Source organism: Lagenorhynchus albirostris, chromosome 7 (assembly GCF_949774975.1).
Source record: "Lagenorhynchus albirostris chromosome 7, mLagAlb1.1, whole genome shotgun sequence".
Lineage (NCBI taxonomy): Eukaryota > Metazoa > Chordata > Mammalia > Artiodactyla > Delphinidae > Lagenorhynchus > Lagenorhynchus albirostris.
The window spans coordinates 104671912-104815311 of NC_083101.1; the positions used below are offsets into that span (position 1 = coordinate 104671912).

The 143400-nt window shown below is 46.5% G+C and overlaps 3 protein-coding genes, 1 long non-coding RNA gene and 1 other non-coding gene across 10 annotated transcripts in view; 2 read left to right on the forward strand and 3 right to left on the reverse strand.

The window, feature by feature from the left end:
- Positions 1-3285: 3285 nt before the first annotated feature.
- Positions 3286-3358, forward strand: TRNAG-UCC (transfer RNA glycine (anticodon UCC)). Its single transcript has one exon. It is a non-coding gene; the product is annotated as a tRNA-Gly (tRNA).
- A 3545-nt stretch (positions 3359-6903) lies between these two features.
- PNOC (prepronociceptin) lies at positions 6904-31782 on the forward strand. Of its 2 annotated transcripts, none has more exons than XM_060153606.1 (4): positions 6904-6935; positions 17093-17242; positions 27576-28027; positions 31371-31782. In XM_060153606.1, exons 2-3 carry the CDS (start codon positions 17117-17119, stop codon positions 27978-27980), a joined length of 531 nt encoding a protein of 176 aa, XP_060009589.1. In that variant the 5' UTR covers positions 6904-6935; positions 17093-17116; the 3' UTR covers positions 27981-28027; positions 31371-31782. The 2 variants fall into 2 exon arrangements, with proteins under 2 accessions (XP_060009589.1, XP_060009588.1); XM_060153605.1 differs by having other exon boundaries at positions 27576-27969.
- Positions 31783-34551: 2769 nt separating this feature from the next.
- On the reverse strand, positions 34552-37601 carry LOC132523899 (uncharacterized). The gene is made up of 2 exons (XR_009541696.1): positions 36439-37601; positions 34552-34902 (listed from the first exon to the last, which is right to left on the reverse strand). It is a non-coding gene; the product is annotated as an uncharacterized LOC132523899 (long non-coding RNA).
- Positions 37602-37612: 11 nt separating this feature from the next.
- On the reverse strand, positions 37613-74490 carry ZNF395 (zinc finger protein 395). Of its 5 annotated transcripts, XM_060155763.1 has the most exons (11): positions 68797-69040; positions 67711-67750; positions 51045-51291; positions 49449-49681; positions 46953-47062; positions 42423-42658; positions 41869-41969; positions 40880-41159; positions 39222-39314; positions 38251-38354; positions 37613-38026 (listed from the first exon to the last, which is right to left on the reverse strand). In XM_060155763.1, exons 2-11 carry the CDS (start codon positions 67743-67745, stop codon positions 37915-37917), a joined length of 1551 nt encoding a protein of 516 aa, XP_060011746.1. In that variant the 5' UTR covers positions 67746-67750; positions 68797-69040; the 3' UTR covers positions 37613-37914. The 5 variants fall into 5 exon arrangements, with proteins under 5 accessions (XP_060011746.1, XP_060011747.1, XP_060011750.1 ...); XM_060155764.1 differs by lacking the exons at positions 67711-67750; positions 68797-69040 and adding an exon at positions 74442-74490; XM_060155767.1 differs by lacking the exons at positions 67711-67750; positions 68797-69040 and adding an exon at positions 73755-73811.
- A 32996-nt stretch (positions 74491-107486) lies between these two features.
- The window catches only part of FBXO16 (F-box protein 16), a 55603-nt gene continuing 19689 nt past the window's right edge, over positions 107487-143400 (reverse strand). The window contains exons 3-7 of the mRNA XM_060153607.1: positions 141392-141598; positions 136699-136863; positions 132461-132693; positions 126809-126911; positions 107487-108937 (exon numbers count right to left, since the gene is read on the reverse strand). Of these exons, the coding sequence (XP_060009590.1) occupies positions 108758-108937; positions 126809-126911; positions 132461-132693; positions 136699-136863; positions 141392-141598 (888 nt within the window). The 3' untranslated portion in view covers positions 107487-108757. The remainder of the gene's footprint in view (positions 108938-126808; positions 126912-132460; positions 132694-136698; positions 136864-141391; positions 141599-143400) is intronic.

Here is a 143400-nt window from a genome sequence, read left to right on the forward strand (position 1 = left end):
GCTTCCCTGGTGGTGCAGTGGTTAAGAATCCGCCTGCCAATGCAGGGGACACGGGTTCGAGCCCTGGTCCTGGAAGATCCCACATGTTGCGGAGCAACTAAGCCCATGTGCCACAACTACTGAGCCTGCGCTCTAGAGCCTGCGAGCCACAACTACTGAGCCCGCGTGACACAACTACTGAAGCCCGCGTGCCTAGAGCCCGTGCTCCACAACAAGAGAAGCCACCGCAATGAGAAGCCCACGCACCACAACGAAGAGTAGCCCCCGCTCACTGCAACTAGAGAGAGCCCACGCGCAGCAACAAAGACCCAACGCAGCCAGAAGTAAATAAAATAAATAAATTTTAAAAATATATATTGGACACAGAAACAGAATCACGGACATAAAGAACAGACTGGTAGGAGGGGGTTGGGGGAGGGATGGAGATGGGAGGTGGGGTTAGCAGATGTAAGCTTTTATATATAAACTGGATAAACAACAAGGTCCTACTGTGTAGCACAGAGAACTCTATTCCACAGCCTATGAGAAACCATAATGGAAAAGAATATTAGAAAAAAAGAATGGACATGGGGCTTCCCTGGTGGCACAGTGGTTGAGAGCCCGCCGGCCGATACAGGGGACACGGGTTCGTGCCCCGGTCCGGGAAGATGCCACATGCCGCGGAGCCGCTGGGCCCGTGAGCCATGGCCGCTGAGCCTGCGTGTCCGGAGCCTGTGCTCCGCAATGGGAGAGGCCATAACAGTGAGAGGCCCACGTACCAAAAAAAAAAAAAAAAAAGAATGGATATGTATGTATAACTGAGTCACTTTGTTGTCCAGCAGAAATTAACATAGCATTGTAAATCAATTATACCTCAATATAAAAAGTGATAAAAATAATAAATTTTTTAAAATAAAAAATACTCGGCAAGCTGCTCTGTATAGGATAGATTGAAGGGGGGCTGGTTGGGAGCTCTGACAAATGGCAATAAAGATGAAATGATGACACTTGATAACACCCTGGTTACAAAGGCTAGGGAAAGAAGGGGGCAGAAGACGACTCAGGTTGTAGGGCTGAGTGGATGTGAGGATGCTGTTCGTGACACTGGAAAGGTGAGGGGGGTGGGCTAGAGTAGATAGGACAGCGTCCTTGTGGGCATCGAGGTGACATTCCTGAGAACTCCTGAAGGCACTGGCAACTTGGCACCGGAAGTCCAAGGGAAGCTTTGGGCTGAAGGAGACCTAAGGGTCCCCCCAGTGGGTCAAGGAAATAAGCTCACTGATGAAACTTGTGCCTAATTTAACAGAGGGACCAGCTCGAGAGGGGTTTCGTAGCATTTATTTACACGAAATGATGGAACATAAGGATGCCGGAGCCACGCCCTGGCATTCAGATACTGACCTGAAGTGGCTGGAGGCCTTTCCTCTGAGCGTGGCACCCTTTACGTTTCCACAATCCTCACATTCCAAGTTTCAGGATACACCTCCCTATAAGGATGGGACTCTAAGACACGGCCCTGAGAACGGCACAGGTGCTGGGCGCACCATGATACGGCAAAGCAGGACATGTATGGTCAGGGGTTGGTGTCTGGGGCTACCAGGGTCTGGGTCTGGGGGTCTGGGTGGGGGGCAGGGGAAGGAACCCACTGTGCACATGAGTCGCCCGGTGTCCCATAGTGACCTTTAGTTCCCTTTCTAGGGCTTTATCCCCATTATCTGATGGACACAGTATCATTTCCCCCATTACAGGTTGAATCGTGCTCTCACATCCCCAAAATGTGTATGTGGAAGTCCTAATCCCCAGGACCTCGGAATGTGACTGTATTTGGAGAAAGGGTCATCACAGGAGGTGATTAAGGTGAAATAAAATCATCAGGGTGGGCCCTGATCCCATATGACTGGTGTCCTTATAAGAAGAGGGGATGAGGGCACAGACACACGGAGAGAGAAGACCACGTGAAGACACGGGGAGGAGAATACAGAAGGAGAGAGGCCTGTGGAGGATGCAACCCTGCTGATGCCTTGACCTCAGATATCCAGCCCCCGGAACTGTGAGAAAATGAATGTCTGTCGTTAAGCCACTTGGTCTGTGGTGCTTTGCTGTGGCCGCCTGAGCAGACCAATATACCCCCAATCCTGATACCCAGATTGAAGCCCAGCTGTCCCTTTTCTACCCACTCAGAACCTGTAACTGATCCTCAGCTTCTTAACATTTCGTTCAAAAATAAGACAGGGCTTCCCTGGTGGCGCAGTGGTTGAGAATCTGCCTGCTAATGCAGGGGACACGGGTTCGAGCCCTGGTCTGGGAGGATCCCACATGCCTCGGAGCAACTAGGCCCGTGAGCCACAACTACTGAGCCTGTGCGTCTGGAGTCTGTGCTCCGCAACAAGAGAGGCTGCAATAGTGAGAGGCCCGCGCACCGCGATGAAGAGTGGCCCCCGCTTGCCACAACTAGAGAAAGCCCTCGCACAGAAACGAAGATGCAACACAGCAAAAATAAATTAATTAATTAATAAACTCCTATCCCCAACATCTTCTTAAAAAAAAAAAAAGACAAATATCCTGTCTCTCCCGTCTCACCTGAACTTTTCTGTCACTTCCAGGCAGATCTGTAATTAGCCCCTTATTACGTGCGCTCTCATTCTCTCATTTCTAAGCCACGAGAGTGTGTGCTGTCCTGTCCCGCAGGCTCACTTCTCAACCTGAGTCCATCTCCCTTTTGCTCTCCCGTCACCTGGTGTAGCACTGGGCTGAATGCTCTGGGTCACAAAACCTACCCTTGTGACAATAACAACAGGCTCTTTGCCTTGACATTGGATTTGCCTAACTCTACATTTAAAACGATCACTACCACTCAACTTGCCCCCAATACCGCAAAAGCCCATCCATTTGGGGAAGCAAGGTTGGGGAGAAACAGGGGAGTCTCTCGATTTTCAAAATCTATCTGTGTTCTGATTTAGGGTGTTTTACAGTGTGAAGAGGGTTTGCCCTCTTTGAAAATACGAAGCAGCTTTTCCAGTTGGGACCCTGCTAGCATGGTTACTAAGGAGACCAACTGGTCTAGGTGCTGTAATTAATCACTAAATTCTGAGCAGCCAAATCCCCGGTGATGAGGGCCTCTTTCCTTTGAGAGCGACAAGTGCTGGGCAGGTGGAAGGTCGAGGAGTTCATGGTGGAAGCCCAGCTCTGGCTGTCCCTTCCGCCTGCACTCCCTCCACCGAAATTTGCCAGCGGCTGTTTTAAGAGCTTCTAGATCTGCCTCCAAACTTACCTGTTAGAACTGAATGAACAATAGATATAGGGACTTCCCTGGTTGTCCAGTGGTTAAGACTCTGCACTTCCAATGCAGGGGGCCCAGGTTCGATCCCTGGTCGGGGAACTAAGATCCTGCCTGCCGCAGCTAAAGATCCCGCATGCGGCAACTAAGACCCAGTGCAGCCAAATAAATACATTTTAAAAATTAAAACAACGACAAAAATGGAATAGATACATGTATATGTATAACTGAATCACTTTTCTGTACACCTGAAACTAACACAACATTGATAATCAACTATACTCCAAAATAAAATTAAAATGTTTTTCAAAAAAGAACTGAATGGAGGCTAATGCTTGCAGCCACCCTGGCTCGGGCCCCTTGACTGCAAGAGGATGGGGAGCTGGGACGGGCAGAGGTGACCTTTCCTCTCCAATGATTTGAAAAAGTAGGTGCTGTCAGTCAGAAGAGCAGAGGGCAGCTTGCTTTTCCAAGACCAGGTCCCACCCCCGAGGGAAGCCCACAGGCCTCAAGGTGTCTTGATTCAGCCACCAAGTGCAGAGGAGAAAGACTTTAAGTGACCCTGAGCACCCAGTTTGCACCCACAGTTGGCACCCCTGCTAGTTCACTCCTGCTATTCCGAGGGGCAAGCTTCTCACACACACACACACACACACACACACACACACACACACACACACACACACACACACACACACACATAACTGTGGCCGTAAACTCCCTCTGGGCTCATTCCTGCCCTCCCCTCCAGGCGGTACAGGAAACAATCGCCCACAAAAGGCAGCTTCATTCAACCCAAAGGGAACGTCTGGCTCATTCCGTTCAACGCTTCCATTTGGTAAAGGAGCAAAGAAAAGTTCAGAGAAGTTAAGTGGCTTTTCACTCTTGCTTCTTCTTTCCCTCCACTGCAAGGACAGAAAAGCATCTGGTCCCCCAACACCCAGGGAATGATGAGATGCTCGAGGGCAGGGAGATCATGGAAGATGCTTTTCTACTGCGAGTAACAGAAAACCCAAGAAGGGTTTAAACAAAATGTGGTGGTTAAAGTTAGCAATGGCTCCAGTGAACAGCCCGGTATAGCCACCCCTCTGTCCTCTGACCCTGTGGTCTCCACCCAACCTGGCTCTGGACTGGCCTTGGGATGACCTTTAGCCAATAAATGCAGCCAAAGCAAAAGGAGTGCCAGGGCCAGGCTCAGGCGTCCAGGGATTCTATGTGCTTCTGCTTGGCACCTTGCTTGATTGTACTTGCTGGCACTCGCACCTCAGCCTTGCTATGAGACCATGCCAGACCAGGCCTGCTGAGGGGATGTGAGAAACACAAGAAGGATAAGACCCTTGGGAGAGAACCAAGGTGCCTCCAACCGACAGCCAGCCAACATGCAGCTGACTGCAGATTCACAAAGGTGCCTGAGACAAGGACTTCCCTGCCGATCCCAGCCTAAGTCGCCAATCTGAAGAATCAGAGCCAAATAAATGGTTTGTTGTTTAACAAAGCCTCTGACTTTGGTGTGGTTTGTTATGAAGCAACAGTGAACTGAATCCTGACATTTGAAATAAATATTTGAGTCTTTTCTCTTAAAAAAGTTGGAGGTTTCAAATCCAGGATTGGTGTGGCAGCTCCATAGTCAACCGGGACCCAGAATCCTTCTATACTGATGCTCCACCATCTTTAGTTCACGGCTTTCATGCTCAAAGCTGTCTCGTGATCCAACATAGCTGCTGAAGCTCCAGCCATCACATTTGTGTTCCAGGCAGGGAGGAAGGAAGAAAGGCAAATAAGAGGCCTCTTCTAGCTGAACTGTTCCCCTTTAAAAGAGTTGGAAGCCCCGCCCAATGACTGGCAGCTTGATTCTTATTGGCTACCCTTGGCTGCAAGGAAAGCTGGGAAAGATAGCCTTTTAGTGGAGCTCATTGCCACCTAGAATAAAATCAAGTACACTGTGTAGGAAGGAGGAACAGGGGAATGGGTGTTGAGTAGGTAACCAGAAACATCTGCCGCAGCGTGTGTAAAATCGAGCTCCAGGCCCCAACATACATCAGGATGCAAAACTGACCACATGTCAGTTCTCAGAGTTCATAGTGGTGGCTTTGCCCTGTAGTAACAAAGTGTAAGATTTGGGCAATAGACATCTAAGTGGAAAATCGTGAGTGCGCCAGTCTCCTGGGCCCTTTTGTAGTGAATACAGATGGAAGAGAAGTTTGTTCTTAGAAGGTGTTGCTCTTAACCTGGGGCAGGTGTTGCTTGCTTGCTCTCTTCCTTGCTTTCTTCCTGTTTTGTTTTGTTTTGTTTTTTATTGAGATATACTTCCCATAAAATTCACAATTTTAACGCATACAATTCAGTGGGGTTTTAGTATATTTACTATGTCGTGCAACCATCTGAACTATCTAATTCCAGAACATTTCCATCACCCCAAAAAGAAACCCCATATCCATTAGCAGTCAGAGCAGATGTTTTCTTTAATCCTTCTCCGCCAAGTCTCAGGTCCATCGGAGAGCCAGACTCGCCACATGAGAGAGTGCTGAAGATCCTGGGACTACTCAGGCTCAAACCCTGGGATTCTAGAATAGTTGTGGATCTGCTTGGGAGGGCCAAGGAGGAGGTCATGTTGTAATTCACCTACAGCTGGGAAAGGAGGGGTCCACAGGGGCGCTGCAGAATCTGAACATTCCCTGCCTGGGCTGACCGTGAGGCTACCTTCCCACAGGGAAAGGAAGGGAAGGGAAGGAGGCCCCACGCTGAGGGGTGGGTGCTTGGTGGTGAGCAGCAGCGTTAAAAGCACTCCATTGCGACGGTAGATGTTGGGAGAGGAGTTTCGGATTCAGTCGGAATGATTTACGGGAAAGGACGGAGAGGATGCCGAACTCGCATTTATTAAACGTCTCAAAGGTTCCAAATACAAACAGAATCTCGTTTTTCTACCCACAACCATCCTGGGAGATATTTCACCCCTTTACAGAAGGAGGACCTGAGGTTCACACAGAGAACTTGCTCGAACCAGAATTTCAGACACTTCATGCTGAGTCTAAAATCTCAGCATCTTCCATTGTGCTGCGGGGTGGGCACCTGTGAGGCATCTCTGGCCCCGGCCCATGGCAGGTGGAGCCACTCCCTTGAGTGGCCTAGTTGTGGCTGCCTGTGGGGTGGTGACAGCAGGAGGGGGCTCATCTGAGCTCAGCTCTGGGCTTCTCTGTGCCGGTGGGAGCTCCCCCCTTTCTGCCCACTCCCTGTTCATTCCTCGGGCACAAAGGTTGCTCAAGGAGACTCCAGGACTGGGGTCTGCCTTGTCACTGTCACCGGGAGGCTTTTTTTCTTCCTGACTAGCCAGAGCTCCCCATCAGTCTTCGCAGCGCCTCTGGAAGCAAAGGGAAGGCAGCTGTGGGATCCGGGCTGAGCAGAGCCCAGGTAAAGCAGGCTTGGGAATGGACTGACGGGGAGGTTGGGATGTCACAGGTCTGAGCACAGAGCCAGGGGGGCGGGGAACAGCCAGGAAGGATGGTAGGTTCTGCTGCTCGCTTGATTAAGGGGGTCAGCGTGTGTCTGTGTCATCGAGGTGGGCAGGGAAGGGGAGGGCTGTGTGGGGCGCGGTGTGTGTGGGGGGGAGCGTATATATGCTGGTGTGGCTGAAACCGAGGAGCCTCACATCCGAAGGAGCCTGGCTACTGACAGCTCCCAGGTAGGCGACTGCAAGCAAGCCCCAGCCCCAAGACACGCTGCTGAGAGCCTGGGGAAGTAGCCGGGCGGCAGGGCTTTCCCCCCAGCCCCTCTCCTTTGTCCAGTGTGGATGCTGCTGGCCTCCTGTGAGATTATCCCTTCGTTCGTCTTCTTTTCTGAGCTCGGATGGGGGAGTGGAGGGGAGGGCTGAGGCTTTTATCCTGAAGAGAGATACCGAAGAAGAGCTGAACTTGGAGATGAGGAAAAGTTTTGATTCCCCAGCTGTGGCCCCTACTCTGTCACTGCTGTCTGTGGCGAAAAGGTGGTTATAGGTGTGAGGTTAGGGGAGCGGCAGGCACTTGGGGGTGGGAGTGAGGGCTTGCATTTCAAGGCAACCCTCCAGAAGCCCCCAGCCCTCCAAGCACCCTTGTGAGGGATTTCTCTCTGCGCCTGACTTCTTTTCATAGGGCGTGCAGGCTGTTTTCAGCATGTCACTCAACTTGATTCAGATTTGGGTTTTTAATCCTGAGGGAACCCTGCTCCCCTAGGCACCGAATACAAATCGCTAGTAATGATGCGGGGGGGAAATCAGACCCTGTCTTGTGCTCCGCCAGTTAAGTGGCTGACCGCGGTCGCTGTGTGTGAATTCCGCGTAGATTTCTGCAAGGTTGACCTTGGTCTCCAGAGGCTGAATCCTTTGGACGTCTCTTCTCTTCCTTTGCATCTTTCTTCCTCCTGCCCGTCTCTCCCACCTAAAGGTCTCTGCCGGGGTCCTGTGGAATACGATGTTCAGAAGTCGTCCAAACTCTCTCCGGCTCAGCCTTTTTCCTCCTTCTCTCTTTGTGCGGCTCTCCCTTTGCGTCTGCCTTCCCCTCCCACCGCTACCCATCCCATCCTCCCCCATCTCATTCTGAACGTGGGCAAGTTCTGGGGGAATTTCAAGTAAGGCAGGATGATTCGGGAAATGGACTATTTAAAGCAAGCAGCTTTGGACTTGAATACCCCGATCCTGGGTTTCAACATCTGTGTTTCGTTTCCTTGAGCAGCCCATAATTGTCCCAATTATAACCAATAACATTGGTTGGCAGACTAACAAAAGATGAGCTTTTCATGGCATTCGCCAGCAAGCCTAAACCGGAGTTTTCAACATAGAGGGGGGGAAAGTAAGTGCTTGGCTTCTTATCAAAACCTCCCAGGGAAACTGCTGCTCTCTCGCTTCCTGGGGGTAGCTACTGCAGACACACTCCTCTTTCTCATTTATAAAGTGTGGCAGGGAAAAAGTCTGCACGCTTTCACCGCTGCCGTGATACCGTTCACAAAAAGCATTCGTGTTCCTTTGGCCTTGCTGAGTCTTCTGCAGGGGAGGGTCCCTGGAAAGACTGCCCCCAACCACCATCTTGGTAAAAGGAGCAGCTTCCACCGTTCCCTGTGCTGCCCATAGAGGGCGCTGTGGTGCAGCCTGGGGTCATTCAGGGGGTGCAGTTTTGTTCTCCCAGGGGCGGCAGCCCTGGCTTTATCAGCTGAAGGCTGAGGGTACTGGGGGATTTAGAGGATGCCGATTTTGCCTTGTCAACGAAGGGAATAATTGCAGGATTAGGCGCAAACGGGTGCTCTCTGGAGCCCAAGACAGGAGCTGTCACAAAGCTATTCTGTATTCAATCAGGTATTTATCATCTACACTCCACCAGGCAGGGTGGATCCAACAGAGGTGATAATAACAGCCCTTTACACTCATACAACGATTTACATCTTAGCGCTATCACACCCACTAGCCCTGGCAACAGCCGTGAGAGATGGTATCATTATCTCCATGTTGCAGTTGAAGAAACTGAAGCTGAGAGGTTAAATAATTTGTTGAGGACGTGGCAGAGAGGGGACTGAGTCCAGCCTTGCTGGCTCCTTTGCTTCCCCCTCTTCGGGCCAGGGGTGCTTACAAACTAATGGGGTGGGCGCGGGGCAACACACACAGTGAAACAACTCGCGGATGACGCGAGGCTGGGTGTAATTAAGTCCTGAATTGCGTGGTCCAGACAGCAAGTGCTGGAGGAATTTGGGGGAAGGAGTCCTTGCTCAGAGATTCCAGGGATTCGAACCGGGCAGGGAAGGAGGTAGAATCTGGAAGAGCCAAGGGCTTTGGAGAGGGAGGTGGCAGCCGGGACAAGGGCACAAAAGGAGGTCAAAGAAATGAACCTTTATTGGAACCTACTATGTGCCAGGTAGCGAGCTAAACTTGTCTACATGACTATTTCATGCTAACACACACACGCACAGTAGGGATGGGAGGTTTGGGGTGAGTGTTCTATGCTTTTATCCCCACGGTTCAGTTAGCCTCATGCCCCCCAGCCCCAGAGCTCCCATGAAGGAAATCTACCTGATGCGAATCTGGGTGGAACTACTCATCAGATATCCTAGGGAGGGGATGGGCCCCTCCCGGAGAACAGGAGTCACAGTGATGACAGCCTGTGGTGGCTCGAATGGCTGGGAGTTCATTAGGCAAACTGGATGTTCTAAACACTTCTATGTAAATACCTATAGGTCCTCCACCTGCTGCTTTCCTTCTCACCACACACTGGCCGTGAGATTTAGGGCACACCAGTTTGGGGGGCAAGCCGATTTTCTGGGCATCTCCCTAGGATAGCCAGTGATCACGTTCGGTCTTGATTTTCCGCGATCCTGTGATTGTTCAAATACTGGTTGCTGCCTCGGTGTTGCAGAAACACAGCATCGCCAGCTCTGAAGGGCCTGGCTCGGCATGTGACTTGTGGAACTGGCCCCCAAGGAGTCCTGGGTCTCAGTGAAAATGTCAGCGGATCACCAGCACACGCCCAGGGCTCTGCCTTGCAACCAGGGCTCAGAGCCAACCTCCCCTCAGCTCACACTTGTCCTGTGCTCCTCCCCCACCGAGTCCCCATTCATCCTTTCATTCATTCAGCCGAGAAACGTGCTTGGCTTACTGATAGGAGCCCGCAGTACCGAGCGCCAGGAAAACAGACCTGGCAGCCTGTCCTCAGAGCTGTGGCCAATGTCACTAGATGTTAACGGAGTCTAGGCCAAGGGGTCTCCAAAAGGGGCGTGGGTGCCCGACAGACCACTGGGCTTTGGGAAACTGAGGCTTAATTTTCTATGTGGTTATCTTATCTTTCTGAATTTGCACTTTAGGGGGTTTTATATTGTATGTAACTTTTCTGAGTAAATTGGGAAGGTGAGCTCAAGACGGTCTGATTGCTAGAAGTATAAAGTTAAAGAAGTTTGAAGATTATTGATCTAGATCCATTGCTATTTTGCTTATCTGTATTTTCTAATCTTTTTGAAAGGAACCTTAAGAGGCTTTACTGTAAAAGTAAATAAAAGCTTTGAAAAATCCATTTAAGTTATTTTGACAGTATATGTGGAACCGTGGGCCAGAATCAGGAAGATCCAAGTTAAGAGCGATGACACCTTTCCACTTTTGTGGCAGCCCTGATAGAAAATGTGTCCCTTGGGACTTCTCTGGCAGTCCAGTGGTTAGGACTCCGCGACGGGGCCCCGGTTCAATCCCCAGCAGGGGGCGGGGGGAGGAGAGTGGGAGCAAAAATTAAAATACATAAAATTTTTAAATAAAATAAAAACAAAGACTTAAAAAAAAAAAAGAAAGAAAATGTGGCCCTCTCCTGAGCCCCAGCTGGGCTACTGTAACAAATATCTGGCCACTTATAATATCAAAAATATTGACCATCTAATCTATTGTAACTGCCTCCTTTTGGAGAAGGGGAAACTGAGCCCCAGAGAAAGAAAGGGCCTTGTTCAAGATCCCACAGGTGAGGGCAGAGCCAGGCCTCTGGCTTCCAAGCAGAGGGCTTTTGTTCATTCATTGCTCACCAGCTCCAGGCACACCTGGTCTGTGCAGGGCGGGGGCGTGCTTTGCCCTTCACCTCCTCTGCGCCCATCGTCTCCTTCCAGGTGGAAATTTAGAGCAGAAGAGGGACCTTTTTGGATGTAAGTGTATTCGTCAGAGGAGGAAAAGAAATAAAGGGGCCTCAGTCATAGCTGGTGAACAAGCAAAAGCTCAGTGTAGGAGTCACATCTGCATTAAAGAAATGGGGCGTGTGGAAGACAAACCCCGGTACTGGTGGGCAACGAAACACTCCTCCAGGAACTGGGGAGAGGCAACAATAAAGAGGATGTCATCAGAGAGGGGGAGCCCAGAGTTCAGGACAAAAGGAGCTCCTTACAATGAATTCATGTACATGAACACAGAAAACTGCCTAAATCTTTTTTTTTGGCCGCGGCATGTGGGATCTTCGTTCCCTGTCCAGGGATCGAAGAGTCCTAACCACTGGACCACCAGGGGATTCCCCTGCCGAGATCACTGAGAGGTCTGGTGAGAGCGTGAGCTTGCAAACCAGACAGGTTGGGTTCTCAGCTCTGCCACTTCAAGTTATTTCTCCTCTTCAAGCCTCAATATCTTAACTGTAAAATGGGGACAACAGCATTTACCCCATAGGGTGGATGCTTATAAAGCCATCAGCACAGTGCCTGGCACAGAAGATGCTAAATATAATAATAATGTGATTACTATTAAATGCAAACAGAGACCATCCCAACGAGATTCCACCAGAATTTGCCAACCTTTCCAAAGCAGGACTAGTGTGTGGAACTTATGGTTTCCCAGAACACGTTTTAGAGTCAAAACACCTGAGTTTCTCTGGCTCTTGTATAAACTGGATGATCTTAGGCAAGTTGCTTAACCTCTATGAACATATGTTCATCTCAAAAGGGGGGATAATATTAATCCCAGGTTATAGGATTGTATGAGAATATAAAACTCTTTTGTAACCTACAAGAACAATATTTATATATGCGGTTGATGAGAAGGATGGGAACAGATATACCTCTAGCAGAAAGGCATATCTGTCATCTTCTCTTCTCCACTAGAAGCACTAAAATTACAGGCTTTCTCATAGGTCATAAGACAAAACTCAATTAACTTTTAGCTTTGGCTAAATCTTCATATGTACTCCTCCAAACAGATAAGCAACTAATGACATTGCCCTTGGAAGCAAGATTACAAGCAAATAGATCAAGCTAAACACTGGTATGTTATCTTCATAAAGAGTGAGGCACGATTAATTTATGAGGTGTTATTACTGAAATAAAAGGTAATTAAACATTTCTTTACTCAATACAAGATGTCCAGACCAGTAGCATCCCCACATAGAAGGGTTAGCTGAGTTTGGTTCACTAAGTGAATACAAGCCATGTAAAATTCAAACACACTTAGGGTAGTTTTATTTACTGATGGTCTCTAGTGTACAACTTTGAACAACAATAACAACAACAACTACTGTTACCCCCATTTTGCAGGTGAGAAGACTGAGGCCCTCAGAGGCGAAACAACTCGCCCAAAGTCACACAAAGTGCAAAGATCAAACATAACTCGGGAATTAACTAATTATTCACCTTCATTTTACTTCACATTAACTGATACACAGGGCAACAAAGCACACAGATGTTGTCAAGTCTTCTCAAAAATGAAAAACTTCTATTGAGTTTGCAAGAAAGTTTAGTCTTAATCTAGAACACAATTGTTCGAGGGTTGTGAGGAGTACCGAAAAGGACAAAGCGTTGTCCCCTTCATAAGGATTATTACATATATTTTGAGCCTTTATTTATATTCATCTCATTTAAGTATCAGAAACCATATTTGAGTTGGACTGTGTGGTGATTCCCATTTTAAGGATTCTTTGAATTGCAGAGGAGAATGAATAACGTTGAGTAATGACTGGTGTTTAATTACTAGGTGGAGTCACTAGTTAAAAGCGAGGGGTAGAAATCTCTGTCTTCCGGCTTCTTTTACAGGCTAAATGCCTACTGAAATTCATCAATCTTTCTGTTTCAGTGTGACTGGAACATTGTTATGAAAAAGAAATAAAAACTTTAGCCTTCAGCATCAACTACTCTTTAAACTCATGCTAATTCATAAACAAGGACAATAACCAGCCATGCCTCCCCAGCACTCAATTGCTTCCAAGTGTTTTTCATTAAATCTAAGTGAGAACACTTCCCACGATGCAATTTTAAGGGAATATTATTAATCACATGCCTTGATTAGCCTTGGGGAATGGAATAAGCAAATTGGCTGAATAAAAATGACTTTCTTCTTTCTGAAAAAAATACAACTTTAAATTTTAAATTTTTAAATAAATAGAAGTGCGGGGTAGGACGTGGAGGGGTAGGGAGGTCAGAGATGGGAAGAGAGGTAAGTGTACCATGGACCAGCAAGGAGGGCCAGGCGAATGCCAAGTAGATTTGATAAGGTTTTCCAAGTGCCAGACCAACAAAGGCCCACATTTTACATGCAGGAAACGTATCAAATGGAACACATGCTCAATGTCCCAGGAGTTCATCTTCTTTCCTCAACTCATCCTAAAAACCCATTTACCCAGAATTTGAGATAACAGGAGCAGTCAATCCATCAAACATTTCCTGAATGTGCAAGTTGCCGCGGTTAATGAAGTTCATGAAAAACCTCAGCAGGAGAGCACTTCATTAACATCTGCCACAACTTATCAGCTCAGCCCGTGCAAACATGTGTTGCAATTTTGTATTAGGAAGCAAAGTCCCTTTTCTCCCCGCCTTTCCGTCTTCTGTGAAGTACAGACACTGCCATCATGTGGCCATAGAGAGCATAGCATGCTGGACAAATCCTACAAAACCGTCTCCCGCCTAGAATGAAATTGAGTAGAACAAGAAACGTAAAGGCAATCACCAAATTAAACAAAAGATCTAGCCAAGCGGTCCTCAGTTTAAGACCTTTGCTTATATGGTGGCTGTCTGGAACTCAAGATACGTGTTCTCTTCAAAAGAGCCTGTAAGTGGTGATGGGTTTCCCTGGGTTGCCTACCAACACGTTGCACCAGTGCAAACTTAGCACGTAGCTAACCATTCCAACCATGCCTCCCGGCCACTGGCAACAAGTCTTCTTCCAGAACGGGCATGGGGTTCCAGTTTAGGATGGCATCTTGCCTTGATCTGGAGCAAAACTCATTCCCACCCCTCCCCGCCAACCCCCGCCCCCCCCATGCCCCACCGCCAAGCTGAACAGTTAGCTACTGGACACTTTGTCAGTGACACAGGTCCTGAAGTGGCTCCTGTGCCATGAGCATCCCGGGCCCCCGGGGGGCCGGTGCTCCCAGACACTCCCCAGTTCTCCATTTGTGAAGGAGAAGGGAGAGGGCTCCTGAGATACTCCACTGTCACTTATCAAACTTTCTTGAGCACCTCCTAAGTGCCTGGCCCTGTGCTGGGTGCTGGAAATTCAGAGAACCATAGAACAGAGATCTCTGCCCTTCAGGAACTCACAGCCAGTGGGAGATATAGACACACAAGTCCAAGCTTACCACGTAGAGTGCTAAGGGCCGCGCAAAAGACAATGATAGGATCACAGAGTGAAGGCTATGTCCTAGGCTCTTTCTCTGACAAGCTTTTACGTTGTACTTGTTCTGTGCCAGGTGCTATTTTAACTGCTGAAAAACATCAACCCATTAATCGTCCAATAAGATAAGTACTACTATCATCCCAGTTTTACAGATAAGAACCTGAGAGGGTGACTTGCAGACGTGGGATCTGAACCCACGTCTTTAGCGATCAGCAGATGAGAAAACGTGAATCCCAACAACCCCGTCTCGGAGGTCTGTTGTGCCTATTTGACAGGCCCCTGGGCCTCGCTTGCTTCCCTGTGTGATGTACTGCTTTGCGAAGCCACAGGAGCAGAGGAGACTCATCTAACCCAGACCAGGGCTTGGAGAGGGCTTCCCAGAGGGGATACTTCCTGAGGTGTGTATGAAGTATGTGCTGGAGGCGGGTATTCTGAGCAGAAGACACGGCAAGGGCCAAAGCGCCGTAGGCGTTAAGGACCCGCTAGAGCTGGGAATTATGCGTGATTCACTAGGAATGGAGGAGATTCAAGGGTGAGTGACAGGAGCTGAAGCCAGAGAGCTGGGCAGGAGCAGTGCTGATTCCCACTGGGGGTTACAGAATTATTTTAAGCATGAGTAACATCATCACATCTAGAGGTGGCTTGGTCGGGGAGGCAGATCATTAGGCAGACTAATTAGAGGGCGAGATCACAGTAACCAAGGCAATAGATCTCAGCTAAGGCACTAGCCCTGGGGGTATAGGAGGAAAACGCATTTGAGATATATTCATCTGAATAGATGTTCAAGTTCCTTGTTCATTAACCCCAGACATCCCAATCTGTAGGCTAAAGGTCAGACCCTTTAGGATGGCCAACATGACCCTGTTTCATCTAGACGGACGGAGCCCCTTTCTCTCTTAGCAAGTGCTTCCCTTAGGGAGGGGGCCCCAGTGCAGCCGCCTGCTCACCACCCCCCCCAGGCTGTGATCCCGATTCCAACATGCCTTTGAAAAGTTGGAGTCACTAGTTAAAAGCGAGGTAGTTCTGTGTCTCTCAGACGCCCTCTTCTCTGTCCTCTTGGCAGACTCTTCCTCATTATTCAAAAGCCATCTCAAATGTCACCTCATTGACTTAACAAACATTGATCGAGCATCTTTCATTCGACATCCTCTTGGTACGAAATGCTTGAATAATGCCCAAGAAGAGCTGGGGTGGTCTCCCAACATGGCCACTGGCACTGGATACCCCTCCTTCTCCAATTCACTTGCTCCATTTCACATGCATCTTCTACCGTTGCTTCTCAAACTTTAGCATGTGTATGAATCCCCTGAGAATCTTACTAAAAAGATCCAGATTCCGTGGTGTTGGGGTAGGGCCTGAAATACTGCATTTCTTACAAGATCCCAGGGGACGCTGCTAATCTGCAGACTGCGTTTAAATAGCAAGGCTTTTACGTTTTCTCAGTACAGTCTGATGAAAAAGCAATAAAGGCAATGATTTTTGTTTTCCTTTGCTCAACTCTTACTAAGGTAAAATTTACGTACACTGAAATGCACAGAATCTAAATGTACAATGCAGTGGGTTTCTGGCAGACGTATACACCCCTGTGACCCACACCTCAATCAAGAACATTCACATTTCCAGAAAGTTCCCTTGTTCCTCTTTCCATTTAATCCTCCAAATAAAGATGGTTCTACAGGGACCCAAAGTGATGGAGTCCAAGAAAATAGCTTTCTGATTCGGGAGACTCGATCACAGGAAAAATTTAAAGGGAAACAGGAAGAACTGTACATCTTTGAGACAATCCTACATAAAGAATATAAACAACTGATCTAACTAATAACCATTAGAGCTATTACCTTAGAATAGTCCCTTTGTTCATTTTTTTTAAGATTTTTTTTGATGTGGACCATTTTTAAAGTCTTTATTGAAATTGTTACAATATTGCTTCTGTTTTATGTTTTGGTTTTTTGGCTGTGAGGTATGGGGGATCTTAACTCCCCGACCAGGGATCAAACCCACATCCCCTGCATTGGAAGGCAAAGTCTTAAGCACTGAACCACCAGGGAAGTCCCTCTTTGTTCATTTTTCAATAGATAACTCCAAAGCCTGGTTCTGCAAAGCCTCAACCTGTGCTTTGCACGGATTAGCAAGGTGAACATATTAGCTCTGTGCTCAGGAAGCTGGCTCACCTCTAGCAGGGGAAACAGACAAGGAACCTAGCAGAACCGTCCAGGAAGAGTGAATTCTGGGCCTCGGGGCATTCCTGGCAGAGGCAGGGGAGTCTGCGGAGGATCGGTCACACATAAATCTATTTTACACATCTCACTCATCACCGCACTTTGCAAAACGTCCCTTATGGGTCTAATCTTTGCAATAGCCCTGGGACAAGGTGGGTACCACTATTCCCCTTTTAGAGTTATGAAAACTGAGGCTGGGAGAGGTTGTCTTCAGGCCACACACTGGTAAGTTGCAAAGTGAGGCCTTTAGCTCCCTGGAAGGGTTCGTGCACGTGGAGGTCAGCTGAGTGGCAGGAATCGCAGGGGTGCTCCCCCCAGGAGCCCAGACACCAGCCCTGCATGAACATTATGCCTGGCAGACAGGCCTGGGCCACCTGTGCTCTCAACAGTCCACTCCCTCCTGGGAGGTGGAATCTCAGGCCCGGCTGCACTGTCCCCCCAGAAGAGTGTCTTTCCCGCATCCCCTATGTGAGGGTCTCCAGCCCCTACTGGCCCCCACAGAAGGGCTGTGCTAATTGCCACCCGCCCTCACTTGTGTTTTAGCATCCTGCTTCCAGCTCCTGCACCATGAAAATCCTGTTTTGTGACCTCCTGCTTCTCAGCCTCTTCTCCAGCGTGTCCAGCAGCTGTCAGAAGGACTGTATGGCCTGCAGAGAGAAGCTCCGCCCCGCTCTTAACAGCTTCGACCTTGAGGTAGGTCCAGGAGCAGGCCTGTCTTCCCCTCCCTCCCCCCAAGGTCACGTGACTCTCCTAGTGTCAGACGGTCTGTAGGAAACAGATGTGGACTTGAGCATCTTCTGAAAGCAAACCCTGTCATCTTTCCACTTTACCACGTTCATATAAAGACCCACCCATGCTGCCATTTTGTTCCCATCATTAAAAGAATGCATACTGGGCTTCCCTGGTGGCGCAGTGGTTGAGAGTCCGCCTGCCGATGCAGGGGACGCGAGTTCGTGCCCCGGTCCGGGAGGATCCCACATGCCGCGGAGCGGCTGGGCCCGTGAGCCATGGCCGCTGAGCCTGTGCGACCGGAGCCTGTGCTCCGCAACAGGAGAGGCCACAACAGTGAGAGACCCGCGTACCGCAAAAAAATAAAAAAATAATGCATACTCATTCTAGAGAATTTGAAAAATTCCAAAAACTATAAAAAAAAAAATTTAAATCACCTTTAATCCCACCAGAGAAAGAATCCTAGTTTTTTCACTTGCTATGTTACACAAGGATAATTTTCCCGTTATTAACATTATTTGAAGTTACTTCTTCCCATGAATACAGTATACTTTGCTTAACCAATCCCCTCCTGTTGAACATGTATGTTGCCCTTCAGTTTTGATATTATAGACAGTTCTACGATGAACACCTAAATGCTCTCTCGTATTTTAAATTTTGATTTGAGCACTAAATTTCTTTTTACTAAGTAAGCTGCTTTGTCAACTGCTTTCATTATAGTTTAGTTATTCCTCTCCTATTAAATGCAATATAACTCAATTACTTTTTCTTTGTAGTCAAGTAAACTCTTTTCAAAAGATGCCATGTTTGAAACTCCTCAACCTTTAAGAACAAACTTTCGCCTACTGTTCCTTAAGGCAAGCGTACAGATATAGGAACCAAGTACTCACGCTGGGATAACACCCTAACGTGAGCAGACACGGCCCCCGACGCACCCAAACACCAAGCTCCTCCTATGCCAGCTCAGTGGTTTCCAAGTCTGTTTTCTGAACAGTAATAACCACCGAATCATGAAGCGCATCCCCAGAGAACCCATTCAAAGTTCATCCATCCTCCTCATTCAGCCATCATGGGTTTCCTGAGCACCTACTATGTGCTGAGCACTGAACTAGGCCAAGGGCCCTGAGGTGAGCGGATGGATGGCTTTTGCAACTGGTGGGAGAGAAGAACCCCCAATCCCTCCATGAGCGTAATTACTGAGCCCCGGGGAAGCAAGAACAGGGGACCCCAACCTAGTCTAGAGGGGCAGAGGGGGCTTTTGGAGGAAGTAAGTCTTTAAGGAAACCGAAAGAAGATCTGGAGTGAAGAGGCAGGGAGGAAGAGCCCCAGGTGCCCAGGTAATGGAGGGAGGCGTGGGGGAGGGGAGGGGGCACAGGTGCAAATGCCTTTCAGGGGACTGGAGCGGCAATTAAGGAACTGAGAAAAGCTGAGTTTGACTAGAACACAGGAGGTCCACCTGCCTTTTCTGTGCAGCCCAGAGAGGCTTAAAATCTCACCCAAAACAAAACCTTTCCCTTGGTCTTAGTAAACAGAGCAGACAACTAGTTTACACGTAAACCAGTGAAGGAGTTGATTAAACAATAATCGCCACACTTTTAAGGCTCTGAGGTTGCAGCCTAGACAAGACTGAAAGTTGTGAACAATTCCTGAATCACGAGTTTTAACTGCAACCCTTTATCTCCCACTCAAAAAAGCATTAGGACTCGAACAGATATTTGTACACCCATGTTCATAACAGCATTACTCACAAGAGTCAAAAGGTAGAAATGACTCAACCGACCATTGAGAGATGAACGGATAAAGAAAAGATGGTTTATGCATACAGTTGAATATTATCCAGCTTTAAAAAGGAAGGGAATTGTGACACATGTTACGGCATGGATGAGCCCTGAAGATGTATGCTAAGTGAAATAAGCCAATCACAGAAGGACAAATGCTATATGATTCCACTTACCTTAGGTTCCTAGAGTAGTCTGATTCGCAGAAACAGAAAGTAGAATGGGGATTGCCAAGGGCTGGGGAAAGAGGAAAGGGGAGTTAGTGTTTAACCGGTACAAAGTTTCAGTTTGGGGAAAGGAAAAAGTTCTAGAGATGGTTGGGGGAGGTGATGGTAGGACAACAATGTGAATATATCAATACTTAATACCACTGAGCTGTACACTTAAAAAGGGCTCAAACGCTAAATTTGATGATGTGTGTATTTCACAATAGAAAAAAAAAAGCGTTAGGACCTCAACTGTAAGGATAACCCGAAGTCTGCTCTAATTTATTTTTTACAAAGTAAAGCATTCATGGATTTAGGTCATTTGTAATAAACATCGCACCTGACTGGGAAGCACTATGATTCTCCCACTCCTGGGACACCTTGACCTTGGGAGCCCTGTTCTGAGACAACAGAGGCCACCAGGGACAGATTCTCTCCAGCCTCTTTATTGCCATCTCAGGATCTGTCCTCCTGCCCTTCCTTCCTTCTTCCTTTGTACCACTGATTTTCCTGCTGGGAATCTCTCCTTTTTCCCCTCTCCCACTTGCTCTTTCCTTCCCTCCGTTGTCATGTTTTTGAAAGAGTATCTACACTTGTGACTTCGAGCCCCTTGCCTCTGCCTCACTCCTTAGCTGCTCTTGGAGGTCACCAGCAGCTCCTAACCACAGAACCCCCGGCAGGTGTGCAGGCTTCCTCTCCTCGTCCCCTCTGGGTGAACCCGGCTCTCTTCCCCACTGTGACTCTTCCTTTTCTGCCTCCTGTTGCGGTCCTGTTCCTTTTCCTGCCCCATGAACATAAGCAATCACCAAGATTCTCTGCTTCTTACCTCCTTCTGAGATGCTGCATCCACTTTCCAGGCCGTCCGCTCTCCCCAGACAGCAGGTAACACCCAAAGGTACACCCCTCACCTCCTCTCTGCTGGGCTTCCATCACTTTCCGTAGTTTCTGGGAAATCCAGGCTTCCCTTCCCTTTCCACGGCTCCACAAACCTGACCTGCTATCTTGCTCATGGCTCTCCCTCCTCCCCCAGCCAATAAATCCTACTCATTCTTCAAAACCCGGATTAGGTTTCACCTGGTAGGAGAAGCTTTGCTGATTCTCCACCTGGCCCCAATTGAGCCAGCCCCTAGCTCCTTTGCTCTCTGATGATTACTTGCATCGGCTAGTCTCTCACCACCAGGTATGAGCTTTCTTTGCTGATTATTCTGGGTCTCCCCAGCATGTTGCAGTGTGTGGCACAGAGCAGTACTCAGTTAAGAGGTCCCACGGAAATTGTAAAATTGCAAGACCTTTAGTGTCCTAATAGGTGCAGGCACTGCACAGTTTTTACACTGGTGTCTTTCAAAGCCAGTAAAGAAATTGGAGCCTGTTTCCATTTCTTCACAGCATCTTCAATCTCTGGGGTCCAGACAACACTGTTAGAAAATGGCCAGTTCTAGCCTCACACTGAGGGATAATCCCTACCAGTGCCTGCTGACCCCCAGAGGCTGGCTGCCTGACTGTTTGGTTTCTAGCTTGTATTCACTTTTAACCTATTTTTTTAAAGTTTTATGAGATGCCTAGAATGGAGGCAACCACATCTCATTTCCAAATCTTTCAACCCTTGAGTATGTCCACTCTGTGAATGATGGGGGACTCAGACATGTAGGCAAGGGTCAGCTCCCCAATCCCTCCACAAAATGGTATCATCCTGAGCTATTCCCAGGACCCTCTGGACCCTTGGCTTCATCAAAAATTTCTTTATTTCTCATTCCAGGGCAATGGTCCACGTATGGTTGTCTTTTTGGTAGACTATCATTTTGGTCAGTAAATGATTCATACACCCCCAAACCATTGCAATATCCTGGGCTTTCAGCTAAACTGTGAATGGTACTAACACCGTCGGCTTAAGAAGAAAAAAACTAGATTCACTGAGTTGTTTCAGAGACAAAGAAGAAGGTGACTCCCAAGAAAGGTCTGGGGAAATTTATTTAAATTCCCTAAAACTCTATTAAAAGCAGAAGAAACTACCTTCTGCTAGTAGTTTGTCTTCATTACATGAAAATTCTTAATCGTGGACTTGCAGTCGGAGTTCCTAATACGTTTTTCTTTTGTACTATTCCTCTGCTGGCCTGCTTGCGTTGGCCCTCAAATATTCTGGCAGACCTCCTAAAGCAAATAGATCTCAAATGTCTCTCTGTCAGAAGTGGTTGGATTCCTTAGTGGCAGAAACGTGACAAACTCAATGAGCTGCTTCTTTTCCTTCCAATGGGCTCGTGGGCCTGTTTCGATCCCAGACATCCAAACGGCCTTTTGCTCAGTTTCCTCCCAAGCCCAGCTTTACAGATCAATTTGGCACCAGTCTGGGACTTTCCAGATGCTCCTCGGCACTGTGGCTTAATATAGCCATGTCATCAGTGTGGGCTGTGAAAATGTGTCCAGCTCACTTAACGGGCCATTAACCCATCTCTGGAAAGAAGCTGGTGGGTCCCTCAGACCAGAGAGTTTAGGCATTAAGCTCCTATGCCCATCTGGTGCTACAAATGCTGTCGCAAATTTGGATTCCTCATTTCTGCCCAAAACCTTCTCCTAAATCAAGAATTGAGACGAGTTTGTCAGTACCTAATTCATCTAATAGTACGTTGAGCCTCGGTGTGGGCTCTGCATGTGGTTTGATGGTAGAATTTCATTTTCTCTGATTGACACACAACCTAATTACCATCTGGGCTTAGAAACTCAGGGGCTCACAGGAGATCTGATAGCCTCTGGGCTTAACAGCTTCCACCTGTTTCTGTAAATGGAAGGAGCAGAACAATACAGCCAGCACTTTGAGGCTCCTATTCGGTGAGGATCCCACCGAGTGTGCTCCAAAGGTCCATTTCACCTCTACGCTTCTGAAACCGCACAACTCAGATTGGGACTTGAAACACTGGCGCTGGGACTGGAACCCACGGTCTTTTAATGGAGATCACACACCTGGTCTCAGGACTTAATGAAACTCAGATTCTTTATGTCTCATCACAGAAAGAATTCAGTAAAAGACAAAGTGAAAGGTAGGACGTGGATTTATTTAGAGAGATACACATTCCATAGACAGAATGCAGTCCATCTCAAAAGGTGAGAACGGCCCTGGGAGAAACACACTCCACAGACAGAGTGTGAGCCATCTCAGAAGGAGAGAGGCCCCGAAATATGGGGTGGTTAGTTTTTATGGGCTGGGTAATTTCACAGGCTCATGAACGGGAGGATTATTCCAACTATTTTGCAGAGGGGGAGGAGATGTCCAGGAATTGGACCACCGCCCACTTTTTGACCTTTTACGGTCAGCCCTGGAACTGTCATGGCACCTGTAGGTGTGTCATTTAGATGTTAATGTATTACAGTGAGTGTGTAATGAGGCTCAACGTTCCACTGGAAGTCGAATCATCCACCGTCTTGGACCTAGTTGGTTCTAACCTGTTTATGTCATATCTTCTAGGGCTATGTCATTCTTTGAGAGGTTATGCCCTGCTCCCTTCCCTCCTGTTTCACTTCTACTGGCTTTCCCAGTGCTACCCATGCTTTCCTGTTATCTCCTTGACTCTGTAATATACGGTTTCTCAGACTCATCACTATAGATATATTAGGCTGGATAATTATTTGTTGGGGAGGAGGGGGTTGTCCTATGCATTGTAGGATGTTTGCTAGCGTCCCTGTGAAACAGAGCAGGACTCACTCTGTGGGACCCTCCTGGGTACAAATCCTTTCTGTGTCCCCCATGTCTTTTTTTGTAGGAAATAGGCTTCATCCAGCCTCCAGAACTTTCCCTGAGTTCCAAAGGGTAGGTTCAAACAGTTGTTAATCAGGGGCAAGGGAGGAGCAATCAAACAATAGTGCAGCCCTGGGGCAGGGTTCCTCCTCAAGGGATACATATAGCAATACCTTTGTGTTCTTCTGTGGGAACTAAGGCCCTCATCCTTAGGAGGATGGTGACTCCAGGCTGAGCACAAGATATCCTGGAGCACCTGTTACCTCACCACCAACACATCAGAACAAAGTCACACACCCTGCAGCCTTCACCCCCAATTTTGCCTATTAAAAACTTCTCCCCCAAAACCATCAGGGGGGTTGGGATTTTTGAACAGAGCCACCTGTTCTCCCTTGGCCCTGCAATAAACCTTTCTCTGTTCCAGACGCCAGTGTTTCGGTTCGTCTGGCATCACTGTGCGTTGGGCACACAACCTTGTGTTCAGTAACAGCTGGCTTCTGCTCACCGGATAGCAGTAGCCTCCCTGCTCCCACCCACTGTGTGACAACCAAACGTGTCTCCAGACATTGCCAAATGTCCCCTGGGGGGCAAAATTGCTCCCCATTGAGACCCACTGCTGTAGAGCAATAACCCGATAGGATGATGATCTAAAAGAACAAACTACAAATTGGTTCTACTCAGTTTTCTTCAAGGTGTTTCAGGAGCAGGTGTAGTACAGACCCAAGTGACTCTCTGAAGGAGCCCCCAACCACCATGTTGCCTGATGGTTTCTTCCTCCTCAGAGCCAGTTCCAAAGCAGGGTTTCTCAAAGTGTAATCCAGCCTCAGAATCGCCTGGAATGCTTGAAAAGGCAAATTCCTGGAGCCCACCCTCAGTTTACTGCATCAGAATCTCCAGGGGTATAGATTAAGAATTTGCATTCTAACAAACCCCGGTAGGGGTTCATAAAGACCACTCAAGTCTGCAGCTCCATTGTTCTAGAGTCCACCCTCCCCATCTATGGAATTTGCCCATCGTTCTTTCTTACCCAGTGAGTCTGTGGGTGTGAAAAACTGGTTTCTCTATGTATCTCACTGAGTTGTCAGCATCTCTGAGGAAACTCTAAATGGAAAAGAACATGCTCGAAAAAATCTTGTGTATCAGTAGGGGCCAATCTCACCACCTCTGGCCAGCAGGTGGTCTGGGCAAAGGTGTTCCTTGGAAACCTTACCAGTGAAGGAGAGTGAGAGTAACACTCCCACTGGATACCACCTCTTTCTTCTCTCTGGTCCAGCAGAAAATAAGCAATTTCCCCATCAGAACCTTACTTTTTGGTCTCTTAGAATCCTTATTTTCCCATTAGTTTCCACCGATTCATATTGCAAGCACAGAGAAGTCGCTGACTAGGAGGTGTCCTGGGTTGGGACTTGAAACATTGGAGTTCTGTTCAGGTTATACTGTTATTTCACCATGTAGTTTTGGACCCATTACTGAACCTCGTTATAACATGCGAACATGGACCACACTGGTCATTTCCAAACCTGGGCAAATCTCACAGTTACCTGAGCTTTGTAAAAATAAGCTTTAAACCCTGGTTCTATTCCTCAGCGATTTAACTGGGTTATGAAATTCTGTGTTTTAAAAAGTTCTGCAGATGATTCAGATTCACACCCAGGTGTAGGACCCATTGGACCAGGTGTTGCCCAAGGAGTCTATGCAATGCCTTGATGATGCACAAGAAGAGTTGAGGCATCTCCCAGTGTGACCATTGGGTGACCTCCGCTGCAGAACCCCTCTTCCTCCTCTTGTTTCTCTTCATTTCACATCCTCACTATGGACTCCACTTTGTACTCCAGCTATGAGATGCCTGGAATGCATACACGTTCTCCCTACAGCACAGCTAGCAGCCAAGTGAAGAGGTCCTAAGCCTGGAGTCCACGGATGCCTGTCCATGGCTAGGCTTTAGAAGATGTATGAACCCCCTAAAATTATGTGCAAATGTGACACGAATGTGCAGTTATACAGTGAAAGGGAGGGAATCCCTTATGGAGAATAATTAGATTCTCAAAAGAGCCCATGACCCAAAAAAAGGTGAAAAACCCTGGTCTAATGGGACAGACAAGACAAAGAGCTGCAACAGGGTGACAAGCACTACATCAGAAGCATGTTGCTAAATGCCAGAGGAGTTCGAGTCTGGTTGCAACTAGCTACAACTCCTGTTCTTCCAGTGACTCCCTTTCTCATCTTTTTTCTTTTCTTTTTTTTTTTTTTAAAGTTTTCCCTTTGTCACGCTTAGCTAAATATAAAGTGAATTCTTTATTAATACAGCTCAGGGTAACAAACCTCTACTTGAAACCCTCCTATTTACTGGATGGAGAAGATTCCTCCATGAGTAAGATGTGGTCCCTAACTTGTCATATTCTGTCTTGTAAGGTGTTACAATTATACTAAGCATTCAAATGTCCACAAGTGGAAAACAAAGTTCTGTGGGAGCACAGAAGCAGGAGAGAGCGATTCCAGCCGGGGAGCCAGAAGCAGGTGTCATTGAGGAGTAGCTCTGGAGCCTGGCTGGCCCCAAAGGATAGATGGAAGGAGGTTATTCCATCAGAAGGAACAGAGTGAGAAAAGACATGTGGGGAAGGCGAGGGAGCTCGCTGTGTTTGAGGCACTAAGAGCAACCTCATATGCCTGAAGCAATGAGGGGTGTTGAGAGGAAGATTCAGAAATAAGACTGAGGGACTTCCCTGGTGGTCCAGTGGTTAGCACTCTGCGGCTACAAAGGAGGTTGGGAAACATATATGTGGCCTTCAGGAAGAAAACAAGTGTTCTCTCTCTTTTTTTTAAAAAAAAAATTATTTATTTATTTGGTTGCACCTGGTCTTAGTTGCAGCAGGCAGGCTCCTTAGTTGTGGCAGGCGAACTCTTAGTTGCGGTATGCATGTGGGATCTTAGTTCCCCGACCAGGGATCGAACTCATGCCCTCTGTATTGGGAGAGCAGAGTCTTAACCTCTGCGCCACCAGGGAAGTCCCAGAAGTGCTCTCTTAGTAAGGAAGAGGGGAGATGGGTACAGAATGGGCAGGTGGTAGCCTCTGCCCCAGAAGAGAAGGTGGGCTTTATTCTTAACAAATTGTACTTAATGTGTTGGTCAGACATTTTGATGGAGATAGAAGACACGGCAGGCGGACTCTCAACCACTGCGCCACCAGGGAAGCCCTGGGTGGATGTTTTTGCTCCCCAGGTAGGGCCGATGAGGCACACACACATCTTCTCACGTCCCACACCTGCCCAGGCAGAGCAGTAACTCTTGATGCCCTGGAAGCCAAGCAAAGACTCCGAGGTCTGACGAAGGGCTCTGCCGCTTCCTGCTGACCATGATGTCAAGGTCAGGTTGAAAGGCGGTTTCCATCTGGCTAAGGCCAGAAACATAGAGAGGAGCATTCAGGGTGAAGTCAAAACAGCAAATAGGAAAAAAAAAAGGCAGAGGCTTCCAGGAGACCTAATCGGAGACCGGAACGTGGGAGGAAAGGGCCAAGGCCAGGACCAGTCAGGAGGGTGGGAGAGATCATGGTCAGGTTGGTAGTCTAGATGAGAAATGGAGATGCCTGGAGAGACAGAGAAGCAGCAGGAGTTCCTCGGGGGCTGGCGGGTCTACTGGATTGTGTCCGATGTTCCCCGAATGCCCAACCTGCCTACGTCCCAAGGTCTTGGCCCCCATTTTCTTTTTTTAAAAATTTTTTTATTGAAGTATAGTTGCTTTACAATGTTGTGTTAATTTCTGCTGTACAGCAAAGTGACTCCGTTATACACATATATACATTCTTTTTCATATTCTTTTCCATTATGGTTTATCCCAGGACACTGAATACAGTTCCCTGTGCTATGCAGTAGGACCTTGTTATCCATCCATTCTATACGTAACAGTTTGCATCTCCTAACCTCGAACTCCCAATCCATCCCTCCCCCACTCTCCCTCCCCCTTGGCAACCACAAGTCTGTTTGACCCCCATTTTCTGTAACTGATGCACAGATAGTGATGACTAGTGTGTGTGAGGTGAAAAATGAATCACACCAAGGTTGATCTTTACCTGGTGACCTTAAAATAACCATGCAGATTTAACTACGTGACTACACACTACATACTACATACTTAAGAAATCCCCAGTTTCTTAAACCGATCTGACCTCTCCTAAGCTTGATAAGAGAACAAAATAAAATTCTTCTTTATGGGTGACCTGATGAGCTGTGTTTGGCTCCAAAAACCCGATGAAGGCTATAACGCGGTGCAGGTTTGGTGCATTCATTCTGTTAACTTGCTGTGTCACCTGTGGTGAGTTAACCTCACCTCCCTGAGCCCCAGTTTTCTTTGTGAAATGACAGAGCCGGGCTAGTTTTCTGCTTCTTTCCAATTCTGAAATTCTACGCACTTAAATAACTGCATGTGAAACTGCTGCACGGTACTCGATAAATGGGTGCTTCAGGAGCACGTGCGTTGGCACCAAAGTAGACGACAGAAGGACTGGATCTCCTCGTGGGCTTGATCTCCTCATTGCCTTGGACCAATAGCTGTCCCTCGTCTCTCTCCCTCCTCCACCTCCATCTTTGCAGGTGTGCATCCTCGAGTGTGAAGGGAAGGTTTTCTCCGGCCCTCTCTGGACTCCGTGCACCAAGGTCATGGCGAGGGGCTCCTGGCAGCTCAGCCCTGCTGACCCAGACCACGTGGTAGCTGCTCTTGACCAGCCAAGAGCCTCTGAGATGCAGCATCTGAAGAGAATGCCCCGTGTCAGGAGCCTCTTCCAAGCTCAGAAAGGGACAGAGCCCGGCATGGAGGAGGTGGGGGGCATGGAGCAGAGGCAGCTGCAGAAGAGGTTCGGGGGTTTCACCGGAGCCCGGAAGTCGGCCCGGAAGTTGGCCAACCAGAAGCGGTTCAGTGAGTTTATGAGGCAGTACCTGGTCCTGAGCATGCAGTCCAGCCAGCGCCGGCGCACCCTGAACCAGCGTGGTAATGCGTAGCCGGAAGGGGAGCCCCTCCCAGCTGTACCGTCCACTTCAACCCATGAGTGAGTGGGGCCCGAATGAGCTGGGGGCGAAACGAAAACTCCTCCACCCCTGCCTTAGCCATCCTCCCTGGCCTGGGGAAGCACGCTGGCCCCCAAACACATACGCACACCCTACACCACCTCCAGGGGTTCAGCTCCTGGGAGGCCTGGGAGGTAAACCCACCTCCCTACCTCCTGCCCACCTTCTCTCTGGGAGTAAAGATTTTCCTGGGAGTGCTCTCGACACTGACCACTGCCATTAAGAGACTGGTTACCATGGGGATAATAGTAGTGTATTGAGATAACTAATTCCTCTATAGCTCTCCAGGAGCTTAGTTTCTATGGGGACAGTTAAGTGGACCAATCCTCCTATCTGGTTGCCATAGAAACCATTCACTCACCTTTCCTCCGAGACTAGGAACGGAGAACTGGACCTACGCTTAGCCGTTCGCAGAGAGTCTGATTTCTGTGGCTGTGATGTTGCTATTGCACCTTCAGAGATGGCTTAGCTGTCCCTTCCCTTACCCCCCTGTATCTCAAGGTGACTGGCTTCCATGGAAACCATTAAACTTTCCCAATCTCCCCCAGTCAAGGAGTTCTGGTTAGGACCAGTTCTTGTCAGGACACTTTTCTGCTTTTCTTTCTTCCACACATCACTCGTCCATCTGACCACTTGGCCAGAGACGGGCTGATTCTTTGCAGCCAATGGAACCTGAGCAAGGCTTTGAGAATCTGGCCCAAGTGACCTGAGTCGCTTTTGGAAGAGGGACTAAGGGATCATCATCTCTCCTCAGTTTTTGCCTCTTTCCAGGTGCCATTTTTGTTTTGTGTTTGTTTGTTTGCCCTTTTCCTCTCTCCCTTCTGGTATGTTCTTACCCCCATAGACACATTTATACATGTACCTATAATGCAGACCAGATGATAAACATCAGAGATGCTAATTTATTGCCCAGGCATTACAAACTCAGCTTTCCTCAGCCCATCAACTTATACGTAACTTTGAGTGGCACAGGGAACCAGCATAGTGGAATTGTCTGAAAATCTAAGAAAATCCCAGCCATCAAGCATATATGCCTGAACTCATGTGTGGGAAGATGGTTTATCTGCAGGATCTCATATCTTTCCTTAAACAGTCTAGAGACTTCCCCTAACAGAAAGAACTAATCAGTTGGTCAAAAACTTTCCCCAGACATTGTTACCCAGGCGGGGGCTTTTCCCTGACTCGGAGGCATAAGAGGAAAAAATCTGCACGTGCTGTGTTATTTTGCTTCCTGTACGTCAAAGGTAGCCAGATGGTTAAAAATCTTCCTTCAAAGTATATGAATACACGTGTGAATCTTTGGCATCCACGCTTTAGCAGGGAGGCAGCCCACGTAGTGCTTTGCAGGTAGGCTGGCTTGTTTGCAAAACATCCATGGCCAAATACGGGTATGTGTATTAAGTTGTGAGCCGAAGGCCGCCGCGTTTATTTTAGCAGAATGACTAATCTCCGAAGGCCCTGAATTAACCTGCACTGTTTCTGAAGTCATATTCTTGGATCCTTTACAAGCATTCTATTTTTCCTAAGCCATTCCTGCACAGGACCTAACGGTAAATCTTTCAGAGCTAGCATGGATTGAATTCTTTCAAATCTTAAAGATAGTCTCCTTTAAAGGGACCCTCAAGGAACACTGAAGACATGTCGAACTCTGAACTGCAACCATTTTCTTTACCTAAAGACAGTTCAGAATCAGTCACATTAGCAAGAATCAATTTATTTAAAAAACAAAACAAAAACTATTTGAGCTCCTCTTCAGGTAATTGGTTTTTCTAGTTATCTATTAAGCTTCCAACTGAGTGGCACTGAAACATAACCGGTAACCAGCTTCTGTCTGTGGCTTTGCTCAAGATGTAAAGTTCTTGATGGAAACACTGCAGATATTAACCAGCTCATTTGGGTGTTATTGATTGCTCTCCTCCTGTGACCATCTCACTCATTCTTTTTTCCACACATTCATGGTTGCTGAGTTCCAGTGCAAATGTGTATTTAGGAGTCCCTTAAGCCTGTCTTTCTTCGCCTATACATACTCCAACCAGCCCCACACATGCTTGAGATTTCTCCACGGCTGGGGGACTCCTGTTGCCAGGCTGTTCTGGACCCCTGAGACATCCAACACCAACCTAGATTTAGAAGGCTGGAGGAAATGGCGTCACCTAACACACGGGATAAAGAGCCCTTATTCAGGGACTTCTCTGGCTGTTCAGTGGTTAAGACTCTGCGCTTCCAACGCAGGGGGTTGTGAGTTCAATCCCTGGCCGGGGAACTGAGATTCCCACATGCCACACGGTGCGGCCAAAAAATTAAAAAAAAAAAACCACCAAAACCTTATTCAGAAAGTATAATTGTTACTGGGTCTAAGCTCGGCCACACGACAGGCCAATAGCTGAGAGATGAGTTGTTGGGACAAAGCATAATGACTTTATTCACGCAGCCAGCAGACCGAGAAAACGGTGAGACAAACCATCTTGCCTGAGTTAGAATTCAGGCTCCTTTTATACTAAAAGGGGAGGGAGTAAGGTCCAACATTTCCTGGTTCCCATCAGCCTCCAGTGGGGATGTGTTCATTTCTTCCTCCCTGCAGTCATTCACAGGTGGGCCTGGTCAGGATGTTTCCTGTGAGCTAAACCAAGGTATTTTAGCTTAATGCTCATTACCTGGGAAGCAGGATTCCCAGAGATGGGCCTTTATGTATAACTTAAGCTTATAGGCAACATCCCTTTAGTGATTAACATGTGATAGAATACAAAAGTTCTTCCCTATTACATAATGATGTCCTAGAAAGGAAGGACACTGGGGTGCAGGACCAGTTCTAGACAGACCTGTGAAAAGTGCACAACTGGTCGTGGTATATACCGTCCCTTTCCCTGGCCCTATACTTCCCTCCTCTCTTCTGCTGTCCCTGGCCTTGAACTTCTAGACAGTGGAAAGTAAGCAGATTCACTCCTGGTGAGAAATTGGTGAAGTTAGCACTTGTATTATAAAAGAGGGCCATAAATGAGGGCTCTCTTTAGCCTGAAGAAATGAATTACCACACACAGATTCCAAACTCCAGGGATGAGAGAACTGCTTCTGGGCAGTTCTCCCCTTCTGACTTTCAAGCCCTAGCCCACAGACCTCCCTTCATTCTGTTGGTCCTTCCACTGGACCGGGGGGGACAGGAAAGCAGGTATGTAGAGGGAGACAGGAAACCCTTCTTGTTGCTTTTGGGGCTAATTATGTGAATGATAGCTTTTCTTTGCCTCCTGTCTATTGCTTAGGGAAAACAGAACTGAAGGGTCAGAAAAACTGCCAGATTTGCCACTGTAATCATTTCTTTCTCCCCAGGTGTCCGGGTGATCCACAAATCAGCATGTCTCCAGCCCCAGACCTGCCGGCTGGGAATCAGGATTCCTTCCTCCCCAAGGCCCTGAGGCAGGCCTTGTCTCCAGGCCTCCACCCACAGGGCCCAGCCCCATCTGGTTGTCTTTCCCTTCCCCCCTCCTTCCTGCCCCTCCCCCCATGGCATGTTTCATGACAACCCTGTTACTACATCAGAGTGTATTTTTGTAATTCTTCCAGCTAACATTTAAACAGCCCCATCTTTCCTTCTCACCCACCTCTTCCCTCTTCTAGGGGTGGGTTCAAGGAACAGGAAATCAAGAGTGGGGTTTTGACTCGTCACTGCCATAACTTGTTTGTAAAAGAGCTGTTCTTTTTGACCTATTGTTTTAAACAGATATTTCTCCATTAAACTTATACTGAGCAAATGGTTAGCAATTTGGTTGGCTGGGTTTTTTTTCTTAAAAAGTGAGCATTTTTATTCCTGAAGAGCCTTTAGTGAGAGTAAAAACAGGGACAAAAAGGGACTTCCCTGGTGGTCCAGTGGTTAAGACTCACGCTCCCAATGCAGGGGGCTGGGTTTTGATCCCTAATGGGGGAATTAGATCCCGCATGCATGCCGCAACTCACACCTGGCACAGCCAAAATAAATAATTTTTTTTAAAAGAAAAGACAGAGAAATGTTTAAATCCAGAAATTACCCAGGAATATGATCCAAAATGCAAAGTGGGGGAGGGGTGGGAGGCTGGGATTAGCAGATGCAAACTATTATATATAGGATGGATAAACAAGGTCCTACTATATAGCACAGGGAAATACACTCAATATCCTGTGACAAAGCATAATGGAAACGAATATGAAAAATATATATATATGTATAAGTGGATCACCCCGCTGCACAGCAGAAACTGGTTGGCTGTTTTTTTGTTGTTGTTTTTTATAAATGTGTTTATTTTTTATTTTATTTATTTTTGGCTGCATTGGGTCTTCGTTGCTGCGCACAGGCTTTCTCTAGTTGTGGTGCGCGGGCTTCTCATTGCGGTGGCTTCTCTTGTTGAGGAGCATGGGCTCTAGGTGCGCGGGCTTCGGTAGTTGTGGTATGCAGGCTCAGCAGTTGTGGTGCATGGGCTTAGTTGCTCGGCGGTATGTGGGATCTCCCCTTACCGGGGCTCGAACCAGAGTCCCCTGCGTTGGCAGGTGGATTCTTAACCACTGCACCACCAGGGAAGCCCTTGTTGGCTGTTAAGTGAAGTGAGAAGCACAGACGCCGGACACACGGTCAGAGCTGCCTCTCCTGGGAGGCAGAGGCAAAAAGAGAGAGGCTCTGCTTTATGTAAAGTGTGACGGGCGAGATACATGAGCAGAAACGCCGCGACGGTGCTGAGTCCCCAGATGCAAGCCCACACACAGCTGCGTGATTGGACCGGGCGGGATGGCGGGGGCCAGGTTGCTGGGCACCACCCCCAGTTTCTGACTCACTAGAAATTTGCATTTTTAACAAGTTCCAGGTGATGTAGAGCCTGCGGGTTTGGGACCCCCGGATTGGGTCGCAATTAACACGAAACATGTTACGATGTGTAATCATCAATTCAGCCAAGAAACCTCGGGTCCACCCAAACGGAGCGCCTGCAGAGAGTCAAACATCTACAGAAGTAGACGGGCCTGTGGGAAATCAGTAAGGGAGGGAGGATAAGGCGCTCCGTTGGGGAACTGGGGGGCCCTGGTGAGGGATTACTGGAACCCAGTGAGAACTGTAGCTCCCTCTAGCGGCCAGTAGGGAAACGGCCACTCACTGTGCAGGGCAGTAAAGGTCGGCGAGATTCAAATACCCCAACTCCTCTCCTCCTTTCCCTTCCAGCTCCAGCCTGTTGTCTCCAGTTGGTCAAACCCAACTGGAAGCCAGAAAGTTAGGGAGTCCTCGGATGCAGCCACAAAGGTAGGCCTGGGAGGGCCCAGGGCCGCAAACGGACAATGTCCAGCCCAAAGGCAGTAAACTGATTTAAAGGAGGGATGGGGGAAGGGGGTCAACTGCAACAGAGCAATGATTCTATCGGGGCTTTCTTAGAGAAGTGGGGCAAGGACAAGGGAAGGGGGAGAAAGGAGCCCTCTGTTCTACCCCAAGGTGAGGAAAAGGCCAAGGACAACCTCCTCCACAGGCTGCTGAGCTTGACGGACTTCGGCGGTAATGTAGTCCCCTGGGTCTTCTCCAAGTGGCCTCACCCTCCCCACTGGGTGCTGTTAGGGGGCCCTAGAACCCCCTCCCAGAGACGCCTCACCATCCCAGAAATGCCTCCAATTTCGTAAAGCAGTCCCTGAGCTACCAGAACGAGACATAGCTTTCTGCACCAGCTCCCCTCCTACCCACGCCAGCCCTGCACCAGCTACGTGGGCAATCATAGGACACGGAACCCATGAATTCAGGAAGCAGCCCATGTCACTCCCTAGGGTCAGAGCTCACTCCATAAGCAGAATGTGACTCATTTTCTCCTTAGTCACTTGCCCACCCCCCAACAAACTCAGGTACACAGCCAGGAACATCTCCCCGTTGTCAATACAAGCAGGAGAGAAAATGGTTACTTCCTAAAGCAAGAAAGTAACTGACATAGAAAGTCAAAGAATAGTGGTTGCTTTTATGCAGAAGAGAGGAGTGGCACTTTGCTTGAGGTACAAAGGCAATTTCTGGAATGCTGACAATGATCTGTTTCTTCAATGACTGGTAGATACTTTGGTGTTTGCTTTGTGATAAATCATTAAACTGTAAAAATAAAAATTGGAGATTAAAAAGAAAAAAAGAAAAGAAAATGGTTACTTCCTAGATTATAATCCTAGTGCCATTATTTCCCAGATGATGACTTTGGTCAAGTTTTTGTAACCTCTGGGCCTCACTCTCCTCATCTGTAAAATGGGAATGATGAAAAGAAGAAAATAAATTAAATTAATAAATTTTAAAAATAAAAAAATTTTTAAATAAAATAAAAATGGGACTGACAATAGTAACTCCTTCCTGGGTTATTCAGGTAATCCATGTAAGCAATTGGCTGGGTCTCTCATAATGTTGCCTGTTGTTATTATAAGCAAATGAGTGTGTATGCTCCGCCCCCAGGGCTATCACTTGTTTAACACCAAGGACAATGATAATCTTATCCTTCGTAGGGGGGAGAGGGCAAAGGGACAGGCACACATTAAATCAGACAATGTACCATTTTATTCCTTATAAAATATATTTCATATTGTTGCTGTAAAAACATTACATTTCACATTTTTAAAAAAATTTTTTGACAGTAAAAATAATACTTGGAAGACAGCTGGGGGGAAAGGCGCCAAGAAGACAAGTTCACAGATGGGATTTGTCTCCCTCTTCTCCTTTTTTTTTTTTTTTATTTGCCCCTGGTAAAGTCAGAACCTGGGAGGACCAGAAAGTAACAGGACAGATTTCTTCAAACGAATCGGAGTTTCCACATCCAAATTCATTATGTCCTCCAAGAAGTCGAGCCGCGCGGGCTGACTGCAACAACGAGGACGTCGCTCAGGATGCATTCTGAAATTACACAATTGCTTTCACAGCCGGCTTAGAAGTCAGATCATTAAATCCAAGCCATTTTACTAGCACGTTGGTCCTTATGCTTTGCACCTGTGACCTCATTTGCCCACAGCTACTATTCGCCGGTCTCTCTCTGCACTGAATGCGAAAGCACGGGTGCGGATTTGGTATCATTAAGGCTGTTCAGAGCAGGCACCACAGACTCCAAAGGTACTTCCAGAAATATTCTGAATAAGGGAAACGTCCCTGGAACAGTTTCCCAAGACACCTGCTTTTGCCAATCCGTCCTGTTAGTTTCCAGTGCGCACCTGCGGCCTCTTACCTCCTATCAGATTCTGCCGCCCGGGTGGGCCGGGAAGGAGGGAGAGATACAGAGATGAAGAAAACAGGCGTGATCGCGGGATCAGTTCACAAACCCCCACCCCCACCCCCGAGAAGAGACGAATGGGACAACCCCAGGACAGACCACACGTCAAGAACCAACACGATAGCCACAGATGGGGCAGCGGGAGGAGGGCGGCCAGAGGAGGCCACCACCACCAGAAAGGAGGCAGGAGCAAATGCTGACGGGGAAAGCCGCACCAGAACATTAAAGAAAAAAAAAAAGAAAAAAAGACCCTCAGTTTTTAAATCGTTGCATCAATTTCTTCTCTCTTCCTTTTCTGCCCTGTGCACCAGTGACATAAGAAGCCTGCCTTACTTAGAGAAAATCTTTATATCCAGTTATATCTACACGGTCCAAACTGAGGGGGAAATTAAAACAGCTTTTCTAAAGGCGAGACCCAGCAAGAGCTCTGATTAAGAAGGGAAGGGAAGAGGCTGCTGGGCTGAGCCTCCCCCCACCCCCATCTCAGAAGCCCCTTCCCCCCTCGGGGAGGACCTGCAGATGCACAGGGTGGGAAGTGAGGCGTCAGCACAGCAACACCCTGCATTAGCTTTTAATCAGGGAGCTTGAAGGGGCAGCAGGAAGAACCCAGGGCACCTCTTGCTGGCCTGGTTTCAAGCTTTACCAAGGGACAGAATTCCACATACTTTTTTTTTTTTGACTAAATTATAAAAATATACCCCATCACCACCAAAAACACTCATGCATAAGAGTGTCTTTCCCTTCTGTCACCAAACCCAGGTCACTATCACCCTTCACAACATCACAGCCCTATTCTGTTTGCAACACTCGGAAACCTGCACGGTTGCAGGTGTGTCTCGGACTGAAAGGCATCTGCACGGTTCCTGCTTCAGCAGCCAGATGATCCCACCTGGACCAGGAGGACAGCCTCGCTCACAGCCAAGGGCTGGACGCCGCTGTGCAGGCCCCAGAGGGGTGGCCTGGTGGGATTCCCTGAGCCCCTGACATCTGGGACGCAGGCCCTGAGGAGTCCCCAGACCAGTCCCGCTCGGAACAAAGGTGAGGCTTCGAGACAAAAACACGCCCTCCCCTCCGCCCAGCTCACCCAGCCTGGATCCGTCACTGGCTGGCACGGCGCGGAACCCCCCTCTCCTTCCTCCTCAACAAGAATAGCTTGGCTTATTTACCTCCCAAGCATCGCAGTCCGGGCTCCCCTCCATTCCTGAGGTCTCCAGAAGCGCCAGCAGCTGCTAAATCAACCCCGGTCCCCCTCACGTGACCTCCTCAGGATTCTAACTTCCTGCATCCTGCCGGCAGGCAGGCAGAAACGGCGCTCAGCAGGTATCTGGGAAGGTGACACCGTTATCAAAGTGACCCTCCCCATCACACTGACTGGACCATTAGTCTCCTGCACTGACTGAAGAGTCCTACTTGTCACCTCAGGAAGGAGACCAGATGGTCCCCAAAGGGGCAGGTGAGCCAGTGGACCCTTTGGGGACCACTCAACGCCCTCTCACAATGGGGGAAGCTGCCACCTACCTTTCAGTCTGTTCTCTCCGCCAGCCCAGCCCTGCGGCCTTGGAGGGACATGGGAAAATCCCTGGTGAAACCAGAGACAAAGAGGAACCTACCTCGGGGCAGGGTCTCTCAGCCAAACAAAAGGGATCTTTAATCAGAAAGAGGCTTCTGAATACACCGCAACAGAAAACAAAGTGTTTCTGGGGTGTCTTCCAGAGCTGGCGGGGAGTGGATTCACTCGGGGAGCAGGGGAGAACTCTCACAAATACTATATATACCCTCTGGTCTCTCCTCAAGAAAACAGGAAAGGGTGATCAAGGTAGTGTTTAACTGCCACACCGCGCAACGTGAATTCCTTTGAGCCTTTTGGCTCAGCTATTTGGGGACAGTCTTTACAAACCTACGAGTCTGGGCTTGGAGAAGAAGCCATACAATATCGGTTGGGCTGCAATTCAACGTCAGGGAACCCGGATTCAAACAGTCATCACCAGGAAAATGGTTTTCCTTCGACTTCCACAGAAGCTGACGGGTGAGGACAAGGTCTCCCTTCTCCCACATTCAGGCGGAGAAGAGGGCCGCTGCACCTTACAAAGCCCCCAGATTCCCCCCACTCTCCCCCCAACCAGCCTCGGCAGGCCCTGCTCTCTGAGTCATCAGCCAGAAATTTCTTTTTTTTTTTTTTTAAAGAAAAGTAAATCCATCTTGCTTACAGTCCCTTCTGGAAGAGTGGAGAAAGCAAAGAATTCACCACCTCAGCAGGAAACAGAATGAGCTGTTCCTTCTTTCTTTACGGACAAACTAATCCCCTAGGGAGACGGGCCGGGGCGGGGGGGGGGGGGGGGGTGGGGGGGTGGGGAGGGGAGCGGAATCAGTTCTTTGGTCTCTGGTTCGCTGCAGAATACCCTTGGTCAGTTTTGGCTCTCTTCTATTTTAGGGGGGAAAAATATTTTCATGGGGTTTTTTTTTTGTTTTGTTTTTTTTAAATAAAACGTTCCCGTGAGGGAGGGAAAGACGTTTTAAGTATTAAACCTTAGCCAATAGAGCCCAAACTCCCAATGTCCACGCTTTAGCTTTTAGGTTTCTGCTGAGGGCTTAGGAGGCGTCTGCCTTTGTCCTCTGGCCGCCGGGCAGGGCTGCTGGACAGCTCAGTCCAGGAAGCGCTGGCAGGCCTTCTTCCAGCGGCAGGCTGTGCACCACTGGTCCCGGTGCTCGATGCCGTACACCTTGCGGCACTTCTTAGCCTCCCCGCGGGCTTTCCTGCAAGGCGGAGCAACGAGGGGACAGTCACGCACTGGCTGGAGCGCGGCCGGGCCCAAGGCTGAGCCAGAAGCGGTGGTGGGAAGGGGTGGGAGCCCCCGGGACCAGAGGACCAGCCGCCTCTCCCCCGCACCCAGGGTGGTTCCCTGGGGCTCTGACCCTGCGGATGAGGGTCGGGCGGGGACCGAAGCCAGAAGGGAGGCCTTGGGAGCAGAGGGTCTCACCTGGTGCTGCTCTGGGCCCGGGGTGAAGAAGTGACAATCAGGTGAGATTTCATGGCGGGTGGAGGCTGCTGGGGCTCGCTGAAGCTGAGCGACCGGCTCCGGACCTGGGCACGGGGTGGGGAGGGGCGTGAGCATGAGGGCAGACGTGCAAGGCGAGAGGACGAGAGGACCGTCCCCAGGGACAGCCGGCCACACCCGCCTTGTGCCAGGAGGCCTTCTCTGGAAGGACATTCCAGGCAGAGGTGAGCAGAAACCAGCTAGGGAGGGGAGGTGGAGAGGGACGAGCCGGCCTGAAGCCACACGCCCGCTGGGGGTAGGGGCCACGGGCAAGGGGGAGCCACTTGGCCTGGCCACCTCGCGGCCTGCTTCCTGCAGATCTGCAGCCACTATATGTGGGGCCAAAGGAGGCACGGCCCTGCCTCAATGGCACCTCCAAGGCACGTTTTACAGCGTGTGATGCCTCCCTGCAGGAGATGTTTCAGACTGGAACCCACCAAGCATGGTTCAGAAGGACTTCCGATCTACTTTAGTTCAGAGGCAAGCCACCTAAGGCGCTGGTCCCCAGTGGCCTGGGGACCTCTGATCCACCCGCACAGCCCACCCACAAGCTCCTCTCTCCTTTCTCACCCGCCCTCGTCCTCTCCAGCTTTCCCAGGTTCTCTCCCTTCTCCTCTCAGCATTAAAACCTTACCAAGCACGCACAGACGCTCGCGGCTAAATAAGGCGCGGACCCCGCCTGGCCCCGTGATCTTCTTGGCAATCAACTTGCTTGATCTGGGCGCTCCTCTGCAGGTGCGCCCCTCCCACCTTCTACAGGAGCCTGTGACCCGCAGGGGGCCGGGGGGGGCGAGCTGGGGGGCGAGGGCACAAAGACCTTCGAGAAGCTGGGGCACAGGAGGCGTGCGCGGGGAGGCGGCCTCCGGCACCGGGTCCCTGGAAGTGGTGACGGGATCAGAGCTGGGCACACTCACCGGAGAGAGGGAGGAGGCCGTAGAGGGGGCAGCGGCCCAGCTAATACTGGTGTAGATGTGCGGTGAGACGGGGATCTGGAAGGACGGCAGGGCCTGCCGGAGATCAGAGAGCGTCAGCCTGGGCTGCAGCTCAGGAAGCTTTCGGGGCCCAGCCCTCCCCCCGTGACCTCACGGTCTGCAGCAGCAGGTGCACCTCGGACTAGGAAATTCTGGGACACCCCGAAATGCTCTTCCAAAGAGAAATAGGAGAGTACCGACTCTGTGGGGTCGCCTGAGTCTCAGGCTCCAATCTTCTTTTGGAGCCCTTCTCTTGGAGCTGGTGTACACGCCAGCCTCATGACTTAATCATCTCCACGGATTAACTTCTTGGCTGGATCACCCCCCGAGAACACGCTCGAGGCAGTTTCGCCCAAGAAGCCCAAAAGCCTTCCGAGTGGGAGCTTCTGGGGCTGCGCTAAGGGTCTGGCGTCCCCAGGCCACCGCGTGGAAGCGGCCCGTCCAGGTTGAGGGGTTGTTTGTAGAAACGCCAGCCGCCCTCTCCAGGCCCCATCTCACAGAGCTGGCCGACTGCCCGAAGGGCCACCTGAAGCTGGCCCAACATGAAACAGCTAAGCGGCCACTCATTCTAATGAGCAGAAGAGCTGGCTCGATCTGTAAAGGCTTTCTGATGGAAAGCACTGCTTTTTAATTACAAACTTGCAAATCAGCCTAGAGTCGGATAAAACCAAGCTGTAGGCATACAAGGATTTTAAGGAGAACCGACACGTGGCAAGCAGGGTGTTCGGTACCTACTACGTGCAGTAAAGGCCATCGTAATGCCACTCCCTCCGTGACAGCTTTACCAACCCCATAGGCATAGTAGCTTGGTCTTTCCGTAGCCACAACAATTTCTTATGCCTCCAGTAAGATACTTTGATTACTTATTATAATTAAGCATAGTTACCCATTCATTTCTCTCTCCAGCTAAAGCATACACCTCACAAGGTCAGGAACTATGTCTTATTCTTTTTTTTTTTTTTTTTCGGTATGTGGGCCCCTCACTGTCGTGGCCTCTCCCATTGCAGAGCAACAGGCTCCAGACGCGCAGGCTCAGCGGCCATGGCTCACGGGCCCAGCCGCTCCGCGGCATGTGGGATCTTCCCCGACGGGGGCACGAACCCGTGTCCCCTGCATCGGCAGGCGGACTCTCAACCACTGCGCCGCCAGGGAAGCCCCTATGTCTTATTCTATCCGTAAAGCTTAGCCCGTGGCTTGGTAGGTATTCGAAAAACTGAGTGCCAGATTATTTCTTAACACGATTCCGGGAACTGGGGATTTGCCTGGGGACCCAACTACACTCTTCTATCCCCTTTTATAGCCAGCGATGTACCAGTTCCCCAGCCCAAATCCATCAGCCTGGTTACCCAGGGACCCATCCAGATTTCTCATAACCGCTCAAGACGGCCACTGAGGTAGAACTCTGGAATCCCCATATTTATCGAGTATGAAGTCATTTTTCTTTTCTTCTTTGTAGATGTCAGAGATTAGTAACGCAGCCAAAGGACGCAGCCTTCAGCCGGGGTGGTCAGTGGCCTGTGATCAGGCTGACCAGTGACAGTCAGATGCTGAAAGTCCTCACGGCCACCAGCCTGAGCTCCCAGCAGGTCCCCACCCTGTACCTGGTATGCGTGGTCGGCCTGAATATGCCAGAAGGAGCCAGGAGCTGACTTGCTGAGAGCACCAGAGGGCAGGTAGGACTCCAGGCCAGGGTGATCTGGGCCTGAGGACTGGGCTTTGGGAGGAGGCGGAGGGAGAACGGCAAGGGGCGGGCTGGTCACGCTGGGCGTGGGAGCCGGGTCAACGGTGGAGCCGCCAGCGGCAGTAGCTTCCTCCTTCATCTGCACCTCTGTGTAGTAGAAATCCTCCTCCCGCTTGAACTGGTCGGAGTCCACGGTGTCCCTGCGTGGGAGGGAGACGCACCGATGACCAGGGACACGCTGCCTTGGTCCAAACACAGGGGAGAGTGAGGCGCGAGGGGAGCAGTTGCCCAGGGCCACCTGGCGAGTCTGGGAAGAAGGCCAGCAGGACACCCAGGAGCCCTGCTCCTGACGTGGGCTCACAGGGGATTACATGCTGGCCCGTCAACGGGAACTGTTTTCCCCATCACTGAAGGCTTCTCCTCCCGCAAGATCTGACTCTGGTCTCCACCCCGGGTCCTCTCCGGGCCCCACCCACTCGCAGTTGCTCTCCTTCAGGGAAAGGGCTCTGAGTCAGTTTCCTTGGCCATAAGCTGCCCCAGCTCCAGGGGGTCAGTGCAAAGGGAGCCCTGGCTTCCCCAGGGGAAGCAACAAGCTCTCACCAGTCGCCCTCTATCTGTCCAGAACTGAAACACCTTCCTTCCTACGGTGAGGTGAGAGGACACAACGGCAAGGTGGAGAGAGCTCCCTTCCCATCAACAGCATCAGCATCCACTACTGCAGGAGGGGCCTCCTTCCCGGCAAAGATCTCTTTCCAAGGGACTGTTTTGCAGGGCACAAGGCCAGGGACAGGAGGCGTCCTCAGACGGCCAGTTTCTCGGAGGCATTCGGGACTGTGGGTCTCAGGGAATCGGCAGGTGGAGGACGCCTGAACGGCACCCTCGGCAGGGGGGCCCTGGGCTCGTACCTACCCCAGGTGGAGGGCTTTGACGTGGCGCTTGATGCCCACGATGGAGCGCAGGACTTTGCCACAGTTGGGCCACAGGCACTTGTACATCACCTTCACCGAGTTCTGGGGGAAAGGAAGACGGGGTAAGGGGGACGTGTCCTCCCCTTCAGCCCCCTCCCAGCCTCACCCAGTGGGGGCTTTAGCTGCCTTCGAACAGAACCCAGCAGAAGGCCGAGGAAAGGGTTTCCCAAAGACCAGAGACACTGACAAGCAGGGGCACAGAGCCTGGACTCGGCAGCTGGTCCCGGGGTCCGGCATCGGCGCCTGGAGTGGGGATGGTTGCTGGGGAGGAAGGAAGGCCTGCCGGAGGCCTCTGCAGGAGAGCAGGAACGAAGGCAGGGTTGGGGCAGAGGTGAGAAGGCCAAGGACGTGGCGTTGGAGAGGAGGAACAGGCTCCTGGGAATGCCAGGAGGAAAGAGAAGCAGCAAAGGAAAGCTGAAATGGGATGGAGGCTGAGAAGGCCCAGGACCCGGGCCTGTCCCCTCCATGGCCGAGCTCCCCGCTCACGCCGCATACCTTTCTTTTGCGGGGAGCTGGTTCATCCAACAGGAAAGCGTCCGGGTCGGTCTCAAATCCGTTATCAGTTTGGGGAGAGCCAAAGGCGTCCCCCAAATACTTGGGGCTGGCCTGGGGGTGGGGGGGCGAGGGGGTGGAGACGCCGCTGCTCCCACTCCAGTGCCCGCTGGTGGTGCTACTGCCGCTGTCCGACACGTCGCCGCTCTCCTTCCACGGGTCACAGGCCGCGCGGGAAGCTGGGCAGAGACAAGACAGAGGATGCTCAGGGGCCTGTCCAGGGGTCCACTCCAGATTCCGCACAGACAGCCCAGGGCGGAGGCCAGGAAACTCAGAAACTTGGAGTCTGGGTTCCCGCATCTAACTCCTGGCTCTGGCTTGCCTGACTTTGCCACTCCAAGGCAGAAAAACAAAAAGACAAAAAAATGTTGCCCCACCCCCCAACAAGCCCCTCCCCTTTCTGAGCTTCAGTAAAAATGAGGAGTGGGTCCATTCATTGCAGCGCTGTCTGTGGGTGGCCCTGCTCTGCTGTAGCGGACACCTCCTGGCAACAGCCATGCTGATGATCTGACCACCAGACACGCGCCGCAACTGCATTTTGTGTGCGGGTGTCCCCCACTTTTCGGAAGTTTGCTTTACACCATTTCCCTTTGAGGAAAGACCCACAGTCGGCCCTCCGAATCTGCAGTTTCCGCATCCAAGAATTCAACCAACCGTGGATTAAAAATATTCAGGAAGAAAAAATTCCAGAAAGTTCCCCAAAGCAAAACTTGAATTTGCCACACACCAATTAAACATTTAAACAGCAACATTTAAAAGGCATTTACATTGTATTTACAGCTATTTACATTGTACGCAGCATTTACATTGTTTTAGGTACTAAAAGTAATCTAGAGGTGACTTAAAGTATACAGGAGGATATGCGTAGGTTACATGCAAGTCCTATGCCATTTTACACAAGGGACTTGAGCGTCTATGGAGTTTGGTATCCGCAGGGGTCCTGGACCAATCCTCCACAAACACCAAGTGACAACCATACATTAGTATCTGTTTTCATTAACTAAAAGAAATCTGAGGAGGGTTTTCACTTTATGAAAAAAGGTGAAAATAGCGTTCGATGTTGGTTTTGCAGCGAGCTGTGACAGAGGCAGTGCGCACCCCAAGCGGTAAGAGTGGCCCCGCTGAGCTCCTTCCTGGGAGCCACACTCGGCGCCTCAGCACCTAGCGACCAGAGCTTTGAACTGTGAGCGTCCGTGCTTCATCTTGATTTATTCTGTGCAGCTGTGAGCAACATGTGTCCTAAGGTAATTGCTTCGCTTTGTACCATTTCAACTTTCACAGAAACGTTCTACGTTCAGATAGCAGGGGAAACCTGTATTATTAATGGAAAGATAACCTAATTAAAATGTGCTTGTCACTTTAAAGGCAGGGGGAGAGCGGGGAGAGGGGAGGGGCCAAGCCTCTCCTGCCTCTCTCCCAAGCACAGACAATCGGGCTGGGTACCACTTGGGAAGCTTTCCCTGCAGCAGAGTAGGATGGAGAGGCCAGGTTAAGGGCCTGTTAACCAGGCTTTCTTGAAAAATGCCTGTTTGATCATTTAAACCCAGGCAAGTACATCAAAACCGGCGTGTGAAAAGAAACCATCCGGCTAGCTCTCGCAGCTGTCAGGAGGTGTAGCCTTTACCAGAGCCAGCTGTGGCCCAGGTGGCTCCTCTGTTATCCACAGGGAACACGCTTAGAGGAGGAAAGATGAGCTCTGAGAGCAGTTCAGACTCATCACAAGATGACAGGAGGCCCACACAGCCGACGTGGCCTAAACCCGCTGCCCTGCTCCCAGCAATGCGTCTGAACAGGAAGGTCACAGGTGAGTCATGTCAAATTTTCAGTTTTTAAGCTGCCTTTCTTCGGGCTGCTTTAGGCCGGACCCAGATTCTTCCATGCCGAGACCATAAATCCATATTAATTTTTACTATAGGAGAATCTGAAATTTTGATATGTGGAAATAGCAAGTGGGGAAAACTGTGACACATGCAGGTATGGTGGCCTTGTCCCCAAAAGCCCCAACTCCCAACATGGGCAGCATTCCACGGAGCCTCCTTACCCTGGATTCTGAGATGGTCTACCACATCCCCTGTGGCCAGGATAAACATCCCACTGCTTTTCTCTCATCCCACTCCATATTCCAAACCCCTTCTAGGCTAATCTAGACACCCAGCATTTCGTGTTTCCAACGCAGGCTCTCCTTAATTAAGTCTCACACGCTAGGAAAAGCCCACCCAAACAGAAGGGGACAGATGAATTCTGCCCTTCCTAAGTGTCACTGTCAAGTCTCAAAGCAATGACTTCCTGGAAACCAAGAGTTTACGACATCTACACGTGGGGCTAAAAATAGGGTAGCCCTTCAGGAAAGATCTCAGGAGCCGCCAGCGGGTCAAGGGTTCGCACACATCCACTCAAGAAAACTATCAGGGAGAGAAGGGCAAGGGAGCAGAAGTGCTACATCTAGCATCAGGACAGAAGAAGAGAGCAGGTCAAACGGCAGGCCCGCCCTACAGTACAGCAGCCTTCCACCGAGGAACCATTCAAACGGCTCAACAATGACACTGGCATGTTGGCACACAAGGACAAATACAAAACAAAGCAAAAAGTGAATCTCATAAATTAACCTATACCTTGTAAGAGGAACATAAATCGCTCTACCTTAGGTCATAAGATTTTCTAGGGCAGGGTCAACAGAGCATGAAAGCAAAGTGCTCCCCTGCAAACGCATGGTGGACTTCTAAGAAATCCTTGTAATCCCCTCTGCTCTCTACACGCCCATGCAGAGCCATCCTAACAATACAGAGACCAGAGGGAATGGGTGGATTCTGCACAAAGAGTATCCACGATCAGAGCAAGGTTCTGGTTGTTGTAGAGACCTCACCTTGCAGAATACGTCAACATGATTAGCTGCCAGGGGGGCCTTATTTCTCCACTGACATCAACGTCAGATCAGAAATAGACTGGGACTTCCCTGGTGGTCCAGTGGTTCAGACTCCACACTCCCAATGCAGGGGGCCCGGGTTCAATCCCTGGTCAGGGAACTAGATCCCACATGCCACAACTAAAGATCCTGCGAGCGGCAGCTAAGACCCGGGGCAGCCAAATCAATCCATCAATCCACAATGTTTTTTTTTTTTTAAAGATATTATAATGGGGAAAGAAGTCTTTAATGGACAATGAAAAATGTTTATCAAAGGGGACTTAAGATATCATGGCATATTATCAGTTAAGATACGTATATGCTGGTGTTGGGATGTGTGTATGAACATATGTAGATGGATTACACACACACACACACACACACACACACACACACACACACACACACACGCAACCTAATGGGAATTGCAGTCAACGATTTTCTTTCCCTTTATGACACTTTCCTGGATCTTCTTCCTGTTGACCAACCTCCTGCATCTCCTAAACTCGTAGAGTTTCCTAAGAACTTAAGATTGACTCCTTTCCTCCCTGCGTTGCCTGTGTGGCCCCCAGGTGCTCACAGAGCAGGTGTGTGATGCTCTGCCTCACAACTGGTACCGTCAGACTGCAATAGCTTCCTCTAGCAGCCTAGCCATTGATGACAGGCCTTAGGTGAAACAAGTAAGTCTGCCTTTTCACCCCCTTAAACTGATTTTCTATGTAGGGAGATTACTTATGAGGGACGCTTATAAAGGCCACTTTCCTCCTGGTATGTGTTCAGAGCCGACTCCGTATTTTCCTATAAGCTTTTAAGAAGCTCGCAATTCAGTTATCTCACCAATGAAAAAGTTATTCCCTGGGAGTAAGTTAGGCCAGCCTGATGACAAGTTTCAGAACAAAACCCCTTCAGGTTCAATACCAGTCTTATCAAGCTACTAATATCCAGCAACCCTCCTTCCTCCCATATTACTCGTGATGTATTTTGGGGGTTGTGCTAGAATTTTCTTTTAATTTATAAATTTGCTGTGAAGTCTATCGATTTACTATCGATAGGAATCGATAGTGAATTACTATCGATTACTGTGAATTACTATCGATTTGTATTACGCAATTGGATTTATTTTAGACTTCAGCTCATTTGTTCCATACTAATTTACAAGGCTGAATCAGGCACTTGTAACGGGGGAGTGCATCGGCTGAGGCCACTAGGGGACCATTTGGTAAGTCTCTACCTTTAGAACTCAATGTTCCTCCACTGGCCATGTTCAGCCCCTCAAGTGCCTCGCTCGCTTACTCCCATTGAAGAACTTACTCAAGTGGCCAGTGTGGCTCAGTCCCGTGCTCAATCATCTTCACAATGCACCAGGAAGCTTCTCCCCAGAGGAGGAAACTGAGGAAAAAGAATGGAAGTGGCTAACTCTGTGTCGCTCAGCCACTCTGGGATGCCAGGGAGAAGAGACTCCAGAAACCCTGCTGCCAGGCCAGCGACTTAGGCAATTATCTGCCCAAAGCAGAAGAGGTCGGTCGTGGGCCTCTGCCACACCCAGAACCCACCCGGACCCCGTTCCTCACCAGAGAAGTTGGTCTCGACCCCAGGAGGACTCTGCACCACGGGGCTGCAGGACAGGGACGTCAGCACCATAGCTGCCATCATCTCGTCCATCTCCACTGCATCCGACTTCCTGGATTCAGACAGGTGAGAGCCAAAGGTTACTTCCTGACACAGCTGGTCATGTGAGCATCTTACATTCCTAGATTGTCCCCTCCACGCCTCGACTCCAGTCAGTCAGTGTGTGCTCAAGTAATATTGTTAAATAAAGCATGCAGACCTCTCTTCATTCTTCATGAAAAAGACTCAGTTCTGAGCTACACTGATATCAGTCAACCCCCGCAGAAGCAGGCTGGTCCCCATCCCACTGCTGACACCCGGAGGCAGTTCCACTCTCCCTTGAATTCCCTTCCTAACTCTAAGTCTGCAGCTTAAAATCAGGAATTTTATTTGGGGGAAAGGAAAATGAGTCCAAGCAATGAAATAAAGCATGGGCATAAAAGACAGCCAGCTAGAATTCAAAATCACCAAAATTACCTTCCTTTCCTCGTTTTATATTTAAATTTAAGAGGGAACAATTACACTAACCAATTCCTTCCCCTCCCCCCAAGATTAATGATGAGGTATTGTGATAGCTTCTGAATGTGAACAGAACCTGGTACATAAGCCAATGAGCAAAACACCCAGAAATACTAAAATAAATCTTCCAGTGAAAATCTCAATGCTTTATACAGCAGAGTTCTATAAAATTTTACATACTTTTTTTAATCCATATAAAGTTACATTATTTGGAAATAAAGTTAAAGTTATCTATAAGTTAATGCTAAAGTATGAAAAGTCCGTCTGAAATAAATTTCTAGGTGGCTCCTCTATTTCAAAGGACTGTATTATGCAATTCATTCTTTACAATTCAGATCCACTAAAATATACGACGGGGCTTGAAGCAGCTAAACGAAAGCTAGTAATGTATTAAATGTGTCAGCATCCCCCTTTTTATATGATTATTTGTATTTTTATTTCCACAGAATGGAAAGACAAATTCTTTGCCAGTATTCCATTGAATTGACAATCACAAATGTTGTTGCTCTGGTCTGGTCTCCAGACACGGGGTGTACTGTCAATAACAATAATACTCACAGACAAACACAGATGGGGCAGGGGGCAGGGCTCAACTGCTTACACATCCTGTATATAAGAATCTCATTGGCAGGGGCTTCCCTGGTGGAGCAGTGGTTAAGAATCCACCTGCCAATGCAGGGTACACTGGTTTGAGCCCTGGTCCAGGAAGATCCCACACGTCGTGGAGCAACTAAGCCCATGTGCCACAACTACTGAGCCTGCGCTCTAGAGCCCGCGAGCCACAGCTACTGAGCCCAAGTGCCACAACTACTGAAGCCCACATGCCTAGAGCCTGTGCTCCGCAACAAGAGAAGCCACCGCAATAAGAAGACCGCGCACCACAACAGGGTAGAGCCTGCTCGCTGCAACTAGAGAAAGCCCGCATGCAGCAATGAAGACCCGACACAGTGATCAATAATAAATAAAAATAAATAAATTTATTTTTTTAAAAAGAAAAGAATCTCATTGGCAGATTTTCTTTTTTAATCTTAAAATATCAATGTGCATAAAGTATATAACATAGAAATTAGAATATACATATTCTCAGGGAAAAAAATCATGTCATAAAATTCTAAAGCTGGGACTTCCCTGGCGGGTCCAGTGGTTAAGACCGTGCTTCCACTGCAGGGGGCGCGGGTTTAATCCCTGGTCGGGAGCTAAGATCCTGCATACTGTGCGGTGTGGCCAGAAAAGTAAAAATAACTAAAAAAAAAAAAATTCTAAAGCAAAGTAAGCATACTTCATTCAGCATCGATAGTTTTAAATATCTAGCCAGGCCTCTGCAATCTCTAGACTGAGCCTTCCGCCTGTTTTAGCCTGGCTCACAAGCTAAGAGTGGCTTAACAATTTTTAAATGGTTTTAAAAATCAAAAGAATATTCCTTCTTGACATGACACATGGAAATGACATGAAATTGAAATCTGAGTGTCCGTAAGTAAGGTTTTATTGGGGCACAACACGCCCGCCTGTTTACATACTATCTGTGGCTGATTTCACGTGACCACAGCCAAGCAGAGCAGGTGTGACAGAGACCATTTGGCCCACAAAACCTACGTTATTTACTCTCTGGCCCATTCTGAACACGTTTGCTGACTCCTGATCTAAGCTATTTTTTTCTCTCATCATGAAAAACTAAGACCTAATTTTAGTTTGAGCATGAAAGGGGAAAAAAATAGCCCTTAGCCAGACAAAGCTATATCACCTATAATAGAGTTACAGGGAAGAAAAGACGCCCTTCTGGGTCTTTTGAAAAGGATGCCCTCTCACTGTATCCCATTTGTCCGATATCTTGACTACTAGACACCTGGTTGTTCCACATTCCTTCCCCAACACAAGACATCCCAAAACCCCATACCTCACCACCCATGTGTCTTTCAGAGCCCAGGTTCTGTCACACAAACCTCTTTGGGACATCAATGTTCCTGGAGACAGGCCTGTAGGCTGGTGCCTGGGTTCCCTGCTCGGGAGGTGGCGCCTGGGGGATGGGGCTCTGCAGCTCGGCCGGCCACACCTCCTCCACTTTGCAGCAGATTTGTAACTTCTGGTCCAACAGCCAGACAGTCACCTTATCCTCTGCCCAGCTATGCCGCTCCACCAGTCCTGTACACTCTTGACCTCCATACCACACACAAACCTGGGGAGAGAAGAACAGCAGCCAGTGGTCAGCACTTGGGAGTTCTCACTCCATATGTCCCCAGTTCTGGGAGCCGGGAGCCGTATGCCACAAACTGCATTCTCCGACTCATCTTTAATTCAAGCAGATGCTCCCAGGTACCTGCTTCCCACCTGAACACCCAGACTAGCCACAGTGGATTGGTTCTTCCCAAAACAAATCCTTATAAATTTTCTAGATGGAGAGAGCAAAGGTGTCAGTTTCTGGGATTTTTTTTTTTTTTTAACTTGGAGTCTATACGCAATTAAAGTTAAGTTGTTATCATCTTAAAATAGACTGTTATAACTATAGGATGTTTTCTGTGAGCCTCATGGTAACCACAAAGAAAAAACCTCTAGGAGATACACAAAAGATAAAGAAATCAACGCACAGGACTCCAAAAAAAAAAAAAATCAACAAATCACACACACACAAAGACAGCAAGAGAAGAAGAAAGAAACAAAGGAATTACAAACCAGTCAGAAAACAGTTAACAAGATAGCAATACCAAGTCCTTACCTATCACTAATTACTTTAAATGTAAACGGATTAAATTCTCAAATCCAACGAATTTGGAATCTGTGTCCCTCCCTCCTGATTTCTTGCCCTGACTAGCCTCTGAAGTCCTATATATCTGCTGGTCCCCAACTATCGCCTTGAATTGCTCACACCCTGCATTTTTCCCTTCAGAGAATCCTGAGTCTACCTGGGAGCACGATGGTAGTGGTGAAGAAGTAGGCTGACTACTTTCAAGGGTGCCTAGCAGTTGCCAGGTGGCCTCACCTCATGGGAAGAGATGTCTGGACGACACAAGCCTTGAAACAGGCAGAAAGCAGAGCCTCTATTATCAGCTCTTGAGAAGGCAATGAAGGAGAAGCCCATGCATCTGGATCTAGTGCCAACATCAGGCACAGGTGATGCCTGAGCCCTGCCACAGGGGAAGAAACACTGGAAAAGGGACTCCAAATGGCATTCCAACTAAACAAACATCTTCATCTCTTGCAAACATCTAAAGGTAATTCAAAGATGCAATCTTATCTGTCTCCTGTAAGTCTGAGATTCTTTCCCTTGTTTTTATAAAGTTGCAAACTGAGACAGATTAAGAGAAACAGCTCTGGCCATGCTTTGAACTGAGGTTCTGAACCGGCCTGAGCCCAGAACTGTTGTGGAGGAGCCCTGGGGCTGCTCATTCCCTTGGGAAGCCTGCTGCCCAAGGGCTCATATGGCTGCAGGGAAAAGGTCTGTGCTAAAGCCCGTGCCCAGAGAGTTTCACTCAGGGCACCGCTGGGCTGCCAGACGCAAGCCTGGAGAGATCAGACATTTGTCCACTCGGGGATCAACCTACCTTCTGCCCGGGCTGAAAGGCCACCTGCTGGAGGCCTGAGGTGCCTGGAGCCTTGAGGAGTTCCTTGGGCTGCTCCTGGCAGGACGTGTCCTTAGAGACAAGGAAGGGCTGGGGCGCCGCCGCCTCAAGCAGCTCTGCCTGAGGCTCCAAGGGTGGGGCAGCCCCGGGTGGCCCCAACACCCGGGCGCCCAGGAGGGACCTCTTGCCAAGGCGCCGGGACAGAACGCTGGCCATGCTGCTGCCTTTCCTGGGAGGCAAAGGGGACACAGAGTCCTTTATCCCGTATCTGGAGGCATCAGGAGGCCCTACACGCAGCCGGAACCCGTGAGTGTCCATTAAAAAGGATGAAACATTTTAAAGTAACTTTTACAACTTCTTTCTTTTTACAAAAGTAACACCTGTTACTAGTAGGACATTTAGAATGTACTGATAAGCACAAAGAAAAACAAATCCCTCAAGAAGCCGCCTCCCACAGATAGCCATGTTTCCTAAAGCATTCCAAGCTTTCTTCTACACACAGATTTATATATTTCTATTTCTACAAAAATGGGATCATGGTTTGGTAAACTGAATTTACACTTATCCTGTGTGGGTTATACTGTATCATTACATGTTATTCTACAATCATACTTTTATAAGTCACACAGTGTTTTCTTAGGCGGATGCATCACTGCAAATTTAACAAATTCCTTATTCTTCTTCCTGAGGGCTGTACCCAGGGTTGTGTTGCTGAAACTGCTCTGCCCGCAGGGAGCATCTCAGCACACACACCAACGTCCGCTTCCCAGGTCAGGATGCTATTACAACAGCACTAAGAGATGCTCCCACACCAACATCCGCTTCCCGGGTCAGGATGCTATTACAACAGCACTAAGTCAGAGTGGGAGGGGGTCTGTCAGACACTCAGATTCTCAAGCTCAGCTGGCTTCAAAGTTGCCAACAGCCACAGAAGTGAGCCGTGCTAACTATTCCTTGTTTTCCACTTTCTTCTAGTGGAAACTAAAGTGGGGGAGCTTAAGCGACTTATTCCTGGCGGTACAGGTAGTTGGTGTCAGAGCCTGAACGAGATCTGGTCTCCTGACTCCACACCCAGGTCTTCTCAGCGCCTCCCAACTGCCTGCACCCTGCCCCCGACAGGCTCCGGGCTCAGGCCACTCGAGCATTCAGGGCTGATGGAAACGCAGGGCCACAGCCCTGACATGGACCAAGGAGAACCATTCCAGGCCTCTTCACGGTCACCCCACGATGGACAGGAGCTGCTCTGGAAACGGCACACATCATTTCTGTGTGCTCAGAGGCATCAGCTCACCCCCACGCATAATACTCCAGAAAGCAGGGCACTGGGGAGCGCTGTCCTCTGCATTTTATAGGGAAGAAGAGCTAAGGAGACAACACCAGAAAGCTTGGTGTGATGCTCCTTTAGTCAAAATCCTCCTGCCTGAGAGGCGGGGTTCTAACCAGCCAGCACTCTCTAAGCCCCAGGGCAGGGGTTGGGGGGGGGACACCCCTTGACCTTCATGTGCCTACACCATTCCAGAAAAGAAGAAGTCAATCTTATGGGACCTCAGAGATTCAAAACAGTCAACGAGCTTGCTCTTGGGAAATCCCACCCCTGATCCACAGCCTCCCTGCTAAGCAGGATGCAGGGAAAACACAGTAGATCTGCCTCAGGCTGCACTGTGGACCCCACTCAGAGCCTGTTTCCTCATCTGTAAGTCACAATGCTAATACTCCCCTTATCAACCTTCAAGGAGCAATGAGAACGTTCCAGTAGAAGCCCTCTGGACACAGGCTTCTAAATAATTCTGTATTAGACTAACCTTTCATGTTCTTAAAAAGATGATGAATAATCCCTTCCCCCCCTCCCCCCCCCCCCGTTAGGTAATAAGATATAACCCCCAGGTTATTTGGACAGCTCACCTCTTAACACCTCATTTATGTGTAGACATTGTATTCATACCTAACACTGGAGAGCATTTCCTACGTGCTAGACGCTAAGTGCGGTACTGGCATTCTCTCATTCCACAGGTACCATTAGTGTCCATCCTTATTCTGTTCTCAAAAAAACAAAGACCCAGAGAGATTAAAAGACTTGACCAAGGTCAGGGTAAAAGGCCAAATCAGGGCCCCTCAGGACCTACTGACTTCAAAGTCTGTGTCTTTTTAGGAGGACACCATGCTCCCCCTCCTCTTTCCAAATACCCTCTGCCTGGGGCCCATGACCTATGGCCTCTACTTCCCTATTCTCACCTCCTTGGACTCCACTGACTTCCATCTCTGCTGTCCATGTCATGACCTGGGTCACAAGGTACTGCCCAGCACCAGAGGGTCAATCTCTGTGCTCACAACCCCAGGCATACCCTCCTCCCTGGTTCCCTCCCCCGGTCCTCAGGCTACTGGTTGCCCTTGTCAGCAGCTTCATTCCCACCAACTCCTCTCCAAGAACTGACTTCCACTGGTCACCCAACAACAGGTCAGAACTCTGCAGTCCCTTCACCCCCAGAAACCAGAATGCCTCGCATCCGCACAGGGCTCGAGGGGTGGATCGCTACCAGGGGCCACAGCTGCTCCCAGGCCTGCTGGGTCCGCTGGCGGAAGGGGAAGAATCAGACCTGGCACCCTGCGAACTCACGCTGCCCCTTCTCCAGAGCGCTCGGAGCTCCTCAGCCGCCCTGCGGTTCATTCCCTCTGGGTACCGTAGCACACTCCGAATCTCTGCTGCCCCAGGTGCCCTGTTCCCTTGGTAACTCACTTCTCCAGTCAGTATTTAGTCGAGGACTGATCTGTACAGAGCATATCTCCGGTGCTGTGGCAGGTGTAAAATACTAGGATTTTCATAGACTCAATACCAACACTGTTCCCCTACCTGGAATTCCCATCAGGCTAACTCCACCCCTGTCTATTAAGCTTGGCATTTCCAGAGACTGTTCCAGCGGCCTTTCTCCTCCCTCCCACCCCTCTGCCCCTGGCCGCACCCACGCCAGGAGAAAACTGCACCATAGCTATGGGTTCAAACTTTCTTTGAATAGTTCCATAAACCTTCTTTACTTTTCACCCTTGTCCACAAGTACCTCGGGGCTTCGTTTGGGTCCCATGCCATCTTCTCGTCTCCCGATTCCTGGCCTCCTTCCCAACCATCCCAGCAAAGTATGCTCAGCAGACATCTCCACAATAACAAAACGTGAGGGTAAAAATAAGTTTAAAAGTTAAGAATAAAGTCGCAAATACAGAGGAAAAGGGTTTGGCACATTTTTATCAGTGTTTTACTCAGAGCTTCAAGGGCTAGAATCAGAGAGTATGGTATCTCCACCATGAATTCCCTAGAAAGCAAAGAGATAAGAAAAAGGTCAAAATCGCAGCATCCTACAGAGTTCCTCTCTAGGTGTCTGGTGACTTTATACTTAGTAACACTCTACTGGAAAGCTTTACTATGTATGTCATCAAAAGGAATAAAAACGTAAGGAGTAAATTCTTTACCACTACCAAAAAAAATGTCCAAGCTGATTTGGTGCTAATTTGGTTTTAAAAACTCAGTCACCTACCACCATCCTCGAAGCCTCAAGCCAGAAACAAGAATCTCAAACCCTCAGTTTAATGTCGCTGAGCTAGAAGTGAAGCCACAGTGCCACTTAGAGACATCAGATGGCAGCATCCATCCAGGGAAAGAAACAATCCTGCTCTTGACCCAAAAAAAAAAAAAAAACAAAAAGAAAGAAAAAAACACAGTGGCCACCCCCACTTTCCACAGCAGGAAGTTTGAGGTTTCTACCACTGAAATGAAGAAAGGGTAGTATTTCCAAAATTCCTGGGCTTCCAGACAGAGCCTGAAATATTTGGCTAACAGACTCTGACGATGTTTTTGTTAAGTCTGTTTTTTTTTTTAATGTAAAGAACGCTTTTTATTTGCTTTGTGAAGCTGCACCTTCCAAAGCCTGCTGGATTTGCACAGTTGGTGAACCTGCCCACTTCCGGCTTCTTCCCACATGCATTCTCTGGCCTTTCACCTTTAACTGGCCTGAATTCCACCCTGAAATACCTTTTATTATTTGTTTTATTTATAGTGCGCCCAAATCTTAATTTTTAAAAGCAGAAGAGAAAGAAGGAAGGGAAACTGCCTTTATTAAATGCCTAATAGCACCAGCTTTCGCAAATTGTATCTAATTTAATCCTCAGAGCGACTTAAGATAAACATATGGTCTTTTATGTCTGATGAGGAAACTGAGCCACTGAGAGGTTAGGTTGCCAAGGCTACACAACCAGGAAAGGCAGCCACTAGGGACTGAACTCATGTCTATCTGGTGTCAAAAGGCCTGATCCTACCATTATTCCAATAGGTGTGAGAGCTCTCAAAATAAAACACTCAAGCTTGCTTTTCACCTACATGGTATTTTTTTTCCCCCTATGTCAGTGAAACTCTACAGGAAACAAAAAAAAAGAAGCAAAAGCAAAACAAACAAACAAAAAAACAGCTCCCAATCCTGCAAGTCTCCTTGTGTGCTTTTTCTTTCCTTGAAAACCCATTCTCCACTTGCATCTTAGCCTCCCACCTACAAAATAAAGGCCAATGCTTTCCTCCAACCTTGTTCAACAGTCCAGGTCACTGTTAATCATTTAGCAGTTTAGGAAGACCTTTATACACAATATTGCCCTCTGAGAGGGTGCAGAGAGATAATGTAATCAATCCCAAAAGTTAAGGGAAATCTTAGCCAAATTTACACTGAGGATTGATAGCATGGGAGTGAAAAAACATGAATCTAGATTAAATGTAGGCTGGGCAGGATGGCCAGGTGTGTTGATCAAGCATTACATTAGGAACATGGCTCAACAGATAACACCATCCCTCAAGTCCTTTGGGGATTCGGAAGTGAATTCAAGCACCTACAGAGGTCTGCCATGCAGGCAGGAAGAGGATCCAGGTTAATGTAGACTCTAGAGGGACTTTCCAGGACGGCCTGTTACTTTATACCTTAGCTTGAGGGTCCCAACCCCCTCCCAGCATGTTTCTACCAATGTAACCACCGCTTCCTTCAAATCTTTCTTCCCTGATCTCTATTTTGAACTCACCCCCCTATTGGTTTCTTTCTTGGGAGCTATTGATGGTCGATAATAACCAGCCAGCCCCTAACTTGCCATATGGTTCAGGTTCGGCAAAGAGAAATCAAGAAACATCTTTTTCAGGGTAACAATAACAGTGTTTCAACACATAGTCAAATCCAGCTTTACAATGTTACATTCTCGACTTACGAAGTCCTTGACCGAAACATAAACTCATGCTAAAAAAGACTTCCTGGCTGATGTACAGTTTTAAGATATCCCGAGTCCTCTTTGCTTCTCACCCCACCACTGTCATCCACGGGGAGGGGTTGGCTACCCGAGAAGATGTATTTTGGTCCATGTAAAAGAGGTTAGACCTTCTCCAGGCTCAGCAAACAACTTCTGATGCGCTAATAGCCCTTAATGAGGACATCTGCCATCAGTTAAATAACTGGGACCGACAGAATAGGAAAACACACCCTCTCTGTGGTTCTAAGTTGCAAATTGCCATTTGACACGTCACTGTTGCCGGAGAATCCCAGGTCTCAGCACATTCATGTGTGTGCGCGCGCGCATGCGCTCACGCTCAACGGGTGCTCTCTCCTACCTCCCATGGCAACAGGCCATGACGTCACCGAGTAGCACTTCCAGGACACAGGTCATAAAGTCAAACTGATTCATTACACAACTAATGGGGGTTTTGGTGGTGGGTGAAGTTTGGGGTAAGACTCCCCTTTGCCGAAGCATGGGTGCTTTGCTGCCTCTCTAATGAACAATTTAGGGACCAAGGTGCCGGGCATTATTCCTCTTCCAAGAGTTTCAGGTTCTCCACTAACCTTAAGCTTTCTACTCTATGATCTCCCCTGGTAACCACCGCACAGAACATCGATTTGAGTTTTGGGTTCTTTGGCTAATATTTTGCATATCATTCTTAATCTTTTATCAGAAAGTTGCTAATGTTTTCTTTTTAATTTTATTTATTTATTTATGTCTGCGTTGGGTCTTCGTTGCTGTGTGCGGGTTTCCTCTAGTTGCGGCATGTGGACTTCTCATTGCAGTGGCTTCTCTTGTTGCGGAGCACGGGCTCTAGGCACACGGGCTTCAGCAGTTGTGGCGCACAGGCTTAGTGGTTCCGCGGCACGTGGGATCTTCCCTGACCAGGGCTCGAATCCGTGTCCCCTGCACTGGCAGGCGGATTCTTAACCACTGCGCTACCAGGGAAGTCCCTAATATTTTCTTTTAAATCTGTAAAGTTTTAACTTCATTTCTTTTTCAATGTGACATTCTAAGCTCATGCAAAGGTCAAAATGTTACAGCACACCACATCTTTTATTTTATAACAGAACTCAGTGGAGAATAGGACAATTCATTTGTCCAAAACAATTCTTTTTTAGCAATTCTCGGCCAGGGACGATCTCTGTTGAGAGATGCCATGTCTGTCCACAGCATATTGATGACTATAGGCAAATGCGTCTGTGGTCCTTGCTATCTGAACCTTGGCAGAAAGAGGTAAGCTGTCATACTCCACCATCACCACCCAAATGCTGCCTGGTAGTTTCTTAAGCCTTATTTTCTTCTGGGGTGTCTTCTCCAGAAAAAGTAAAAATAAAATTCACTTCACTGAGCATATATTGACCGTTTCTTCCCAGAGGATTTTCTTCCCAGCCTGGCTTTGGACAGAAAAACCTCCAAGGGTAGCCAAGGGCCTGCACTAAAACATCTAGGTCTCTCAAGTTATACATCAGGTCCTGTTACACCATTTTTTAAATGTGTGGTATGCATTTTAGGTTTTCATGATATGAACTTAAGATCACAGCACTGAGCATATTAGTAATTGATTCAATACCAAGATTTCTAAATCAGCTGTTCAGAGAATGACCATTTGGATTCTCAGGTAATTGTTGTCTTCTTCTGAAGTTTGTTTTTTTTTTAAATATTTATTTACTTATTTATTTATTTGGCTGTGCCGGGTCTTAGTTGCAACATGCAGGATCTTCGTTGCCACGTGCAGGATCTTTAGTTGTGGAACGTCTGAAGGTTTTTAAAAACTGGATTACAGGGCTTCCCTGGTGGCGCAGTGGTTGAGAGTCCGCCTGCCAATGCAGGGGACACGGGTTCGTGCCCCGGTCCGGGAGGATCCCACATGCCGCTGAGCGGCTGGGCCCGTGAGCCATGGCCGCTGAGCCTGCGCGTCCGGAGCCTGTGCTCCGCAACAGGAGAGGCCACAACAGTGAGAGGCCCGCATACCGCAAAAAAACCCCACAAAAACTGGATTACACTGCCTCGATGTATAATAGTTTAGACTACCATCATCTGAGTAATAGATGTAACAGAAAAATGGAAGGAGAAAATAAGGGCCCCAAATAGCCGTGCTATTTTCATATCCCAGCAGATGGGCCACAGAAATAGGTCACCTGATCTGGTTACACTGAATTTTCTCCAGCAAATAACAAATGACCCTGATCAACAAATACTTTTGTCGGTCCGACTGCACAACAGCCATTCAATCAAGTAAAAGAGACCATTCTGTTTGCACTGCCGGCAGGGAAGGAAAGCATTTTCACAGTTCAGCCCAGAACTACACTTCCCCTTCCTTCACACCTAGCTCCCCATTTGCTTTCAAAACCACCAGTGACCTTTATTCATTGCTCTGCTGTGCATACACTACTCCGTATGAAACAAGACAATTCTTAGCACAGTACTGGGCACACAGGGCTCAGTGATCTGTAACTACTTCTATCAGTTCCGACGCACTGCATCTCCCTTAGACGGCAAGCCCTTGCTTATCCCATCAAATTTATGATTTTGAAGAGATGCTATTCCCATAGGTGAGGAGAGCCCCAGATTTAAAAAATAATGTGTTGTAAGAAATAAGACCTGCTGCTCGCCTAAAAATGAAGAACAGTCATAGCGTCTTAGTAGCGCTTCAGTGTTTCAGAGTCAGTTCTAAGATAGCAGTGTTTTCTTGAAAACAGGTAGAGAACGCTTTATAAGGAAGCAGGGATAAGTAAAAGCATGCCTACGAACGTGCCATGTGAGAGGAGAGATGATCCAGCACTGTTTTCGTACGTGCACGGGGCACGCACACATGTGTATACATGTGGGTGCCTGCACTGTGGTTAAACCTGATTTGGCTGTACCAAAACTATGTGAGACGCAGGAGGCACGGAGATGCATGACTGCTGACTCAGCATCTTACCCAGAGCCAGCAGGAAGGAGGGAGCCAGCCAGGAGCTGAGTATCTCCGCAAGAACAAGCCTCCGAGAACTGACAGTTCCCTGCAGCAGTTTGCAGGGTAAGCTTCCAACCTGAACGTTAACCGCCAACGAATGCCTGAATGGCATTTGGGTTTACAGTCACTTTGATACACACATTCGAGGCTTCCTTTTTTTTTTTTCTGACCTCCTGGCAACTCAAGGAAACAGGGAGGGACAATTTAATCCCAATTTTACAGCTCAGAAAACTGAGGGTCCTCCAGAAGGCCACTGATTTGCCCGAGCTAGCCAGCTGGGGTGTCTGCAGCTTTCCCGGCCCCTCCCTGGACTCGTTCTCTCTTCCCCTCAAGGGGAGACCCAGCAGCAGGACAGGGGCTCGGGCTGGAAGGGCTCCACAGTTCCCAGCCCCAGTGCCTTCACATGGCCTTGTCTGATCCTCACAACGAACGCTGTGAGGAAGAAAGCGTGAGTTTCATTGGGAAGAAGGGATCTATTAGAGGCACTTACAATAATGAAAAGAGAAAGCTGGCAATAAAAGAACCACCCCCCAAAATATAAAACACAGAGGGGAGAATTTAAAACGCCTAACAGTCCAGGACCCATTAGTGTAAGGTCCTGAGTGGTGGACACGCCAGAAAAGTTCTGTGATCGTGATGCCTGAGGTGCCAACCCCGAGATACAAGAAGAGGGCCCCTTATGTTCTCCCCACTTTGAAGGCAGAGAAATGCAGGCTCTCTCTATTTTTTCACTCAAGTGGTTAAAGCAGAAAAACTATACGGAACTCAACAGTCATTTGAATGAATAGTCACATTCCCCGACTATGCTAAATAAACAGACGGTGGGGGTGCGGCAGTCGTAGGGAAGGTGAGAGCCACCTGGTGACTTTCCCGGCTGGAATCAATAGGTAATAAAAAGGCAGCAGCCCTCTACAGGGGTGGATAATCAGAGCACACAGGGCTGCAGGTGCCCGAGAAAGGAACCACCTGGTCCGGGGGCCGGGCCAGGAGTGGGAGATGCAAAATTATGGATGAGAAACCATGCACACGCAGACAGGATGGGCCAACGAGAGACACCAAACCAGAAGAGAGAAACAGGTGTGGGAAGGGATCAAGGTGCCCAAAATACCCCTCCAGAATCCAAGTCTCATCTGGGAGCCACCGGTGCCAAACCAGCCAGTGGGAAATCAAAGTGTAATCTTGGCAGTTATAAGTCACAAGATAAGAAACACGTGCTGTTGGGATGACAGAACGTTCTAGTGGCTGATAACATTTAAAAACCTGAAACAAGAGCTGGGTGCCAGAATTCGTTCCAAGACCAGGATGGCTGACCAGCCAAGGGAACAGACGTGTCTAGCCAGAAGGGCGATAACAGGCTTCCACAGATCAACTTTTAATCCAACTTCTCCCTCCCTTCTGACTTCCCGGCTGACTGTACAGGCTTTCTGTTTCAGGATGGCAGTGGCTCCTCAGGCTGTCACTTATCACCTTCTCCCGGGAGACTGCTCTGATCTCCTGGGATTGCAGCATCTCCCCCAGTACCAGCGGGAATGCTTCCCATCCCCCAGGAATGCTGTGGCTGAGGGGGAAAAAAAGTCTGGATACACCTGAGCAACTAAAACTGGCTCCTCAAAATGGAAACAGAATGTGCAAGAGAAGCTAACCCCGGGCACACTGCCGAGGGTGCCTCTCCAGGAAAAGGGCTCGTGGCAGCCCATCACCCTGACCTGTGTGACTTTCGGCAACAAGCCACCACCTCGGAGCCTCAGTTTCCTGCCTTGCCGTGAAAAATGAGAACAGTGCCCAGCATGGGAAAGGATCTCAACAGATGTGTTGCCTCCCCTGTTCCCCGATTTCAGACCAGCACTAGACAGGTAAATGACACGGTGGGCCACTCGGAGAGCTTAGGAGCCACTGTCCCGCTGGCATCTGGAAACTGAGGTTGCAAAAGGATATTCCACCCGAACCAGTAACACAACTGACTCTAAAGGGAATCAAGAAGTTGACCACGGGTGAGCCGCTGATGAACTGAAATCTCAACAGAACTGACTTCGGCAAGACAGGGGAACCGAGAAATCCAGCATATTCCATTCAGAGGCCAGCTGGCCACAGTGAACCAACCGCAGGGCTCCCTGCTTCGAGAGCTCAACACCCAGCCGGCCGGCTCTGCCCTGTGGCCCAAAGCAGAGCCCACGTGACCCGGCCCCTCACCTTGCTCTCAGCACACAGGTCCCAACCCTGCCCTCTTCTTCCAGCTGAAATCTCCATCTTGGTACCCTGCCCAGGGTGGCTCAAGGCCCACTGGCCGGCCTCCCCGAGGCGGAGCGTGACCATCCTCTGCGAGAACTCCCCAAATCTGACGCTCAGTCCCGGGTTCCAGCTGTCCCAGATCTGGATCCACATGCACCCGTGCAGACCTACACAGCACACAGGGCAGCACCGACTCACCAGAAACCCAGGGCAGGGGGAGCCGCAGAACCGAAACACCAGCGTTCTAAATAATCCGCCGGTACTCGACACACGTGCAGGCTCTTGCCGATGAACTGAACAGAAGAATGACGGAGCCTCAGCTTCAGACCCTGACCTTAGAGAACTTCAGGCCTCGCTGAGCTTCTCCTGCATCAAACACCCAGCACTTGTTTATTAAGGCACTTAACACGCTCCAGAGTGACATTCATAGATCTGTGCTGTATAATTAGTGTGAGGCCACACTTCGTATTCTAAGGACGGACGGAGAAGAATCACAGATGCGTTGGAGATCTCCAGCTAGGGAACGAACTGGGTTTAGAATTTACCATCCAGAGTCCACCACCGCTGCTCATTCATCCAGGGATTCTTCTCCAACACGCAGGCCAAAGTCCTCAGGGGGCCAGACAGAATTGACTGTGGGGCTAAGCGGAGCCCTTCCCAACACCCACCCTTCCAGCCAAACCGTGTTGAAGCATGGGGCCACACACTCGCACACCCTAAAGCCTGCCCTGTCTTAGAAAACAATTGCTTCGCGTCTGAGCCCACCTCACGTATGCCCGGCCTGCGTTAAATCTAAGCTTGGAACTGACCTTGTAATGGGTCTTCATTAAGATTTAAAATTAATGTACCCTGTTCCCTAGCAAGTCCCCTTTCTCAGGATCTCCCCTAGAGAAACACTGACGTGTGTGGCAAAGAGGCATGTACGGCCATGTTTATTGTAACAGCGTTTGTAACAGCAGAGGATTTGGAAATAACTTAAATGGCCATCAATTAGGCTAAATCAACCGACAGTTTAGCCTTCTGATTCTAAGGAAGGCTATGCAGGAGTTAAACAAAATCAATAAGACCTATACATATTGACAGGAAGCCATCCCTGAGATGTCGTGGGGTGGAAGGGGCCAGCACACTACTTAGTACTCCCAGTGCACTTAGCTTCTTTTAAGTTCTTTAGGTATAAATGCAAGTATGTTAAGCATTTGGAGAATACCAACAAACTCCTAACAGTGGTTAACCTCTGGGGAAGGGCTGGGATTAGGAGTGGTTGTCAAGGAAGATTTTGTTTGCTCTGGAAGGTTTGCATTTTTTTTTTCCCCTACAGAGAATGTGTTCAAGTAGTACTTGTGTAATGCAAATTGCACTTCACCATGTAATTTTTTTTAAAAAGCAAGAAACTGACCCTGCTCCGTACATTTCAGTCACGTGTTTGGGGGCAATTTCTACTCCAATCTCACACACGCTTCCTGGGAGGCTGAGCGCTCAGCAGTGCAAAGCAGTGGGCTCTGCAACACAGATCTTGTTTCAATATTAGAAGCCCAACTCTGTGACTCTGTGGACCGTTCAATTTATACACTAGTTCAAGGAAGAGGCAAGAAAAAAGAGAAAGGCCTGTCAGGGGACTTCTGGGTAATTCAAAGGGATGTCCTAGGAGCGATTTCAGTTCTTCTAGTTGAGCATTCCAGCTCTCCAACACCACACACACACACGCACGCACGCACATGCACACGCACGCGCACATGCGGACTTGCCAATAATGGCAGCCCTCGCCCAACCACACGTAATCCACACCAGGCCTAGCCGGCTGTGCCTCCGACTCTTCCATCCGGGAATCAGGATTTCTAACATAAATTCAGATCCTGTGGGCTAATGAGAAGGAAGACTCTGACCACCACATTAGAAAAGCTCCAAAATATCATTTACTCCCCCAGGGCCACCTAACCACACAGAATGCTGACTTTTCAACACAGACACTCCTCCACCTCCACCTCTTCAAGACACTACGTGAAAAGTCCTTAGAAACACAAAATTCTAATATTAAGGACCTAGGGTAGGGCAAAACTAACCTAGGGTGATAGACATCAGAGCTGTGGTCCTTCCAATCGGGGGGAAGATTCACTGGAAAAGGTCCCATGGAACACTTCGGAGGTGACGGAAATGTTCTGTCTCAAAATGCATTCGTCAGAACTGATCAAACAGCACATTTCAGATCTGAGCATTCCACTGTATGCAAATTACACCTCAATTTAAAAAAAAAAAAAAAAAAAAACTACCCCAGTACAGTTTCTCTGCTAGCTGCAGCAGAACTTTGAGCTGTCGTATCAGACATCTGAAATCTCTGTTGTGCTATGTAAAGAGCACAAGTACCATGGCGACAGTCACCATAAAAATAGATAACAAGATTAAAATGGATAGAGGACACAGGAATTTAAGAACGGCGCACCAGGAGCAATTCGTTTTCGGCAGAAGAAAAATAGAGGACAGGGAGTTTTTCATTCCCCCTGCACTTTGAAAAACAACCATTGAGTGTGGTTGTTTTTACTAAAAGAGTTTTATGGCTTCCCAGTACTCAAAGGACAAAAAAGGCTGAGAGCTGTTACTTCTTATCATATTTTGCCTTAAAAAAAAAAAGTATGATACCCTAAGTTTTTCCCATACCCACTGTTCTGTGGCCCAGGGAGCCGATTCACAGCAATGCGACAAAGCACAGATGACGTACCATATACACTGTGTGAGGTCCAAATGATACTGAGATAAAGGCGGCCTGGGCCCTTTATCGAGTGCACAAAGACTTCCAACTTTAGTTCCAATTACCAAGTTCTGCCTACATTTTTTACATACATCGAAAACTGACGCCCCCTAGGTGTGCACCCTGAAATTACTCCACATGAAGAGAGCACTTTCTTGCCCAATACTGACTTTTTTCAATTGCCAAAATGTAGGCATGAATCACTTGGCGACAGAAATCTTGTGTTCTTCTCCAAAAGATGAGATAAACCTCTGTTCTCCTTGTGAAGTTTCTCCAAGAAATGTTTGCTAAGTGACTTAGCCCTTGCAGTGTCCCCAGCAGCAAAAGAAGTAATCCAAAAATATCAGGAAGAAAATCTAAAATTTTTAAATGATCAGGGTGGATTCTAAATAAACCATACATTTAAGTAAAATTTAGGCAAAATTAAACGTCCACGTGTAAGCTACAAATAATAAAAGTGCAAAAACAAAAAAAATTTTCATTCAAACCACAAATTTACTGTCGGATAGCAACTAAACATATGCGTTCCTGGAAAATCCCACACAAAAGTTTCTTTAAATCTGTCTCTTGTTCCCTCTCTCACTAAGCCTACAGAGCAATCACAAGGTTCAGACTCGTCCCTGATGTTGGGATGGTTTTTAACGTGCTGCACCTGGTGACATAAATCTGCAGTGGAGAAAATGAAGGAGGAGATGGTCAAGGACACTCCCAGATCCTCCACAGCCAAGCAGAGGACCCAGGAGTCAGTTAAAGGTCCCCATTTTGATTCATTCATTATACTGAATACAACAGGCCAATAAACATATTAGTCTTCCATATGTCGATCTGTTTTATTTATTGTTATTTGCCATTTTCCACCCTACACCCACCTTCTTGCTTTTCCTAAAGACAAAATTCCATTTTCAGCAGCCCTGGGGCCACAGACTGAGTCCTGACCCACCTTGGAATAGTTCTCTTCCTCCTTTCTAAAATAACCCCAGGAGATTTCTTGAAAATGTTAGGACCCACTTATTAATATTTTTTTAAACAGCTTAAAATGATGATTTGACCCCAGTACGACACACTAGAGGCATATTCCATATTCCACATTATCTTTCAGCTTTGACAAGTCACACAATAACCCAAGAATTAGAAAGGACTCCGGAGGCCAGCCTAATTCCTGTTCTCTTCTACAGCACCCCGAATCCACAGCATTCAGCCCAACCTGAATACCTTCAATGATGGGGAGCTCACTACTCCATGGGCAGACATTTCCACTGTTGGTCAGGCCTGCCAGCAAGAAAATTCCTTTTCTGATAGAACTGAAATCTGCTCGCCCAGTCTTTAGGGTTAAAAGGAACCTTAAAGCTCATCACCTTCGTGTAATCATTCAGTGGATAAGGAATCATGTAATGCAATCATTCTACAGAAGAAGAATCTGAAGCTAGAGAGGATAAAGCAATTGTTCCATCCATCGGTCATACTCTAACACCAGAGCAGAAATGAACAAGTCGACTCTTTCCTATACCTCATAACCACGAAAATATCTGAAAAGTGCTACTGTGTACCCACCCCATGAATGTACTCCGGCCATTCCTGATCCCACAGCATCCTAGTCTCCTTCCTGTGGGTGAAGCCTTGTTTGTTCATGTTTCTTTTAAATCATGGCTCCCCAGTGTTCCGAATGTCACATGACCAGCAGAGGTCATTAAAACTAGACCCTGTGATTGGACTGATGAATTTCTGATCCAGTTATGAATGGGATTCAATTTCTAAAAAGCCTCATCCCACTCAGGGCTCACATTTAACTCATGAACAGAACAATCTCAAAACTTTTTTCCCGGGCTTCCCTGGTGGCGCAGTGGTTGAGAGTCCGCCTGCCGATGCAGGGGACACAGGTTCGTGCCCTGGTCCGGGAAGATCCCACATGCCGCGGAGCGGCTGGGCCCGTGAGCCATGGCCGCTGAGCCTGCGCGTCCGGAGCCTGTGCTCCGCAACGGGAGAGGCCACAACAGTGAGAGGCCCGTGTACCGAAAAAAAAAAAACAAAAAAACTTTTTTCCCACATGATCTGCCCCCTCCTCAGCACCTGGAGGACCACCAGGGTTACACTGTGCTTGTCTGTTTACCTGTCAGTCTCCCCCTTTCAATCAGATCATCAACTTCAGGTCAGGGACTGAGTCTTCTTTTTTTGACTCCAGTACCTCGTCAGTGCTTGACACACGCAGGTAAATACTCAAGATTAGTCACTAAATGAATCATCTAGCTTTACCCATCCTGTCCTTGAATGATAAAGTGTTTTTAAAATAGCAGTGTTCAAGAGAATGAAGAGACAAACCACAGGCTGGGAGAAAATATTTGCAAAAGACACATCTGATAAAGGACTGTTATCCATAATATACAAAGAACTCTTAAAACTCAACGATAAGAAAACAAACAACTCAATTTTAAAAAGGGAGCCAAAGACCTTAACAGATACCTCACCAAAGAAGACATACAGATAACAAAAACAGCACATAAGATGTCATCACAAATCATTAGGGAAATGCAAATTAAAATGAGATACCACTACACACTTAAGAGAATGGCCAAAATCCAGATAACTGACAACACCAAATGCTGGTGAGGATATAGAGCAACAGGAACTCTCATTCTTTGCTGGTGGGAATGCAAAATGGTGCAGGCACTTTGGAAGACAGTTTGGTGCTTTCTTACAAAACTAAACACACTCTTACCATATGACCCAGCAACTGCCCTCCTTGGGATTTATCCAAAGGAGTTGCAAATTTATGTCCACACAAACACCTGCATACGGGTGTCTATAGCAGCTTCATTCATAATGACTGCCAAAACTTGGAAGCAACCAGGATGTCCTTCAGTAGGTGAATGGATAACTACACTGTGGGACATCCAGATAATGGAATATTATTCAGTGCTAAAAAGAAATGAGCTATCAAGCCACGAAAAGACATGGAGGAAGATTAGATGCACATTACCGAGTGACAGAAGCCAATCTGCAAAGACTATATACTGTATGATTCCAACTGTATAACATTCTAGAAAAAGCAAAACTGTGGAGGCAGTAAAAGGATTACTGGTTACCAAAGGTTGTGGGGAGGGAGGGATGAATAGGCAGAGCACAGAGGATTTTAGGGCCGTGAAAGTACTCTATATGATACTATAATGGTGGGTACATTTGTCCAAACTCAGAATGTACAGCACCAAGAGTGAACCCTAACGTCACCTATGGACTTTGGGTGATTATGTCGCGTCAGTATAGGTTCATTAATTACAACAAATGTACCATCAGGTGAGGGATGTTGATGGTGGGGGGATGTGCATGTGAGGGGGGCAGGGGGTACGTGGGAACTCTCTGCACCTTCCTCTCAGTTTTGCTGTGAACATAAAACTGGTCTAAAAAATAAAGTATATTTTAAAAAATATACTTACATATATGGTAGTGTTTTTTCCACTGTGATATACATACACACTATAAGAAATACAAATAGTAAATTTAAAATGTATAAAAAGAAAGTCACTCAACTCATCCATTTAGAAGTAACCAATATTAGTATTTTGGTATTAGAATTTTTAGTGTATTTCCTTCCAGTCATTTTCTATGCACTTTGTTTCTTTAAGATTTGAAATCATATTGTAGATGCACCTTAACTTTTAGCAGAAACATCTGTCCATGTTATTTTAAAATTATTCCTAAACATTATTTTTAATGGCCATAATATTCCACCATTACGGAATATTAGTGGAATCACTTTCGGATTACTTCCAGTCCAGTCACACCACTGGATATTTAGGTTGTTTCCAATTTTCCATTATAGTTTAAGAAAAAAAAAACCCTCTAAATAATCCCTGTGCACAAAGCATCATCTACATTTTGGATGCGGTCTCCAGAAGCGGAATTATCCTACCAGAATGTATGAACATTACAATTCAAATTTTAAAAACGAAATCAGACTTTACATTTATCCCTTACTGAATTTCTTTTTTAAATTTGGGCCCTCATTCTGGATGTCTCTGAACCTTGGTTTATCTACTAAATAAGCAATTCCTCCCACCTCTACGCCATCAACAAACATACCTTCTGTATCTTGATCCACGACACTGGAATAAATGTTGAACAGCTCAAGGCCAAGAATAGAACCCTCTGGCACTCATTTTCAAACCCCTTTCCAGGCTGACTCGGTGCCACTAATTAACAGTTTTTGCACATGACTATCAAATTAAATTAATAACACCATTCAGCCCACATTCTACCACTTATTTAATATGGACCTTCATATCTTCAGAAATTGTTAAGTACTTTACTAAAGACAAAGGGTACTATAGCTGCTGCACCATTTCTCTGACCCAGTAACCATCATATAAAACAGGAAATGGGTTCAATTTGATACGATCTGGCTGACTTCTGATTATCCCTGCATCCTAAGGGCACACTTCTTCAAGCAATTAAGCAAAAAGCATTTCAGTTTCTACGTTTTTTCCCCCAAACCTGTATTTTAAAATAATCAGACTGCGTACCTGTATAAAGCAGGGTGGCTCTTATTCAGTCCCTGTCACCTGTGGCTCCCCCAGGGAAGGGCTCTGAATCACAGGTAGTTATGGACCCCCAGGGTAAACCAAGCTGTCTCAAGACCACAGAGATCTGAACTTATTCATTTCAGCTGGTCCCAAATCAGCCTCGTTCTCCAGGAGTCATTTGCATTCACACCTTGAACCAATTATTCCGTGGTCACTACGAATCCTGGCTTCTCAATCTCTGGATCCTGGAAGCCTACCCCCGGGCCCATCCTAGGAAGAAGGAAATAAGAAGTGACACAGCCCCTCTCCTTGCCGTTCCTTTATTACTGACTCACAGAACCAAAGCTCCTGAGAATCTAATGTCTTGCGGCACTTGGCAGCCATGACTCACATCTCACCAAGTTATTACCCCGACATCGTTCTCAGAGGATACGTGCCAGGAGCCACCAGCTAACCAGGTCAGCCTGAAGTGGAAAATGACAAGGCCTGAGAGATCTTGGGGTCGCTAGAAATTGGCTTCACCATAGAGAATACAGCCCAAAGCCGTCTCTAATTAGTACCATTCCAGTCATCAGAAAAATATTTCACAGTGCCAGCCGGCAGCAACTCAGAAAGTGCTCCTCACCTGCCCACCTGCCCAAAACAAATCATTTGCACACAAGGCTCTAAGATTCCATGTCACACTCCTACCCGAATCCCTGCGGTGGCCACCCAGAGCCAGGGACGCGATCCCAAAGTCCCTATTTGGCCTTCGAGTCTCTTGAAAACTCAGGTCACAAACCCAAAGGCCTGCAGGGCTGAGCAGGGAATTGACTTCGACTGGACTGAGGCAACAGAGAGAACGGGAACTGGGACGCCTGGGGGCCCCGGGCCATCTCCCGCCCACAGCGGGCAGCCGCCACTCAGCTGCACAGACCTGCCTGCTCTGACTCTTTACCAGAGTCCCAACTCCAGAGGTTTTCTGGATTGCTCCTAATTTTTAAAGACCTTTGCGTGGTCCCAATGACAACTCATCTGAAGGTTTGAACACATTCTTTGGGCCTCCCGTTTACAACCCTTCCACTGCCCTTTGATCCTAACCGACCTTTCCAGCCTGACGGCTCCCTCCTCTCCCAAGGACCTCTGTTCTTCACTCTTCCACACACTACGTACACCCCTAACTCCAAGCTGTGGCCCGTGATACACACCCCACCTGTGTGGCACCATGAGACACCCCAAAGGGTTCTTCCCAGACTTCCTTCCCTATTCCAGAAAGTTTTTCCAAGCCAAACAAGCATCGCTCCTTCTCCTGAGCCCTACGGCTACTTATTTTTCACCTTGGCCTTTCGTCATCTCGCCTTGCTCCTTAATCACAGGTGGATCCTATCTCTCCTATCCCTCAATCCCTTCCTCATGCTTCCTTCCACCTCCAGCACGACTAAGGGTAGCTCTGCCCAGGTGCAGCTTCCTAAGTGCTTCCTAGATATGAAAATGCTCTGTAGCTGTTTTTCCAACTGTGAGTTACGATCCATTACAGACTGGTTACATCGACTTAGTGGGAAACAATAAGCATTTTTAAACGAAAAATAATGGAATAGAAAATAAAAGTACCAGAGGAGACTGCACCAAGCAAAAGAGGTAGTACTCATGGACTTAAATTAGATTTTTACATACATGATTGAGTATACTAGGTCATGATGTAAATTTTATTTCCCAATGTAGGTCATGGTCGAAACAGTGTAGAAAACAGTGCTCTCTAACGAGTAGATTAGCTCCACCAGTGCTTCACGCAACGTTTTTTTTTTGACAGTCATATATTCTCTAAAAAGAAAAAAATATCTGACTGCTACCTCTCCCCACACGAGTCAGCTTCCCCTGCCAGTTCACTGATCCTGCATCTCAGAGAAACAGGGAGGCTAAGTAACTGCAATTACGTTCTCGCTCATTCTGCAACTTTTTGCAATCACCCTTCAAATTCACCAGCCCTCGGATGCTGCAAGTTGAGGCTTAGGGAATTTGTTCAGCAAATCACCCTAAGTCACCCTTGCAACAGGAAAGCAGAATTCAGAGCTCAGGAGAAACCCCAGCTCCCACTCTGCGGGCTGGTCGCTGGCTTCCTGGGAACTGGCAAGGGCTCTCTCTGGTTAGGAGGGACCTGGCCCTGGGAAAGGCACTATCCCTAGGCCCAAAATCTCCTTCCTCTTTTAGACCATCTTGCTGCCCCCTCATCTTGTTGCTTCCTCCATGCACATCTACAAGGGGACAACAGCACTAGACTGAAGGTCTCGGTGGAGAGCAAAATTCAACGTCATTTCAAAGCCCCGCAATGTATGTGCTTAGTGAATTCTATTCTACTTCCCTCCAACCTCCAATCCCACCCTCCTGGTTAGCGGAAGAAGTGGCCCATCCTCCTTGGAGCCTCATTTCCTCCGAGTTGCTTTACCAAATTCATGTTCAGGACCAGGTGGTATCTTCTGAATGGCAAGACAGAACAGAGCCTTCCAACTCAGACCCCCAGTCCCCCTCACCAGCATCCTCTACTGCCCCCCACCCCATGACCAAGAAGACACTCCTCGGAGTGCCTTCCCTCCCCGGCTTTGGCAGCCTTTTCCACCCTACACACCCTGGTTTCCCACCAACCTCAGAGCCACAGCTGCTAGCAGGACACCTATGTTTCGACGTCTTGGCAAACACAAGAAACTTCCCTGCAGCCTGAGTGTCAATTACTTCTCTCCAAAACACACATTTCCGATTTCTCAAGTTACCAACTACAGCAGCTCCAAGGCCCTGGCGTGTAATCAATTTCCACAAAGAATTAATTTCCATTCATCTCCTTCCTTCACCCTGCCCCTGTCAACAGATTATTTCAACAGTAATGCTTCTAAAATCCACCCTGTCTTCCATTTCCAGTTATCCCAGTCCAAGCCCTGGACACTCCACAACTGTAACAGCCTACTAACTGATTTGTCTCCTAACATTACTTTTAAAAATCTTCCCAAATACCCTTTCGTTACATCAGTCTCTGGCTCAGAAACCTTTACTATCTCCCCAGTACACACAAGGTAAAATGCAATCCCCCAGTCTGGCTTTCTAGGATGTTCACAACCTCAACCATTGTTCCTCTCTATCTTTATCTCCTACTGTTCAGGAAACATCCCCTGGTCTGGCCAAGGCCACCTCCTTGTCTCTCAGGAAAAGTCATGTTCATTTGCACCTCATGGCCCATCTCAAAGGTCTCACACTCCAGAAATAGTTTTGGTGATTCCTACCGTATTCCTTCTCTGAACGCCAACAGCACCCATTCTACACCTCGCAGTTTGCCAGGTCATTGTGCCCTATCTTGAGGTCTTATTTCCCGTGCTCAAGTCTTTCTGTCCCCCCGCCCCCCGAGGTTATAAACCCTGGAGGGAATCATCTCCTGTATCTTTTGCATCCTCCTCACTGAGATAACTGTTTGAACCTCTTCTCCTCCATAGTCCCTTTCTGACCTCTCACACCGGTTACTTCTTCCTCCCGTGCCTTTGGCCTTTGCCGGTTATCCTTCACGTGCATAACTTATTTCCTAACTTAGGATTCTAAGTCCATTCCCCAACCCTGACCTTGCCTTTGACAGTCCCCCTGTCCCGCAGCATTTGCAATCACTTACGCAGTCTGTGCACATTTTAACTTGAGCTCTCAAATCACTTCTACCTGGTCAGTAGGCTTTCTGAGGCCTTAGATTTCTTGAGTGTCTTTTATCTCCCAGAGAACCTGGTATGGTGCTGAGAACGCAGCAGCCCCCCAGAGGTACCTGTGGAGTTGAACTTAATTGCTATGTTTCCCGGTGTTTCAAGTTCCCTGAGACCCAGAACCTCTGTTTACACAACATCTTAGGAGGATGTCGAAAAGGCCTTCAATACCTGTTGATCACTCATTTCCAGGCAAAATGCACCAAATACACTTTTCTAGAAAAGGGGGTGTAAAGAACGGACCGATGGCCTGTAGGTAACCCCTGCACCTGGCCGCCTGGCATGAGAACGCCGGCCTGCGAGAAGCGCTCCAAAGCCACCGAGCATTGGCCCAGGCTGCCTGCAATCAAGGAGGCAGCGGGACCCCTCGCCGCCTGGCAGGTGGGCTTCTTCAGGTTACTGCGTCCGTCCCAAAGTGAAGGCGCTGAGCCCTGAATTCCCAGGCAGAAAAGAAAATGCTGCCTTTGAGATTGCACATGACAAACTCCCAGTCCAGGCCCCCACCCGGGCACCGCACATGCCCACAGTGCCAGTACTGAGGAGGGTCAGGGGCCGCCGCCGAGGAGAGGCAGGGTGAAGACGCGCAGAAGCAAGCGGGGGTGGACAGAAGGGCAGAAGGGGACCGGGAGGGTGGGGGCCAGTCCCCGAGGTGGAGGGTGTGTCGCGCCGCGCGTCCCGGAGCGCGGCACTCGCCCGTCCGGCCGCTCGGCGGAGCGGGCAGGAACGCGCGGGGCGCCGGGAGAACTGGGCCGGCGGCCCGGCCGGAAAGGGTCAGGGAGGGGGCAGGTCACCCTCCGGCGGAGAGGCGACTCCCGGCCAGCGCTCAAAGTTGGGGAGGGGATTCCTCGGCGAGCGCCGGCGGCGGGCGAGATAAACAAGGCGGCGCACGGGAGGGCGGGCGGCCACCCTCTCCCGGCCGGCGCGGCCACTGCCGCAGCGCCCCCGCGCCCCTACCGGCCGCTGCCCCGGCGGCGCCCGCCTCCCGGGCCCTCCTGTCGCCGGCCCGGCCCCCACGGGCGTGCGGAGCGTGGGAAGTTCCCGGGCCGCCCCCGTCCCCGGGCTGCAGCGCCGCGAGGTCCCCGCGCAGCTCACCTCGCCCCGCCACGAGCGGTGGCGCGGGCCGGGCAGCTCCCGCTCGGACAGCTCGGCTCGGCTCGGGGCTGCGGCTGCCGCGGCCCCCGCCCGGCGCGGCCCACCGCCCGGCTCCGCTCCGGCCGCCCGCCCGCCCGCCGAGGCTCCGTTCGCGCCCACCTGGCCGGCCTGCCCTCCCTCTCCGGGACACTGCGCTCACGTACGCGGCCGCGGCCACAACCCGGCCCGGATTCCCCGCCCGGGAAGGGAGCGGAGGCGCGCGCCAGCCAGCGAGCGCCGGGGCGAGGCGGGGGACACACCCCCTCGCCGCCCTCCCTCCGTTGCCCCCCCACCGCCCTCCGTCCCCCGCCCCCCTCCCCCGGCGCCGCGCGCGCACGCCGCCTGCGCGCGCCTCGCCGGCCACGCGCGCCCGCGACCCCCGCCCCAACACCCCCCCAGCGCGCGCCCGGCGTACACACCCCCGGCCGCTCGTAGACAGTGGGCGCTCAATAAGTGCCCGAGCGACTCCTCGCGCACATGCGCACTTGAACCTGACCGAGTGGTGACGCCCCCGCCCCCACCCCCAAATCGGACCCGGCGGCTGCAGCCCCGAACCAAACTTGAGTCTTAGCCTGTTTTCACTGAACCGGCCACCGAGCCAAAGTTTCTTGCTGTTGTTTTTCCAGGCCGGGCTCCGGGACAGGCTTCTCCGAGAGAGGCCGAGCTCGCCCCAAGGCGGGAAATGCCGCCAGCGGGCTCCGGGCTCCTCCGACGGGCGCTTGGCGGGGGCGATCGAGACCCAGGCCGCGCCGCCCCGACCCGCCGCGCGTGAGCGAAAGGCAAGAGGGAGGGAACGCTGGAACCAACCTTTCCATCTTCCTTTGCTTTAATGTCTTCTCCATTTTATGACATTTTACTCGATCTCACTCGTTTGTAGTTGTAAAGTGAGGCGTTATTTGCTGTTTCTGGAATTAACGTGAGAGAAAGTTAACTATTAGTCTTCAGCCCTTATGTAAACAATACCAGTTGCTTTTGGCACCGTTAGGCTCTGGCTTTTGTATAATTTGTAACAAGGAGAATTGAAGCTGAGCCATTGTGTTGCTCTGTGTTTTTCAGAGATAAGACCAGAGCCACACGGTAGTGAGAAGCCCCAGTACCGATATGTGTGAGCATATAGAGTCATATTCAAATAAGTTTAATGGATAAAAGAAATAAATCCCCTCCCCCCAGAAGTTTTAAAATATTTTTGGACATACTTGTTGAGTTTGCAGTCAGTTCACCTTCAATTTGAGGTATGCTGTTTTTCTTGCAGAGAGGCAGTGGGGAGTGTGTAGGAAAGGACTAAAGGCTTTGCAGTCAGACAAGCCTGGTTTGCAATCCTGATTTTACTGCTGAACTAGTTTTGTGATCTTCAGCAGGTTCTTTTATCTCTCTGAACCTCAGCATCTTTATCTGTAAGATGAAATAAAAAACATAGGTATAGTGCCTAGCTCACACCAAATAAACACGATATTATTTCCCTTCCCCCACCGTCCACCATTTGTTACAAAAGAAAAAAATCTAAAAAAAAAAAAAAAAAATTCCTATAGGACATTAGTTCTCAACTGGGGATGATTTTGCCCCCAGGAGACATTTGGCAATGTCTGGAGACATTTTTGATTGTCACAACTGGGGGTAGTGGTGCTCCTAGCATCTAATAGGTATAGGCCAATGATGCTGCTAAACGTCCGGCAATGCAGAAGACAGCCCCATACAACAAAGAATTACCTGGTCTGAATTGTCAATAGTGACATCGTTGAGAAATCCTGCTATAGGCTAATTCTGCCATCGAATAATTCACCAAAGACTGGTTCTACCTTTTAATTCTCATCCTCAAGGAAACATTCTTGTTTTGCATTCGAGAGCACAAGAATGAAAGCATTTGGGGGACCACAGCAATTATATTAATATGCAAAGCCTGCCCTTAACATGAAAATGCAGATTCGAATTTTACATTTTATTATTAAAGGAATATTTTACCTAATTAACAACCGATGTATGTGCCCTAATTATTAAGGTATCTTATGATATATTATGTATTACTACAAGTCACAAATAGCTTTTGGTTCTGTTTCCCTTTTTCCTCAAACAGTGGGTGTTTACTCACTTCTGCAGATTCAGCTCTCTGCTAAGTCCCTCACCTATCCTGAAGTTTATAACATAGTCCCTGCCCCCAAGGAATATCCAGCCGAGGTGGAAGTAGATGAATGCACATGCAACAATTAAGGAACAATACAAGATAGCATATAATTAAGCTTTAATTGCAGCACCCAGACTAAGGTGGCACAGAGGCGAGGGAAATGAGTTCCAGCAACAACACCCAGTGCCGCCTGGCTGAGGTGTTCTGTAAATGTTTGTTGAATGAAATGAAATAGCAAAAGCTTTTGACATGAGATAGGACTCCAGCTAGTATATAATTCCATTCCAGGATTTAAACTGCTAGACTCTGTAAATGGATGTTGGTGCCTGGCTGCGAGTTTATTTTTCTTAAAACATCCAGTTCAAACTTGTAACCCAACCTGTATATTTCCTAAAACGATCAAACTTTAATAAAATGGAAACAATCCTTCGTTTGACAACTATGTGAGTGCCTGCTGTGTGCAGCGTGAACCAAAAGAGTCTCTAAATTTGAACAGAACCCAGAGCTTGTTCTGTCTGAGACAGGCCATCAAAAGGCACGTGCTCTCTTACAGCATATATTGAATGAATATCCCCTTTGACTGCAGGTATGTACTTGTCAGTATGCATTCCACAGTTTTGCACATTAACACAGACTGAGAACTTTCCCTCACAAGCATCCATTCCCAAACACACACCCAGCGCTCAGAACCTCCACAGGGACTCCAGGCCCTGTCCTAAACACATACTGCGCAGCACACAGGACATAAAGCAGGAGGTGCTTAGAAAACTCTAACTGGTTGGTTTCCAATCTTGGCTCCAGCCCCACCCCCCAGAGTAGAGCTCACCCTCCCTGGAGGCTGTCCCATCCTAGAACTGCCCCTTACCTTGGCCCCCTATTAAAATGTAGGCATCTGGTACCTCCTTTCCATCAAAGTCATTAGCTTCTCAGAGAGCATCTCCCATTAAGCTGGGGTTCAGCAAAGCAGACCCAGGCCTCGTCTCATGTTATATGGACACATTTAGAGGAGATTTTCAGGGCACTGTGAGTCTGAAGTTGCCACAATCTCCCATCCCCTGATGTAACACTTTCCAGGCTTGCCTCCCTCCAATCCATGCTTTACACCAGCCTCTTTCCTCTGCTTCAAACTCCTCCAAGGCTTCCTGTAGCTTTTATAATAAAGTCCCAGCATTGCTCATTAAGATCCTTCATGGTGGGGCTCTTAATTAGTTCTCCAGCCACTACTTGCAGCTCTCCGCCTCCAGCCCCTTCACTCTGCACTCCATACATGCTAAACTGAACTTCTGTCCTTTGCCTGAACAGACATTTTCGTTGCTTGACCCATGCTCTTCTCTCCGCCCCGAGCACCCTCCGCCCCCCTCTCATGTCTTTATCTAGCTATCCTTCAGAGTCAGCTTAGATAGCACTTCCTCTCGCATCCAGTAGGACCTATACTCACTCCCCAGCCCAGTGCATTGGACCGAAATCTCCCTTCCCTTGTCCTAATTTCCCACAACACTGAACATCCTAGGAGGACAAGGAGTGTGTCTTGTCTCCATGGAATACCCAACATTTGGCAGAGTGCTGGGCGTGGGGTAGGCACTTGATAAACACTGGTGAGTAATGAATTGCTGGTTGGAACCTGGGGAGTGACTAGAGCTTTTCCATCCACGGTCCAGGCAATCCCTAGTTGGAAGCGTGCCTCATGCTGAGAAGATGTCAGGGCTGGTGAAGACTTTCTAACCACTTATTTAGAACGGGACGCAGCCTATGGAATGAACCGAGTTTTCAGGTTCCACCAGAGCCTCACTTTATACCTAACCTGGCTTCTTGAACACCAATGATCTACCTAACACCTCCACTTGGATATCAGATTGGATCTCAAATGTCCACGTCCAAAACCAGAGTTTGATTTCCCTCCCAAATCGGCTTCTCCCCATCTCGGTAAATGGCAATTCCATTTTTCTAGTTGCTCAGGAAACAAAGAAACAAGAAAAACCTTGGAGTCCTTTCTTTAATCCTTAACTCCTTTCTTTTTCTTTTACTACACATCGAATCCACCAGAAAATCCTGTTGATTCCATCTAGGAAATATATCCAGAATCAGTGACATCCCTCCATTTCCAGCCCTCCATCACTAGGCGGACCACCATCTCTCTGAGCTGGATTTCCACAATAGACTTCTACCGGCTCTCCCTCCTTTTTCTGTTGCCTCCTTACACTCTGCTCAACAGCGTAGTGGCCAGAGTGATCCTTTTAAAACCTAAGTCAGATCACATTACCATTCTGTTCAAAACCTTCAACTGCTTCCCACCTCCCTCACTGCAAGGCCCCCCAGTCAACTCTCTGGTCCCACCACCCACCACTCTTCCCTGGGTCCCCCAGTGCCAGCCACACTGGCCCCCTTGCTCTTCCTCAGACCCACTTCCAATTCAGTCTTTTTAAGGCTGTCCCTTTGGGCTGGAATGATCTTCCTCCAGATATCCACATGGCCAGCTCCGTCACTTGACTCAGGTCCCTGCTCAAAAGCACTCTTATGAGAAAGACATTCCCTCACTAACCTATCTGGATAGCACCACCCAACCATCCCTTGGCCCAGCTTTATTTCCCTTCTTAGCATTTATCACCACCTGACAGCCTGTTTCCACCCACTCAACTATACGTTCAAGGATAGTAGAGACTGTAGTTTTGTTTACTGTCTATCCCCAGCTTCTAGAACAGTGTCTAGCATATGGTAAACATTCAAGAAATAATCACGAGGGACTTCCCTGGTGGCTCAGTGGATAGAACTGCACGCTCGCAATCCAGGGGGCCCGGGTTTGATCCCTGGTCAGGGAACTAGATCCCACATGCATGCTGCAACTAAGATTTGCATGCCACAACCAAGGAGCCCATGAGCTGCAACTAAGGAGCCTGAGAGCCGCAACTAAGACCTGGTGCAACCAAATGAATAAATATTTTAAAAGAAGAAAGAAAGAATCACGAATCAAGGATCTGGTTAGACTACCAAAAAGTTATCCCTGAACAGGTTCCTATCCACTGCTTTAATCCCAACTAGTCCCTCCAGAATTTAGCTCTCCTACGTTAGGGCATCAGGATACCAGCAGCCCAATCGCCTGCCACTCTGCTTCTCATCCACTTAGACCAGGGACATCTATTACCTCAGTGATACACAGTTTGAAACACAGCTTCCATATCACAACCTCAAACCAGGCTATGCGTTTCAAATGAAAAGGATAATACTGCAAATTTTGCATTTGTAGCAGACTTTATCCTTTTCTTTTGATTTAGAAAAAGTACAACGTGTCCTAGTGACCAAAACAGACCCAACACCTAGTTTAAGCTTTTCATTCTAAAAGGCACAAGACTCAGGAACTCAAAAGAGAAAATCAGGGACTTCCCTGGTGGCGCAGTGGTTAACAATCCTCCTGCCAATGCAGGGGACATGGGTTCGATCCCTGGTCTGGGAAGATCCCCCATACGGAGCAACTAAGCCCGTGCACCACAACTACTGAGCCCACGTGCTACAACTACTGAAGCCCGTGCGCCTAGAGCCCAAGCTCCTCAACAAGAGAAGCCACCGGGATGAGAAGCCTGTGTACCGCAAAGAAGAGTGGCCCCCACTCACCGTAACTAGAGAAAGCCCGCGTGCAGCAACGAAGACCCAACGCAGCCAAATAGAAAAAAATTTTTTTAATAATAATAAAGAGAAAGTCGGTTGCAGTTATGCCTGAGGCAACTGGCATCTTCTCTCTGATCTACCCAATCTGTAAGGCTTTCCAGGAGAAGGTGGGCTTTGCATTTCATTGAAGAGATAGGATTGACAGGTTGCGAGTAGGCTGTTCAAAGCTTAAGGGTGTCCCTGGAGTAGCTGCTTACATCTGCACAGCCATACTTTTTAACAAACAAGCTCCCACATGTGTAAGGATACTCACAGACACACCCCAGTGCATAAACACCCAGATCCTTGCTTACTTCTTCCTAGCTCTGAAACTGGGAATACAAGAAACAGTGCATATTCACAAGGGGAAAAAATGAGCTGACTTTGGGAAGACAGACCATAAAGCCCTATAACTCTGGGTATGAAAGAATGTGTAAGCCCAGGCAGGCTCTCTGTGCACATCTGGTTTTTCCTTTTATGCTTCTGTGATTTCTATGACACAGGAAATCCATTCTGGAACAACCCTGTCTGCTTTCTAGTGAGGACATAAAAAATGATGATTAAAAGTATGTTCATCTCACTGTTCAGGGCAGGAAGATAAAATCCAGAACAGTACCAATTTGAGGGTGGACCAGCTCCAACTTCATCCTCCATGGTGCCCCAGGGGAGATGCTAGTAACTGAGACACAGGAATGAGAGGCCTAGGAAAAACTTTCTGCCCAGGCTTAAGACTATCTAGGCATGGCTCTCACGCTAAAGCATACCAGGTACGGGAAAATATCACGTAGTGAAAATACCAGTTCCGTCAACTCAACAAATACTATTGGAACCGCTCCCAGTCTCACTGGGAGTCCTTCTCCATTCGGCTTCCCCAGTGTAACCTTTGTAAAAACAGTCTTCTCATAGAAAGTCCTTAAAATGGGCTGAAGCAGCCAGCTTTCCCACTCCAGGAGATAACACAGAGCTGTTTCAGAGATAAGCAACATTAAATAAGGTGGAAAAAGACAGGAAAACTTAGACTGTGAAACTGAAGAAGACTGGGTCACACCCCAGTGGGGTTGGGGGCTGAAGTCATCTCACCCCCAAGGTAACAAATGTGATGAGAAAAGCAGATTGGGAGAAAAGAGAGATAAGTAAAGGCAAAACAACCAGTAAGAAGCAAAGCAGTGCCAGAAAAGTGTGCATTGTGAATGCACCTCCACGCCACCCCTTATTTTAGTTTCTTAGGTTCCAATCAACAGTAATTACTTTTCTGGGACTTTCCTGGATGTCCAGTGGTTAAGACTCTGTGCTTCCAGTGCAGGGGGTGAGAGTTGGAGCCCTGGTTGGGGAACTAAGATCCCACATGTGGCATGGCCAAAAAGCCCCAGAAAAACAATAATTACTTTCCTGCCCTGTGTTTTTTGTCATGTGATTTTGCTCTTAAGCCTTCTATTTTTGTTTTCCCTCCCATGGCAGTAGTACTCTCCCCACTCCACAGCTTCCCAGAGACGGGGCTGGTGGCCTTTTCTCTGGAGAACTTGCCAGAGTTTCATTTTGCCAAGCTGTTAACCCCCTCAAATACTAGCCCTACATAAAGTCTGAAACTTAGCTTCTCCTTCAAATTTAATTTTTTCAAATTGAAATCATTTAGTGACAAAAAATTTCTCCTCTTTCCATAGACCTGCCTAAACTAATTTAGATGAAAAGAGTGAGCCTTCCTGATCTTTGGTTTTCTGAAGAAAGTCAGTCAAATACTTGCCCAGGAAACCCATAATCTTACCTTGATAATATATCCATATAGTCACCATGGGGATTCTTTTTTTTTTTTTTCACGGTGATTCTCTACAATTCATCTAGCTTTAGGCCACATCCTGCCTTAAAAATCCTTATAATACATTAGAGTAGGGGCTTCCCTGGTGGTGCAGTGGTTAAGAATCCGCCTGCCAATGCAGGAGATTCAGGTTCGAGCCCTGGTCCAGGAAGATCCCACATGCCGCGGAGCCACTAACCAAGTGCACCACAACTACTAAGCCTGTGCTCCACAGCCCACAAGCCGCAACTATTGAGCCCAAAGTGCTGCAACTACTGAAGCCTCGCACCTAGAGCCCGTGCTCCTCAACCAGAGAAGCCACTGCAATGAGAAGCCACTGCACCGCAACAAAGAGTAGCCCCCGCTCACCACAACTAGAGAAAGCCCGCGCGCAGCAATGAAGACCCAGCGCAGCCAAAAATAAATAAGTAAATAAATATTAAAAAGAAATACATTACAGTAGAAATCCTGTGAGTTAACAAAATCCTGTTCAACTATCCTTTTGCGTTACCCACCTGGGAGCACTCCGATTTGCCAGTACTTGTTTTCGACACGGCCACTCACAATCTTCTCACTTATAAATTGTCGAATCACCAAATCCCAACTTTCTCCATCTGACAGTATAATTGATTGCATCTCAGATCACCCCTGATAAGCTTTCAATGATTCCTGAAGGCAAGAGCAGTGGCTAGCACCTCACCTAGGTTTTCAGCCATTTAGCATCCAAACGTGGGAGTGAAGATCTGCCATATATAGGAACCAGATTTCTTTCCAGTCCCAGACCACCCTAGGTTGTTATTTGTCGATATTTCTCTTCTTCCTTCATGGCTGTCCTCCCAATCCAAACTAATCGCCGAAAGAGAAAATTCACTAGCCAATAACCTGCCAAGCTTCTTTGACATGAATACTAAAAGCCAAAATGGCTGGGAAATCATTACTATCACATACTTTGGCATCCGCTGGTCCCACGGCCAACACGCTAACCCACCACTTGATAAATGAAAGTTATCATCGTCAGTGATTTCTTCTATGCATTGGGAAAGGTGCAGGAGGTGAGATGCTATCGCACCTTTAGTGAGTTAGAGCGGTGATGAAATGCTGATGGCAGACTTGTGAAATCTGGGTGACACAGCCAGGAGAAAAACCAATTCAGTTCAATAAAAGCCTTAAAAATAATATGTCTTTGTTGACATTTTCTTTAGGAGGAAAGCCAAGAAGGAATCTCATCTCACTACACATAACAAAGCTTCCAAAAATCCTCTTTTCAAGCTTCTGTCCCCCCAAATCCTACCCCCATTAGCAGCTGTCTCTCTCCCCTCCTCCTCCTTCTGTCTTCCACTGTCCTCACCTTGTTCTCTTTGTCTCCTTACTACCCCTTTCCCTTTTTCTCCTCCTTCTTCAAATGGATAAATAGCCTGCCCCTGACTTCTGTCTCTGAACTTTGTCAAAGACCTAGCAGCTGACTGAGCCAGCCAAGAATCCTCCCCGTGGAAGCCAGGGAGTGGCAAGGGATTGGTATCATATATATTGAAATTTTAATGTTTTTCTTTTCTGCTTCTCATGACAACAGTATCAGTATCAGACCAGTTCCAGTCTCTCAGGTGCCTCTATAGTTTTATCCCCAGACCCTTAGAGTAGCTGAAAAAGTATGTGAAGGACCTGCTCATCCTTCCCTGCTCTCCTTGGACCACTGACCACCTTTTGCTCAATGGCCTACCGAGCTGTCCATCACCAGAATCATTCAGGAAGAAGAAGAATGATCTGTCAGGGACTCCATCTGCCTCTAAGATCCCGTGATGCCTAAGGCCGCTGCCCCTTGTAGTTCAGTGTCGTTTTTCATTGCATCTCTGAAACTGACTGGTCCCCTTCCCATGCTTCAGCTGGAATCCACTAATAGAGTAGTCGTTACTGGACCCTCTTTCTTTACCCCTTCACTAAAAGCCTTCTAATAATCTCATCTCAGAAATCTCAGTCTTGGGCTTCCCTGGTGGCGCAGTGGTTGAGAGTCCGCCTGCTGATGCAGGGGACACAGGTTCGTGCCCCGGTCCGGGAAGATCCCCCATGCTGCAGAGCGGCTGGGCCCGTGAGCCATGGCTGCTGAGCCTGTGCATGCGGAGCCTGTGCTCCGCAACAAGAGAGGCCACAACAGTGAGAGGCCCGCGTACAGCAAAAAAAGAAAAGAAAAAAAATCTCAGTCTTATCCTCTTCGTGATTCAGACTGTTACAATAGCCCAAGGTTAAATGTTATCTATCCAACTTCTAATTTGAGTTTGTTGTCTGGTGTCCTGTTTACCATACAATAATACTGAGGAAGAATTCTATTTTCTTCTGTCTACCCATATCCATGGGACACTTGGTATGACTCATGGGAACTAGAATACTTAAGAAGTGATAGTTGTGGCCAGCACCCAACTTCCATTATTTTCTGAGGGATAAAGAAATAATCCTGTGCCAAACTTATTAGTCAGCCCTCTCTTTGGAGACAAGTGACAGGAACTGAATTCATGCTAACTTAAGCAAAAAAATGAATTTGTTGGCTCACTTAACTGGGAAATCCAGGAGTTTATACTGGCCACAGACACAGCCAGACCTCAGGTTTAAACAAAGTTGTCAGGGTTTGTGCTCTAAATCTCTCCTTTCTGCTTTGCCCCCTTTTATGAGTCCCCTTCTCTCCTATTTCAAAAGAACCACCCCCCCCCCCGCAAAAAAAAGAGCTTCCTTCATACACTTGGGAAGCCTGTTGCTGGCAACTACCAACTATGACATCCCGATTTAGCAACACCAGCAGAAAACAAAATTCTCTCTCTCACTATTCACATATTAGTTCCAGGGAGAGACTCTAATTGATTCTGCTTAGTTAAAATGCCCCACTTTGGACTACTGTTGCCAGAGGGATGGGTTACTATGATTTTGAGCCTAAGTAAAACCACAGGGAATAGAGGACTGATGTCCCAGAGGAATGAACGCTGGACAGACATCACATATGTCCGCTACGCAAACGGGAGGGAGGAAAGGAAGGAGCGCATCTAGGAGTCAAAGGACTCATGTTCCTGTGCTCTTTTACCAGCTGGGTGATTTCGGACATGCCACTTCGTCTTTCTGAGCCTCAGTTCCTCAGGTATAAAATGGTTACATGGTTGTTACTAGTACAATATCAAATTATATATGACAATATCTCTGTATGGTACCAGGTGATTTTTCAGATAATGGAAAACTGACTTAATTGAGGAGGGCATTTTTTACGAATACATTATGGAGCATTTTACCAAAAGCTTTTTCATCTACCGTGCAAATTGGAAAATGAAGTTCAAGAGGCTGGAATGCCTAGCATATAAACTAACTTATTTGTGTAACTGTAGCCACACGCAGACACGCAAAAATATATGACGATCCTGCAACTGAATCATTTCCTGGATTAAGAAAAGTGGCAGAGACCCACTCCGAGACAACACGCACGCAGACAGACATCCACCTCGAAAGGCAGGAGTCCCTACGAGCACGTCTGCACAGCCCTTTCCTCCGGGGAGGGGAGCCCATTCTAGGTTTGAATTTCAGGGCCGAAAGGCTTGCGGACGAGCACCCTTCACCAACGTGTGTGTGTGTGTGTGTGTGTGTGTGTGTGTGTGTAGGCGGGGGAGCGGGCGCTGTACAGGCTAGATTTAAAAACCCCACACACCAAAAAAAACAAAACTGTCCTGGGCGTCTTTAGCTGGACCCTTCCAGGAACGCAGCAGCCTTGGCACCTTCGCTGCCGTCCCGCCTTCCGCCCCTCCTCCGCCCCACTGCCGCTCCGGGAGCTCGCAGATCCAGCTCCATGTTTTCCCAGCCGCCCTCCCGCCCTTCGGGTTAAAGCTCCCCCGCCAGGAGTAAACAAGCAGCCCGACAGGCAGCCGGTAGGACCGGCCCCCTCTCCCCGTTTCCTGCGCCAGCCCCAGCAACAGGCCCTGCCCTTCGCGACAGGCCCCGCCCCGTACCGCCAGCCCACCACCTCTCCGCGTCCGTCGGCCTCGGCCGGGTCCGGGCCGCCGGCCCAGTCCCCGACCCGCCCCCGGAGCCGCCTCCCTCAGGACCCCGCTCCCCGCCCGCCCGCGACCCCCAGCCCGCGCCGAGGGAGGGTGCGTGGCGCACACGTGACTCGTGTTGTGGGCGGAGCCTGCGTGGGCCCGGGCGGCGAAGGCCGCGGGGGCCGGGAGGGCGGGTCCGGCCTCGCCTCTCTCACTCCCGCGAGCCCGCCTGGGCCGCGGCCTGCCGCCAGCCCCTCCTCCGGCCGGGCTGGGGCCCCGCTCTGGCCCCTCGCCCGGCGAGCGCTTAGGCCTCCCAGTGACTTTGCCACTGTGACTACTCCTCCTCGCGCAGTCTCCCCCTGCAGCCCGGCCGCTGGGCTCGCTCCCGACTCCTCGCCCCCAAGTCCCCACTCGGCAGAGCCTCTGAAGTTTCCTGCCCCGTCTGCAGCGCCTTGCGTACTCACAAGCCCCCTGCTGCACAGACACATCGCCTTCCTGCTTGCACCCTCAGAGAAGTCCTCCTGCACACACAGACCTGTATTGTACCGCCTTCCGACACCTCTCCATTCATTACCTATCCCGGCCCAGCTCCCTTTCCTTTCTCGTACTTTGAAGGTGGGGAAAACTGAGGTTCAAAAAAGTGAAAAGATTTCCTAGATCCGGAACCAAGACCAGACCTCCTATGGCCAGGGCCTTCTCTGCCCTGATCCTTTCCTGCAATTCAGGGTCAAACTGACTACCCTGAACCGGCGGTTCCAGCCTTGGTTATCAGTTAATACCCTCTAGATCTCCCCACACACACATCCCCCAGGGAAAATGTATCCGCCCTCTACCTTCTGTCCATCTCAGGGTAGCTCAGGAAATAGATCAGAGCTGGCAGAAAAGAAAACCTTTACCGAGAGGCAGTTTCATCTCGAGGTTGGGAGCGTGAACTTGGAACCAGTCGGCCTGAATTCCAGTCCTAGCTCTTCCCCCTACTAGGTATCTTGGGCAAGCCATGTGATTCTCTCTGCCTCTAGTTCCTCACTTGTAAATCGAGGATAATGACACTACCTACCTCATAGAGTTGTTGTGAGGATTAAATGAGTTACTGTAAGTAGAGTTAGGACAGCACCTGTCATATAATAAAGCCATCAAAGAAATCACTCTGGGCTAGCCACTGTGCTGGGTTTCTTTACGTCCTAGCTCTCTTTCCTGATGCCTCCCTCTATGTACTGCAGGCAGATTAATCTATCAGGCCAGGCTCAGCTTTAGAGGAGTGACTTCAGGCTCCAGCAGATAGTGACTGGAAGGGCAGAGGCAGGGGAGCCATGTTGGCTGGGGCCTCCCCAGGTTGAGAGCAGCACAGCTGACTTCTGAGGAGGGGAACAGGATGTGTGGCAGAGTGAGGACAGAGGCAGGGAGCTTCTGAGCTCTGCCCTTGTAGGGTGTACACGGTGGGGTGCTGGAATGGGGGAAAGCTGGGATTCAGAGGTGGGATTCAAACAGTGCAGTGGGGAGACAAAGGCCACTCCCGGAGAGAATGTCAGATAGATACTCCACCAGTTGCTGACCTTTTAGCTCCTGACCCCTCATTCAATAAATTCTGCAAGTGAGTATGTGCATCTAATCCTCCCTTGTAAATTTCTTGAGGGCAAGCTCTGTGTTTTGGTCTCCTTTTTTCAATCCTTTAGCACCTAGCTCAGTGCTTTGGAAATAAATGATCAACAAATGTTTGAATGTTTTTTAAATGAAAGTATAACATGCCTATCACTGAGTTGGGCCTCGGCGGAAGGGTCCTGATGTTAAGAAAAGGAATCTTAGAATTTCCCTATCCAACCCCCTCACTTCTGAGTTAATTTGCCCCGGGGTTATACAGAAAGTTAGAAACAGAAGCCAAGTCTCTGCTTTCCGTCTGATGCTATTTCCATGACATTGCACTGGACTTACAACGCAATTGGAAGGAAAAACAAACTCCCTAAAAGCTATAAAACAAAATAAGGCAGTGTGCGGTTAATTCCTGAATGCAGGGTTCAAATGGGAGGAGTGGTAGGAGTTGGGAGGACTGCAATCCCCAGGGCCTGGGATCAGTCAGAAAATGCTCACTCCAAGAGAGGGGACCGGTCCTAAAGAATGGGTAGGATTCAGGACTGTGGAGAGGAGAGACAATTCCTGGCTTTCCCCGAGGCCGTGGTGGATATTTAAAGGTCAGTGAAGAAACCAGTCTGGTTAGAAGACAGGTTTGTGTTGGGTTAAAGCGGTGGGGGGGAGGGGGGGATGCTAGAAGGTTAAGTTGAATCCTTTTTTTTGGCCGCACTGCTTGCAGGATCTTTGTTCCCCCCCCCAGCCCCCTGCAGGGATTGAACCTGGGCCCTCAGCAGCTGAAGGGCGGAGTCCTGACCACTGGACCGCCAGGGAATTCCCAGAAGGTTAACTTGAGATGTGGGGAAATTTCAAATACCAGGATAAGGAGTTTCAGCCTTGCTCTGTGGAGGATCGGGAACCCCTGAAAATAGACACTGAGCTAGGCCTGCACCAAGGCAAGACACCAGACAAATATCTGCCAACTTGGTCTGATTTGCATCTTTCGTAGACAGTTGCTTGCCATATATGTGCATTTACTTAATTTACCCACACAAGAAGGGAAACGCCACCAACCAGCTTGTCTATATTTGTTTTGTCTCCAAATATACATGATATCTGTGTGGGAGCAGAGGAAAGAGAGGGAGATTGAGTGCCTGTACCTGCTGCAGACCAGGGACTTTCATCTGGGATATCTCACGTAACCCTCACAACCTTTTGGGGTTTGGGTTGTATTGCTCCAGTAACACCAGAGATGATGGCCCAGATCACGGAGTTGGAAGTGGTGGGGCCAGAATTCAAACTCAGCTTTGATGGCAAAGCCCTTTCCAGTCCCCTGTCACAACTTTCCAGTGAGAGGATACAGAAATTGCGTTCCCACTCTCAGGTTCCTTCTCACAGAGGGTCAAGTGTGGAGATGACCCAGCTAGGCCCACATTTCTAGGAGTGCTTCCACATCCCTGGTTTTCTATTTTTATCTTTCCATTCTTATCTTCCTATTCTTATCGTTTCTAGTCTTATTCTTATCTTAAGCATCAGGACCCCTCCTTGCATAGGCCCCTGGCAAGCCCTCTACCCAGTTCTGAACCCCTAATCGTGCATTACTGTCTATACAGAGAACTTCAACAATTGTATAAGCTTCAGGTCCCGTGAAACCTGGATCTGCCTCATCTGGATGACCTCCATCGAGTTACTTTCTGAGACTTAATTTCCTTGTCTATATAAAAAATCATCCTAGACTCTGGCCTATCTATTTTATTTCACTTTTTTCAGGCCACACCGTTTGGCATGCAGGATGTTAGTTCCCCAGCTACAATCACGTACTCATGAAATTTGTGCACCTGTGGGGCTCTGCAAACCTCTCAAACCTTGGAATCAGAATGTGCACAACCACCCTCTTTTCCTTTTCCCCATCAATTTACTTTTTAACACAGCAGCCGCGAAAAACCCAACTCCATAAACGCAGGATGTCATCGAAACTAATGTCATGCAACCTTATGTTGAAATTGTGGATTTCCTTTAACTAGTAATGCATACAGTGTGGAACCGGTGTTACCCATCAGTGTGTTTCCCTCAACAACGTAAAATATCCCAAGGTGCCCCTGTGAATTTTCTGCAGCACCCTGGGGTGAGATGGCACACAGTTTGGGAACCTGGGACTGAGGACTGTTGTTAGAGACTATTTAAGGAAGCCGCCAGAGGGCAGCAGAGTTCTCTCCCAGAGAATGGGGGAGGGGGGACTCACTTATACCCTTATTCAAGTTTTGCCACAGTGTTATTACTCAGCTATCCACAGGGAATTTTCCAGAAGTTGCCCTTCCTGCTGCCTCTCCACTCTGCCTTGTGGCTAGTTACATGACATTAACAATGCAAGGAATGATGGTGGTTTGTTGGGAGTCCTGAGCTCCAGTTCTAGATCTGCCCCTTGAGAGGTCCAACACCTTGACCATAACCTCCTCTTTCCAAAGTCCCTTCCAGATTTAAGTATGTATGAATCTATGAATCTACCCTCAGGCTTTCTCCCGAGAAGCCAAAGTTTCTAATGCACTTGATTTTAACTTGGCCTCAAGACTAGGAAGGAAAGAAGTAGCTCTCTTTCCACACGTGCTGCATGCGAGGAAGCTGGGGAATGCGCCATCTTTAAATCAGATAAAAATCCGTTTTCATGTCAGGCAAATTTATGAAAAGAGGGAAGAAAGAACAACAAGAAGCTCTATACAGGGGGGCTTCTGGGGTGAAGGAAATGTTGTTTCTTGATCTGAATACAAGTAACTGGGTGTGTTCAGTTTGGGAAAGTTCATCAAGCTATACAGACTTTTGATATTTGCATCTCTCTGTATAAATAAATAAATAATTTACAAAAAGGGAGGAAAGCAAATCGCAGAATTGAAGTGATATATAACTTACATAAACATAAAAATATGACACAAACAATGCTTTTTAAAAAAATATTTATTCATTATTTATTTTCTATTTTTCGGCTGTGTCGGGTCTCAGTTGCAGCACACGGGATCTTCGTTGTGGCATGCGGGATCTCTCGTTGCGGTGCACGGACTTCTCTCTCGTTGTGTTGTGCGGGTTTTCTCTGTCTAGTTGAGGTGCACAGGCTCAGGAGTTGTAGTGCGAGGCTTAGTTGGCCCACAGCATGGGGGATCTTAGTTCCCCGACCAGGGATCGAACCAGCGTCCCCTGCATCGGAAGGTGGATTCTTTACCACTGGACCACCAAGGAAGTCCCCAAACAATGCTTTTAAAATTAAAAACAAAAACAAAAAAAACCCTGACAATAAATTGTAAACGTGTTAGTATGCTGTATGTTTGTGGTAAGGCTTTAAAATAAATTTTAAAGCATTTGAAAAACAAAATAAAATAAAAGTCTTGCCAGTTCCAAGGAAGCTTTAAGCCTTGGGCCAGGAGTAGGGATGCTCCTTTCCTTCTGCATGAAAGAGTGGGATTTTTGAAAGGTCCTCTTTTGTCCCTGCTCTTTTTCCTGTCATACTACTGAGGGTCAGATGCTGAGCCAGTCCAGTGCAGACCCATTATGGGAATTCCCTGGTGGTCCAGTGGTTAGGACTCTGCGCTTTCACTGCTGAGAGCCTGGGTTCAATCCCTGGTCGGGGAACTAAGATCCCATAAGCCTCGTGGCACAGCAAAAAAAAGAAAAAAAAGTTTATCAGGATATTCTGCAGAGTTAATATAGGCAAAATCCACATTGCTCAAGAATTCAGGACTGGCTAAGCAATCATCTCGAGTAGCCAAGAGACAGAGGCCTCTCCTCAATCTGAGGGCATTGATGGGTTACCTGCTTTCATTGTGAAGCTAGTTCAGGAGAGCCTGAATCCAAGGAAACAGTCAGTGATCAGAGGCTGCAGGAAAGAGCATGGGATGCCTCTGTCCTAGCCTTGGTGACTCAACTAGCAGAGTGGCCAGAGAGTACCTCCTCTTGAAAATGATGAGTAGACACTGGATAAGGTCTCTTCTAGCTTGAAGATTCAATCATTTTGTGAGTTAGTGATGCTAAGAGAATGGTTAATTGTCTTAAGGAAACCCCAAAGAAGAAGTAAGCAACACATCCACTCTGGAAAGAATAGTTAAAGCAGTCTTTAAAAACATCACAAGGGGGCTTCCCTGGTGGCGCAGTTGTTAAGAATCCGCCTGCCAATGCTAGGGGACATGGGTTCGAGCCCTGGTCCGCGAAGATCCCATATGCGGCAGAGCAACTAAGCCCGTGTGCCACAACTGCTGAGCCTGCACTCTAGAGCCCGCGGGCCACAATTACTGAAGCCCGGGCGCCTAGAGCCCATGCTCCGCAACAAGAGAAGTTACCGCAATGAGAAGCCTGTGTGCCGCAGCGAAGAGTAGACCCCGCTAGCTGCAACTAGAGAAAGCCCGTGTGCAGCAATGAAGACCCAATGCAGCCAAAAATAAATAATTTATTTAAAAAAAGAACATCACAAGGCCAGTGGCCCAGATGGGAGATGCAAGGCAAATACCTGAATATAACTAACTTCAAAGGTAAGGCTAACTAACTTCAAAGGTAAGGCCAGAACAGGAGGCTCTGGGTGCAGGAGTGAGCTGAATGTATGGGGCTGGGAATGCAGGCCAGCTTAGTGGATAGAATATGGTAAAACCACGTGATGACAAATTTGCAGCCAAATAGAAGTAAATATGAAAAGTGGTTGCTGCAGCTTTGTGGTTTGATCCCATCAGTGCTGTACTATGATTGGGTTGACATGGTACACAAGGGTTTAGAATTTAAGAAAAAGTGAAGATCTTGTTCATATTCACTCTCTCTCTACCCCTTTGCAAAGGGGTAAAAGAGAAAGCAACATATGCTACCAGTTTCAAAGTATCAAGGAATCGGAAAAACCACTCTGACTTCAGTTTCCTCTTCTGTAAAATGAGGGCCATAATACTACCTTCCTCAAAGGGTGATTATGACCTAACACTCAGAGCATGCAAACTCATGCTCAATAGAGTGGCTATTATTATTTATTCTATTATTATATATTATGCAATGCCAAAGCTCCAGAAAGTCACCCAGAGTCCCTTCAGCAGTCCTGAATGGAGAGGCACTCAGTTTTCAAGATTTTTTTTTCCCCTCTTGGCATTTTGCATTCACCTTTATTATAGCACTTGTCCATTTAGATTTTAATTCTTCGTGGGATGAGGTGAGAGTGAGGTCATTTCTGTGCACAAGGTTGCTTCTTTTCTATTTTATTCTCTAAGGTCTCCCGCTATATGGGGACTTTTTTTTTTAATTGAAATACATTTGACATATAACATTGTGGAAGTTTAAAGTGCACAGCATGTTGATTTGATACATTTGCAATATGATTACCACTGTAGCATTAGCTAGCACTTTGATCATATCACATCACAAAACTATCATTTCATTTTTGTGGTGGGACGAATTAAGATCTAGTCTCTTACCAAGTTTGATGTTTATAATACAATATTGTTGTCTATGATCCCTGTATTGAGCATTAGATCCCCAGGATTTATTAGATCCCCAGTCTGCTAGTTCCAAGTATGTACCCTTAAATGACATCTCCCCTACTCCCCCATCCCCCAGCCCCTGGTAAGCACCATTCTACTCTCTGTTTTTACGAGTTCAGCTTTTTATAGATTCCACATGTGAGTGATATCATACAGTATTTGTCTTTCTCTGTCTGACTTATCCCCCCTAGCATAATGCCCTCAAGGTCAAATTATATATATCTGTTATCTATGTGATATATATATCCCACATCTTCTTTAGCCATTCATCCCTCTACTGCTACTTAGGTTGTTTCTCAGGGATTCCGAGAATTCTTAACAGGAATAATTACTTAACACCTGAGCTTTGACTTCTTATTGGCCTGATCCCATGGGAGCCACTGCATCTATTAGCAGGCTGAGACACTGAGGAAACACACTGAAGTAACCTCACTTGGAGGCAGGAGGGCAGGGTTCTAGAAGAGAGCCTTCTGGCTGATTTCCCTTCCATCTTTAAGATACTGATTGGGTGGTATCGTTTCAAAGCTTTAGGGGAATAGAAAATGATGGGGGAAATTGAAAAACAAGAACTGGCCAAAGTCCCCAATAGTCAATGTCTGAGTCCGAAAGTCTTTGAATTTTTCTTTACATTTTTAACGAAAGGAGGCAGGTAGAGCAGAGATTTTGGGCGGAGGAGAGATAGGGTTACCTGATCAAGGCCCTGGTGTCTTTCTCTGATCAACATATACCAGTGTACTAAGACTGGCCATTCATTCAGTGCGACTGGAAAAATAAATTAGTACAGTCTTTGTGGAGAACAATTTAGTATTAAAGAATCAGGAACTTTAAAAATATTTTTATCCTTTGGACCTTTAAAAAATGAAAATGGTTACATTTCATTTTAAAAAATGAAAATGGTTACATTTTACATTTTATGTTAGCACAGAAAATGTGTTCAAGGAAAGGGGAAATGTTTGTAAGGCTATTAAGCACAAAAAGCAAGATAAATAATTTGCACAAAATTATCAATTATGTAAAGAAAAATATACATAGCCTCATATGAAGAAATATCCCATATGTCAAGTGTTTCTTGTGGTTAGTGGAACGATGGGTGCTCCTGTTTTTTTGTTTGTTTTTTTTCTTTTTGGTCAAATTAAGTTACACTTCTGTAACTATGGTGGCAGGCTGAGGTTGAAACCGACCTCAAATCCTCTCAGTTTCCTTCCCAATTCTTTGAATCAGGTTAATTTCCTCCAGGTTAATTTCCCCCTCTTAAAAGTGTTGAAGCCCCAGCAGGGTCCTTCAGGCGAGCCCAGCGAGGCTGGAGAAAGAAGATTCGAGAGGCCGAGGCGAAGCAGGGAGGGCGGCGTCGGGGGAGGGCGGGCTTCTGCACGTTCCTTCCCAGATGCGAGCACCGCCGGGGCGTCCTGCCTCGTGCGTCCCGGCTCGTCAGCGCTCGGAGGAGCTGCGCCCGGGACGCCCCCAGACCGCGCGGGGCGACGGCTGCCAAGGCCCTGGGCCGCCCGGCGTCCCCGCTCCGTCTCTGCCCGGGCACAACGCCCAAGCCCCGGCTGCGGCCGGCGTAAGCGCCCGGGCCCGGGGGCAGCGCGAGGCCCCTCCCCGCCAGCTCAGCCTCCGGGCGCGCGGGGCCAGGAGGGCGGCGGCGCGGACGTGCCCCGGCCCACGGAGGCCTCCCTGCGCCGCTCGGGGCGCAAGGCCGGCGGGCGGGGAGAGCGGAGGCGACGCGAGGAGGAGCGTGGAGGCCGGGCAGCCGCTCAACCCGGACACGCTGCCTTCCCCGCGGCCTGCGCGGCCTCTTGGTCCCCGAGTCGTGCACGGCCCGCGGATGGGAATCGCGTCCCCGGGCCGTGCGCGCGCTTCTGCGCTGGGGTGGCTGGCCTCTCCCCGCCCGCGCCCCGCCGTCTGGTCCTGCGGGCTCTCCACCAGCCCGATCGTTAAGGCCCGCTCAGTCCTCGGCACCAGACAAGGTTTTAAGGCAGCGTTTGGCTTGTCCTCAGTCTGTCCCCTCACCTTTTTGGCCTTGGCTGTCTTTCTACCTCGATTTTCCTCCCATCCCGCTGCCTGACCAAGGCTAAGTCTGCCGCCCCAAAGGCCTTGAACCCATATTTCGCCTTTTCTGTAAATCCACCCTCACTCGGCAGCTTCGGTAATCTCCTCCCACCATCCACTACCCTTTTGCAACACACCGTGCCCAAGGCTAAGTGAAATTTGACCTGCGCTTTGCCCCTGGGACAAGGTACTGACCTCTCTCTGTCACCTACACATATTCCCAAAGAATAGATTACACTTGCGGGGTCACTCAGGAGCAGCAAGGTCCAGTGCAAAACGAAAATGCAGGACCTCTTGCTCAGAAATTAAGAATTTCAAGAGCATTAAACCAGGCCTGCGACTCTTCTAAGCGCGGGACCCTGTGTGCCTACACAGGTGGTAGCCCCAGGACGGCGGTCTTGCCAACACCCTTTCTATCAAGCCTATGCGCTAACCATCCCCCCTCCGCCACCAAAGTTTGTCGGATGCATACAAGAACAGATGGATAATGTCTTCCTTGTGGCTGGTTATCAGAACTAGGGGTCCTTCCTTGGTCAGCCGTCTCCTTTATCTTCTTTGCAGTACTCACATGGCTGACTACTCTTCCGTACAAAACCCCCCTTTCCTTTGGTTTCTCTGACGCGGTACCATTGGATTTCCCTCCCTCTTTGATGCATTTCTTTAGGTCTTTTGCGGGCTTCCCTTTTCCTTCTGTACCGCATCTGTGCGCGTTCCCAAAAGTGAGGTCCCCAGTTCTTTTTCTTTCTCATTCCCTTGGAGAGATTATCCTCCCCGTTTCAATCACCACCTTTGTGCATGTAACGCCCCAGCCTTTATCTTCAGCCCAGATTTCACTCCCAAGCCCTAGCCTTGCTCTTCTAACGCTTAGGTGTCCGGGCAACTCAAAGGTAACAAGTCAAAACTTGAATGCAGGGAATTCCCTGGCGGTCCACTGATTAGGACTCTGAGCTCTCCCTGCCCAGGGCCTGGGTTCAGATCCCTGGTTGGGGAACTAAGATCCCTCAAGCAGCACAGCCAAAACATAAATAAATAATTTTAAAAAAATTTTAAACTTGAACCTCTTTGCCCCTTCCTTCCCTCCCTCCTTCCTTCCTTCTTTGTGGGAACTGAGCAAAAAGTAAACTAAACCTGGGACCCTCCTAAGTGCAGGGCCCAGTACAACTTCATTGGTGGCACTGCCAGGAAGCCAGCCTTGTCAGCACTGTTTCAAAGTATCTCTTCACTACATATTTTAGTAATTAGATAGGGAGGGTGGAGTCACTTTACCATGGCGAAAACTGGCAGATACCATCTTAATCAAACTAGGAAAGTTAACGTAAGTAATGAGATAAATCACTCTGTTGATGCAGTGAGAATACGGTCACTTCTGTGACAGTCCAATCAGAGGTGCATCACCTGGGTCTAATCTGGAGGAAGCAATACACAAACCCAAACTGGAGGACAAACCTACAAAATGGCCTGTAATATTCAAAAAAGTCACAGCCATGAAGTAAAGGAAAATCACAGCACTTTTCTAGATGGAAGGAGATCTGAAAGACGCGACAGCTGAGCGCGCTGCTTGGTCCTATTTTGAATCCTTTTGCTGAAAAGGACATTATTGAGACGGGTGAAAGTTGAGTGAGTTTCTGGGTAAAGGGAATGTGGTAGTTATTTTGTACTACTCTTTTTTTTTTTTTTTTTTTTTTTTTTTGCGGTACGCGGGCCTCTCACCTTTGTGGCCTCTCCCGTTGCGGAGCACAGCCTCCGGACGCGCAGGCTCAGTGGCCATGGCTCACGGGCCCAGCTGCTCCGCGGCATGTGGGATCTTCCCGGACCAGGGCACGAACCTGTGTCCCGTGCATCGGCAGGCGGACTCTCAACCACTGCGCCACCAGGGAAGCCCTGTACTACTCTTTTGGTATAACTTTTCTCTTAAGTTTGAAATTATTTCAAAAGAAAAAGAAAAATGAAAATTCACCATTACAAACCCCCCTCCAAAATCGCTTTTCCTCTAGGGTTCTGTTAATAGCAATAACATTCTCTTAGGTGCCCAAGTTGAAAAACTTTGGGATCACCGTTGATTCTTCTCTTCCCTGCCATCCCTTCCCCCACCAACCTACCACTCACTAAGTCCTGTCAATTAAAAAAAATATATTGCTCACATAACCACCTTTTAAATTAAATGTCCACTTTTTTTTTGTTTTTGTTTTGTTTTGTTTTTGCGGTACACGGGCCTCTCACTTCTGTGGCCTCTCCCGTTGCGGAGCACAGGCTCCGGACGCGCAGGCTCAGCGGCCATGGCTCACGGGCCCAGCTGCTCCGCGGTATGTGGGATCTTCCCAGACCGGAGCACGAACCCGTGTCCCCTGCATCGGCAGGCGGACTCTCAACCACTGCGCCACCAGGGAAGCCCCTGTTTTTGGTTTTTAATGACACTTCCTCATATAATCATTTTAAGGAGTGCCTGCGAAAAGAATGTGTATAACATAAAGCAGGGTAAATATAAGGTTCTATTACTCCCAACCCAGCAATGTATACAGTTACCAAAGTAATCTGCTTAAAAGCACACATTTATCCTTTCGGGTCCTTACTTCCCACGGTTGACAGTGGGACTTAATCCATATTCCCTGGGAAGTCTGATGCTCTATAAGCTGAACCAAGGTGGTCTGCCCTCGTATCAAATATCCTTGACCTTTCCCCAGTTCATAGAGAAAAGAACATTTAACAGGTAGAATTTCCTCAACTTGTAAGGGTTCCCCCCCCGCCCCAATATTTGTTTCTCTGTAGTAGTAAGAATCCAAACTTTTATCTGCTAGCAATTAGCAGATGACAAACTAAATGAACCAGCAGCAAGTAAATAATAACAAAGATTTGGCAATCGCGGATCGTATTTATTTTAAAAGCTTGGTTTTCTCCTGGTCACACGTGCTGGTAGAGTAGTGATCATTATGATATTAAAGGTATAGTCATCTTCTTTCTTAAAATTGTTTCTCTTTGGGATGATGGCAGGAATTATATCAAAATTTTATCATGAACACGTTAGAGAAAACACTGCACTCCAGCATAAATACCGTGGCCTCTTCTTCAGGGTTTTTCCAGTCTTATCACTGCTACTCCCCTTCATGAATCCTTGACTTCAGAAAAAGTTGTCTAATCTCTGTTCACATTCGCTTTTTTTTTTTTTCTCCTTTGCATAAACAATTTTATCTCCCTGGCACTCTGTCCTGGCCCACACCTCTCCATACGAACCCAGTCCAGCCTTAAAGGAACAAATCAACTCTCTACTTGGTGAAAACTCCTAAAATCTTAATAATCTCTTCTAACTCACTATGTTACTGTGAAAAGTGCATGGGGAAGGACAGAATGGTTTGCAACAGTGTTCTTCAAACATCAAAGTGCATGAGAAACACCTGGGAATCTTTTGAAAACAGTTTTTTGTTTTGGTGAGAACATTTAAATTCTACTGTCTTAGCAAATTTCAATTATACAGCCCAGTGTTATCAACCATAATCACCATGTTTTACGTTAGATCCTCAGGTCTTTTTTACTTTACAGCTGAGTTTGTATCCTTTTACCAACCTCTCCTATTTCCCCCATCCCCCCTCCAGCACCTGGCAACCATTTTTCTACTCTGTTTCTATGAGTTTTGACTTTTTTTTCAGATTCCACATATAAGTGATATCATGCAGTATTTGTTTTTCTTTCTTTGCCTTATTTCACTTAGCTAATGCCCCCAAGGTCCAACCATTTGTGGTCACAAATGTCAGAATTTTCTTCTTTCTCATGGCTGAATAATATTCCACGTATATATACACATTTTCTTTATTCATCTGTTTACAGACACTTGGTTTCCCTATCTTGGCTATGGTGAATAATGCTGCAGAACATGGGAATGCAGACATCTCTTTAATATTCTGTTTAATTTCCTTCAGATATATACCCAGAGGTGGAATTCTGGATCATATGGTCGTTATATTTTAAAATTTTTGCGGCAGCTCCACAGCGGCTGCACCAATTTATATTTCCACCAGTAGTGTGTAAGGGTTCCCTTTTCACTAGATTCTCCCCAACACTTGTTACTGCTTGTCTTAATGTCTTTATGATGGTCATTCTAACTGGTATGAGGTGATATCTCACTGTGGTTTTGATTTGCATTTCCCAGATGATCAGTGAGGTTGAGCACATTTTCATGTGCCTCTTGGGCCATTTGTATATCTTCTTTGGGAAAATGTCTCTTCAGTTCTTCTGCCCATTTTATTTTATTCTTCTTCTGCCCATTTTCAAATTAGATTTTTTTTGCTCCGGAGTGGTATGCGTTCTTTATATATTTTGGATGTTAACCCCTTATCAGATATATGATTTCCATTATTTTCTCCATGCTGTAGGTTGCTTTTTCATTTTCTTGATGGTTCCCTTTGCTGGGCAGAAGTTTGTTAGTTTGATGTAGTCCCACTTGTTTATTTTTACTTTTGTTGCCGTTGCTTTTGGTGTCAAATCCAAAAAATCGTTCCCAAGACCAATATCTCACCTTCTATGTTTTACTTATTTTGTCGTATCATTTCTCCATGCAAGAACCCACAAAGGCTCCTTACTGCACCTTGTTCAGGTTTTGCCTACCCTTAGCCCCACACTCCCCATCCACGCTTCCTCTTCTGCCCTCACGGGGTAAGGGTCAAGCCTTTACACCCCTCCTGGTAGCAAACTTTCCTGCCTCTGTCCTCATACTCCTTCTGTTGTCTCCTCCTCTCTGTCTATCCAAGCCTCACCCTTCCTTTGGGGCTTGGGGCAAGATTCACTGTCACAACACTCTTTAATGATCCCGGCCCACACCGACTGTATTCTTTGAACTACAACTGTGCTTAACACCTCTAAAATGAAGACTAGAGTTTTGAGGCCCTCCAGTTGTTTCTTTTCTATAAGAAACCTTCCTGCTACCTTGTAGTTTCCTGGATTGCAGGGATCCTGTCTTACAGCCTTTAGAATCCTTTATGGAATCTGGAAGAGAAACAGCTTTTTTTTTTTTTTTTTTTTAGTACAAAAGGCTGCTATCTTTGTTAAATACACTGATGACAAGTGGATGGGGTCTCATGAAAAATCAGTTATGGGTGTTTCAATGATATTAGGAAGGGAGTATTTATTTGGGCTTTTCTGTAAGACTGTCTTATAATAGAGCCACGATGCTCAACTCAGGGTGCATGCTCTCCTGAGTTCTAAATCACATTCATTACACACTCCGATTTTTATGCACTCTCCCAGAATCATCAGTACAGAGAGCCACTGATATAATAGGAGAGTCATTTCCCTCAAGTGTTTTGGGGTTGAGAACCACCAGGACAGAAAATTGAAGGTATTGGTGGTATTGATCAAAATAAGATTATTTCGATTGTACTGGGTTAGAATTGCGCCTTTCTGAGAGTATATCAGTTCTTAGCTCCTTGACAACTGATGAGTAAAAGACTCCGCTAGACAAAGTGGGGAAGAATATGCCAGATCTAGGAATGACATGTGCTTCCATGCCAGCAGGCAGGGCAGACCACCCTGAGCGCACATGAGCGCACCTGCTCACGTACAAGCATCTCTAGACCACCTGAGATTCCACTTGTGTGCGATGGCGCACTCAGGAGAAGGCACGGCCTCTCATTCCCTGCTCTGCCACTCCTTGGCACCTGTATATTTTACCTTTTTTTTTTTAATTCTTTGGCTGTGCTGCGTGACATGTGGGATCTTAGTTCCCCGAGCAGGGATAGAACCCGTGACCCCTGCAATGGATGTGTGGAGTCTTAACCACTGGACCACCAGGGAAGTCCCTATTTTACCTTAGTACACACACACACACACACACACACACACACACACACACACACACACTCATATTTTTTCTTATTCCTCACAGATAGGATTTTGGGGAAGTAAATCTCTTCCCCAATAAAGAAACTGAGACTCACAGAAGTTAAATGATCCCCACAATCATGAAGCCGAGTGGGGCAGCCCTGTCAGAAGTGTCTAAGATCCTTCCTGCCTCATTTTGTGTTTAAGAAATGAACGAGGGACTTCTCTGGCGGCGCAGTGGTTAAGAATCTGCCTGCCAGTGCAAGGGGACACAGGTTCGAGCCCTGGTCTGGGAAGATCCCACATGCCACGGAGCAACTAAGCCCGTGAGCCACAACTACTGAGCCTGCGTGCCACAACTACTGAAGCCTGCGTGCCACAACTACTGAAGCCTGCGTGCCTAGAGTCCGTGCTCTGCAACAGAAGCCACCGCAATGAAAAGCCTGCACACCACAACAAAGAGTAGCCCCTGCTTGCTACAACCAGAGAGAGCCCACACAGCAACGAAGAGCCAATGCAGCAAATAAATAAATAAATAAAAAAGAAATAAACGAAACATCCTTGGCTGCTGAGTATGAGGTACTGGCAGAACATCCGAAGCTCAAACACCCTGCAAATCTGGGGAAAGAGTGGGATTAAAGGAGGGTCTGCATTGGGAATAGAGATTTGGGAGTCATCATCATAATCTGGTAAAGTAGACACAGATCTGATGACCTCTAAGGCAAAACCACAGCATGTCGATAGAGTAAACAGACGGCTGCTACAGACTCAAGGGACCGACCACAGTTAAGGGACAGAGAAGAACCGGGATTGGAGAAGCCAGTAGTGGGTAGAAGTCAAATGAGACAGTAGCTAGAGGAGAGAACAGACTTCGGCAGCAGTCACCAAGATGGGGACAGACTTCTAAAAAGAAAAGAACTCGGACTTCCCTGGTGGTCCATTGGTTAAGACTCTGCGCTTCCACTGCAGGGGGGCGCGGGTTTGACCCCTGGTCGGGGAACTAAGATCCCACATGCTTAGGGGCCAAAAAATTAAAAAGAAAAGAAAAGAAAAGAAAAGAATCCTTGTCTAGACCAAATGCTACAGAGAGGTCAAGTCGAATGAAGACACAGAAAAGGCCATTTGATTTGGCAATGAGGAGGGTCCTGGTAACCTATGTGCTATGATCTAAATGTTTGTGTCCCCCCCAAAATTCATGTTGAAATCCTGGGGTTATTAGCTGGGGCCCTTGGGAAGCGATTAATACATGAGGGTGGAGCCCTCATTGGTAGGATTAGTGCCCTTATAAAGGAGAACCCCTTCTGCTAGGTGAGGAGGACACAGGAAGAAGGTGCTGGCTGTGAACAAGGGAGAGGAGCCTGACCAGACACCAAATCTGCCAGCATCCTGATCTTGGATTGCCAGCCACCAGAACTGTGAGAAATAAATGTCTGTTGTTTTTAAGCTGCTCAATCTATGGTATTTTGTTTTAGCAGCCCAAATGGACTAAGACACCGTGAGAGTACAATTGCCATGAGGTTAAGGCTGAGACCAGGTTAAGGAGAGTAGTTATTGAAGAACAAAAGACACACATGTAACTTGCAGGAGGGTGTTTAGTGAAATGAAGGAGAGGTACAAGGCTGGGTCAAATGATAACATTTTAAAGACCAGTGGTAAATTGTGGGGTGAAAAATGTAGGCACCCGAAAGATGCTAAACTGAGAAAGCATGGTCCCAGGAGACCCAAGGGGATGGAACCAGAAGCCCAGGTGGGCGGGACACTAGTCTTAGCAGGGGCCATATTCAGAAACCTTGGCTCTCTCCCTGACAGACATGGCGATGCACGGCCATGAGGTTCTTCACTACCCTAAGGCACCTTGGTAAGAGATAAGGCTGTATATGAAACAGGGGTTAAAGATACATCTCTCTCAGTCTGGGTTTTTTTTTTTCCTCCATCTTTAAAGGTATGCTTTAGTAGAATTAAGTAGATTTTTGTTTATCCATTCATCTGTCAATGGACACTTGGGTTGCTTCCACCTTTTGGCTATTGCAAATAATACTGCTATGAACATGGGTGTACAAATATCTCTTTGAGTCCCCACTTTCAGTTCTTTGGGGGATATACCCAGAAGTGGAAATGCTGGATCTTATAGTAATTCTGTGTTTAACTTTTTGAGGAACCACCATACCATTTTCCATAGCAGTTGCCATTTTACATTCCCACCAGCAATGCAGAAAGCTTCCAATTTCTCCACATCTTTGCCAACCCTTGTTATTTTGCATTTTTGATAATAGCCATCCCCATGGGTATAAAGTGGTTGGTTAATTTTTAAAATAGATGTTTCTTCCTTAGACTGTAAGTTCTTCCAAAACTGACTATGTGAATATTTGTTTGATTCAAATGGAATCAAAGACTTGAGCCGAATAAATATTTCCCTAAGTGTGTCACTATAAATATTCAAAATTCCCCAAAGCCTCTCCCCAGTAGTAGTAAAAAACATGTTTTCACCAACGTCAGTCGTGTCTAAGTTTTCAAGAGAGACCTGAAGGGACAGAAAAGGTGCAGCTCCCTGAACTCAGATAAGAGGGGAAGGAGCGCCCTCTTGTGTCCTTTCTGTGCCAGTGTCAGTGAATAAAGAAGCCAGCTGAGAAATGATCATTTCAGATCTTCTGATGACACTTCCAATGACAACAAACTCCACACACATGCCTACTGCATAAAAGAAAATGTGAAAACATGAAGAGAGTGAAACTAGGATATTTTGAAGAATTCCCAATCTAGAAGGGGGACGGGAACAAAATCCATGCAGAAATAACAATAGAAGACTAAAAGCAAAATGGATTAGATTACTATAAGCAAAATGAATAGATGATCTATTAAGTCTCCACAGGAGATAAGATTCGCATCAAAATGTAAACGTGGCTGGTTACGAAGGAGCTTGAGTTGGCTCTCAGGTTTCTCTTAAGGCTCCAGTTCCAGGGTCCTGGAGGGACCTGGGAGGGCAGCCTCCATGTAGGGGCCACTTACATGGCTGTCAGGTTTCCAGAGCCCCTTCTGAGGTTTAGACAAGCTCACTGTGCACTCCCATCTTTGAGAGGGAGGCCCTGGGGACTCCTCCAGTGTTCCTTTCTTCCCTGTAGTGTCCTGCCCATGGCTTTCCTATCCCTTGAGTTTCATCCCCCCCCACCACAATCCCTCCCTCCCTAAACAGGCTGTTGACGGGCACACTGTCTCCAAAGCTTCGTCTGGCCTTGACGTTCACAAAGATAATTATACAGGAAGTATGGCTTTCGGAGTTTTGCAGGTATCATCAGCATGGGGACCAGTTATAGAGGATTAAGAAGCTCTCTTGCAAACTTTGCTCCTGCAAGCAGCCTTCAGCTATCCTCTTAGGGCCCTGAAGGAGGTAGAGCCCTTATTTTGGTTAGCATCCTTCTCTCTCTTTTATTTATTTATTTTTTTGGCCATGCCAAGGCACGCAGGATCTTACTTCCCGGACCAGGAATCCAACCCATGCCCCCTGCAGTGGAAGCGTGAAGCCCTAACCACTGGACCGCCAGGGAAGTCCCTGCATCCTTCTCAAATGCTGAATGAAGACAGAATGAAGGCAGGGCAGTAGATGTGACCACATATTCAATCGGTAGAGACTAGTGTGCTAATTAGGGAAGCAGCATGGTGGAAAGAGCAGTTCATTTCTTCAGAGTCAGACACAGCTCACTGTAGAACCCAGCTCTGCCGTTCTGTGGCAGTGGCCCCGGGGGCATGCTATTTTATCCCCATCCGGCAATTCTGAAATGGGAATAACAGTCTCCACCTACCTCCCTCGTAAGATTCTCGTGAAGCTTAAAAAAGATAGTGTACATAAACCTCGAGGGAGAATCTAGTGTCATAAACACCCCTCTTGCCCCAGACTTCCCCCTTATATCCCGATGTTCCCATAAGCCTCCTGGCTGTATGGACCCGAGATTTCTGGGGCAGTTGCACAATAACAGAGATTTTAGGTCAACAAGAGCTGTGTGGGAAGCAGAAGGGCTGCTTTGTTTGTATTCTCATGTCAGGTGCAGTGGGGAAGGTATTTCCAAACCATCTTAATGACTTCCCAAGACTTTTTCCAGTTGCCCAAGCCAGAAATCTGGGAGTCATCCTTGATTTCTCCTTCTCTCTCTCACCTCCCACACGTATATTTCTAAGTTCTGTTACTTCTCCTTAAGACACTCTGAATCCTCTGGGTCTCTCCGTCTCCCTCCATTACTTTACTTTAATTCTCCATCTCTGTTCCCTGGAAAACCACCATGGCTTCCTGACTGGCCTCCAGTATTGTCCCTCTTCTACATCATCCAGCAGATAGAGCTCTTTCTAAATGCAAGTCTCAGCAAGTTGCTCCCCTATTTAAGATCACTTATTGATGGCTCAACTACTTCCAAGAGAAAGTCTTAACTCCTGAGTGTGTCTCACTTCCTGTTTGGGCTCCTCCTACTTTTCCAGCGTTTCTCCCACCAATCCTGTGGCAACGCCCACTCCTCTGTGCACCAGCTCTACTGGACTATTTACAGTTCCACGGAGAAGGCACAGTGGCCAAGGCGTTTCCTGGACATGGGACTTTTAGTGCTAAAACCAGGACAGCCCTGGGCAAACCAGGATCGTGGTCACCCTCGTTCTACCTCAGGCCTCCGTGTATCTTCTTTCTTAATCCCCTTGTCTGTCCCACACAGTTTACTACTCAATACTTCTCATCCTCGGTTTCTGCTTGGACATCACTTCTGCAGCCTCCACGGAGCGGTATATTTGTCCCTTCTAGGAGCTGTCACAGCAAGCTCTCCTGGCAGCGATCACTGTATTGTAACGGCTGCTCTGTCTCCCTCGCAATTATAAACTCATTAAAGACAGGAACAGTTTTTTTCTCCTACCTGTATTCCCAGAGCCTAGTAGAGAGTCCGGCACACAATAGGTGTTCGATGAAGTTTTCTTGAATGAATGAATATCAATATAAATTTATCAAGTGTCGTCTATTTCATATCACTACGGGGGGATGTTAGGGACTGAATGTGCCCCCCCCCAAATTAATATGTTGAAGTCTTAACCCCCAGAGGGGCTGCATTTAGAAATGGGGTCTCTAAGGACGTAATGAAGGTTAAATGAGGTGATAAGGGTGGCGCCCTGATCTGATAGGATTAGTGTCCTTATAAGAAGAGACACCAGGAGAGACATCTCTCTTCCTCTCTCCCTTTCCTTCCCCCTCTGCAAAGGCACCAAGGAAAGGCCATGTGAGCACACAGTGAAAAAAGACAACCCAAGGAGAGCTCTCATCAAACACTAACCCTGCTGACACCTGGATCTCGGACTCCCAGCCTCCAGAGCTGTGAGGAAATAAATTTCTGTTGTTTAAGCCACCCAGTCTATAGTATTTTATATGGCATCCCAAGCAGACTAACACAGGGGATGTACCTAGTTCACATAACTATGCTGTGACCAATGATGGGTACGGGTCACACGGGTACCATCCTGAGGCAGAGATTTGGTTTCTACTCTGAAACAGCCATAATAATCTTTCCCATCCCACAGGTTCTTCCAGAACCTTGCAACTCTCCTCAGTCTACAACCCCTCTGCTTGAAATTGGACAAGCCTCGTGATCACCAGGGGATGATGGAGTGACTTGGAGACTTCCAAGGTCCGGCCACGCAATATGGCTGTTCTCTTGCTCTGTGCGTCCCCTGCCCGACCAGTGCCTGCTTCACCTATATCTCACACCAGCGGCCCCCAACTTTTCTGGCACCAGGGACCAGTTTCACGGAAGACAATTTTTCCACGGATTGGAGGGGGCGGGACAGTGCAGGCAGTAACGCGAGTGACGGGGAGCAATGGGAAGCGGCAGATGAAGCTTTGCTAGCTAGCCACTCACCTCCTGCTGTGTGGCCCGGTTCCTAACAGGCGGCGGACTGGTACTGGTCTGTAGCCCGGGGGTTGGGGACCCCTGCCTTAGACACACTACTGACCTTCCTACGTAGGTGCCTCTGCCCCAGCTGATAATTGTTCTTATTAAAGAGTTGGTGAGGGGCGTGCCTCTCTGCTAGTTTCCCTGGAAACCGATGAGCCCACCTGACATCAATTCTCCTATAACTGGTAATCTCCACTTCCCCACCCCCACGTCCACCCCGAAAGAAGACTGCCGCCGCATCCTGCCTGCCGTCCACCACACACGGTGAGGTGTTGCTCCAGGACCTTGGTCCAGATGTGTAAGCTCCCCTATCCATTAAACCACTGATGTCTCTGTTGTTGACTTTGGACTCTTTCTTCAGTCTTGAAGTTGGCAAGTGCAGGCCTTGCAGGCCTGTGGGGTGCAGCCCAACGCAAGGCTAGGATAAAACTGTGATTCAGTTTCCACCTGGCTCTCTTGGGACTTTTGTCCTTAGAACCCACCCCCCATGCGATGAGAATCCCAGCCCACGTGGAGAGGAACAGAGGCCCCCAACCCTCAGCCCTGTTGAGTACCCAGTGGACGGCCAGGACCAACTTTCCAGCCATGTTCCTGCACTATCTTGGAAGTGGACCTTCCAGCCCTCTGCTGGGGGGAAGGTGCCGTGTGGATCAGAGACAAGCTCTCCCCCAGGCCCCTCCCAAACTGCAGATTCAAAAGGAGAATAACAGACAGCTGTAAGCAACTAAGTTTGGGGTCAGTTTGTTTCACAGGAATAGATAACCCAATACAGCTTTAGACAAGATGGGGCCGCTTGTACCGGACGAGCCCTTCTTTCTCTTGATTATGTCCTTGCCCCAGGATATCCTGGTTTATTCCAGAAAGGGCTGGGGACTTACTCCAGACTGGCCCATTCAGACATAGGCCTCCAACATGACTGGTTCCTGACATATTCACAGGAGTTCACTGGGACGAAGCAGGGCAGAATCCTGGAGCTGCAGGTCCCCCCCCCCCCAGCTTACACAGCTGCCCCTGGCTCCTGGGGGCTGACCATGAGGGCTCAGGCCCCAGGAAGAGGAAACCCTAACTGACAGCCATCCGCTTTGCCCATGGGAAGAACACAAGGTCTCCTTCTGGGTGTGTCTTCTTTCTTCTCTGCCTCAGAGCCACATACTGGCTTCATCCTGGGTGATGCCAACCGATCAATTATAAGTTGGTCATGTTTTGTCCTCCACCGATCACCTGGGCATCCAAACCACTGTATCTTGGGCCATGCTGCCAGGTCACCATTTTGAACCATTCGAAAATACCTACATTACAGTATATAAAGTAAGAACGTAAGTGTTCAACATGACAAGATTGACAAACATATTTGTTTTTCTACCATTCTGCTTTACTTACGCAAATAAGTATCCTAGAATGGTCACTTTTGGGACCTGGAAATGGTTCCATGAGCAGGTGGTTTAGTTTAGAATGTATGACTTATATTTTTGCAGTTAAGTAGCATTTTCTGTTTTCCAGTAACTCTTTAAAGCCCATTTACGTTGCCTGAATATGCATCATAATTCCTCCTTTGGAATTGTTTCCACCATCGTGCTGGTGATTCTTCATCGTCCCACTCAAATCCTACCCCTCCCCGCCCACTCCTGGCCACACCTGTCAGCCTGTTCCCTGGCTCAAAGGCTGACACCTATGAGCTGCATCCCCCAGTCTTCTCTGTTCTCTGACTTCCAGGTGGGTTTGACCAAAGGGAAGTGCTGTTGGAGTGTGAAGAGTGGCGAGAGAGAGGGGTGGGTCTTCTCCCTCCCTCCCTGCTAGGCCCTGGTCTCCATCATGGCTGCGTTCCTCCACCATATACCATAGGCTGGGCAGTCCCTCTCCCGTGGCTACAGTGCTCACTGGGTTCTAGGAATAGCATGCCCTTTCTCTTTTGCTTCTTCAGGCCAAAGGATGATAAAGGCTTCTGCTGTTGCTAGTTTCCAGGGGCTTCACCATCTCGTCTTGATTCTCTTAACCCCGCCCACAGTGTGGGTTAAGGGCTGAACTGTAACCTCCCCACACCAATTCCTATGTTGAAGTCCTAACCCCCGAGACCTCAGAATGTGACTATATCTTCAAAGAGGTAATTAAGGTAAAACAAAGTCATATGGGTGGGCCCTAATTCAATCGGACTTGTGTCCTTATAAGGAGAGGAGATTAGGACACAGACACACACAGAGGGACGACCGTGTGAGGACACAGGGAGAAGATGGCCATCTGCAAGCCAAGGAGAGAGGCTTCAGAAGAAACCAACCCTGACCACACCTTGATCTTGGACTTCCCAGGCTCCAGAACTGTGAGAAAATAAACGTCTGCTGTTTATAAGCCACTCGTCAATGGTATTTTTGTTACAGCAGCCTGAGTGGACTCAGATAGCCGTAGTTTGTCACGGCAGCTCTAGAAAAAACACTCCCATCATTAAACTGCTCAAGTAGCCTTGGGAGTGTGCTGGCCGTATCCTTCTGGGACCCTGCCTCACACACCCAGTCTCACCAATGGTGCTATCGTATGTCCCTTTATCAACCCCATGGTATCTATCATCACACTTCTATCTCAGTTTGTAAATACGTCAACATCTGTGCCATGAATACCTTTTCCCGAAATACTGTAGGACTCACTTTCACAATAAGGTACCTAAACTGTTTCTAATAAAGGAGCCAAGTAACATCCAACTCTCCATGTAGAGCAGCCTGTCATTTCTAGAAAAATCCTTTCACATTTTTAAATCAACTTTGGCTGGAAGGCCTGGGGTAATGATTGGAGCCCAGAGTGTCTCTGGAGATGCTGCACGAGAGTTTTCGTTGCTGCTTCAGTGGCTGGGAGCCCCACTGGTCGATGTGGAAGCCAAGTGAGATGAGCTGGAACATGTAGGGGGTTGCTGGGTTCTGCACTTAGGGATATCTAGGGAGGAAAAAGATATCACGAGAGTGAGAGTCGTTAAAACATCCAAAAAAGCTATATAGTTAAAATTATTTAAATGATAAAAAACGATTTTATAAAATCACCGGGCTGGATGGGATGTACTGAGTTTCCCAACTTCACCACCTTCCCACCCCCCATCCCCACCATCTTCACCTTGGGTTACTAATAAGAAGTTCCTTAGTCTCCAAAGTGCTCTTACAACTATATTTCATTTGAATCTCAAGAAAATTCTGCGACGTAGGTAGGGAGGTATTAACATCTCCGTTTTACAAATAAAGGAAACCGAAGGACAGGTAGTTTAAGGGCCAGCGCAAGTTCATGGAGCTAAAAGGCATGAGAGCTGGGTCTGGAGACTTGGGATTCTTAGACCGGGTGGGTATCGGTAGAGTTCCCATCGTTTATCCTCCCGACTAACCTGGGCATGCACACAAAAGGCAAATGTCACAGGTTGACACTCCCACCAAAACTCACAGCGAGAAAGGATTTCTCCTCGACATCTGGCCGTGAGCGGAGAGAGGAAAGAATGGAGAGAACAAGAGAAAGAAATAATACGAGCTGAGCTTGCAGGGGAGGGATGTACGCTCACCCGCATCTTGGCCCCGGCTGTGTGCAGAGCGACATAGGAGGGCTGGCAGATACACAGATGCTGAACTTCCTCAAACACTGTTCCCCTCCCCGACTGCACGTTCAGCAGCCAAGTCCCAGCAGTCAGCTCATCCATTACATCCCTCTAATGCCCTGACGGCTATGTTTGCAACGCACAGGGTTTCTATTAATCCGGGGAAAATCCTACTTTAGACTGTCATTGAATCAGAAATTGCTTCCACCGTGACTGCTGTCTCCAGCGAACCAGGTGCCTCTTCCTCCACAGAGGTGTGCCACACGGGCTGGTCTCGCCCACACCCTCCGCCTGCCTCAGGTGCTCTCTTTACTCCTTCTCTAAATCTGTCCTTGGAGGCTCCCCTTCTCCTAGAAGCTTCAGTGTATTGACCCTCAGGGATTTCTGCCTCAGCTGCATTCCTGAAGCCATTATTATCCAGACCCCTAACTTAGCACTGAACGTATGCTCTCGGGCGTTAGTACCCGTTTCTGAATGTATTGGGTTGGCCAGAAAGCTCGCTCGGGTTCTTCTGGAACATAGATAACCTGAACGAACTTTTTGGCCAACCCAATAATTTTTTTGTCTCCTGATGAGACTGTCAGTTCCCTGAGAACAAAGCTGGAATCCCACACCCTATTGAATCTACAGTCCTGCCTTTAGTAGATCCATCCATGTTTGCTGGTGACTTTTCTGGGAAAGAGTAGGCAAAGCTGGGGTTAAACATAGCCAGTTGTTCGAATCCAAGAGGAAAGGGGGAAGGAATGGGAGTAAATCATCTTCCCATGTTTGAAGTTTTCAGTGTTGTTGCAAGATCAGCGTAGTCAGTATTTTTGTGTTGTTCTAAGATCAGCATAAGGTAAGAGAACAAACAGAAGCCTTCCTTTGTATCATTTTAGGAACAATGGAAATAAAATAATACCTGTTGAATGGAGAAAAAGCCTAGCTTTCTGTGATACAAGAATGGGCTAGTAACACCTCATCTGTAACAGTTTCAAATTTAATCCTGTTACAGTGCAAAGCATAATTTATCACTGTACTTGAGGAACCCTTTCTCCTAAGTCCCCCAGGGAGACTCACAGGCCCAGGCAGGCTCCCCTCAAGCTTTCCTCTTCCACCCTGGCACGTCCCAGGGACTCCCCCGCCCCCCTCCTCTCCTCCTAGTAACCGTCACCACCTACTCAGATTGTGGGTTTCTCATCCCTCCTAGATGGGTTCCCGAAGATGGTCTCGTTATGTCCACCTGTTGGGCTGCACCCTGCAGGCCTATGGGCCCTGCACTTCCCCAGGTTCAAGACTGAAGAAAGAGCCCGAGGTCAACAACAGAGACATCAATGGTTTAATGGATGGGGGAGCTTACATGTCTGAAGCAAGGTCCCCCCATTTGCAGCAAGCGGCAGACAGGATATGCCGGCAGTCTCCGCTCCCAGGGCGGGGGCGGGGGCGGGGGCGTGGGGGAGGGGCGGGAGGTTACCAGTTATAGGGAAAATGACGTCAGGTGGGCTCATTGGTTACCAGGGAAACCAGCAGAGAGGCACGCCCCTCACCACCCCTTTGATAAGAACAATCACTAGCTGGGGCGGAGGCAAGTACATAGGAAGGTCAGTCACATGCGTCAGATATAGGTGACGCAGGCCCTGGTAGGGCAGAGGACTTACAGAGAGCAAGAGAACAGCCATCTTGAGTGGCCTGACTATACAGGCTTCCTTGCTGTCCCTGAAAACAAGTTTGCAGACCCTTTTCATTTTAAGACTTTAATGTCCATCGTTACAAGAGAAAAGACAAGATCTAAGGGCAAAATATGGGGAAGTTATATAAAAGGGTACAAATCTGACAGTCTTGGGTCCTGGTCCAGCGCATCTGATGATCTGGTTAAAATAACTGGAAATTTCTTTTACACTAACATTGGGTATTATAAGCAGAAAGGGTAGGGGGTCCCCGGAGAAAAGGGAACCAGGCATGGCTTTTTTGACACAAGAGAACCCATTTTGACCTAAGCCATTTTGTGACCTAAGCCTGGCCACAATGCTTGCCCTTGAACAGGTCTCAGTAATTAATGATCTTAAGGGAACAAAGGAAAAAGCAGTCAAGAAACAATGGTTCTGTGATAAAAGAGTCCTAGATTCTCAAGAGATATATGTAGATGTAGAGAATGGACTTGAGGACACGGAGAGGGGGACGGGTAAGCTGGGACGAAGTGAGAGAGTGGCATGGACATATATACACTATCAAAGGTAAAACAGACAGCTAGTGGGAAGCAGCTGCATCGCACAGGGCGATCAGCTCGGTGCTGTGTGACCACCTAGAGGGGTGGGATAGAGAGGGTAGGAGGGAGACGCAAGAGGGAGGAGATATGGGGATATATGTATATGTATAGCTGATTCATTTTGTTATAAAGCAGAAACTAACCATTGTAAAGCAATTATACTCCAATAAAGATGTTTTTTAAAAAAGAGATACATAACACTCTGATACATATCATTGAGTACATACATATCTCCGGGGGCGGAAAGTAAGGCCGCCACCCAGGTGGAGGATGGAATGATGACGTTGACCTTTTCTGACCCTCGTGGCTTCAATCAGTTGAAGCCTGCACTCTGTCAACCTTTGCCCCAATTCTACACTGAATTTTCCACTGCTTAAGACCCTTCATGAATATGAGTGTATCCTTAGTTTCAAACTTCCCCAATTTTGCTATTCAGGGAGGCACAGCTTGGGAAAGATCCCTGGTGTTCTCCTTTCTTTTGGCTGCGCTGTGAGATCTTAGTTCCTTGACCAGGGATTGAACCTGGGCCCTCGGCAGTGAAAGCATGGAGTCCTAACCACTGGACCACCAGGGAAGTCCCTCTCCTTCCTTGCTGCAGATAATAATTCCTTCCTTCTCCCATTCTTTGGTTTGGCCATGTTTCTTGGCTCGACACCCACCAAAAGGCAAATCCGGTTTTTTGGGTAACACATCCACACCGGGAGGATGACACACCCCAACTTCACGGGGACAGAGGCTCCTGTGCTTGGGACCCTCCCAGACCTCGCCCTATGTGTCTCTTCATCTGGCAGTTCCTCTGTGTCCTTTATCACATCCTTTAATAAACTGGCAAGCGTGTTTCCCTGAGTTCTGTGAGCCGCTCTAGCGAATTAATCAAACCCAAGGAGGGGGTCGTTGGAACCTCTGATCTATAGCTGCTTGGTCAGAAGCACAGGTGACACTGGTGACTGCAGTGTGGGGGAGGAGAGCGGAGAGCAGTCTTGTGGGACTGAGCCCTTAACCTGTGGGCTCTGACGCCGTCTCCAGGTAGATGGTACCAGAACTGAGTTAAATTGCAGGCCCCCCAGCTGGTGTTGCAGAGAACTGCTTGGTGTGGGGAAAACGCCCACACACTTGGTGACCAGAAGTGCCAGACATGTGTGTTTTGTGTGAGAAGTAAAAGAAGCACTTAGGAGATAGACGGGGCTGAGGTTTTTTCGTAAAACAGGAGGGAAAGACTAGGGTTTTCCTTCACATTGGGGCTCATCAAACCTTTTACTTCCTATTCATCTTTGGCTGCTGCCTTGCTGTGAAACTCCGTCTCGGTCCTTCCCCCAGAAAAGTCCATTTCTTCAGTGCAGAGACTTAACAAGGACTATCTTAGCAGGATAGTTGAACCCCTGTTTCAAGCGGTTTCAAGAACTTTCACTTCTGAGCACTTGGAGACCAGGCAAGATATATTTTACTACACTTCTATCCTACATGGGATTCTTCTCTTAAGAGCTTTTGCCTACAGCTCCACTGACTTTTTTTCCTTTTCTCTCTTTTTTAAAATAATTGTTTATTTTTGAACAGGTTACTTTTCTACATAGTTGAGTATTGGAAAGATACAAAAAGGGACAGTGAAAAAAAATCTCCCCCACTCACCTCCGAGTCCTCCAGCTCTCTTCCTCAAGGGCAACCAAGATGATCTTTTTTTCCTGTGTATCCTTCCAGAGATATTTTATACATTGCAAGCAAATATACACATAAAATGCAAATATATTCTCCTCCTCTCCTTTTTCATACAATTGGTAATATACCATCACTTTTTGTTCACTATATATATGAGAGTATGTGTAAGTGTGTGTGTGTGTGTGTGCCTGCATGTATGAACAGTACTTAAAGAACTTCCTTGGGGATTCCCCTGGTGGCACAGTGGATAAGACTTCGCTCTCCCAACGCAGGGGGCCTGGGTTCGATCCCTGGTCAGGGAACTAGATCCCACATGCATGCCGCAGCTAAGAGTTTGTATGCCACGACTACAGAGCCTGTGTGCTGCAACTAAGGAGCTGGAGAGCTACAACTAAGGAGCCCTGGAGCCACAACCAAGGAGCCTGCCTGTCACAACTACGGAGCCCACGTGCTGCAACTAAGGAGCCCGCAAGCTGCAACTAAGGAACCCACCTGCCACAACTAAGACCCGACGCAACCAAATAAATAAATAAAATTTAAAAAAGAAAGAAGCATAAGGGAACTTAAAAAAAAAAACTTCCTCAATCTTTCAAGGGTTGTATTATAGTACATTTATAGATGAGCCAAATTTATAGCTATTTGAGCTGTTCACAATCTTTTGCTCTTAGAAACGATGCTGATATAATTTTTTTTTTTTTTTTTTTTTTTTTTGGCTGTGCCACACAGCATGCAGGATCTTAGTTCCCTGACCAGGGATTAAACCTGTGCCCCCTGCAGTGGAAGTGTGGAGTCTTAACCACTGGACCACCAGGGAAGTCCCTGATATAAATTATCTTTACATATATGCAGGTCTGTCTGCCGTCACCTGTTTTCTGATGGGCTAAGGGTGTCGACAGCCATGCAATCTACCAGTAATTCCAGTACCGGAGCATCTTCACATAGAGTATTCCTTTCCTCAACCTGCTCCTACAAAGACAGAATCGGGTAATTTAAATGTATATTTATTTATTTATTTATTATTTTTTTATTTTTTGGCGGTACGTGGGCCTCTCACTGCTGTGGCCTCTCCCGTTGCAGAGCACAGGCTCCGGACGCACAGCCTCAGCGGTCATGGCTCACGGGCCCAGCTGCTCCGCAGCATGTGGGATCTTCCCGGACCGGGGCACGAACCCGTGTCCCCTGCATCGGCAGGCGGATTCTCAACCACTGCACCACCAGGGAAGCCCCTAAATGTATTTTTTTCATCAGTTGAACTTACTGTTCTTTTTCTAGAGATATTTACACAATAGTTGCTCTCCATGTTGCTGTCACATTTTTAAATGGAAGGACATGGGAGAAGATGCATGAAAAGCCATGCTTCACACATCAGAACTCTCTGGGGTTCTTTTCTTAGCCTACTTCCTGGGCAATCAGTGCCTAAATCTTCAACTGCTGGATTTATATCTCTCGCCCTGCTCTCCCCGCCAAGCTCTTGACTCATACATTCAGCTCCCTTCTCAATGCGCCTACTTGTCGTCCCACAGGTACTTCACACCAAGCATGTCCAGTCTCAGTAGGAGATGGCATGAACCTTTACACAATCGCCCAATCCAGATACCCAGGAGTCATCCCTACGCGGCTGGAGCCTGCCCCTCAGCCTGTTAAGTCCCTCGAGGGCACGACGGCACGGCACGACTGGGTCTTGTTAGGGTCACACATCCCTCGAGCTCCCTCCAGTGGCTGTAAGATACTTGTTGGATAAATGAATACACATATGAATGACTTCTCCTCCTCTTTCATTTCAGGGCAATGGCTGAAACCACCTTGCAGGGGAAATATGAAGCAGGGAGAGAAAATTCCTATCTTCCGGCTGGATGTCATTTTATTGGGCACAGAGAAGGGAGTGAGAAAGGCAACAGGCTACTGAGGCTGAGTGACCCCAGAAAGAGGGGGGCTCCTCAGGAGGCTAAGGCCCAAGAAGGGCTGTTACAGGGAACATTTGCATACCAGTGTGTATACTATACACCTGTGTCTGTCGCTCCCCAGTTGAATTTTTTTTTGTTCTCCATTTATGTTATTTGCAGACATTTGCAAATGATCACTGATACAAACAACACCATTCGATAAACCCACGGATCCCTTAAGAGAATAGATCAGGTAAAGGAGTACTGTAGGTGGGGCTTCCCTGGTGGCGCAGTGGTTGAGAGTCCGCCTGCCGATGCAGGGGACACGAGTTAGTGCCCTGGTCCGGGAAGATCCCACATGCCGCGGAGCGGCTGGGCCCGTGAGCCATGGCCGCTGAGCCTGCGCGTCCGGAGCCTGTGCTCCGCAACGGGAGAGGCCATAACAGTGAGAGGCCCGCGTACGGCAAAAAAGGAGTACTGTAGGTGGATATGGAAAACAGATAAATAGAATCACAACAGTGACAGCCCTGTAGGGTGCCAATCACTCTTCTAGAAACACCACCACCAACAACAATAATAATTGCAAATATCTGGCTGCTGGGCATTATGTTACTTCATTTAATCTTCCCAAGCCTGTGATGCGGTTAAAAAAAAAGCTAAAGAAGGACTTCTCTGGCGGTCCAGTGGCTAAGACTCTGCACTTCCACTGCAGGGGGCGCAAGTTCGATCCTTGGTGGGTGAATTAAGATCCCACATGCCTCGGGGCCAAAAAACCAAAACAGAAAGCAGAAGCAATATTGTAACAAATTCAATAAGGACTTAAAAAAAATAATCTACCCTCAACACTTTATGATGACTCCCAGTTCAGGGGTGATGTGGTAATACTGTATGTAAATATGGATTATTGCGTTTGAAAGTCATAAAATCAGGAGTTTTTCATTTTAGTCATATAAACACAGCTTCGACTCACCCCTGTAAATTGCCTAAGCGTAGGTTGGGAGCTGAGTGACAAGTAACGGCCACTGGTGGGGATGAAGATGTCTGGGGAGGACCCCTCCCCAGAAGGGTTTCCTTCCAGGAGGAGAGTCTAAGCCGGGTGACTGCTCATCCTGGCTTCAGCTGAGTGGATGCTTCACCCCCAGGATGGAGCTGCTTCCAGGACTTTACCATCTGGAGATTCTGTGCAGAGGACCCCTGCTGTCCTCTGTCTGCCTACGAGCCCAGAAGGCTGCCCAGACGGTCTGATCACCCCTCCAGGTGACACCGACGAAGAGGGTGCTCTCTTTTCCTCCTAGCTTACTCTGCTTCTATGAGAAACAGAGGAAGGTGTGAGCGAGAAATAATCAACACAGCTTTAAAGAAGCCACAGGCCTGTCTTTGTTCTTGGTTTGTCTTTAACTCCGGGTCAAACTGTCAGCTGTGGAGGAAGCCTAGGCAGAAAATTCTAGCCAGGGTTTTGAAACTTAAATCCATGATTTTGTGAGACTTCCCTGGTGGGCCAGTGGTTAAGACTCCATGCTTCCACTGCAGGGGGCGCGGGTTCGATCCCTGGTGGGGGAACTAAGATCCCACAGGCTGCACAGGCGTGGCCAAAAAATTAAAAAAATAATAAATAAATCAATCCAAGATTATGTGATGGTGCCATTCAGCCTCCCAAGTAGGTGGCATAAAGTAGGGATGTGCTCCAACGCATTCCAATGGTTGTTTGTTAGTAGGGATCATGAATTCATATTTCAAAACATCCATGTCGTAGAATATTGGCTTCTAGTGTAGTTTGTGGTAAAATACCGTATTACAAAATGTTTTACACGTGCACATACATATACACATATATATTTTAAACCCCAGTAATAACAGTGATTAAAATACCCATCGTAACTAATATGTATATAACTAAAAATATCACATAACTCATAAACACGGTTCTTCTTTTCTGGTAGATCCTCAAGAGAAGCTCATTTTTGTCAAATACTTTGTGCTTAACTCTTCAGTAAAAAGAAGCAGCCATTTGGCCCCAGGGCAAGAGAAGCAGGTAGAATCACTCCTGTTGGAAATGCCAGGGTAATTTATTATGGGTAGCATGATCAAACAAGAGGCTACAAGACAGAACAAGTAAACTATGCTCCTTCAGAGGCAAAGGAGAAATGCAAAGACTCTAAGCAGTGGCCCTTTCTGAGAGTTAATTTTGCCCCCAGGATTCTTAGCAATTAAGCCTTTTGGTCTTGTAGGTATCAGAAATTAACAAAAGCCCATATTGTAGTTAGTAGGCAGCGCAGCCGCACAAGACAGAATTCACAGCGCTGAGTTTAACACACACTATTCCATCTGGGAGCGGGAATCAAAAACCCAACACTGGGGACTTCCCGGGTGGTCCAGTGGTTAAGACTCTGCGCTCCCAATGCAAAGGGCCCAGGTTCGATCCCTAGTCAAGAAACTAGAGCCTGCATGCCGTAACTAAAGATCCCGTGTGCCACAACTAAGACCTGGCGCAGCTAAATAAAAAAGCAAAAAACAAAACAAAAAAACAACCCCACACCGATGAGGAGTAATGAGCAGGCAGAAGATGTTATGGAGGCCAGACAGGAAAAGAAAATATATGGCTTACATTTCCTATAGCTCTGGCTGCAACTATTTTCTACACAGAGGAAACTGTGAGAAAGAAGACAAAGAAAAGCAGGGAAAGTAAAGGTAAAAGCGAGAAACAAAGCTTATTCCACAGGTTGGAGCCTCCTCCTGGCCACGTGGCTGACCGCTCAGCAGCGTCTCAGCAGCTGCTTACCATCAGCACCCTCACTGGTCCCTGCTGTCTCCATGATGATTTGGTGTGACTCCAACAGCTTCTGCTAGTTACTGAAGCTTACTTTGAGCTGAGCACTGTTGTTACTAACTCTATTCTACAGACGAGGAAACAGAGCCTCTAAGATTGCTAACAATTTGGCCCAAATCACTGAGCTGATAAGACTGTGAGATCAGGCATTGAACCTAGGCTGTTTCAGTCCCTAACCTGTGCTCTTGTTCAGCAAAGTGAAAAATAAGATGGTATTTAATGGGGGAGAACACGAACATGTATTGAGTATTTAATATATACCTGGCGGCATTTAGTCCTCACCACAGTCCTGCAAGGGAGGTATCATTATTCCCATTTTATAGATGAAGAAACTGAGGCTCAGAGAGGTTAAGTAACTTATCCAAAGTTGCGCTGTTAAGTAAAAAAGCCCAGGTCTCTCAGACCGCAAAGCCCATGCTCTTTCTTATTCTTCCTTCCAAATGGAATTCTTAGGAATTTCACTGAACTAAATAAATAAAAATCTCTCCTTTAGATATTTTTACCTCTGCACATCCAAACCAAACAGACGTTATAAAACGAATACCTGGGGGTTTCGTCAGAATTTGAAAGGAATCTATTAAAGATTGCCTGCAAGGAAGCCACTGCATAAACTGTGTTTTGTAAATTCTTCTGTTGTAATTAATTAAGTTTTCTAAAGTTCAAAGAGAAAGATGGAAGACAGAAACCAGTTTTTATTGGTTTACAATCAGAATTCATGAATATACTGGCTTCTTTATTGGTTAAGGAGAGAGCAGAGAGTAAATGTGGTAGGAAACTATGGGGGTCCACAGATCCAGACTTTAGCCTGGAATGGACTTTAAAGATGTAATTCAAACTTATAAATGGGGAAATGAAAACTCAAATAGCTTGAGTGACTGCTAGTTAACAGTAGAGCTGACGCTAGAAACCTGGGTGTCCTGATTCTTAAACCATTATTCTTTCCATGACATGAACCAGGAATCACTTTAGAGAATATTCCTTTTTCCTCCTCTTTTGACCCAGACAGGGATGAAAAAGTGAGAAAGCTTAACAAAGTATTAAGGATCATACACCATGATGAAGTGGGGTTTATCCCAGGAATGCAAGGATTCTTCACTATATGCCAATCAATCAATGTGATACACCATATTAACAAAATGAAGGATGAAAACCATATGATAATCTCAGTAGATGCAGAAAAAGCTTTCCACAAAATTCAACACCCATTTATGATAAAAACTCTCCAGAAAGTAGGCATAGAGGGAACCTACCTCAACATGATAAAGGCCATATATATCAAACCCACAGCCAACATTGTTCTCAATGGTGAAAAACTGAAACCATTTCCTCCAAGATCAGGAACAAGACAAGGTTGCCCACTCTCACCACTATTAGTCAACATAGTTTTGGAAGTTTTAACTACAGCAATCAGAGAAGAAAAAGAAATAAAAGGAATCCAAATCGGAAAAGAAGAAGTAAAGCTGTCACTGTTTGCACATGACATGATACTATACATAGAGAATCCTAAAGATGCTACCAGAAAACTACTAGAGCTAATCAATGAATTTGGTAGAGTAGCAGGATACAAAATTAATACACAGAAATCTCTTACATTCCAATACACTAATGATGAAAAATCTGGAAGAGAAATTATGGAAACACTCCCATTTACCACTGCAACAAAAAGAATAAAATACCTAGGAATAAACCTACCTAAGGAGACAAAAGACCTGTATGCAGAAAACTATAAGACACCGATGAAAGAAATTAAAGACGACACAAACAGATGGAGAGATATATCATGTTCTTGGATTGGAAGAATCAACATTGTGAAAATGACTATACTACCCAAAGATATCGACAGATTCAATGCAATCCCTATCAAATGACCAATGGCATTTTTCACAGAACTAGAAAAATTTCACAATTTGTATGGAAACACAAAAGACCCTGAAGAGCCAAAACAATCTTGAGAAAGAAAAATTGAGCTGGAGGAATCAGGCTCCATGACTTCAGACTATACTACAAAACTACAGTAATCAAGACAGTATGGTACTGGCACAAAAATAGAAATATAGATCAATGGAACAGGATAGAAAGCCCAGAGATAAACCCACGCACATATGGTCACCTTATCTTTGATAAAGGAGGCAAGAATATACAGTGGAGAAAAGACAGCCTGTTCAATAAGTGGTGCTGGGAAAACTGGACAGCAACATGTAAAAGAATGAAACTAGAACACTCCCTAATACCGTATACAAAAATAAACTCAAAGTGGATTAAAGACCTAAATGTAAGGCCAGACACTATCAAACTCTTAGAGGAAAACATAGGCAGAACACTCTATGACATAAATCACAGCAAGATCCTTTTTGACCCACCTCCCAGAGAAATGGAAATGAAAACAAAAATAAACAAGTGGGACCTAATGAAACTTAAAAGCTTTTGCACAGCAAAGGAAACCATAAACAAGACGAAAAGACAACCTTCAGAATGGGAGAAAATATTTGCAAACGAAGCAACTGACAAAGGATTAATCTCCAAAATATACAAGCAGCTCATGCAGTTCAATATCAAAAAAACAAACAACCCAATCCAAAAATGGGCAGAAGACCTAAATACACATTTCTCCAAAGAAGATATACAGATTGCCAACAAACACATGAAAGGATGCTCAACGTCACTAATCACTATGTGATTAGAGAAATACAAATCAAAACTACAATGATGTATCACCTCACACTGGTCAGAATGACCATCATCAAAAAATCTACAAACAATAAATGGTGGAGAGGGTGTGGAGAAAAGGGAACCCTCTTGCACTGTTGGTGGGAAAGTAAATTGATACAGCCACTATTGAGAACAATATGGAGGTCCCTTAAAAAACTAAAAATAGAACTATCATATGACCCAGCAATCCCACTACTGGGCATATACCCTGAGAAAACCATAATTCAAAAAGCATCATGTACCACAATGTTCATTGCAGCACTATTTACAATAGCCAGGATACGGAAGCAACCTAAGTGTCCATCGACAGATGAATGGATAAAGAAGATGTGGCACATATATACAATGGAATATTACTCAGCCATAAAAAGAAATGAAACTGAACTATTTGTAGTGAGGTGGATGGACCTAGAGTCTGTCATACAGAGTGAAGTAAGTCAGAAAGAGAAAAACAAATACTGTAGGCTAACACATATATATGGAATCTAGGGAAAAAAAAGTGGTTCTGATGAACCTACGGGCAGGATAGGAGTAAAGGTGCAGACATAGAGAATGGACTTGAGGACACAGGGAGGGGGAAGGGTAAGCTGTGGCAAAGTGAGAGAGTGGCATGCACAGATATACACTACCAAACGTAAAATAGATAGCTAGTGGGAAGAAGCTGCATAGAACAGGGAGATCAGCTCGGTGCTTTGTGACCACCTAGAGGGGTGGGATAGGGAGGGTGGGAGGAAGACGCAAGAGGGAGGGGATATATGTATACATATAGCTGATTCACTTTGTTATACAGCAGACACTAACACAACAATGTAAAGCAATTATACTCCAATAAAGATGTTAAAAAGAAAAAGAGTAAATAGGCATAAGGGATCTTATTGGGGTTTTAAAATGAAATGTTTTAAAACTGATTTATGTTGATGGATACACAACTTGCTAATTTCACTGAAAGTTATTGAATTGCACACTTGAAATGGGTGAATTAAATGTTTTGTAAAGTATGCCTAAAAAAAAACCCAAAACTATCAAGACACTAAGAATCAGGTTATCCTGGAAAGAGGTCAAGAAGGTAACTGCAGAGGCTGGAGCTAGCAAAGCGCAGGAAAAGATAAGGTCTTATCTAAAGCAATTAACAGTAAACCGGCAATTAGAGGCTTTTGTTACTTGTGTTTAGCTGAATGCTGTGAATAGCAAGCTTTTTGAAATTCTTGGCCAGATCAGAACCTAGAAAGTGAGGACTTCTAACCTCCGTTGAGTGTGAGACAAAAAGGTAGTTGTTTTTATACTTAACTTGGTAGAAAAAAGAAAAACAAAAACAGACGAGAAACAAGATATCAGCTGGGGTCCCTGGGGTCCCAATTCCAGGCCCTGGGAAGACCAAAGCTCACCCCCTTGGTTTTTGTGAATTGTCCTGAAGGGCTTTCTAGGTTTCTAGACTTCTTTTTTTTCTTTCTAATATTAGAAAGTGAAGTCATCCTTTATTCCTCTTTTCTTCACATGCCACATCCAATCTACCACAATGCAGAATACGATCACTCCTCACCAATACCACCGCTAACATGCTGGTCTGAGCTACCAGCATCTCTCCTAACTTCTTCCCCTGTTTCCATTCTTGCCTGCCCCCCCCCCTTTTCTTATGGCCGTGCCACACGGCATGCGGAATCCTAGTTCCCCGACCAGGGATATCGAATCCGTGCCCCTGGCAGTGGAAGTGTGGAGTCCTAACCACTAGACGACCAGGAAAGTCCCCGGTTTCTAGACTTTTGAGACTTTGCTTCCATGTGTAAATTGAGTAGAATTTACTAGAGAGATGGAAGGCGGGGTTTATATCCCAGTAATAGGGAATAAATTTGATGGGAATGGATGGGTTACTATCCAACACTAACCTGGCCCCTCTCCCCTTCCCTGTCTCAGCTTCTCTCCATCAGGCTGGCTTCTCTTTCCTGGTCTTATCTCTCTCCTCCCCTCTCTCTGCTCCCCCTCCACTCCCCTTGCAGGAGCAGAACCAACAAGGTCTTCCTCTAATCTCCAGCCTCGGCAGGCTTTCCTCCTCTGGAGCCCAGGTGCCTGCAGCATCCAAGCCCTCGAGGTGTCATCCCTCCCTACAAGCCCCTCAGCGGCTTTCCCCCAGGGAGACAGCTCCCTCCTTCCCCTTCCCAAAGAGGAATCGTGGGGTCAGCTGTTAAGATTTAACAAAAAAATTTTTTTCACGTCTTTACACAAGATCAGAAAATCTCTGAAGTTTAAGATGGTACCCGGCTGTCCTGTGGTGTTTATATTTTTTCATTGCTTTGTTCTGTATGGAATTTTGTTATAATAACTAATGGTAATGGGCATTTCCTGATATTTATATAATTTTAATAAACCACCTTCAAAATTACAAAGCATTAGTGATTGGATCTAGGCTTTATTCCCATCTTCTATCAGTGATTCACTCCAAAAAGTGGTTCAATGAAGCAGCTATGATGAGGCAGTGCTAGAATTAAAAGGGAAATCAGGGTCTTCCCTGGTGGCGCAGTGGTTAAGAATCTGCCTGCCAATGCAGGGGACACGGGTTCGAGCCCTGATCTGGGAGGATCCCACATGCCGCGGAGCAACTAAGCCCGTGAGCCACAACTACTGAGCCTGCGCGTCTGGAGCCTGTGCTCCACAACGGGAGAGGCCGTGACAGTGAGAGGCCCGCGCACCGTGATGAAGAGTGGCCTCTGCTCGCCGCAACTGGAGAAAGCCCTCGCACAGAAACGAAGACCCAACACAGCCAAAAATAAATAAATAAATTTATTTTTTAAAAAAAAAGGGAAATCAGGTACCCTCGTGAGGGGCAGGCTTTGAGAACGCAAACCTAATGATAATAGAAAACATCACCAACTCACAGCAATATACGTGGATTTGAAACTGTTTCCTGGAGAATGTTTCCTATATGGGGGAGAACTCTCACATTTGAAGGCTCTAAGTAATGACAGGTAAAAAGTGAAAATGTCTCAGTGGCCTGACAGCCACGCCCTGGAGAGATGGCCTACAGAATATTCTTTGTACTTTACATCCGCGCTTTTTTTTTTCCTTCCAACTCTTCCATTTTTTAAAAAAAAATACATTTATTTATTTATTTTTGGCTGCGTTGGGTCTTCGTTGCTGCACACGGGCTTTCTCCAGTTGTGGCTAGTGGGGGGCTTCTCTTGTTGCGGAGCACGGGCTCTAGGCGCACGGGCTTCAGTAGTTGTGGCTCGTGGGCTCTAGAGCGCAGCCTCAGTAGTTGTGGGGCAAGGGCTTAGTTGCTCCACGGCATGTGGGATCTTCCTGGACCAGGGCTGGAACCCGTGTCCCCTGCATTGGCAGGTGGATTTTTAACCACTGAGCCACCAGGGAAGTCCCCAACCCTTCCCTTTCACAAAGCTTTAACTTCTCCAAGTATCACATACCCCTTTGCCACTTAGAGGGGCAAGGAATACTCCAGTGTTCAGGCCTCAGGTCCTTCCTGGGCTTTGGTGATCTGTCCTTCTCATCCTGGCTTTATAACGTGTTCCCCTAAGTTTGCCTAGTCACATGTTTCTCGAGTTCCTCCTGAATCTTCCTAGATAAACCTGTCTAAATGATGCAAGGATTTTCTATCTAATGAATACGGGATTTTCTCCACTGCAATCACACCCAGGCTGTGTCTACCACAGTCGCTCTACAGCTGCACTTGTTGGAGTTTTATTTACTCCCTACTTTTCTTATGTCCCCTAATTGAATTTCCTCAATACCCATTTCCTCTCCTCTCAGGCCCCACTGCCACTACTTCTTCATTTTCACAATCACCTTGCCTCATCTAGGAGGTTGCTCTTTTCCTCTGAGGGATGTGGTGGGCAGTGGGGCAAACTGGCATCTGGGGGGGAGGGGGCCTTAGCCACCTGCAGCCTGTGGTCCAAACAGCAGGCTTATCGCGGACACCATTACAGAGTCAAAAATCCTAGCTCACTTTTGGAGGGTTTAATTATGCCTTGCGCTCCTCAGAACTAAGCAGAAACAGGGATTCTCTCTTTTTTTTTTTAACCTTTTTTTTCTTTTTCTTTTTTGGCCTCGCCATGAGGCATGTGGGATCTTAGTTCCCCGACCACAGATCGAACCCGCGCCCCCTGCAGAGGAAGTGCGGAGCCTTAACTACTGGACCAGCAGGGAAGTCCCCAGAAATAGTGATTCTAATTAGCATATTTACAGAAATAATACAAGTAGATCGATACAATTGTACACTTCACTTATTAATAGCTTAATGGTTCTCCATCATTGTTTAATTTGCCCTGGCTTCCCTTTCAGCTTTAATTAGCACAATTTTTGAAGTTGTTAATTTATAATGACTATTTTCACTTAAGCAAGGCCTGCTAGTGGTAAGCATCAAAAACCCAGAGGGAAGGTTTCTGTTTAGCCTTTGATTTTTGTTTTGTTTTTATTAAGCCAGAGAAAGCTTCGATTGTGCTGATAATTTGTAAGCATACATCACCAACTTTTATCTTCCTTCAAATTCCCTGTTCTCCCCCAGATATGTCTTCTACTGCTGGCCTAGGAGGGGCCAGGGAATAGGCAGAAGCATGCCTGAATGGCTTGGGCGATAAGCCTCATAAAGTTATTTTTCTCAATTAATGGTTTTCACTGACAATTTTACTGCTCTATTTTAAGCTTCCCCATTCCCTTGGGCATCTGTACATATGTCTGTGATAAGCCTCACCCAGTCCAACAACACTGGCTCCTCAGAATACAGACTACCCTATCTTAAAAAGCTCATCTCTCTTTTTGGAACATAACACTTGAAAATGCATTTAAACAGAAAGTAATTGAGCTTTAAAGGAGAACTATAAAAGTGATTTATTCACGAGTACACACTTATTCCTCTCCCAAATGACACCCATTTTATATTAATTTTCCTTGAGTGTGTATCCGCAGCCTTTTTCTAAATGTTTACTACTAATAGAAATGGTTTATTCCACCCTTATTCCCTTCAACTCTGCTCCAAAGATTCTCATATGTGCTGAAAGGGATCTATTGGGGGTACAGAACCACAATTTGGGAAAGTCTGCTATGAAATAATAATGCTCCCTAGTCATAATCACTGACTTTTATTAGGTTGTCAATTAGCTATTTTTTAATTAGGGAAAGAAAAGAAAATTCTTAATTCATTTTTTCTGAAGTTATTCGAAATGCACTTTTATAATCATGTTCCATTGGTGGCAGGAAAGCTATGGAAATCATGCCTTTTTCTTAGATTAGTGGAACCTTCACTCTACAGATAAGTAATTTCTATAGAGAAATTTCTATAGGCTCTCCTCCCCCCACCCCAAAGGACTCACAGAAGAAGAAAGAACCAATGATAATAATGCTCCCTTTATACTGTACAGTTTTCAAAGCAGATTCATACACATCAGTTCATCCAAGCTTTTCTCTCTCTCTTTTTTTTTTAAACAGGTGGGAAAACAGAGGCTCAGAGAGAGAAAATAAAGGGCATCTTCAAGGTCACACAGCTAGTCAGTCAGTGTCAGAGACTAGGATTTAAACCACCACTTGATGATTCTGATTAAAAAAAAAAAAATTCAGGGACTTCCCTGGTGGTCCAGTGGTTAAGAATCCGCCTTCCAATGCCTGGGGCGCGGGTTCGATCCCTGGTTGGGAAGCTAAGATCTCACATGCCCCAGGGCAACTAAGCCTGCGTGCGCGCAGCAACTTCTGAGCCCACACGCTGCAACGAAAGATCCTGCAGGCCGCAACAAAGACCCTGCATGCTGCAACCTACACCTGACACAGCCAAATAAATAAATTAAATAAATAAATAAAATTTTTTAAAAATTAAAATGAACAAAAGCACCAAATTCAATCCTGCAAATAGGATTAGAGATCCAGCAATTATCATTAACATTATGTTGGGGAATCTTTTGTAAGAAATACTTACCAGTGACTGTGCTTTTCCTAGTTTAGATCTGTCCTGTGATTTATTTTTCTTATCACGTGACTGTCGGTTGAAATCTGGGGTCATTTCGTGTCTTTTCCTTCTTCTGTAAATTGGAAAGCATTGGAAAAATTATAAATATCATTTTAAAGCTTTGGTGGTTGGCATAGCTGTTTGTCCATTTGATTTTGTTGTACCTGTGGTTTAAAAGATTGTCTTCACTCAACTGGAAACAAGCCAAATATCTATCAATAGAGAATGGGTACAATAAACTCTGACACATCCACACAATGGAGGACTGTGAATTGTAAAAAGGAAGGCAGAATATTTCTTTATATAACTGTGGAGTGATCTCCAGGATATATTGTTACATGAAAAAAGAAAGGGGGATAAAGTGGTATGTATTGTGTGACACTATTTCTTTCAGAAAGGGGTGTGTGTGTGTGTGTGTGTGTGTGTGTGTGTGTGTGTATTTGTTTATATATTTTTAAATGGAAGGACTGCACCACGACATTTTGAAAACTAGTTACCTATCAGCAGGATTCCTTTGTGGTCCAGTCAGGAACAGGGAACAGTATGGAGGGGTCGGAACAGAAGCTAGACTTCTCCAAATACACTTTGTTTTGTATATCTGACTTTGGAACCATATCAAAATTATAAAATAAAATGAAGGAAGAAAATTCCCCAAAATCTAAAAACAAAATGAAACAAATGATCTTCTCTCTCCATTTGGTGGCATTACCCCACATAAAGGAATTACTTCGTGGGACTTTAACATAGTAATTTGTCTGAATAGTCTTAGTAGAATATATCCTAAGGACAAAAACATAGGCAAAGAAATTTTAAACTGTTTTCAGTAATCCTGTTGTTTGTATTAATACTAATATTTGTTTTCTAAAACTATTGTATGTAATAGGACAAAGTAGGGATCCACAAACTACAGCCCAGAGGCCAATGCAGACTCATGCCTGTTTCTGTAAATAAAGTTTTACTGAAACACAGTCACTCTTACTTCTTACATATGGTCAATGGCGATTTTCAGGCTGCAGTGTTGGAGTTGAGCAGTTATGACAGAGATATGTCCTGCAAAGCCTAATGTATTTGCTGTTCAGCCCTTTCCAGAAAAAGTTTGCCTAAAATAATGGACTAAGGCAATGATCATCAATGGCCACTAACATCACAAAAAGAGAGACAAACAGAAACCATGTGCCTCATGATGGAAGTACCTGAGCATTACATACTCAGGCCTCCAGATCTGAAGACTGGTACTTGTACAGGAGACAGAGGAACATGCTGGGAGTACAGTCCCCAAAAACCAGAAGATGAGAAGGTCTGTAGGGTAAATGACCTGATTTCTATAATAAACAAATTGCAAGGGAAAAAAAAGGAGGGCAGAGAAGAAACCTATGGATCAAAAAACCCCCAAAAACTTAAGTGACACATGGACCAAATGTAATATGTAGACCTTATTTGGAACCTGATTAAACAAATCAACTGTTGAAAAATATCAAACCCTTATGAGACATTCAAGGAAACCTGAAAACCGACTTGATTCTTGATTGATTATATTAAGGCATCATTCATTGACTTAGAAGTGATATGGTATCATCTTATGATTTTTAGACAGAGTCTATCTTTTAAGGAGAGGCCTTGAAATATGTATGAATGAAATAATATGACGTTTGGATTTGTCTCCAAAGTAACCAGGGGGAACAGCAGAGTGGGTGAGGAATGAATGAAACCAGACAGGTCATATGTTGGAAACTGTTAATGCTGGATGGTGGTTATAAGAGGTTCTATTCTCTTTACTTTTGCATATATTTGAATTTTCATTATAAAGAGTTTTATTGGGACTTCCCTGGCGGTCCAGTGGTTAAGACTCCATACATCCATTGCAGGGGGCCCGGGTTCAATCCCTGGTCGGAGAACTAAGAGCCCTCAAGCTGCGCGGCCAAAAAACAAAACAAAACCAAAAAAGACCAGCTTTGCCCAAATATTTCCTGATACTTAATTTTCAAAAATTTCCACCAGCTTTTTTTTTTTTTTTTTTTCGTTACGCGGGCCTCTCACTGTTGTGGTCTCTCCCGTTGCGGAGCACAGGCTCTGGACGCGCAGGCTCAGCGGCCATGGCTCACGGTTCCAGCCACTCCGCGGCATGTGGGATCTTCCCGGACCGGGGCACGAACCTGTGTCCCCTGCATCGGCAGGCGGACTCTCAACCACTGCGCCACCAGGGAAGCTCTCCACCAGCTTTTAATTAAGAAATTTCAAACATACAGAATAGTTGAAAGAACAGTAAAGTGATTACCCATATACTCTCCAACTAGATTCAACAACTGATAACATTTTGCTATTTTTGCTTCATCTCTGTGTATGTGTATATATATTTTCCCCTCCCCTGGGCCATAAAAATGTAAATTGCAGACACTTCATTCCCCAATACTTCACTCATCTCCTAAGGTAAAGACATTTGCCTACCTAACCACACGAGTGCCATCATACCTTAGAAAATGAGCAGTAATTCTTTAATGTCATTTTAATATATGGTCCATATTAACTTTCTGCAGTTAACCCGAGTGCCCTTTATAGTCTTTCTTTTTTGAACCAGATCCTGCCTAGATTCCAACTGCATTGGTTTGTTATGTCTCTTATGTCTAGAACATTTTCCCCCGCCTCTTTTTTCCCCCTACAGCACTGACTCTTGGAAGAGTTCAAGCATCTGGTCTATTTTAGTGAATGTAGCACATGCACTTGAAAAAAAAAGTTTGTGGAACTGTATGTTTATCTTTTAAAATCTTTCAGTTTTTGCTTTCTGTACCTTTAGGCTTTGTAATTACGTACATATGCATTGCAACAGTTATGTCTTTCTGTTTAGTTTATAGATCCCTGTATCATCATATGAAATGTCCCTCTTTTTGTTTGGGAATACTCTGTCTTTATGTCTATTTTAACTGATATTAACGGTCATTCTAGCCTTCTTATGCTTCCTCTTTGTATGGTACATCTTTTTCTACCACTTCATTTTTAAGTCTAACTGTGCCTTAGTATTTAAGGTGTAACTCTTGTAAAACAGCATATAGTTGGTTTTTGCCTTTTTTACCCATTCTGATAATCTCTGCCTTTTAATTGGAGTGTTAAGTATATTTAATGTAATTATTGCCTTCCACAAATAGTATTTGAGTCTCACAGAAAACTCAGGAGACTATTGGTTTTTCTCAGGTTAATGTACCATTCATAAGCCTAGGTAACTAAATTTGCCTCTCTCTAATTTACCAACCTAGTCCAGACTAAGGGCCACATACAAACTTAGACACTATCCTCAGGGATACACCGACCAATACACAGTTAATACATTCACAGTGGTTCCAAATTCAAGAGTTCAAAAGGATATACAGTGAAACTTTCCTGTCCATCCTTGTCTCCAACTTAACGTTCTCCTTGAAGGCAAATGGTAGTATCAGTTTCTTGTGTTTGTTCCCGAGATATTGTATGTATATAAAAATATGAATGTGTATATATGTATCTTTCTCCTCCACCCACTTAAATGTAAACAGTAGTATTTCTTTCAAACTCTGTTTTATACCTTGTCTCCCCACCACCCCCCTCGAACTTTCTAAATTATCAGCAAACTATTTAGACTTTTTCTGATACAACTAGATGAATGTGAAGTTCATGATCAAAAGGCTACACTTCCTTTGAAATCCACCATTTAATGAGTATTGCAATGATAGTCAGTGGTAACAAAGATGAGTAAGGCATAGTCTGTGCTCTCAAAGAGCTCAATTGTTGCTTAATTAGGGATACCACTCTCATCTCACCTCCAAAGGACCCCAAAGTAATTTGAATGTTCCTAAGTCATCAAGCCTTCTGGGATTACCCTTTCCTTTTTTAGCCAAATAATATCCTTTTAGAAGCCATCCTACTAAAAAAAAAATGCTTACTTACTATGTGCCAGGCACTATTATAAGCATGCTACATATATTAATCCTCACAGTGATCCTATGACTTGGGTATTACTACTATTGCCATTTTACAGAGGTGGAAACAGGCACAGAGAGGTTAAGGGACTCCCCAGGGTCACACAGCTAGAAGTGTGGGAGTCTGGATTTGAACCCATGCAGTATGGCCCCTGAGCCTGTACACTGTCACTATCTTATGCTGCCTTGATGTTAATCTGTTGAAATAGAACCTAAAACTATGAAAAATGTATTAAAACATTTTCAAATTTTGTTTCCTTAATTTCTTGTTTATCCTGTGTGCATGCGTGTGTGTGTGTGTGTGTGTTAACAAATGAACAGATACATATGTACATACAGATGTATATTTTCTTACTCTCTTTTCTTTCTACATTATGTGTAGGATACTAGAGACACTCTTTCGCAATTTGCTTTTCTCACTTAACTATGTACCCTGGAAATCACTCCTTACCCGTTCATAGAGATGTTCCTCATTCATTTTTACAGTTGCCTAATACTCCATTGTGTGAATGGACCATACATAGTTTATTCAACAAACACTCTCCTATTTATGGGCACTTAAGTTATTTCCAATATTTCAAAGTCATAAACAATACTGCAATAAATATCCTTGTGCTGACGTACTTTTGGTGTTTTCAAGGTTGATTCCTAGAAGTGGGATTGCTGGGTCAAAATAAATACAGATTTTTTTGCTGGATGCTGTACAATTTTTCTCCACAAGGTTTGCGCCAATGTATATTCCCACCAGCAGTGTATGAGGGTGCCTGCTGGCCCACAGCCTCACCAACAGAATATATTCACAAACTTTAAAGTTTTTGCCGATCAGAGAGTTGAAAAATGGCATATTTTGCAACGTTGTGCAAAAAGCAACACTGGGAGGATAAACCAGAAACGCACGAGATTTGTAAGTGGGAATGGAGTGGAAAAGATGAGTGTGCGGTAGAGTGGAGGAGATGGAGGGGGTGATTCTCTGAGTCCACCTTCTGTACGCTTTTTGTATAGTTTTACATAGTTTTAACTCTAGAATCACGTAACATACTCACATGGGGAAAGGGATATTTAAAGAAAAGAACCCACATGACTTTTGAACACAGTAGTATGAGTATATACCCAGGCTAAAGGCAAAAAGAACCAGAAACAAATATTGAATTCTAGTTAGATTTGTTTCGATAATGATATGAGTTAGCAATTCTGAAATTACTTTCAGAATTTGTTAAGTAAATATATACTCTGTGTATGTACTATATATAATACATTTTATATAAAATTATATATGTACATATAATATATAATCAAAATCATATATGTATATATATAGAGATATGTATATGGAGATGTACATATTTGTATATTCCTCTGTCATGGAAGGGAGATACAACTGTGGAAAAGGAAAAAGAAAAGAATAGAACGAACCTTATGGTACTGGATTGGAACTTGAGGTATTAAAATATTAAAAGAAGCTGTAAGGAAAGCATTACAGCTACAAAATGCAAACAAATCCTAAAGAACCGGACAAATTTACCAATAATGGTTCATTTACTTTTCAATTACTTTTTGCTTCTACATAGTGAAAAGCATTTGTATTTCACAGTAAGTTCTGTTTTCATCTTTTCATAGACTGAAGTGTCAGTAGATTGTTTCTAAAAGCAAAAGAAGTGGAGAAGGGCATGACTCTCACCCTTGCCAACTTTGCTCAATGGGGTCACAGTTGTCCAGGTAATTGAAGCGAATGATATCAGTTGGATGTTTGTCAGAGGATCGCCAGGGTGGGAGTTCTTTCCCCCCTGGGTGGTTCTTCTTTCTCAAAGAGGAAGAGGACCGGAAAGCTGATGAAGGGGATGGCTTTTCCTCTGGAGAACTGCTTGTAACTGGTTGAACATCAGCGATCACAAACCCATCTTTTGGAGGTGTCTAGAAGAAGAAAATTAATTATTTCTGTTCCCAAAATACTATAATAATAACAGAAGTAAAACAAAGAACATCATCATCACCGTGATGGCAATGATAATGGTGATGATGATTATAGCAGCCACCAACCCAGGACTACTTGCTATGTGCCAGGCACTGTCTCAGAAGTGTTCATGCGTTACTTTATTTAACCTTCACAATAACTCTAAAAGGTAATTGTAACGACTCCCATTTTACAGAACAGGAAACTGAAATAGGATAAACTAATTAATTTGCTCACTACTACTAGTAAGTATTGACCCAGGGTCAGAATTTGAATCCAGGACTATCCTGCTTCAAGTCCACACACTGAACCTCTCTATCCTGAACTGTCCCCTCTCCTACAATATCATTGTACAGTTTTCCACAACTGCAGTTAATTTATTCATAAAAATATACACATTCTAAAAAAAGTACCCCAGCCCTAAGTATACCTAAAACAGAGACAATTTCGATTATGTAGGGGTAGACTTCATAGATTTTTTCAGTTATCAAAACTTCAGCCATTCGCAAAGAATACTTCTGCTTTTTTTTTTTTTTTTGCAGTACACGAGTCCTCACTGTTGTGGCCTCTCCCGTCGCTCCGTGGCATGTGGGATCTTCCCGGACCGGGGCTAACCCGTGTCCCCTGCCTCGGCAGGAGGACTCTCAACCACTGCGCCACCAGGGAAGCCCTGAATACTTCTGCTTTAATTGCCCCAAATGAAAATCTATTTTTTGTGTATAAAATTCATAAGGTTTTTATGTGGTTGTAGCCTAAGGGAAGTGGTAGTGGTATGCTGAGAAGCCATTAAAGGTTTAATTTTTGTTCTTTAAGAGATTAGGGAAGATTTGCTCAGTAAATTGGTTTGCTTGACTTGTTTGTGAAAATTAAAAAATTCCCCAGTCTCTCCAAGCAGAGTCGGTTAATTTCTTATCCTTGTTTCAACTGTTCTTTGTATATATTTCTACTACCAGATAGCACTTAGTATTCAACGTTGTAATTATTTCCTTGTCTGTGTCCTGGGCCACTAGACTAGGCTTCCAGAAAGCAGGGTTAAGACCATTGTACTCTTAGCACCTAGCACATAACAGTATTTAATAAATATTTACTCATTTAGTGAGTGACTGCAATTAATAGAGTAAGAAGACATTTTACATTTATATAACTGATGGCTCATTACTGGTTTAGTATTCAATATTTTGTGCAGATCTCATTTTAAATGGACATTCAGGGAATTCCCTGGTGGTCCAGTGGTTAGGACTCTGTGCTTTCACTGCCTAGGGCTCGGGTTCGATTCCTGGTCAGGCAACTAAAATCCCAAGCCACACAGACACGCAGACAAAAAAATGAAATAAAAAAAAGTAAATAAAATGGACGTTCATTTCATTTCTCTGAGTTCATATTGAATGAAATCTGTCTGTTTTTGCTGGAAGAGGTCTTGTTTAACACCATTGGGAATAAATAATACATGATAATAAAAAGCAATTTCAGGGAAGAAAATTTAGGCGTGCATGCTACTAACTATATATAAATAAGCGTCATTAATTCTGAAAAGTACACAATATTTGACCCATTAACAGAATAGGTAATAAAGAAAAACTGATGACTTTTCTGTTAAGTAAACAAAAATCTTATTCCCTTTACCCAAAGTCTTTTTGAGAATTTTTAAAATCGTGAATGTTGAAAAAATTTTGAATGCTTTTGTTTGCATATATTGAAATGACCATACATCTTTTCTCTTTTATTATGTGAATTACATGGATTGATTTTTGAATATTATGCCAAATTTATTCTCCTTGGATACATCCCACTTGGTCATCATTTATTATTCTTTTTTTATATATTACTGGATTTAATTTGCCAATATTTTTAAAGGATTTTTATGTCTGTGTTCATGAGGGGTATTGGTCTGTGGTTTTGTTTTGTTTTCTTTTAAAGTCTTTATCTAGTTTTGGTATAAAGGTTATGAGTTGGGCAGTGTTCCTTCTTCCTCTATTTTCTGAAAGAGTTTATGTAGAATTGGTATTAAAATTGGTATATTAAAAAGTACTACCTACAGAAATTTAATACTAAGCAAAGATGTGGCAATTTTCTTGCATCAGAACTATTCATTATTTTAAAATATAGTTATGCATAAATATTTTATGGAGAAAGAGTTATTGCTGAAGACGAAGCATTAAAGTCAGTGTTGTATATAATACTCAAAACCTTTTTTCATTCTACAAGTTGGTTAATCACTTTTCTCTCCTCTGCCTCAGACCAGCCCATGCTTCAGCCATTGAATGCCATTTCCTGCCTACAATTGAGAGCGAGAGTCAAGAAAAGCCTCACGGGGACTTCCCTGGTGGCGCAGTGGTTAAGAATCCGCCTGCCAATGCATGGGACACAGGTTTGAGCCCTGGTCCGGGAAGATCCCACATGCCGCAGAGCAACTAAGTCTGTGTGTCACAACTACTGAGCCTGCGCTCTAGAGTCCGCGAGCCACAACTACTGAGCCTTCATGTCTAGAGCCCGTGCTCCACAGCGAGAAGCCACCGCAATGAGAAGTTCATGCACGGCAACGAAGAGTAGCCCCCGCTCGTGGCAACTAGAGAAAGCCTGCGTGTAGCAACGAAGACCCAACGCAGGCAAAAGTAAAAATAAATTTTTTTTAAAAAAAAAAGAAAGAAAAGTGTTTTGATAAAAAGTCATAGCTATTGTAATTTTTAAAATAACTTGTCTACCAGTTCAGTTTAAAAATTTCTTTTTTTGGCTTCCCTGGTGGCGCAGTGGTTGGGAGTCCCCCTGCTGATGCAGGGGACGCGGGTTCATGCCCCGGTCCGGGAGGATCCCGCATGCCGCGGAGCGGCTGGGCCCGTGGGCCATGGCCGCTGGGCCTGCGCGTCCGGAGCCTGTGCTCCGCAACGGGAGAGGCCACAACAGTGAGAGGCCCGCGTACTGCAAAAAAAAACAAACAAAAAAAATTTCTTTTTTAAAGAAATCTTCATGGAGCACACCAATTATTGAACTCAGAAAGACTAGTTTTATCATTGCGATTATAACAATATTAATTATGCATAGTTTATTACTCTATTAAATGTAGATGGATTCTTCTTCGAGCAAACAATAGAACGAAACCTAAATGAGCACGCTAAATAGCTCAGGAGCTGACTCTTCATATCTCAAACGGATTCTTCAATTTGAAAAGGATTCACTGCAGCTTTTTTACAGAAAACCCCTGTGGTTTAAAAAATGATTAAAAAATTTTAATTTACACATAATTTTTCAGGAACTCATCTACTGTACAAAACTGCATAACTCCGTAAGTATATATTAGATCATGCCATAAAGAAAAAGCTCATAAAAATTTCCCATAAGTTACCTAATTAACGGTGACTCCAAGAATGAACATAAACATTGGTTATAATGCGTGCAAAACCACTAAAAAATATTATGCTCAGATTATTTACTTTTTAGGATTATATGTACATGCTTTACATTGCTAGTTTCTAGGGTAAAAAGAACTTTAACATGCCCATATGCCCTTCCCTAATTACTAATTTATTGCAAAACTCTTCTTTATAAATGATACAAAAATAAACTTCAGCTCGTCTGGTAGAATCATAGACAATTTGAATCAGTTACGTAAAGTGTGATGACCCATAGGTAATAAGGACAGCACACTCCCCCAGAATCCCAGTGTCAGAACTCTGTGGTATAGGCGCCAGAGACACAGAAATCCAGGAATCTGAAGAGCGAGGAGCTCCCAGTCCTAACCTGGGTGGAACTGTGGTTTGGCAGTGTCAGGTGACAGTTCTCAACTCACACGGATACCTTGAAAAGCGCCATCAAGTTCTCAGAAAAGGAGAATTTTAAAGTCACATCGATAGTGTATTTCCTTTGAGTCAACTGCCTTCCCCAACGTCCAGATTGATCATTTAGTCTTAGTTCTAGCATTCCTACATAGTGGATGTTTGTAATTTTGTTGCTTCTTTCCCCAAATTTACCTTGGGCTTGGTAACATGGAGTTCTTTCACCATTTGAATATAGTGTTTCTTCCATATACCCTGCTCAAAGGGAGTTGGAGAGAAATTGATGTACCAGTTAAACCGTAAACATTTGAGCATCCAGAGCTGATCCAGTTCCGTTAAGTTCTTCCAATGCCAGCTCACCTGGAAAAACAACAAAAATTTAAAAAAAAAAACAAAAAACTATTCAGTGTACATGCTCACTTTCTCTAGGTTTTGAGCTGTCCCTTTCCACCAAATCACAGCTTCGTTACCTACTGCCTAAAGTGCTGCCTAGCCAGGCAGAAGGATTTTTTTAATGTTAATTCAGACTTAGAATCAGAGTCAACTAATGTTTATTGAGCACCTATTAACCATTCTCATAGCAACTTAAGGAGGGAAGTATAATTATTATTCTCATATTGCAAATGAGGAAACTGAGGCTCAGATAGACTTTGGAACTTCCTAAAGGTTCCTGAAGGTCTCCATATGAAAGTTACAGAGACTCCGGTTGGCACATTGCTTATTCTTTTCATGATATGCTTCCTTTTTTTCCCTCCATTCTTATGATTTAACTAAATATAAACTTTATAAAGGGAACACCATTGCTAATACTATATTGGAGTGTCCTAAATAGCCTTTAAGTTTCAATAGAGCATTAAGTATTTGTTCTATACATTCCATTTCCATAGCTTTAGTGTCAATCCTACACATCCAGCAAATAGTGGAGGTGACCCTATTATGTGTAGTAGCACTTACAATAATTTACTCCAGGTATTGAGTTAGAAACTAGAGTCGAGTCTATATATAAAGTTGAGACCAGGCATTCTATGTCTCTTATCAAGAGTTGCAAAGATGACAGCTAACCTTCAAACTCAAATTTCATCCTTGGAAAACTGGCCTATTTTTCAAGATTAACTATATAATGAATAATGTTTGAGTGCCCCCCAAATAAGCAGAACACTCTATAATGGAACTTGCTACCCATCCATCCATTTATCTATCCCTCTCTTCCTCCCTCCTTCCGTCCTATTATGTCTAGGATTGTTTTACGCGCTGAAGATGAGACGTGCAGAAGAGAGGCATGCCGGAGAGGGCACAATTAGAAGTAATGACAGGTTCAGGAGCTGGAAGAAGGAAAAAGCTTAGAGGATCTGATAGAGCCCTGAGGGCAGAAACAGAAATCACATCTACTTTGTTCAACCAGACATGAAACTACACAGACCTTAATCTCCGTATGGTTAGTTAACTCAATTCAATCGAGAGGTGAGGTTTGGGAAGGAGGGGATGGGGAGAAAAGTTGCTCAATTCTCACTCTTTTCCTCTGAAAAGAGGAACCTTAGATCTGGTTTAGACCTGGGTATTTAAGTTGGGGGTCCCCCCACCGGGGTAAATAAAGTTTTCTTTTCGTTGTTTTTTGTTTTTTAAACTAAACAGGAATGAGGAGAAGGGTAGGTAAGAACTTTCAAAACTATAAGACAGACACTTCCCTGGTGGCGCAGTGGTTAAGAATCCTCCTGCCAATGCAGGGGACACAGGTTTGATCCCTGGTCCGGGAAGATCCCACATGCCAGGAGCAACGAAGCCCATGCGCCACAACTACTGAGCCCACGTGCCACAACTACTGAAGTCTGCGCGCCTAGAGCCTGTGCTCTGCAACAAGAGAAGCCACCACAATGGGAAGCCCGCGCACCGCAATGAAGAGTAGACCCCGCTCACTGCAACTAGAGAAAGCCCGCGCACAGCAATGAAGACCCAATGCAGCCAAAAAAAACAGACAAAGTTAACAAAACAAAACAAAAAACTATAAAGCATCCCCCACCATATTTTTAAACAGCTCAACGCTCATTTTGGTGCAATGACTTTACTGTTTACTTTAAATCTAGCTGAAGAACAACTGCTTCACAGTCAATTCTAGGAATAAAATACGATGCTGAAATCTTGCAAGACTGACATATGGTGCACATAGATGAGAGGATTAGTTAATTTAAAATAACATCTCCCTGGAATGATAACATTCTCATTGTGAAACACTTGGAAAATTCTGAGAAGCTTGAAGAAAAACAATACCCATAACCCCATCAATCAGAGATGACCATTATTAACAACTTGGTAGAGTTCTTTTCCTTGCCATCTGTTTCCTAGGCATATACGAAACAAAACTGGGAAACTCTGTATACAAATTAAAATCATGCTTTCTTCATTTTACACATAATAAGCATCTCTGTTCTTCCAAAACATGTTTTCTAATAGCTGCATAGTAATTCATCATATGACTGTATGATACTCTCTTATTATTGGGCATTTAAAATGCTATATTGGGGACTTCCCTGGTGGCGCAGTTGTTAAGAATCTGCCTGCCAATGCAAGGGACATGGGTTCAAGCCCTGGTCCGGGAAGACCCCACATGCTGCGGAGCAACAAAGTCTGTGTGCCACAACTACTGAGCCTGCGCTCTAGAGCCTGCAAGCCACAACTACTGAAGTCCACATGCCTAGAGCCAGTGCTCTGCAACAAAGAGAAGCCACTGCAATGAGAAGTCCATGCACCGCAACGAAGAGTAGCCCCCGCTCGCTGCAACTAGAGAAAGCCCGGGCGCAGCAACGAAGACCCAACACAGCCAAAAATAAATAAGTAAATAAATAAATAAATGTATTTTTTTAAATGCTATGATTTTTTTTTCTTTTCCTTTTAAATATTTATTTATTTATTTTCTTATTTGGTTGTGCCGGGTCTTAGTTGCGGCAGGTGGGCTCCTTAGTTGTGGCATGCATGTGGGATATAGTTAGTTGCCTGACCGGGATCGAACCTGGGCCCCCTGCATTGGGAGCACAGAGTCTTAACCACTGCACCACCAGGGAAGTCCCGCTATGCTTTTTTTTTTTTTTTTTTTTTTTTGCGGTACACGGGCCTCTCACTGTTGTGGCCTCTCCCGTTGCAGAGCACAGGCTCCGTACGCGCAGGCTCAGCAGCCATGGCTCACGGGCCCAGCCACTCCGCGGCATGTGGGATCTTCCCGGACCTGGGCACGAACCCATGTCCCCTGCATGGGCAGGCGGACTCTCAACCACTGCGCCACCAGAGAAGCCCCCGCTATGCTTTTTTTAAAAATTGTTTCATTTTTGGAATAAGTAATATGTGTACATTAATACTAAATTCAAAGATACCAAGGGGCACATGGTAAAAAAGAAGTCTCTCTCATCCCTATCATCTAGCCACTCATTTCCCTCCCTGGATGTAACCATTGTTACCAGCTTCTTGTGTGTCATTCCAGAATATTAACAGATATGGATATACTCTTTTTTTTTTTCTTTCCAAAATGGTAGGACAACTCTGCACTTTTGCTTTTTTCACTGATGATATATTGTGGAGATGGTTGCAACCGGTCCCCTATTAGCAGACACTTCCATTGTTTCCAACATTTTGCTACTACAAACTATGTTGCAATATTCTTACACAGACATAATTTTTGCATGTGTTGAAGTATGCCCATCAGACAAATTCCAAGAAGTGGAACTGCTGGGGCAAAGGGAATCTTTATTTAAAAATTGAATGCTACAAATTGTTCTCCATCATGGTTGCATCAATTTTTCTACCAACAATATATGAAAGTGCTGTTTCCCCACACCTCCACCAATATAAAATAGTATCATTAAAAAATATGACTCAACCCATCTGAGTCATGAAAGATGGTATGATAATGAGGCTAAACATTTTACATATTTTAGAAATATCTGCTTTTCTTTCTGTAAACTACTTGTTCGCTTCCTTTGCTCATTTTTCTGCTGGGTTGTTTTTTTTTTTCTTAATGTAGATTTATAGTAGTTCTTTAAAAAATAAGGAAATTAGCTCTTTGCTGGCCATTTGTTTTTCTCCCTGTGTACTTGGGCCCCCGGCAGTGAAAGTGCAGAGTCCTAATCACTGGACCACCAGGGAATTCCCTCCTTTGAGTACTTTAATGGTTTCCTTTAATTTCATATCAATCTTTTATCCTTCTAGAATTTTTTTCCAGATAGCTGCCCAATTGTCTCAACACCATTCATTGAATAATTCATATATCCTACTGCATTCATTTTCTTAATCTTGAAAACTAAAGTTACCATGTTACATGTAGGTGAATGCAAAGTAACAGGTAATTTCTGGTCTTACTAGACTATGAAAAGAATCAACAAAATGACTATCAGTTTTGTATCTTAAATAATATACTTTAATACACCATGGAATTGCTTGTAAGAAAATAATGGTCAGATCCTTTCCCAACCTCACCCCTGGGAGCACATCTGCCCACTCTGAAGACTTTTAGTCTCATATCCTTTTGTAATTATTGCATGAGCACCTTATTTTAAGCTTTTCTATTTATGAATGGCCTGCACTCTACAGTTTGGGATTTTACTGTAGTTCTGTGCTGTGCAATATAAGATTATTCTGCTGATGAACCATTACATACATGTGTATTTGTTTCCCCAGCTAGTTAATACTATTTTGTGGACACTTAGTGTCTTACACTTTTTCCCACTCTTGAGCACTAAATGCAGAGTCAGACACAAAGGAGATGAGGGTTAATTCAAACTGTACAGACTAATCATACTGAGCATCTCATCTACTTCTTGGTTTTGTGTACGTGCTGTTTTTTTTCCTCAAGTGTCAGCGTTTTGTCTTTACAAGATGCCATACACCGCTTCTTTGTCTTTACCTGTGCACAACGACAAAGGCTTCGGGGATCCAGGAAAGAAAAGATATACAAAGATAACACCCTTGGAAGCTTGGTAGTAAAATCCAGAGCTTCTGCTGGAATTTTCTCCTGAAGCTTTCGACAGCAGAACTTTTGCTGTGACAGGGAGCAGCGTTCTAACAGCCCTGTCAGGATTCTTCTCCTTTGAGAGTCTGTCCATTTGTCAAACTGGGGAAAAAAAAAAAAAGGAAAAGAAAATTTTAAAAGCTCCAGGTTTAGTCTGACACCAGAGATGCATTGTAAAAAGAAGAGATAAGAATGGCATAGAAAGTGAGTTTAGTAATTTATTCCTAATGAATAGCATGTATTTCTTTCCCTAGCTAGTAAATTCCACGTTTTACCATTTATCTGCCCTTTCTCATGTTTGCGTGGGTGAGCCCATGCAAGACTGGGGTGTGGACACAGAAGTGCACTTGACCTCAAAACTTGGAGTTACATAAAAACAGTAAGTTGAGAGCTGGCCGTATTCATAAACTGAGAATATATATACTTATAAAATACAGATCTTCCTCAACTTCTGATGGGGTTACGTGCCGATACACTCATCATAAGTTGAAAATATCATAAGTCGAAAATGCTTTTAATACACCTAACCTACCAAACATCCTAGCTTAGCCCAGCCTACCTTAAACGTGCTCAGAACACTTCCATGAGCCTACAGTTGGGCAAAATCATCTAACACAAAGCCTACTTTATAATAAAGTGTTGACTATCTCATGTAATTTATTGAATACTAGACTGAACGTGAAAAACAGAATGGTTGTCTGGGTACAGAAGGTTGTGAGTGTATTCGCTGTGTATCCTCATGATCGCGTGGCTGACTGGGAACTGTGGCTTGCTGGTTGCCCAGCATCATAGAAGAATATCCTACTGCACACAGCTAGCCTGAAACCCCCCCCTCAAATTTACAATTTTAAATATGGTTTCTGCCGAATGTCTATCCTTTTTGCACCATGATAAAGCCGAAAATTCACTAAGTTGCATCATCCTAAGTCGGGACCGTCTGTACAACCTCAAGAGAAGACACTTGGGCAGCCTCTCTCCCCCAACAGTTTCCCTATTAACTCGTTAGTGATTAAAACTCCAGGATGAGAAACGAACCTTTGTGTTCACAATCGGAGATAAGGGATAGCAAGCAAATATCCCTGAGAAGGGGAATATACAGGGTTAAAGTTCTACTAACATGTAAGTGATTGATATGATTGCAAAGGAAAAGGTGATAGGGGGACCTGGGAAAAAAGTACCAGAGATAGGAAGGAGATGCCAAAGCCATGTGGGGCATGCCAAACAAGAGCTTTGGTTACGTCACAATTTTCCTCAGAGATAACCCCAAACCAGTCCCAAGATCAGTGACTGATCAGAAGGTAAGAACTTGAGGGCTGGCCAAAACCAAAAGAAAGCCTCTTAGGGGAACACCTAGCTGCTGAAGGGGCCATTACCAGGGTCTAAATCTCTCTTCTTCTTTAGGCCGTTAGAGAAGAGAAAACAGGGAAGTTTGAGGCTACTTGTATTTTGTATACTATTGCATTTAACATATAGAGGTTTATTAGTTATTATAAAATAATCAGAATTTTATAATAAACTTTAGTTGTAATCATAAAATACACTGACCACCTAAAAAGGCATAAAAAGTAAAAATGTATTTTTTATAAGCCTTATGACAAGTCAACTTCGTTATAATCATAGGATGTATCTTTTTAATTAGTAGGAATACTTCTTGATTAAAACTATTCACTGTTACAGATCTATTCAGTGACCCATGAATCTCACTTTGGAGACTATAATTCATGCGCAGGAGGTGGGGTTGGGGGGATGGGGAATCCTAAAATGAAAAAAAAAAAACCCCAAAACCTTAACTTACAAATACGTGAATAAAATATATTCACGTGTGAGTGTTCCCACATTTCTTCTATGTTTGTTTCTGCACAGTCCATATTTTCAACTCCCATAAAATGAGACTTCTTTCCTTT

Excerpts from the sequence above, each read along its gene's own strand:
- PNOC (XM_060153605.1), top strand. The coding sequence starts at position 17,117 with ATGAAAATCCTGTTTTGTGACCTCCTGCTTCTCAGCCTCTTCTCCAGC. Across the intron at positions 17,243-27,575 it reads TTAACAGCTTCGACCTTGAG|GTGTGCATCCTCGAGTGTGA; the intron begins GTAGGTCCAGGA and ends CCATCTTTGCAG. Across the intron at positions 27,970-31,370 it reads GCGCACCCTGAACCAGCGTG|GTGTCCGGGTGATCCACAAA; the intron begins GTAATGCGTAGC and ends CTTTCTCCCCAG.
- ZNF395 (XM_060155762.1), bottom strand. The coding sequence starts at position 63,667 with ATGGGACCTTTTCCAGTGAATCTTCCCCCCGATTGGAAGGACCACAGC. Across the intron at positions 41,160-41,868 it reads GTCAAAGCCCTCCACCTGGG|GGACACCGTGGACTCCGACC; the intron begins GTAGGTACGAGC and ends CCTCCCACGCAG. Across the intron at positions 38,027-38,250 it reads CGGGCCCAGAGCAGCACCAG|GAAAGCCCGCGGGGAGGCTA; the intron begins GTGAGACCCTCT and ends TCCGCCTTGCAG.